General features: G+C 38.9%; 6 protein-coding genes and 2 long non-coding RNA genes across 12 annotated transcripts; 3 read left to right on the top strand and 5 right to left on the bottom strand.

Moving 5' to 3' along the window:
• Positions 1-13148: 13148 nt before the first annotated feature.
• LOC311079854 (serine/threonine-protein kinase Nek1-like) lies at positions 13149-29003 on the bottom strand (the record flags this gene model as incomplete). The annotated part of the gene is made up of 9 exons (XM_084109581.1): positions 28947-29003; positions 23858-23994; positions 23693-23762; positions 23188-23271; positions 22869-22930; positions 22702-22788; positions 22553-22607; positions 13768-13956; positions 13149-13640 (listed from the first exon to the last, which is right to left on the bottom strand). The coding sequence occupies exons 2-9, from the start codon at positions 23902-23904 to the stop codon at positions 13149-13151; spliced, it is 1086 nt and encodes a 361-aa protein (XP_083965707.1). The 5' UTR covers positions 23905-23994; positions 28947-29003.
• A 3671-nt stretch (positions 29004-32674) lies between these two features.
• Positions 32675-37755, top strand: LOC311079853 (uncharacterized protein; the record flags this gene model as incomplete). The annotated part of the gene is made up of 5 exons (XM_084109580.1): positions 32675-32956; positions 33561-33767; positions 33868-34081; positions 34123-34468; positions 36171-37755. 5 exons carry the CDS (start codon positions 32675-32677, stop codon positions 37753-37755), a joined length of 2634 nt encoding a protein of 877 aa, XP_083965706.1.
• A 4703-nt stretch (positions 37756-42458) lies between these two features.
• Positions 42459-44897, top strand: LOC311079852 (uncharacterized protein; the record flags this gene model as incomplete). Its single annotated transcript, XM_084109579.1, has 2 exons — positions 42459-42469; positions 43325-44897. 2 exons carry the CDS (start codon positions 42459-42461, stop codon positions 44895-44897), a joined length of 1584 nt encoding a protein of 527 aa, XP_083965705.1.
• An 8878-nt stretch (positions 44898-53775) lies between these two features.
• LOC311078577 (protein translocase subunit SecA-like) lies at positions 53776-60475 on the bottom strand. The gene is made up of 2 exons (XM_084107466.1): positions 59769-60475; positions 53776-57843 (listed from the first exon to the last, which is right to left on the bottom strand). The coding sequence occupies exon 2, from the start codon at positions 57800-57802 to the stop codon at positions 54368-54370; it is 3435 nt and encodes a 1144-aa protein (XP_083963592.1). The 5' UTR covers positions 57803-57843; positions 59769-60475; the 3' UTR covers positions 53776-54367.
• Positions 60476-61474: 999 nt separating this feature from the next.
• LOC311078578 lies at positions 61475-64603 on the top strand. The gene is made up of 5 exons (XR_014605211.1): positions 61475-61680; positions 62371-62467; positions 63176-63279; positions 63431-63546; positions 64187-64603. It is a non-coding gene; the product is annotated as an uncharacterized lncRNA (long non-coding RNA).
• A 2472-nt stretch (positions 64604-67075) lies between these two features.
• LOC311080470 lies at positions 67076-69987 on the bottom strand. The gene is made up of 3 exons (XR_014605598.1): positions 69263-69987; positions 68548-68644; positions 67076-67913 (listed from the first exon to the last, which is right to left on the bottom strand). It is a non-coding gene; the product is annotated as an uncharacterized lncRNA (long non-coding RNA).
• Positions 69988-83505: 13518 nt separating this feature from the next.
• On the bottom strand, positions 83506-96031 carry LOC311079132 (uncharacterized protein). Of its 3 annotated transcripts, none has more exons than XM_084108336.1 (3): positions 95651-96031; positions 93953-94111; positions 83506-86696 (listed from the first exon to the last, which is right to left on the bottom strand). In XM_084108336.1, exons 2-3 carry the CDS (start codon positions 94012-94014, stop codon positions 85106-85108), a joined length of 1653 nt encoding a protein of 550 aa, XP_083964462.1. In that variant the 5' UTR covers positions 94015-94111; positions 95651-96031; the 3' UTR covers positions 83506-85105. The 3 variants fall into 3 exon arrangements, with proteins under 3 accessions (XP_083964462.1, XP_083964463.1, XP_083964464.1); XM_084108337.1 differs by having other exon boundaries at positions 94271-95673; XM_084108338.1 differs by lacking the exon at positions 93953-94111 and having other exon boundaries at positions 95651-95715.
• A 4436-nt stretch (positions 96032-100467) lies between these two features.
• Positions 100468-105189, bottom strand: LOC311079345 (uncharacterized protein). Of its 3 annotated transcripts, none has more exons than XM_084108653.1 (4): positions 105171-105189; positions 104931-105023; positions 103641-103739; positions 100469-102239 (listed from the first exon to the last, which is right to left on the bottom strand). In XM_084108653.1, the coding sequence occupies exon 4, from the start codon at positions 102032-102034 to the stop codon at positions 100646-100648; it is 1389 nt and encodes a 462-aa protein (XP_083964779.1). In that variant the 5' UTR covers positions 102035-102239; positions 103641-103739; positions 104931-105023; positions 105171-105189; the 3' UTR covers positions 100469-100645. The 3 variants fall into 3 exon arrangements, with proteins under 3 accessions (XP_083964777.1, XP_083964779.1, XP_083964778.1); XM_084108652.1 differs by having other exon boundaries at positions 100474-102388; positions 103270-103739; XM_084108651.1 differs by lacking the exon at positions 103641-103739 and having other exon boundaries at positions 100468-102239; positions 104931-105189.
• Between the last annotated feature and the right edge of the window lie 13811 nt (positions 105190-119000).

Genomic DNA, 119000 nt, shown 5'->3' with positions numbered 1-119000 from the left:
TGGATCATGGATCTGGATCGGTCTGTTCAGAGACTCATGGCAGTGGTCAGATCAGAGTAACTCCTCATTCAGATACTGGAGGTCTGATCAACCTGATAATGTTGGAGGTGGTGAAAACTGTACAGTGATCGAACACAACGATCTGAGACAGTGGATAGACTTCTCTTGCAACAAGCAATTTCCTTTTGTGTGTCATGAAGGTGAGCAGATCCTCACAAACACACACAATCCATCCATCACCTCCAGATCTCTTAAAGCTCACGCTACATGTCTGACATGACAGATTCCTCCACAGTGTTTGTTCTGCATGTTGTTTTTGATCAGTCTCTCTCTAGTTTTTGCTTGTGGTTTGTTTTGTGTCCAGATAAACTGATTCTGATCAAAGAGAATCTGACGTGGCCTGAAGCTCTGAGATACTGCAGACAGAATTATACGGATCTGGTCTCGGTTCAGTCAGTCGAGATGCAGGAGGAGGTGATGAATGTGGTTAAACGTGCGTCTACTGAGGCGGTGTGGTTGGGTTTACGTCACTCCTGCACTGTGGGCCTCTGGTTCTGGGTGAGCGGAGAGACTGTGTGCTTTCATAACTGGGCTCCAGGGAACGGCACAGGAGACGAGGAGTGTGAGTCTGGAGTGAGATCTGGAGCAGTTCAGTCTGGAGGAGATCAGCGCTGGATCAGCCGTCCTGAACACCACAAACTCAACTTCATCTGCAGCAGATCTTAGGAGTGAAGGATATGTTTGTGTTGTTCTTAAGCAAAAGATTTTTTAACTGGCAAACACTTTTTTGTTTTAATCATCAGATAATGTGCTTATATCAGTACAATGAAATTAATTTCTGTAATTTAAAAGTATCATATTTCTCTATCAATGTAATGTTCTTTGGGTATTTAAAATACTAATGTGCACTATATGTTTTAAAGACCCCATGACATCAACATGAGTTTTCATCTGTGGCTTTTAGAAACATTTACATTTTAAATTCGCATTAGTTCTCTTCTGAAAAAAACAGCTCATTATTTTCAACACAGACTGTTCAGTCAAACATAATTGCTGTTAAATAGAAAGTAGAAGATCATGATTCGAGGATGTGGCTCATATTGGCTGTTATAAAGAAAATAAAAGCAAAGCACAAGCCACGTCAGTTGATTTCATGAGATCTTGTTATTCTGGTGGTGTGGCTTCTTTCTTCTCCTCACTCCTGTGTTTTACACTAGTCATATATTTACTAATTACTTGTTTGAAAATGACATATGGTTTATTCTTAAAGAAAAACTAAAAGTTGAGTATAAAGTATCTTGCAACCTGTAATGTGTGTTCAACAACACCAGCTCAAATAAAAGTATTTACAAACAGCATTTTTGTGTTGTGACATTTATAAAACACAAACACACACACACACACACACACACACACACACACACACACACATATATATATATATATATATATATATATATATATATATATATACACAACATTTTAATAATAGAAAATGTTGAATGATGGTAAACATTCTTTCAACTTAATTTTTATTAACAACTCAACATTCTACACAGTAAAATCCTCAGTGTTAAATGGACACTACTCAGTGTCTGTATGGGTCCAATCTACATTCCACAACTTCCGTTAATTAGATATTTATGTGTAATTAAAGTTTGACTTTATTTCAGTCACACGTCTACAGAAGTTCTTATTGAGGGAATCACCCGTTTAAAAATGCAGAAGAAAGGAGAGTCTGCTGGCAAAAAGAGATTGTGACAGAGCTTGTAATAAAACAAGAATCAACATAAGCTTGGCTTTTCGGAAGATGATCTGCAAGAACTGAAGGATTTGAAATGTGGTAAAAGATGCAGAGATTGTGCTTTTATTACTCAACGTGTGAGTAAGGTATTTTATTCAGCAGGTAAATTGTCATATGTACTGTAGCTCTAACATACTTCAAAGCATTGTCTATTGTAATAGGTAAAGCTTTCTAGTCAGCTTGAGATCCTTATTCACATACTATACCTATTGATTTACCATTTGATAAAACTTATAGTTGGTTAAATTAATTCCAGGTGTCACCTAGGTGAAGTGTACAGTAGATCAAGAACACTGGAAATGGCCTCATTACATTAAGCTGGTTTGTTTCCTGCATTGAGGGGAGGACTGAAATAAGTGCAGTCAAAATGGACAGTTCTCACTTTTAGTAATGGATCAGATCAGAGTCGAGATCAAAAGCAGATATTGTGTGATTCACACTTATGTGCTTTGTTGCTAATAAACTGGATGACATTTATGAAAAACTCGCTCACATCAACAGACATTGGGCCTCATTTATAAAACGTTGTGTAGAAACCGTCCTACATTTGATCTTACGATCATTTATCAAACGTGTGATTCAAGAATGAACATACTCACAGAAAACATGTGTATGTCTCTCTTCCAGAAGTGCAAAATAAATAATCTTGAAATTAAAATTGAAATTATGCGCAGCTGAATGGTTTACGATCTCCTCTTTGTAAATGCTGCCTAATTAATGTCATTAACATATAACAGATCACCAGTCAACATCCAAATGCTTCACTTGAGAACGGCGAGCGGCAAGAAGTGCTTAAATTTCCAGATCCCCGCAGTTCTCCGACTCTCTGTTTTTATTCACTGTTCCTTGTGTAACGGGTGTTATATTTATGTATTAATTTCACTCAAAATCTCTCCCTGTGTTATTATCATTTGTTATGTTTCTTTCATTATTTTTTATTCTGGAATTATTCTTTTAATATTTAATTTAATTTATTCTTCTAATATTGATTTCTATTAACTGAGATGTCATATTTCTATGGTTAGATGGTCATTTTCCAGCAGGGTTCTCAAGTTTTATCAAAAGCTTGGAGCGAGATCACATGCGGTTAGGGGAGGAGCCCTAATGGAATGCTACCCCTGCCCGTCCCCGCCCCCCAATTTTACCCATTGTTCATAATTAACCAGCACAAATTGAAATTATAACAATTGGTAAATCTGATAAATGACAGAGCAATTCATCACATCAAATATACTCTTAAATGTTATATTTCAAAATTACAAAAATATAACAAATTGCTCCAAACAGTTTGGAAAAACAAATCTTTTTGCATTTTGAATGTGTCTAGTCGAAATGGTATAATGATTTATTGTGTGGTGGGACATTGTGAGCAAATGACATATTCGAGTATTAAGCTGTGTGTGTGTGTGTGTTTGTGTACACAAGAGTACACACTCCAGCTTATGAAATGTGTTTTGTGTTGTAAGTGTTTGTTGCGCATTTTGATGCCTTGATAACAGGGGTAGGGGGCTCCCACTTGAAGCTCTGTGGCTCCTTAATGTAACTAGAAAGACTATTAATACAGTATAATATATCATTTAAAATAAAATGAAGAAATACATCTTCATTCCTTCCCATACCCACTAACATTTCCCTTAGTTTCAGATAACGTAAGCTAGCCAAACTGAGCCAAAGCTTCTGGCCTGGTTGCAAAGTAGTTCAATCAGGCAATCATACATTTGACAATTTTATATTTATGAATGTCAAGAATTCAGAAGGTAGGCTATATATAAATAATATATAATTAAATTATGTGTATTTTAAATGTATTGTGCAGGCTAGATATAAAAAATATATGCTTTTAATAACCTTTCAGTGCGCAAAACCATGATCATATGAAACGATTCAAAACAGAGCGCACAAAGTGCGTATGCGCATCGCGGGTGCAGAATGATGTGCTCAAAGCAACATGGAGTCACAGCAAGTGTGCAGCGCTGCACAAGTGCGCTTTTAAAAGTTCACGGCACAAAGCGAAGAAATGTCGAGCGCACAAATCCTAGTGTCTATCTGTCCAACAGTTTATTGATCATTTGTTTCTTCACAGTTTTTAATTCCAGTTGTTGTGCGTTTGATGCCGTTTATAGTCCTTGTGATGTGTGTGATCTAACAGGCACACGGTAGCGAGTCGTTTAAAAACAGCAACAAACGTAAAATACAAATACACAAAATAAAGTCATTTTATGCAAATCCAAAGCCTTTTATCTACAGATCAAGCATTATAATGTGAATATCATATTGGAGAGAGTTTTACCGTGCATCCTGCTGTAACCGGACGAGGCGCGCGGGCTGTTTGAATACTGAATGGAGAATGATTGACAGCCGCAGCGCAGAGGAGGGAAAACGAGTTTCCATAAACTTTAATTTAATGATGTAAATAGACTTATGTACCTCACATTAAGCTATGGAATGGCTTCAGATGACTTTGTGAAATTATAAATCAAGGGTCAACCTCTCTGACCCAAGTCACCCAAACTGACGTGTGTCGCTGTCGCACGAGCCTGTGAAAATCTTACCCAGATACAGCTATTTTCTGATTGGCTGTTCGGTAGCTATATTTTTTTTTATTTGATTAGCTGGTGCGTGTCAGGGCCTTCAAAGCTCTATGAGGAACTCACTTGATTCCTCTACCTGTTTCACTGTTTAAAAAATAGCACCGCAACTTGGTGGGAGTTATCCTCGTAATGTCTCTGCGTGAGAAATACAAGGTGTGGCGTGTGAGCGTGTGAATGGGTTGAAATGCGTGTGTCTCACGCCCAATGCGTGAGACTTGAGAGCCATGTGTTCGATTGGTAAAATGTGATAAGGCTACTCAGTTTTGTGGTAACGTTAGCCATGTTCTTCATGTACCAGCCTTTTGACAGCTTCGGCTGAAGTTGTCCTTGTGTTAATTGTCATGTAATAACTTCTGTATGACCTGGCAATAAACATTTTTGTAATTGTGTCTATAATGTGATAGTCTAAACTGATTTTATTTCGGGTGCGGGTCGGGTGTCGGTTCTATTTTAAGCGGGTCGGGTGCGGATTTTAATTAGTGCTGCTGTCGGAAAACGGGTCGGATGCGGTTTTAAGCACTGCGGGTACGGGCGGGTGCGGATTTACAAAATTGGACCCGTGCAGGACTCTGCTCCTCAGTCCTCCGAAGATCCCGAAAAAAATGTCTGTTGGTGCTTCAGTGACTACTTCGCTCAGAGAACCTGTCAATCACAGCTGTCAATCATGACGTTACACCACCGCATCACGTAACTAACTAAAAACCAACTTGTTTTTGAAACAGACACTTGAACTTACATCAGCGTGATAAAAACGACAGCAAATGAAAGAAACCACCTTTGGAAAAAAGATATTTGAAGTGTAATTTAATTGTTTACTTGGTCACACGTCCCGTTGAATAATGCCTAGTTCACACTACACAACTTTAAACGTCGGCAGATCGCTGTGCTGTTCAGACTACATGACTTGCTCTGGAGTCTTGAAGTCGTTGTGGTGTTCAGACTATGTGACACTACGTAAATCTTCTGCAACAGGGGCTTACACACTACAGGAGCTGACAACAAGTCTTGGCGCATTCCAATGGCAAATGGACGGTGGGACAAAATTGTTGGTATATATATATATATATATATATATATATATATATATATATATATATATATATATATATATATATATATATAGTTGAGCACCGTCATTAGAACTCTATAACCGCAAAAAAACGTGTTATTAAAATATTTTTAAATTTCTATCTTTTCTATTATAGAGAATGTTTAAATACTAATTAAAAACAATTGTTGACAGTCTGTGTTATTATTGGTCTATACGTTTCCAACTGTAATTGATTCTTTCAATCATTTGAGATAGAAATAAAAGCTATGACTATGATATAGTGATGTGCCATCATTATGAGATTTATTAAACAAATGAAAAACATTTCCAATAATAAACATTAGCAATAAACATTTGCAATAATAAACAATATCATTACCGATAACTGATCGTGCAGTTTAATTACCCCTTGACTGGCCCCAAACATGTTTGATAAAAGAAACATATACAGTGTGTATATATGATGTGTATTACATTTTAGCTCAAAAACAATTGTAATAAAAGATAGGATCATAAGATGCTATATTGGGTTTTTACCACTTAATGAAGTTTTGTTTTGTAAATCGTGAGACATGCTTTTTACCACTTTGCTTTGTAGAAATAATTTATTTAAAACGAATTTCGTTTTGTACAAATTGTATCTTAATTTTAATAAATGTTTCATCAACTAATTGCATGTAGGCCTATTTATAAAATAAAAAGGAAATAGGCAATATAATAACCGATGAGTTATGTCATTTGACTCACGTCATAACCGTCACACCAATTCTGAAACCGGCACACGCACACCCCATATATATATATATATATATATATATAGGCCTATATTGTTTGTGCAATGATCTGTTTAGAACCCCGAAAGAAAAAAGAGAAAAAAAAAAGAATATGGGTGAACGGATGGATAAGCACACGCGGGCAGCAGGGATTGTCTGTCAGATAGAGATTTGGAAGTGAGTAAAACATTATAATGAAAAAGCAGCTGCCTGTTGTGGTTTGGCAACGATGGTTACAAATACAAAGGGCTTTTGTAATATCATAACAAGATGATCATTGGCTGTTGCTCGTCGCGACACGTGACACCACAGGCTATCGAGTCGGCCAACAATTCCAGATATTTAGCATGCTAGATATTTTTCTGGCGTCAGCGATGTGTCAGCGAGGGGTTTTGATGCGTCGTTAAGTATTTCACACTCAAAGATTGGCGAGCGCGGATCACCCGCAGATTTGCAAGCGACTACAGCCTGACCTGTCGGCGAGCTCGTTAACTTGCAAATCGGGCTTAAATCGGGCTTAAAATCATGTAGTGTGAACTAGGCATAACACGCTGGTTATTAAGACAAGTGTTAATAAGACAAGTGTAAAATGTTGCAGTTCGCGCTAAATGCGACTGAAGACAGGCTGAATTGTGAGAGAAGGCCACAGACTCGAGCTTGTTCCTAAAATTCTTTTTATTCATGCAGAATAAAATCTGGCCTGAGAAATTTCTGTTGCCCGCTCTCGTTCATCGACCGACACAACGCAGAGCTAAACGAAGACCGGGCACACTTGCTTGTGGAACAAACCCATTTATGATCTCTCTATTCTAGCTTATGCTACTCAAATCAATGTCTAAAACTTTGTCTTTTGAGCACTTCTTGTGTTTATTTGCCTCTTCACAATAAATCGCTTACTGTATTCCTCATTTCTAAGTCACTTTGTTTTTTTTCTGCACACATTCTGATATGCTGAAGTGGCACATTTTTTTCTGGTTATAATTATTCCAAGACCACACCTGAATTTAAGTTTTTATTCATCGATCACCAGTGTCTGTCTTACACTAAAATCTCGTCAGACCTGCTCATTTATACATAAAAAAAAAAAAAAAGCATTAAAGAAGCCTGGGTTTGATAGGCCAATCAGGTTTCACTCTGTTAATCCTCACATATTTCCGTACAAGTGCATTATACAAACACAGTAGAAAGAAACATTACATTTATCAGATACTCACAAAGACAGAAAAAGTTTTTTGCTTACATTTTCAAAACATCATGTAAATAAAGGCCACGCCCCGATGTGCATTCTTGACATAATTAATTAGGAGTGAAAATGCTCCTTTTTTTGCTTCCTAAATTCTCTTTGAGCATTATCCTAACCAGCGATATTGATTTAGTGACTTCATTATGAAAACCCGAATATGGACCATTACATAACCTTTGCTACTACTATAATCAATACATATATCTACGATGAAAGAATATACTGAACATTACAAACTGCCAGCTCTGATAATTATTAGGCAAGGCAAGGCAAGTTTATTTATATAGCACATTTCATACACAATGGCAATTCAAAGTGCTTTACATAGAAGAAATTAAAATAATAAAAGAAATAAGAATAATTAAAACAGTTTAGAAAAATAGAATAAAATACAGTACAAACATTCGGACGAACAGTGGCACAGTGCTCATTCAGTAAATGCATAGCTAAACAGAAGTGTTTTGAGTCTGGATTTGAAAGTGACTACAGTAGGAGCACATCTGATCTCCTCTGGAAGCTGGTTCCAGCTGCGGCTGGCATAATAGCTAAAAGCGGACTCGCCATGCTTAGAGTGAACCCTTGGTATCTCTAGCTGATATGATACTAATGATCTGAGTGATCTGTTGGGTTTATATTCAGTGAGCATATCTGCAATGTATTGAGGTCTTAGGCCATTGAATGATTTAAATACCAGTAGTAATACTTTAAAATCAATCCTAAATTTAACTGGGAGCCAGTGTAAAGACCTGAGGACTGGTGTGATATGTTCATATTTTCTGGTTCTGCTCAGAATCCTGGCGGCAGCGTTCTGTATGAGCTGCAACTGTCTTATGGTCTTTTTGGGAAGGCCAGTGAGGAGTCCATTACAATAATCCACCCTGCTGGTGATGAAAGCATGCACAAGTTTCTCTAAGTCTTGTCTGGAAACAAAGCATCTAATTCTTGCAATATTTTTCAGATGATAGTATGCTGATTTAGTTATTGCTTTGACATGACTACTGAAACTAAGGTCTGACTCTAGTGACACACCGAGATTCCTGACTTGATTTTTAGTTGTTTGACCCCTAGAGTGAAGGTATGCGTTCACCTTGAGAACTTCATCTTTGTTTCCAAATGCAATGACTTCAGTTTTGTCTTTGTTTAACTGAAGAAAGTTTTGACACATCCAACTGTTGACTTCGTCAATGCATTGGCACAGGGAGTCAATGGGGCTGTAATCGTTAGGCGATAGGGCTAAGTAGATCTGTGTGTCGTCTGCATAGCTGTGGTAAGCAATTTGGTTCTTTTTCATTATTTGGCTCATTGGGAGCATATACAGGTTGAACAGGTGTGGCGCAAGAATCGAGCCTTAAGGGGCTCCGCATGTCATGGATGTCCACTCAGACTTATGATCTCCTATACTCACATAATAACCTCTCCCATCTAAGTATGACCTGAACCATTTTAGGACTATCCCAGAAAGCCCCATCCAGTTTTCCAGCCTGTCAAGAAGTATGTTATGATCGACAGTGTCAAATGCAGCACTAAGGTCAAGTAGTACCAGCACTGATAATTTGCCTGAATCAGTATTTAAGCGAATATCGTTTATTATCTTTATGAGTGCTGTCTCTGTGCTGTGGTGCGGTCGGAAACCAGACTGAAAATTGTCAAAGGATCCATTCAAGCTCAAGAATTTGTTCAGCTGATTAAAGACAACTTTTTCAATGATCTTGCCTATGAAAGGAAGATTTGAGATCGGTCTATAGTTGCTTAATATGGTCTTATCCAGATTGCTCTTTTTCAGGAGGGGCTTGACAACTGCAGTTTTCAGGGAGTTTGGAAAACTCCCAGAGCGAAGTGAGACATTTACCACTTCTAGAAGATCTGCTTCTAAACTGTTTAACACACTTTTGAAAAATGATGTGGGAAGTGTGTCAAGAGCGCATGTTGATGTTTTAAGGTGCTGTACAGTTTCTTCCAAAATTTTGCCATCAATTTCTTTGAAATCAGACATAGTAACTAATTTCTCAGGTGGTTTGATCTGTCTGACCTCAGTGCAACTCAAGCATGTGCTGATCACCTTTCTGATATTACTGATTTTCTCAGAGAAGAAAGAAGCAAACTCACTGCACTTGTTCTCTGAGAGCATTTCACTGGGAATCTGGCTTGGAGGGTTTGTCAGTCTCTCTACAGTAGCAAAAAGAGTGCGTGTGTTGTTTAAATGACTGTTTATAATATTTGAGAATAAAGTCTGTCTAGCTTTGCCTAGTTCCATATTGAAAGCAAGAAGGCTGTCTTTGTAGATGTTATAATGGACTACAAGTTTAGTCTTCCGCCACATGCGCTCTACTTTTCTGCATTGTCTTTTCATAGTTTGCACTGCTGTTGAGTTTCTCCAAGGTGCTTTTTGTCTGCCACTCTTCTTCCTGACTTTCACAGGAGCAATATCATCAATTATACCTTTAACTTTTGAGTTAAAAGAATCAAGGAGAAAATCAACAGAGTCTGCAGATATGCTTGGTGTTAAGGATATAGCCTTCATAAATAGTACACTAGTGTTCTCATTTAAGCATCTCTTCTTGACAGACACAGATCTAGCTTCAGTGGCAGGAGAGATCAATATATCAAAGAAAATACAGAAATAATCAGACAGTGCTACATCCTTAACAACAATTAATGAAATGTTTACACCCTTACTGATAAGTAAATCTAGAGTGTGTCCACGATTGTGTGTGGGTCCATGTATATGCTGAGTCAGATCAAAAGTTTTTAAAACAGTTTTGATTTCTTTTGCCATATTGGTTTCTGCACTATCTATGTGAATGTTAAAATCTCCTGCAATGGCAAAACAGTCAAACTCTGAGGTAATTGTTGATAACAGTTCTGTAAAGTCCTCAGCGAAGGCTGGAGAGTATTTTGGAGGCCTGTAAATAATGATAAGTAAAATGCGTGGAGCACCTTTCAACACAATACCCAGATATTCGAAAGAAGGGTAATTCCCAAATGATATTTGCTTACATTGATAGATATCTTTAAAAAGAGCAGCTAGACCCCCACCTCTCTTAACAGCTCTGCAGACACTCATAAAAGTAAAGTTTGGAGGGGCTGCTTCATTGAGGATTGTTGCACTGCAGCTGGCTTCTAGCCAGGTTTCATTTAGAAGCATAAAATCCAGGTTGTTTGTGGTTATTAAATCGTTGACTAGAAGTAATTTATTTTTAAGTGAACGAATGTTTAAAAGTGCTAACTTAACAGTCTTACTTTTTGTCCCCACAGCAATCTTACTTTGACGTGTAATAGGCACCAGATTAGTTAGGTTTGCTGCACGGCTATTGAAGGCCTTAGATTTTCTGTCTTGTAATAAAACAGCAATAGAGAAAGATACAGGCACACTGGGTTCCCGCTTGTTCTGTAAACATTTGAGAAAGTTACTGTTATCATAGCAGGGACCCAACACATATCACTGAGAGCTGGTATCAGTTGTTTTTGGTTCACCTCGAGCTGATGGAGGAGGGTGTGGGCCCTGGCGTTGTGGCAGAGGCCGAAGAGCTCTCACAGGAGGGGGAGGGCGAGCTCGGCGTGCAGGCTTTGGTGGTAGCGGTGCCTGTCGTTTTTTGGTTGGTATCTGGGGGCTTGCAGCAAAAGAGTGGGATAGTCTGGTTCCAGCATGCACCAGTTCTTCCATTTTCTGTGAGAAGCACAGTAGTGGCGATGCTGGAGAGAGGGATAGCGTGTCTGGTGAAAGGGGCTGTTGCTCTGGTGTTATAGGAGGTTGTGATATGCTGTCCTGGCTTCCCTGGCTGTTTTCCAGGAAGTCGTCCTTGGGTGCTGAATCTTCAAGCAGTTCTGATAAGTCTCTCTGTGGGCAGGGCTCAGCTGAGATTGTGTCCGTGAGCAGAGGTTGTTGTGGCGGAGTGGTGTTATCATTGTCCTTGTGTGATATGTCAACCGCATGTCCATTTTGCTGCTGAAGTGAAGTCCTGTGGTCATTCATACTGTGTCCAGGTGTGTGTGTGCCGTTCAGATTGAGTGGATTGGCACAAACTGCAGAAGGATGTATGAGGGAGAAGTAGAAATTGTCCTTTAACACTCTTGAACCAAGTTTGTTTGGGTGATGGCCATCCCGATGAAAAAGTTGTCTCTGACTCCAGAAAAGATTGAAATTGTCAATGAAGTTTACTTCGTTTATATTGCAGGTTTTTTGCAGCCATGCATTTAGCCCAAGCAGCCATGAAAACCTGTTTGTTCCTCTTGCTGGGAGAGGTCCACTGATGAATGTTTGAACTTTCAGTCTTTTAAGTGTTTCAAAAAGTTCATTGAAATCCTTCTTAAGGAGTTCTGACTGCTCTTTATGAATATCATTCTTCCCCACATGAATGATGAGTCGATTTGCAGTCTTATGTTTCATCAGAATGTTCTGAAGTTCCCTGTTTACATCAGAAGTTGTTGCTTGTGGAAGGCAGCATGTAGTTGTATCCCTGCTGCTAATGTTTCTGATTATGGAGTCCCCCACTATCAGAGTCCTGGGCTCGGCTGCGCTCTGAGCTGAGTGCTGCTGTCTGCTCGACCTTGAGCGCCAGTTAGCATCAGTGTTAGCTACTGGCCCATTCAGTCTGTGTTCGATCACATTCATCACATTTGGGGATTCCTCATTTACATTCAGTAGTACTTCAAATCTGTTCTCAAGATGTATAGGTGGTGGTAGGAGACCAGTGTTTGCAATCCTTGTCAGAGCTGTATCTGAGGTAGAGGATGCTACTGCGGCAATATGTGATGCTCGTGACAATTTGATGTCTCGAGTGCCTTTGGGTCTCGCTCCCTGTTTGTGCCATCGATTAGTAAGTCGATTGGCTTGTTTCTCTACCTGTCGAGGAGCACTAGTTTCATGGGACTCACCAGCTGTATGCTGAGGGTGTCCATGACGAAGCTCTGTTGTGTGCTCCGTCTGGTTTGGTGGTCCCGTAAGTAACTTTGTTTCGAGAACTGCAATCCTTTGTAAAAGTCTGTGGCAGTTAGTGCAGCAAGTAGATTCTTGAACCTGAAGAGGCATTTTCTCTCTTATCCGTATGAATGTAGGCAGTTGTGTTTTCCTTTCCCGGAATGTAAGCTGGTCGGGTAAAAGAATTCTGCGTTTTTGTAGTAATCCAAACTTTGTTGTCTGAGCACTGTGCTGTTTGCTGAAGTTAAAATTAGGTGATAAAAGGAAATAAAATATAAAAATATAGGAGATAAAATGTAAAAGCGATAGAGCAAAGCGTGGAGCAGTAAGCAAGAGCGTCCGAACAGTAGCTGAGCAGGAAGCTTATTAGTTAGAAGTGTTTCTCAGTTTGGGTGCCTTGCGTCTTGTAGTGTATCCAGGATCGCTTGAAGTTCCTCTGTTGTCTCCTTTATTTTTGTGACAAATGTCATGGTCTCAGACTTCAGCTCTTCTGCTTGTTGAGTGTCTGCGGGCAGCAGATCTGCTGTGTCACTGTTATTTGACGTCTTCTCATTTGACCCAGTGGTTTGGTTGCTGGTGGATCTTGATTCTCGTTCACTCTCTCTTAAAGCGTAATCTTGGCGGAGTTTGTGGATTTCTCTGGAGTCAAGAAAACGAAGCAGACGTCAACAGCTACAAAAAGTGCAGATAAAACTCCTGTAGCTGTTTCAGCCACACGGACGACTCTCGCAGCCTGAGCTGCAACTTTCCCAACATTTACAACTTCAATTAAATCTTCATTTGAATCTCCGGAATTCCTCCCAGTCCTCGTCCAAGTCGAGCTCCAGCACTCGTTTCAGCTTGTGCATTGGAAAATGAGCCATTGCTTGTGGAAAACTCTTTTTCTAAATTTTCCACTGCTATTTGGATGTTTTGGATACAGCAAATTGTGGAGGTAATTTTTTCATGGAACTCTGTTATCATCATTTTGATCTTCTGTCGGTTTGTTTGCTGGTTAACCATGTTTGTTATGTTGCTCACACCAGATGTTACTCCACCAGCTACAGCTACACCGATTCCCACTCCTGTTACTATCAGATAAGCTCCAAGAGTGAACGGAGCCAGAATAAGTCCAACTACAGATGTGATTCCTCCAGCCAATCTTACTACACCTCCTGTCAGACTGCTGACGGTTGTGTTGAAGTGGACCATCTCCAAACCATCTGCCAACTCTCTCAGTACATCTAGAGTATTGTAAAGGTCTCCAATAGTTTGTATGCTCTGAAAAAATATATAAAATCTCAGTTCATTTGGTTAATATCCATGCCAATTTCCAAAACATTGTTACTTTATCATTTCATAAAACCTGTTTTTGTATAGTAAAATGTAAACATAAAAGCTAACTCACCATTTTATGAAGGTGTTTAATGATGAAAGGCCTGGTCAGGATTTCACTGACAGATGGGCGGATCGCTGGATCGGTCTGAAGTGTTTTATTTACCAGCTGACGAAGATCCTCAGAGAAGGTCTCAGGAAGAGCTTCATAGGAGCAGGTGAGTATCTTTGTAATAATCTCAACTGTGCTTTTTGCAGTAAACTAAATGGAATTAAAATATTAACCAGTTAACCAGTTGCAATCGACAAAATTACAACATACAACAATTGAGACAAAACAACCTATACTGTCCAACCAACACAATTTAATATCAATAATCACTGCTAAACCACAATCTAACCCGAACCCCAATGCTCATGTTTGAAATATGCTTTATAGCATTGAAACTGCAATATGAACACAACATGTGCAGAACAAAATTTATAACAAAAACCTTTTCCATATACTGTAGGCCTACATGTAAAGTGACTAAACACAAAAGTTGTCCATTTGATTTGTGTGCTATTGTATTTGTTTCTATAAATCATGTGAAGCCATTCAATAGCTTTCAAATTAATATCTGGCGTATATTAGATGCACACCATTATACATAATATATAATCCAGATATGTTCACTTAGGGTAATTGTTTATTTTTATAAACAATATTTTGGTTAATAAACCAGCTAAAATAATTGCATTTACTGTATTGGTTTGAAAATGTGATGCAAGGTTGATTGATTTGTCTCAACTAAGTAAACATCAAAGTAAACATCATAAAGACCCATTCACACCAAGGACGATAACTATATAGTTTTAAATATTAAAGAATAACAGATAACAACACAGAGAAACAATATCAGCCTGTCATCTTCGAGTATTCAAAAAACGAGCCAATGCACATTGGCGTGTGAGATTTGCATCTTGCGCTCTGCCCCGCAGCTCGGGTATAAATACGGAAGCAGATGCACACACCACTCGTCTTTCGCTTCGGAGCCGATCGGATGTCGATGTCTCTGAAGAGTGTTGAAGTGTTTTCAACGAGCGAGTGTATCGGTGCTTCCTCCGGAAGTCACTCCCAGTGCTGGTGTGTTACAGCGCGAGTGCAGCGGTGATCGCGAGCCCTCTGAGCTCTCAACTGCTGTCTTAACAGCATTCTCTGTGTTTGTTTGTTCTGACGGTTGGTTAGAGGGCGAAGAGGGTGAGTGCTTCACTGGTACAGGCTGCACCATCTCCTGTCAGTGTTGCCGCGGTCATTCCCCTGTGTGCTCCGGCACTGGTTGAGAGCACTATTTCCTGAAAGAGCAACATGGGTGTGTCTGCCTCTTTTTCAAGATGCCATTCCACCCATGCATTTCTGGATGCAGTCGTTCCCTGTCCCCAGCTGACGGTCACAATAGATGCATTACGTGTTTGTGCTTACAACACGCTGAAGCAGCTTTTGTGGATGGTTCATGTCCCCATTGCGGGAACATGACTATCTAAAGACTACTTCTTTCGTGAAGGTGGAGTCCCCATTCCCATACCCCGCTCTAGCGCCCCCCTCTGGCCAATCCCAGAGGAGACCTACTGTGCCATGTGTGAAAAAACATACTTTTTCAGAGGCTCCTAGGGCATATGGCATCTGCAGTAACGCCGCTCGGATTGCTTCACATGAGACTGCTTCAGCACTGGCTTCACAGCCGAGTCCCGAGATTGGCGTGGCAGAGCGGCACGCTCCATGTGACAATCACCCCGGCCTGCCGCCAAACCCTCAGTCCGTGGTCAGACCCTTCGTTTCTCCGGGCCGGAGTGCCCCTAGAACAAGTGTCCAGGTATGCTGTGGTCTCCACAGATGCCTCCAACACCGGCTGGGGGGCCATGTACAACGGGCATGCAGTAGCGGGGGTCTGGGCGGGCCCCCAACTGCATTGGCGTATCAACTGCCTCGAGTTGCTAGCAGTACATCTTGCTCTGAGACGCCTCAAAACGCAGCTGCTCGACAAGCATGTACTGGTCCGTACGGACAACAATGCGACCATTGCGTACATCAACCATCAAGGTGGTCTACGCTCCCGTCACAGACACTGTGCAAAGTCAGGGAGGAAGAGGAGCAGGTCTTGCTAGTTGCCCCTTATTGGCCCAACCGGACCTGGTTCCCCGAACTGATGCTCCTCTCGACAGTCCCTCCCTGGCCCATTCCTCTGAGGGAGGACCTTATCTCTCAGGGACGGGGCACCGTATGGCACCCGCGTCCAGACCTCTGGAAACTCCATGTCTGGTCCCTGGACGGGACGCGGAGGTTCTAGGTGATCTACCACAAGCTGTCGTAGACACCATCACTTCGGCGAGAGCACCCTCTACGAGGCATGCTTACGCCCTGAAGTGGAACCTGTTGTGAACCTGAACCTGAAACGCCCAGTCCATATGTGTAACCTCCACATGATACCTCCCTACGGGCGGGATGTGGCTTCCGCAGCGTCTCCCTTTCCCCCGAAAGGGCACGCTTTCCCGGTGTTATCCAAGTCTGTCTGAGTGGGTCAGTTACGTATGTAACCCTTGTTCCCTGCAGGAGGGAACGGACACGTAGTCCCGTCGCCACTATTGCTGGATCACCGCTGACTCCGGGCTCCTCTCGGCTCCTCAGCAAAAAACAAGTGGTGCGTGCATCCGCTTCTGTATTTATACCCGCGCTGCAGGGCGGAGCGCGAGATGCAAATCTCACGTCAATGTGCATTGGCTCGTTTTTTCAATACTCGAAGATGACAGGCTCCCTAAGCGTGATCCCAATCAGTACGGTACGTCCAACTACGTCTCCGTTCCCTTCTTCAGGGAACGAGGGTTACATACATGGATGGACCTTAAAATAATTTTTTTGAGTCAGAATATTGTTTATATTGTTACGTCCCCTGTTTGTCTAGGGGTAGCAGGAGAGTAACATATTGTTATAAAAGACAATGTCCACACGGAATAAAAAAAAAAAAGTGAAAGAACGAGAGAGAGAGTTGGTTCTGTCCGCAATCCCAGCACTCAACACACACACACAGGGTATCTCTTTTAGATTTTTTTAATTATCAGTAAAAATCTCTTTTACAGCAGTTAGGAGTAAGGTGAGGAATTAAATACAACTCAAATAAGTACCAGAAGACACCACATACCTCAGGAGGGGGTTAAAGCCAAAACAACAAACAAAACTGAAAAACTACCTGGGAGTAAGAAAGTCTAATTAACCTATAAAACCAAAAGAATCAAAGAAACAACATCTCTCTTACCTGACTTCCTGACTATCCCAAAAACAGGAGAAAATAAGGGGTTAGTAAAAACAAAAGAGGCACCCACCTCCCTACTGTGTCAGCAAGCAACAACAATAATGGGGCACACCAAGTTTTCTATCACTACAGAAAACACAACAGACTTTCAAGAAGCTTTAAGACACAAACAAGGTCTTTCAACGTTCAACACAGTCTGGGAAAGCGGACAGGACACACTCTCTCTGGGGAACAGCCAGTTTCCCTCTGTTTAAATGCGCTCCTCTCCACAAACTCTGATCAGGAACAGGTGGCATCAATTAGGCTCCTATGAGAGGACAGGGAAGAACAGAGGAGAACAGACAAACTACTTTTCCCAGCAGGCTGTTGGGCAAAAGGGAAACACAATCACAAATAACATACGTCCTGGGACGTAACACCTCCTCCCATAAGATTTTTCCTTGAAATTTCACAAAATGAAAGAAAAAACAAAAACAAGTTTCTACAATGAAAAACAGTGCACATTAGGTAATATCAACATAATACAATTTTAAACTGGTGGACTTGTCACAGAAGTTATCCAGCATTTGCTCAGTTCAACACCACATCAAAAGCAAGGGAATGGTTCTCTACACCCCACTTAACATCTTTACCAACTTATAGTTTGAGTTTCTCCATTCACATTATTTCCTTCTCTGACTTCAAGCTCAATCCTCTGCTGACCTCTGGGAGGTTCAAAGGAAGCTTGCCACAATGAGTGGATAAGGTCAACAACGTTCTTGAACTCCATCACTGGCAGGTGCGCCACTGCACACTCCAACGTTCTTGAACTCCATCACTGGCAAGTGCGCCACTGCACACTCCAACGTTCTTGAACTCCATCACTGGCAGGTGCGCCACTGCACACTCCAACGTTTCTGACAAGGTGTCACCCAAATTACCGTCCTTAACCACAACAGGTCTGGGGAAAACCTGGTCACCTGCTAGATCATTCCCCAGTATGAGACCTGCTCCTTTAAACGGTAGTTGGGAACAAACCGCAAGGTTGACTTTCCCAGTCACAAGGTCTGACCTCAAGTGTACCTGATGGAGAGGAACACAATAACACCCCATCCCAACACCACGTATTAGTACATCAGACCCGATGTATGAATTCTGTGAGAAGGGAAGTAACTCTTTCAGGATTAAGGACTGTTCTGAACCAGTATCTCGCAGGATCACAACAGGTTGATGCTCAGTGTCAGACAAGGAAACCGCCCCAGCATGAATGAAAGGTTGCATGGACTTCTTTTTAGTCAGAGACATCGCTTGCACAAGAGCAACATTCTTAGGGTTACCATCTACATTTTTTTTCCAAGCCTGGCAGTCTGCAATTAGGTGATCTGGATCTAGACAGTAAAAACAGACACGTCGACCTCTTCCACCAGGGGCAGACCTGTTGTCTGAATAAGCAGTGTCTCCTGACATACCTGAAAATGCACGCGTCGAATCGCGTGTCACAGTGTTTGGATGGGAAAATTGAGTGTTCGACGGCCGAAAAGATGGAAAAACCTTTCGGTGCGTCAGGATAAATTCATCTGCTAATACAGCAGCATCCAATAGCGAAGTTACTTTTTGTTCATTTAGATGAACAACAACACTTTCGGGAAGACAACCTTTAAAATCCTCCAGCAAGAGCAACTCTTGCAACTGGTCTAAGGTAGTGGTCTTGCTGGAGAAACACCACTTTTCAAATAATGCTCTTTTCTCTCTTGCAAATTCTACATGAGTCTGTTTCGCCGTTTTCACATGCGCACGAAACTTTTGGCGATATGCCTCAGGCACCAACTCATATGCTCTGAGAACAGCGGCTTTGACTTCTTCATAATCAAGACTTTGTTCAATCGGTAACGACGCACAAATCTCTTGAGCCTTACCGGTCAAACTGCACTGTAGGAGCAAGGCCCACATATCGTTCGGCCACCTAAGCTTACCTGCAATGCGCTCAAAAGCAACAAAGTATGCATCAACCTCGGACTCGCGAAAAGAAGGCACAAGTTTGATGTATTTACAGACATCAAATTCTTGACTGTTTTGCTCTTCATTCGAGGTAAGAGGTATAGCAGGAATGGATGCGGAGGAAGAACCGGAGGAAGACCTCAAGCGTGGAACAGCTTTAACCCTCTGAGGTCGACAAACGCGCCGACGCGTTTTGCCGGATTTTCTCCACATTGTAGCACTATAAACTTAAATTACTCCATCATTTATGGTCATACAGAAAAAAGAAATATAAAAAAAGAATCTGTGATATTTCTCCTTTTGTACGTGTCCACTTACAATCAAATCAAAACATTGTGCTTTTGTAAAATAAAGAAAATAAACAGGGTGTGCTTTCTGCCTCTCCGTCGCGGTGAACTTTTTTTTCTTGAGCACGTCTATAAACTGAAACAAAACTCAGCGAATACTTGTCACACATTTATGAGCCATATACCTTTATAAACATTTAAGTGTGTACTTTTAAATGATCGGATTCAAAACGAAAACAAATATTCTCTGTTTAAGTAATTTGTATAAAACCAACAAGATGTCCAGCTTCTCAAACGCTTGCTCATTACAGTTAATTTGGCCACGCCTACTCGCGCAAAAGATATTCACATGCAAATCTCCACATGGAACGCGAACGCGCTCGTTACCTCAACAACAAAACACTTCACTTCACTTTTCGTCGAGTTTGAAAGACGTGCCTGAGCTTACATTGGATTTAGGCTACCTCAGAAGAAGAAGAACGCGATTTGAAGACAAGAAAGATAAGGTAAGAAATTCTTACATAGCCTAGTTTGTTATTGTTGCATAAATGTCACGTTGCAGCTGAACTGTTGCTAGATATATGGGGAATATTATAATATTTAGACCCGTGTTTACTGTGTTTGTGGATATCTGCTCAAACATAGATATGTTTATGGTAACCATAATGTTTTATATTTGAGAGTGATCGCGTTTGAATGTATCATATTTTGCAAGCGATCGCGTTTGAATGTATCATATTTTGGATGAAAGCAAAACGCACCAAACGGCTTCATGTTTTTATTATTATCTCATTTCATATCATCATAACGGATGGAAACATTTGAAGTAACATGATAATCAATATATTTTTCTCTAGCTTCTTTTGGAAGATTTATAGGCTGCTATAGGTTATTTATTGTTATTATTATTTTATCCGCACTGCGCATATACCTTATGCCTACAAGGCACAACAAACCTGGTGTTCATTATATTATATATCGTTGGAAACGTGTGTGTGTGTGTGTATTCTGTGAATTTTAAAAAGCAATTTTAAAAAGCAATTTTAACCAGAAAAATCTAATATTTATTTCCAAAATCGTGCAGGCCTTTCTCTTGATATCAGTATGTTCACTTTTTTTTTTTTCAGGTCCCAGATGCCACTGAGGACTTCAACATTCACATGAGTCTCAGTACGTGAACATGGTAAAGTGAAAATCTTGGAAATGAAAGGTATGTACAATGTTTTTAGGAATGGCACAAAGGTCTCTGTCTTTGAAGTGCTTTTTTGGCATTTGTTGTGTATCTTTGGATTATGTTGTGTTGTAAATAAATCCAAACAATTTAAAAGCCATTATTTTTTAAATCTCCTCATTTACAGTATTGTGCAAGGTTGCTCAGAATGATAGGGGCCTGATAGCTCCTAATAGGGCCGTTAGGGGAGGTTCTTTGTCTTTCTCAGGTGAGAAAAGCTTACATATTAATGAGCTCTCGCATAAGGCTTTTTCACACAAAACACGTCGTAAAATTTTTATATATTATATATATATCAATATATTGTCTTATCTGAATGAGCAGTCAGGGTGATTTTCACATAGTTTTGCAGCAAATATTCTAGGCTACGTCATACAATTTTCAAAAGTCTTGTGAAGAAATAATCAGTATGGGTTTCATGGCCTTATTTCAGTGAGAATTTTTTTTTGTATTTTCAAAAACCACGCATAAATGTCATTATCTCAAAACTACAAACTTTTACATACATGCTGCTGATATATTATTGTAGCAGAGTTTGTGCTGAATACAGTGTAATTAGACTTTAGCCATGAAAATGTCACAAGTAACAGAAATAACCAGAAATGTCAGAACACCTCCAGGGCCCAGAAAACAGCTCAGACCTCAGAGGGTTAATTTCCATAGCTTGCAGATCTAGACGCCGCAGATTAATATCACGGTCAGCTTCTACCTCAACAACTCGGAGTTTCAAGCGCAAATTCTCACACTCCTGTTGTTTAATTTTGAGTTCTAACTCTCTTAAACGAATGGCCTGCACCGGATCAAAATTGGCACTTTCAATAACATCACTACCAGGAGAAATTTCCTCAGCCACAACTACAGGACTGCCCTTAACATCAGTATCTGGTAAGATGCCATCGCGCACAAGCTGCTCAAACAGTGAATCCTTAATTAATTGTTTTGTCGCTTCTTTTGGTACATCCAAATTAAAAAAATTTGCAATCAAAAGTAGATCCTTTTTCCTACACTTATTGAAGACCTCTGTAGTGGGAGAAAGCGTAAATGCTAATAAATCAAACTCCATTTCGATCACCCCCAAAAAAGACGGAAACAGTACAAATAGAGTAAGAAATCACCTCTTTGAAAAGTTGAGACGAGCCCCCAAATATGTTACGTCCCCTGTTTGTCTAGGGGTAGCAGGAGAGTAACATATTGTTATAAAAGACAATGTCCACACGGAATTAAAAAAAAAAAAGTGAAAGAACGAGAGAGAGAGTTGGTTCTGTCCGCAATCCCAGCACTCAACACACACACACAGGGTATCTCTTTTAGATTTTTTTAATTATCAGTAAAAATCTCTTTTACAGCAGTTAGGAGTAAGGTGAGGAATTAAATACAACTCAAATAAGTACCAGAAGACACCACATACCTCAGGAGGGGGTTAAAGCCAAAACAACAAACAAAACTGAAAAACTACCTGGGAGTAAGAAAGTCTAATTAACCTATAAAACCAAAAGAATCAAAGAAACAACATCTCTCTTACCTGACTTCCTGACTATCCCAAAAACAGGAGAAAATAAGGGGTTAGTAAAAACAAAAGAGGCACCCACCTCCCTACTGTGTCAGCAAGCAACAACAATAATGGGGCACACCAAGTTTTCTATCACTACAGAAAACACAACAGACTTTCAAGAAGCTTTAAGACACAAACAAGGTCTTTCAACATTCAACACAGTCTGGGAAAGCGGACAGGACACACTCTCTCTGGGGAACAGCCAGTTTCCCTCTGTTTAAATGCGCTCCTCTCCACAAACTCTGATCAGGAACAGGTGGCATCAATTAGGCTCCTATGAGAGGACAGGGAAGAACAGAGGAGAACAGACAAACTACTTTTCCCAGCAGGCTGTTGGGCAAAAGGGAAACACAATCACAAATAACATACGTCCTGGGACGTAACAATATATTTTTCCAACTGGATAACTTGTATGAATTATCACCAATATAACAGTGTTGGAATTTATCAATTCTTTCAATTAAATCTCTGCAATATCTTACAAACTAGTTATACAAAGCGTTAAACTAAACCAAAGATCTTACAGCACACTTCAGCATGCAGAGCTCATAGATGACACATCCCAACCTCCAGATTTCACTGTAAAAAAGCGAATATTATAAAGGCTTTAGCTTTTGGGGTTCGGATATGGAAATATAAATAGTCAACATTGCAAATGTAGGATGCTTGTTACGATTTCTCATCATAAGGTTTGCCACTCAAATTCTCCGGTGCAACATATGAGAGAACTTCAGTTTCTGCTGTTTGTGCATCACTGGACCTAATAAAAACAGAAATATATGGTAAAGAACATTATGTTTGCACATATGGACTATTTTGCATTTCGTTTTGAAGAGTTACCATTCATTAATCTCTCCAAACTCTCCAAGACGAACAGTTCCACATGCAGTGAAAAATATGCTCTGTCATAAGAAAACACACATATTTGACAAGTTGATAAGGAAGGTGGGAATGAGTGGCTTGCAATAATATCAGTCAAATTCAAATCAATAGAGCTTCTAGATATTTTGTGACCATGTCTGAAAGAAAATCAAATAATTGCAGAGAAACTCCCAAATATTTTATCTAAGATTAAATGTCAATAGAGTCAATAGTGGTTGAAACATGGAAACATGAAAACATGCTTTCAGACCATATATTATCTGATTTGCATTCGCACCTTGGGCTGCAGGTTTTTATGTTGAATCTGTTGATCATGCAGGTACTTTAATGCCATGCTAATCTTCACAGTCCAGTCCAGAATCTGTAAATTGATAAAATGTCAAATCAGAAGTGTTTGCAATAGATTTGTATTTTTTGTTATACGAGTATGGTGACACAGTGACATTATTTTTTTTTTCTTAATTCACATAAACAGAACATTACACATCACTATTTAGAGCATTGCAAATTATATTATTATTATTATTATTATTATTATTATTTTTATATTAGATTGCTACTACCAAGTTTACAAACAGGATGAACTACCCACCTGTTGTAGGAATAGTATTGTGGGTTATATATTTACAAGATTATTGACATCCTATTACATTTTATATGCATGAAAAGACTGACTACCATTGTTTGTTGACTCAAATGCTTTGAGTCATGGGGACAGCAGTTAATTATAGTTTGGTATCATTAAAATATTACACGATTTAAATTTGACCTCACAATCAAACCTCATTCTCAGATGATTCTGCGGCCTCTATTGTGCGTTTGATTTTCTGAGTGAGATCTCCGAGCTCTTTTCTGAGACAGACAGACACATATGAATCAGAATCTCTCTTTCCATTTAACAATTTTCTTTAAATATCATGATAACCTTTCCTTTGTGTCCGTCTTACCTGGCCAACACTGAACTTTTTAATGACAAACTGATCTCCACCTTCATTTTTCACCAGGATCATCTGCTCGTCTTCACTCACTAATGTGTAGCCAGGATATTTGGTATCTGACTGATTGTTGCCCATCTCAGAAACTTCTGCAAAGCGAAAAGTTTGAGAAGGATTTTATTTCTGTGGACATCACATGCTTTCTGTCACGTCTGTGTTTGGTTTTGGTTCATGTTTTCTTCTTTAAGATTTCATGTTGTGTCATGTCATTCCCTTGTTCCTCATGTGATCATATCATGTGCTTCTTTTGCTCTATAGCTGTGTTTAAAATCACCCACTAATATACCCTCATTCACTATTCCCTACATTACTCCACTAATATAGTCCACTGAAGGAGTGAATGAAAACGAGTGAGTGAATTCGGACACTGAGTGTGCCGGAAAATTGCCATATATCATCGTTCAGGGAGAAAACTGGACAATATAATGCGTGTTTTCGCCTTTTCTACATGTAAAAACAGACTGAGGGGGAGATGTGAAGATGCCGGATAGCAGATCTATTAATAATGTCACTGATTAAATCCACTGCCTATCACTCAATGACATAATCACATTGGGAAATGTGAATATTTAGAATGACAATTAAACTCCAGTTACATTGGGCCTACCTGCGAACACTCCCAAACACTCCTTCTTATAATGGCTTTATTTACAAAGCACAAAGAAAACAAAAAAAATCAGTGTGAATGCAAAGAATAGTTGAATGTAGAACTTGACTGAATTTTGTCCTGCTTGTTTCATGATTCAGGCCCATTTATACTTTATTTAAATTTTGCTGCTGTGATACATTTAAGAAATCCATCTCGTCTTTTTCGTTCTGTTATTTAGGTCGCCATTTAACCATGGTTTACGATAGCTAGTTAACTCCTCCTATTAAACAAATGAAACAATATTTCCACCCGAGTCTGTGATCAAAGTAAATATAAATTCTCTCATTTATGATGCAGGTGTATTTATATTGTGCTTAGAAAAAGTATTTGTCACCTCCAGACCAAGACAAAGGCATTCAATTAATGATTATGACGAAACAAGATGGAGTAATAATAATACAGCATGGACCTCTTAGGTCTAAAGTAACGTAGTACATTTTTCCACAGAGAAAAGGAGGAGTCTTACCTTATTTTCAATAATATCTGTGTGTGTCTCAAAACTCTCGAAAGTCACTGAACTCACTTCATTTGTGCAAGATGCTGTTGGTTAATAATTTATAACAATCACACAAGATAGCAGAGATCCAGTTAGAAGCGTTTAGCCACACACTGGTCAATTGCAGGAACATTTACTGTACAGGCCCTTAATCATTTCATACATTGCATTATTATGATTTTATTCCTCTTTGTACTGTAAATCATCTATATTGCACAAAGTTGTCAGAAAACAAAAACAAAAACATTTAGGTGGCAACTTTTGATGGCAAATTTTCCACGGGGGAATAATTTGCTAGGAGTCGTGTGAGGTGAAGTTTTCTTTAGTAAATGGTTTGATTTGAATCTCATCTTTCCATCAATATCTGTCGTTCTTGCAGCTCCATGTAAACATGTATTATGTTGCAGTTCCTTGTGCAGAATAAATGTGCCATAATTTTGCTCTTGGTGAGGTTTGACTTTAGACCCTGAATGAAAGTGAAAGCATTCAGAGGCGTCTGGAAGCAATATAATATTTCAATATGAACCTTAGAACTTTTATCATTTTTATTCTGTTTATGATGATATAAGTGAATGTGCTTTAATATTTAACTTATCTGACTTATTTGAATTATTCACAAAATGAGTCATACATGGAGCCCTAATGGGCAAAATGCATAAGTATATATATTTTTTCACAATGACTTTACATAAATTAATTAGTAATAATAATAATAATAATAATAATAATAATAAGTTTATTTTATATAGCGCCTTTCTCAAACCCAAGGTCGCTTTACATAGTAGGAAGGCAAGGAAACACAACAACAACAACCAAAACAATACAACAAGACAAGTTATCTATATGAAGTTATGAGTTAGGTGTGGAGAAGTGATCGTTAAACAAAAAGGTCTTGAGATGTGCTTTAAAGAGGGAAAGAGAAGTACAGTCTCGAAGAGGTTGTGGGAGGCGGTTCCAGAGTTTGGGGGCCAAGGCACTGAAGGACCTGCCACCCAGGGTGGAGAGTCTGGAGCGGGGGATAGCCAAGAGATTTTGGTCAGAGGATCTGAGTGAGCGGGAAGGAGTGTAAGGGATCAGGAGGTCACGGATGTAGGGGGGAGCAAGGTTGTGGAGTGCTTTGAAGGTGAGTAGTAATACTTTGTATTTGATCCGGGACGGAACCGGTAGCCAGTGGAGTTGGTGGAGAATAGGGGTGATATGTGCTGATCGTCTGGTATGGGTGAGGAGCCTGGCTGCTGAGTTTTGAATATATTGTAGCCTTTGAAGTGATTTAGCAGGGAGACCAAGGAAAAGTGAGTTGCAGTAGTCTAGACGGGACATAATAAAGGAGTTAACCAAAATCTGAGCATCACTAACAGAGTGGGTTGGAGGCGAGCAATGTTGCGGAGGTGAAAGAAGGCAGTCTTAGTGAGTGATTTGATATGAGGATCAAAGCTAAGGGAGGAGTCAAGCAGAATGCCAAGGTTTTTAACAACAGGGGTAGAGTGAACAGGTGAACCATCAATGTTGAGAGTGAAGCTGGGAGATTTGGAGAGGATGCTTTTTGGGCCAATCAGGAGAATTTCGGTTTTATCTGTGTTGAGTTTGAGAAAATTGTTTTGCATCCATAATTTTAAGTCAGAAAGGCAGTCAGTGAGGGAGCATGGTGGTGGGTCAGAGGGAGAGGGAGTGGTAAGATAGAGTTGGATGGCATCTGCATAACAGTGGAAGTTAAGACCGTGGCTGCGTATGATCTGCCCAATAGGGAGGATGTATATGAGAAAAAGTAGGGGCCCAAGTACAGAACCCTGGGGAACACCACGAGTGACAGGGGACTTGGAAGACTGATGTGAACCCAATGTTACAAATTGCTTTCTGTTGGAGAGGTAAGACTGAAACCAAGTGAGTGCTGTGCCAGAAACACCAATAGCAGACAGACGGGCAATTAGAACATTGTGGTTGATGGTATCGAAAGCAGCACTAAGGTCAAGGAGGATGAGAATGTTAAGTGAACCAGAGTCAGCAGACAGGAGGAGGTCATTAACTATGCGTAGAAGAGCAGTCTCTGTACTGTGACATGAACGGAAGCCAGATTGAAAAGACTCGTACAGGTCATGGTGATTAAGAAAAGTGTGAAGTTGAGAAGCCACCACTCTTTCCATTACCTTGGCCAGAAAGGGGAGGTTGGAGATAGGGCGGTAGTTTGATAGTGATGTTGGGTCGCAGTCCGGTTTTTTGAGAATGGGTGTGACTGCAGCAGTCTTGAGGGCAGCAGGCACAACACCAGAGTTCAGGCAGGTATTTACAATCAGTGCAATGGGTTCAGATAAGGATGTGTTGCAGGCTTTAAGTAGAGGGGTGGGGGCAGGGTCAAGCTGACACGATGAAGAGTTTGATTTATTAATAATGTCAGTGATAGTGAGGGAGTCAATAGCGGTGAAATGGGAGAGCTTAGGACCCAGAGAGGGGGGAGATGAAGAGAGAGAGATAGCATTGTGGTTGAAGCGGTGGTAAATTTGGCTAATTTTGTCATCAAAGAAGTGTAAGAAAGCCTGACACTGCTCAGGGGTCTTAGGACAGGCAGTGACAGGTGGTTTGAGGAGTTTGTCCACAGTCCTGAAAAGGGTTTTAGGCCTGGTCATGGAGGACGTTATGAGTAATGAGTAATAGTTTGAACGGGCAGCATTGAGGGCATCCCTATATGTCAGAGTATGTTCGGTGTAAAGCATGGAGTGAATTGTAAGGCCAGTTTTCTTATATAGCCGTTCAAGACGGCGGCCAGAGGCAGAGGAGGAATTAATTAGTACACCATTAGTTGTTATTTATTTTTATTTTTTATTTTTTTAAGGCAATCGGTTTGCATGCTTTCGTTTATAAGTAAGGATAACTAATTAGATTTTACAGTGTATATGTGCAGGTGACTAAACACCTTTATGTGCAAGATGCAATATTGCAGAAGAGGTATTTATGGGTAATGTGCTGAGGGTGAATTTACATATTGCGTTGATGAAGTATTGATGCACATATTAATGAAGTGCATAGACTTCATCAAGGTGAGCCTCTGAAGTTGCTGCCAATGGGTAAAGTTTGTCTGGTTAGTCGTCCAATCAGAAGTCGTTACTACACCATCTGGCCACAGTGATGTCTCTCTACAGACCATTCAGAAGTTGTGTTACACGCACCGGCTGGCACCACATAAACAGCTTATATGCTCTCTCTGGAAACATGAGAAATAAGTGAGACAGGGCAAACTCTGCGTCCGTTTTTCATCTCGCTCAGCAGAAAGAGGAGCGAGGATTTATTAAACATTCACAATTTAATTCCTCCTCTGTTACAAACACTCAATGTTCTCTATGAAATAAACACGACTTCAAAATAAAATACAATTTGTCTTTTTTTTTCATCTTTCAGCAAATACTGAGTTATAAGTTTTGTGTGATTAAATAAATCAAAATGACAATAACCACTGTTACCCTGTAAGTTGTCTGTTTTCAACTTAAACTAATACACAGCTTATGTTACCACTTACATATCGTTCCTAAATGCATTTTCCATTTCCAACTAAAATCATTTTTACTCTTCCAAAATGCATGAGCTGACAGACTTTTAAATTGTTTTTAACCACTTTTAAAATATATAACATTTGTTTTTAATATTAGCTTTTAACCATTACATAAACTAAGTTTTTAACATTAGCTTTTCACATTTTACCCAATATCATACATTTCAAAACTATTAGACTTTACAAAAATGTTCAAGGAGCTAAAAATAAAACTCTGACCGACGTGACTTTGGTAGCAACATGTACATATGTCCACATATTCATAAAACAGCCTTATTAGCTGACATTAAAACATTAAGCAACATGTCAACATATTATACTAAAGGTACTTGGCTTAATTTACTATTCCACCAACCTGGAAACAGGAGAAATAAGTGAGACAGGGCAAACTCGTCTGTTTTTCATCTCGCTCAGCAGAAAGAGGAGAGCTGCAAAGCGGACCAAACTGACGTAAAGCACAATAAGCGCCACACCGCCCCCTGCTGGCGACCTCACAACTACTCCTGACATAATATTTTAGTGCAAGGATGGTGGAAACAGGTTCATTACCCCTGAACAAATATTCAAAACATTAATTATAAAGTTACAGAAACTACCACAAATGTGGTAACACTTTAGTGGGCATCACAGTTGTCATGTATCTAATGAAACATTGTGTGTTTAAATTGCACATACTTTGTTATATAATTAACACAAATCTTGTTTATATGTTTTAATTTAATATGTAAAAAAAAAAAAAAAAAGATTTGTTTTGCATCACATGTTCACAGCACTGAAAGTGTTTTACAAGTTTCAGAAATAAACGGGATCAAAGCGGTTATCAGAACCAGGAAGATTGTAAAACTCTCTGTAGTTGTAAGATCATTCTCAAACACCACGCACACCCTGTAACGAGTACAAAGGTTGTTTTCATCAAATGAAATCAAGAATGACTGTGATTTACTGTTGGTTGAGCACCTTCTAATGCTCTTATACCTTTCTGAAAAACTTGTACATCTGTAGGCTCATAATAGTCGTTGTTGGTTCTCTGACTGAAAATATCTCTGCTTCTCTGGATTATTCTCTATCCTGACCCAGGAGTGTTTTCTCTGAGGAGGTAAGGGAGATCTTCACTCTTATTCCTCTGTATGTTATGGCCAGTGAATAATCTGTGTATTTACCCTTGATATGTGTGGCATTTGAAGGCATTCAGTAGCTTGGATTTGATACGTGAAAAATAAGAACATTACAGGAAAACATCCTAAAAATGCGTTAAAAAAGCCCTTTAAAAGTGCAAACATTTGAACAATGACTATATTAAGTTTATTTATTTTTTTAATATATTTTTTTTTATGAAATTGTTAAAAATATATTGTTTTGGTAATGGGAAAGCATACAGGGTTTTTTTTAGCATACAAAGGGCAGCTTGTAATTTGGGTTGTTTTGCATGGTCAAATAAACCCAACCGTGAGTAATTTACACTTAGAATGTTGAGATGTTCATTTAACTTGGCATAATGGGTTTACATCTTAACTTACTGTATCTTGAAAAAAATAGCAATATACAGTACACAACCACTTCCTTTATTTCAGAAAAATACACCAAATATAGCACATTTATAGAGTTTGCATTAATATATACCATTTACATTTAAACTCGTTTAACAAACATTTTTAGAAGTAAATATTAAACATTTAAAAGTAACATTTTAAATCACATGTGAACATCAGACGGCAGCTGAGCATTTCTCATAGGCAAAAGATATTGTGACAGGCTCCTTATAATCTGCACATAAACAAACAGTACATATTTTAATATCCAGAGCAGTTAGATTCAGTATTATAAAGAATAAAATCAGTTTATTTATGCAAGGCAAAGGCGATTCCATCATGGGAAACGACAGATGCTGACTGACATCTTGTGTGTATTGTGTTGCACAGAATATAAAATGAATTAGGCTACAGCACTGTAACGACTTTATAGATTAAATAAAATGTATACAAACCTTTATTTCACAGAATAAATGCACCAATTCTGCGGCATTGAGAAGCTCTCTCCTGACGAGGAGTTGGGTGGGTTGTTGTTATGTCGGATGGTCAGCTGGCAAAAAATGACCCAAAAGCCTCAGTACTACACAGTGCTTTGGTAGAAGAAAATAACCCAGCGTTTTTTAGAATGTATAGATTATTAATCATAAATGTTTTTTTTATATAACATACAAAATACACAATTTTAATAATTAAAACAGTCATATTCTGAAGAAACTAATGATTTTTTGTTGTTGCCGTAAGCAGACTGGAGATTGACAGTGAATGTCTTCTGATCACGATGGACTCCAGGTGAGTTGAAATTGACATGCTTTTACAGGCAGGTGAATTATTTACTTTTTTTTTATTAAATGAAGGCAATCAACTGATACGATAGTCTGTGAACTGACTTTTTATATCAATCCAACAGTCATAGCCTATATTTCTGTCAGGACCACTATCATCAATAATGATTGGCAATTAGCATACAGTTAGGATTGGCGATACAGTTCTGTTCTGGGTAAGAACTCCCGAGCATGGATAAGAGCAGGGAGAGCAGCGATAACCCCGCTTAGGGTAAACAGAACAGAACCAATGTATATCTGATAATACTGAATCGACATTATATATATATATATATATATATATATATATATATATATATATATATATATATATATATATATATATATGCTGTGATAGGTGTTGTATTCCTATAGGTAGACATGGATCAGCTGAGAGTCAGCTGATGCAAGCTTGACTAACGTGACCTGCCAGAACTAATGCTACGTTTTATATTTCCAACACTGACTGTGTCAAAATCAAAGAAGCAGAAAGATCAACAGAATAAGCATAAGTAGCTATATCTGGGCTTTATGTTAATAATAACAGTGGTTTTCAATCCTGGTTCTGGGGACTGCTCTGCACATTTTATATTTCTCTCTTATCTGGCACATTACACGACACCGTTTTCAGTTTCAGAGTTTCAGAACTTCTGAAGACGTGAATTAAAGTCATTATCAGCCTCTGATTGGATGTATCTTGTGTTCGTGTGCGTCCTAAAAGAATGAGTTCTGTTAATCCTAGTATGTTCCCTGATGTATGCTCATTATCAGTTATGGTGCAGTTATCGGCTGTGTGATGTTACATGATGATGCTAATTCATCTGTGCTAGCTTTAATAACTTATCTGTCAATCTACAATGTTCAGAGATATAATGTTTATAATGTTAAGTCATGAACCAGCTAATCAGTGTTTTAGGCCTAGTAAGACATTGATTAGCTAGTTGAGGTGTGTTTAATTAGGGTTGAGTTTGGAGACCCCTAACCTAAACACTCCAGAGTCCACTGCAGTCCTCAAACTTAAACTTTTACTACTTGTTAATTTGCATGTAAAGGCTGACTCCTCTCTCTGATGTTGATATCTGCATACCAGTGAAAATAAATCAGTTAAAATTGATTCTTCACTCTGTAGTGTTCTGACCAACACATGGTTCACTGCGATCTGAAACTAGCCCTAACAGCTTATGGTAGCCCTTCGCTACATTTAGTGGCTCTTCAAGCACACTTCACCCACTTGGCCCAAACATCAGTTAAGACAGCCATCCTATTTGAAGGGTTATGAGGTCAGTGCAGTGCGACCGAAGATACGTGGCCCATTGCATGCAAGCCCGGCACCACACATGTCAAAAGGAGAAGATTGGAGCTCACAGCCTAATGTGAAGTGGAGTAGGCCCCACAACGCACAGAACTAATATTCTGAGGAGAGCTTTAACAACACAAGCTTAGGATGCCCAGGAAGATTGTAAAACTCTCTGTAGTTGTAAGATCATTCTCAAACACCACGCACACCCTGTAACGAGTACAAAGGTTGTTTTCATCAAATTAAATCAAGAATGACTGTGATTTACTGTGACACACGGATGCGGGATCCTCAACTCAATTCCCAGACAGGCCTGATACAAACCAACCATGACCCGCCCGAGGAAGACCGCTCTCATCGGTGTCGGCGACTCCTGGGAGGAGGAGAGTAAAGGGGTCCAGCGCTGAAAATTCCTCTCTTCGTTCATAAGGACACAATGGAGTTCTCTCGGCTGAAACTAGCCCTAGCAAACCTGCTACCCGCTGACACTACAGAGCTTTTCAAGTATCAGATTCTTGTGGATTATGTGAAACTTGAAGAGGCCTGTCTCATCGCCAACTCCTTTATCAACTCACCCAGGCTGTACAGGGACACCATGGCAGCCTTGACCGAGAAGTTCGGCCACACGCACCATGTAGCCTTGGAGAGGACCGCTGCAGTTATGGATTGTGAGATCAGAAGAGGAGATATAGCTGCCTTTGAGAGGTTCTCCCTGCATGTACAGTAACTCGTGGACATGCTACAGACACTGGGCCCAGATGGAGAAGTCGAGCTGAGATGTGGCTTACATGTGGCCTGAATCCTCACCAAGCTTCTGATAGAGATGATCGGAATGCTCATGCTCTGCTGGACCTGGAGGAATGGCTTTGATACAAGTCGAGTTTTTTTTGCCAAGGTTACAATAACTTCAGACATCCGCGCCCAAGGGCCATCAGGCTAAATGAGAGCTAAATGCCAAACCAAGAGGGTCAGAGCGCATCCACGGCATGATGGAAGGGCAAATCAAAACCCTACTGTCCATATTGTGAGGGCACGGAGCACTTCTTAAATAAGTGTCCAACTATTCAGAAACTCACCAGAGAAGAGGTCATGGAATAGATTAGAGTTAACAATAGATGCTGGAGATACCGGAAACCATATCAAGCAGTGCAATGTGACCTCAAGAGGCTCAGCAATTTGTGTCAGGGGAAGCATTTGAGAGTACTGCATGATGCCAAGGCTGAGCAGCTGAAGGCTAAAAGTTGTCTGGTGAGGACCAGTATGGAATTTCTCTACCTGGACAGACCATCAACCCACTCTCATGTTCAATGCTCCTCCCGAAGCCAGTTGACAAACTGGGCCTGCATAAGAAGTCTGGGGACCTTGCTCTCTGCACAATTCATCAGGAAGTCCAAACCCAGAAGGGATCCGCCATCTCATTCAAAATCTCATCCCCTACCAATCCCAAGAGAACCTCCCAGATAGTTGCAGCCTTCACAATGCTTGGGTCTAGCAGACCACCCCTACCCCATTGCCAGCTTGAAGAGAAAGTACAAGCACCTGGCGGACCTCCCACTTAAACCATATGATCACGTAAAGCTGCTTGTGGTAATTGGTGCTGACTGCCCCCATCTACTTGCCTCTATCAAGCTGGTGAAAATGGAGGACCGGTGGACATTTGCGCGAGACTGTGATGGATGCTTCAAGGACCCGCACACCTTACCCAGTGGGCACCGAGCACCCAGCAGTGTCTCTTCATACTTCATACTGCCATACCAGAGCAGCAAACTGGTTATGAGATCAAAGCAGGATAACGAATGGGTGGAGCTCCTGGAGGCCAAGACGAGGCGAGTACAGGTAGCAGGTGTTCTCAGACACTGAAGTGAAACATTCCCCCACTCCAAGCTCCCAAGGAAGCCGTCCTTCCCAGCCTCAGAAGTCTGGAGGGACGTTTGGCCTGGGACCCCCTACGAGCAGATGAGTACTGTGCAGCGAATCGCAAGTTGGTGGAGACAGGAGCTGTCAAGAAGAGTGACCCAAGGGAAGCCTCAACCACAGATAAGTCGTGGTACATACCCCACCACTTAGTGATCCATAATGGGAAGAGTCGTTTAGTCTTCAACTGCTCCTTTCAATTCCAGGGTCGAAGCCTCAATGACACCCTCCTTCTTGGACCAACATTGGGAACCTCTCTTCTGGGAGTTTTACTGCGCTTCAGGGAACATGTAAAAATCTGCAGAAATCATGGAAGGTGTGGGAATCGGAATTACAATAGGTGCTTGGTGTTTCTTTAAAAAGTGACTTTGCCAACTACTGGCCTGGCATGAGAGTTTTAATTGTTCTCGTGGATCCGTGTGAACGGGGATTGTTTGGACGACGTTGTTGTCTATACAAACTTCTGTTTTTAGTACATCCTTGTCGTGTAAATGTACCCTTAGTTCATTTCACGGTGATCTTTCTGAACGAGCTGATGATCTGAATCAGGTGTGTTAAATAAGTGAGACATACAAAATGTGCAAAGGGTGGTTGAATCAGGATTGAAAACCACTGAATAATAATATAAGTTAATAATATATGTTTTATGATTTTACATCAATCTCCTAGAGTCCATGTCATGATGATATGCAATGGATGTGTTTTTGCATTCCACTGTGTGTTTTTCATTGTTTTTCTATGTGAATATGAGCTGACATGACCATTGCACCTGCGTCTTTTTAAGTGTCTCCCGCGTGACGCTATATTTAAATAAAAAAGGGGCGCTCAATTTTAAATTTCCATTTTTAAAAACAAGCATTGAGAATTTGTGCTCTATTCCATTACACCGTCATTTTTCTCATTTTGTGCTTATTCAGCTCACCACAGTTTTAAAGCCCAATTATTATGATGCGGTTTTTATTCTGTTGAACACCACCTGTTCCAGACAGTAGGTGGAGTTGTCAGTCAAAAGGTCCTATTCTCCTCCAACTCTTTTGAGAGGAAAATTATGATAATGATAAGTGGTCTCATATGTTTAAGTCAAAATAATTAAAGGGTTAGTGCACCCAAAAATGAAAATTATGTCATTAATGACTCACCCTCATGTCGATCCAAGCCCGTAAGACCTTCGTTCATCTTCGGAACACAGTTTAAGATATTTTAGATTTAGTCCGAGAGCTTTCTGTCCCTCCATTGAAAATGTATGTACGGTATACTGTCCATGTCCAGAAAGGTAATAAAAACATCATTAAAGTAGTCCATGTGACATCAGTGGGTTAGTTAGAAGTTTTTGAAACATCGAAAATACATTTTGGTCCAAAAATAACAAAAACTACAACTTTATTCAGCATTGTATTTATTCAGCATTGTGCTTTCACGACTCCGCAGTGACGCTGCTGACATAAGACGCTGCTGACGTGTCACCGGATAACACGATAACATCTTACGTCACTGCGGAGTCGTGAAAGCGGATTGACAACAGACCCGGAAGAGAATACAATGCTGAATAAAGTCGTAGTTTTTGTTATTTTTGGACCAAAATGTATTTTCGATGCTCTCGGACTGAATCTAAAATATCTTAAACTGTGTTCCGAAGATGAACGGAGGTCTTACGGGCTTGGAACGACATGAGGGTGAGTCATTACTGACATAATTTTCATTTTTGGGTGAACTAACCCTTTAATGCAAAACTCTGCTTTCCAACCATGTATATCTAAATGTAACATGGAAACATGCCATTAGAAGACTGCTGACCTCAAGATAAATATACTGTAAATGTTTTAAATGTCAACTATAATAGTGTTAAATATTGCAGTTAAATATTGTTTCTTTACATTTTTATTCATGTTGAAAATTTATATAATTCAAAATGTCTGCATTTTGATAGGTGTTTATACTCTTCAATTCTTTCTACAAAAAATAAATAAATAAATCTGATATTTGTTTAGTGTTTATTAATTTACATGTTTATTTTACAGAGAGCTGAGTCTTCCACTAAACAGATCAACTCTGATTGATCAAGGTCCTCCAAAACGATTCCTTCTACACACAGAGAGAAAAGTGCTTGATGATCATGGGAAAGTCAGAAAATGGACTTATGAGAAAAAAGACACCAGTAAAAAAAACAATATTGTTCTACTGGTGGGAGAAACCGGCGCTGGCAAGACGACTCTCATCAACACCATGGTCAACTACTTACTGGGAGTGAAGTTTGAGGAAGAAATGTGGTATGAAATCACAGAAGAAGAAGCCAGAGACCAATCAGAATCACAAACCTCTGAAATCACCATGTATGAGGTCTGTCCTTTAAAGAATCCCATATCTCTCACCATCATTGATACTCCAGGATACGGAGACACTAGAGGACTGGAAAAAGATCTGGAAGTTGCTGAGAATTTATCCATGTTGTTTCAGAATAATGATGGGGTTCGTCATATTGACGCTGTGTGTTTTGTGACTCAAGCGTCTAAGAATCGCCTCTCGGACAGACAGCATTACATCATCAGTTCAGTTCTTTCTTTGTTTGGAAAAGACATTGTGAACAACATTGTGTTTCTAATCACACACTCTGATGGTCTACCACCCAAAAACGTCCTCGGTGCCATTAATAAAGCTAGAATCCCCTGCAGACGAGACCACAGCGGCCAACCTGTTTATTTCTTATTCAACAACCGGCAGGCTGATGCCCACCACAATGAGACACGTTACATTCGTGCTCAAAGAGACGCCTGGGAAGACAGCATGGAAGAGATAAAGCATTTCCTTCAGTCACTGGATGAAAAGAACAGAATAAGTTTAGAGTTGACTTCAGATGTCCTGATAGAGCGCATTATATTAGAAGCGTCCATGTGCAACTTACAGCTGCGAATTCACGAGAAAGAGCTGAAAAAGGCTGAAAAACTTCAGATCCAGCAGGCAATGACCGAAAACAAGGAAAAGATTGAGGAACGTAAAAACTTCACCATTAAATTCAAAAGGTCTATCAAAGAGAAGGTTCCCATTGAAAGCGCATCATGGAAGAGCAGGAAGGCGACGACCTGCACCGTCTGTGAGGAAAACTGCCATGAGTTTGACTGCTGGTGGGTTTCTGATGTCAGCAAATGTAAAGTCATGAAAAACGGCTTCTGTACCGTGTGCACAGGGAAGTGTCACCACAGCAAACACGTCAAAGAAGACAAGAAATACGTCATCAAAAACTCGAGCATGATGATAGATTTTGATGATTTTAGAAAGGAATATGAAAAAGCTCAAGAAGAGTTAAAGAGATTTTTGGTTATAATGAATGATCTTGACAAAGATCTGCAGGAGCTTGAGGACCAAAAATTCATTCTTCTGTTCAATGCTTACAAGACCATCAAGCATCTGTCTCAGATCGCATTAAAGCCAGACTCAGCCTTCACTCTTCAGCATCTGGACTTCTTCATCCCCAAACTGAGAGAGGCTGGGAAAAAAGACTGGGTCCGAGAGCTGGAGGACTTGAGGAAAACTGCTGAAGCTGAAGAAGCAAATAAAGACGCTCTGAGTTATCTTCAAGCAGGCCTGTCAAACTGGAACATTTCTTGAAAAAAACGTAGGAAATAATCCAAGTCCAGGCACTCAGTAGATACAAAAAGTAATACAAAACACTTTATTAGAGGGCTAAAAAAATGTAAAAAAACACCAACGCGTATCGGCCCACTGGCCTTCATCAGGGTGTTAGTGACAAACAAACAGGAGCAGTACTTATACAGTAATTGATTTCAGGTGTGCCACTCTGGCACCTGTACCACAACTCTTTAGCCACTAGAGGCAAAAGTTAGGTTCATACAAGTAACAGACAAAATACAATAAAAAAAAGAAGATAATAAAAAAGATCTCTTAGTGGAAAAAACAACACTTCAAGTATCTAATATTCTCCACACAATATATAGGATCAATAATTGTGAATAGGCTACAGTTACCTCTCATAACTCTAGTGTCATAGACAAGATGATTCAAAACAGCTTTGACCAGAAATGGGTTCTACATTTCTTTGTTGGGCAAGTGAAGAAAAGAGATGAATTAATTAAAATTAAGAAGACTGATTAAAATGAGAAATCAATGCAGTTGACTTTCAGTAGATCTGAAAGTAGTGAGATATTCTGTTTAATCAGAGGATCAAGCTAATTTTCATCAAGCCATTCCAATCCAATTAATTTTGGGGTAATGGATGGTAGTTTTAACAAAAGATGTCACATCTATTAATGTGGATGTGTTTACTCTTGTGTTAATCCTTTGTGGTGAACTTTTATCTTCATCATTTGCTGGAGTCTTTACTTTTTATCTCCTTTGCTTTTATTATGTTATTTCCCTCAGATTGTCTTTCTTTACATAATTATTGTTAAATAAAATAACTAAAATAAATACACACATATTTTATGGCATTATAAGTGTTTATAATACTATATTTAAAATGCATTTAATGATCTAACACAGTTTTGATCAGTGATAAACCTTGGGATGAGATATGTGACCCAGAATATTCAATGCTGATTATGTCATCATCAATAAACACCCAAAAGATTATCCACAGCATTTATTTTAACATTTTTGCCATAATGTCTGTATCTTACAAAAAGTCACAGCAGCCAGAAAATAAAAAAAGCTTAAAAAAGTCAAGGGCCCCAATAAAGCAAACACTGATCGCCATAATGGTGACTTCAAACTTTATTATTTTCAAACATTCATCAACATCTAAACCTCTGTTGATTCTCAATAAGAATTACTGTAGATGTATACAGAAATAAAGTCAATCTGGTTAGTAATAAGTGAAGCTGGTAATGCTGTTTGAGGAGTTGTTTAATCCTCCTCTGCTGAGATCTTGACAGATCTGTTAGTGTTTAATGTTCTGTTGGTATTTAAAGTGTTTCTGTTGTCTGAGTTTTGTGCACAAAGTATTTTAGTTTAATAAATACAAATAAATGCACAGTTTATGATAGTTACTCTTTTGTATGTCTTTGTATTAACAACTTACAACTTTGAGTAAAACATTCTTAATATTTTATTCATTAATACATTTAAATTAAAATTAATACATTTAAGGCAATTGTTTTCCTCATGTTTTCTATTGAATTTATTAAATATTTTTTTTCAATATATGAAAAGTGGCTATTCATTATGTATTATTCAACATATTGTAAAATATTAACACAATATATTAACGCAATATATTATTTAATATGTTTTTCAGTATATTTAAACCATTTCATATATTGATCATAAATATTTGGAAATATATTTTCGTTCCAATAGGGCTAAAAGACAAATCCACAATCAGTTGTTTTGCATAATGACTTCACATAAATGAATTAGTTCACCATTCTGTGTAATGGTATCGCTGATTGGCTGATGTCACCATGCGGAAACATACCATTCCCGCTAAATCCCAATCCTGCGGGTCAGTCACTTTGTGCTTTGCATGCATGAAGACTGTGCTGACGAATCACCATCGGCTTGATCAAAATCAGGAAGGGCTTTTTCCAAGTGTGCTCTCACAAATGAGATACTGGGACACATAATAATAATAAAAAACAATATAGTTAGACTTCATCAAGGTGAGGTGGGCCTCTGAAGTTGCTGCCAATGGGTAAAGTTAGAAGTAGTTACTACACCATCTGGCCTCAGTGATGTCTCTCTACTGGCCATTCAGAAGTTGCCATGTATCTAATTAAACATTTTGTGTTTAAATTGCAAATATTCTGTTATAAAATTAAGGAGGGAAACAGTCTTGTTCAGATATTTTAACTGAAAAATAAATGAATACTTGGGGGAAATAAAATTTGTTTTGCAGTGCACCAAAAATAAAACTCACATTTGCACAGCACTGAAAGCGTTATACGAGATTCTTAAGTAAACTGGATCAAAACGGTTATCAGAACCAGGAAGATTGTAAAACTCTCTGTAATCTTATCTGTAGGATAATTCTCAAAAATCATGTGCACCCTATAACGAGTACAAAGGTTGTTTTCAACCAATAGTCTATTATAACGTGAAATCACTAAGGATGAATATAGTTTCATGTTGGTTGATCACCTTCTAATGCCATTATGCCTAACATTTTTTCGAAGATTCAAAAAGTCTACAGATAAAACTTGTACATTGTAGGCCCATAATAGTCGTTGTTGGTTCTCTGACTGAAAATATCTCTGCTTTTCTGGATTATTCTCTATCCTGACCCAGGAGTGTTTTCTCTGAGGAGGTAAGGGAGATCGTTCAGTCTTATTCCTCTGTATGTTATGGCCAGTGAATAATCTGTGTATTTACCCTTGATATGTGTGGCATTTGAACCCATTTCGTAGTTTGTATTTGATGAGACGTTTTTGAGTGAAAAATAATGTCCCGGACGATCCTGCCCCCTCAGTCAAGATGAATGTGGAAATGGATTTTAATGATGAAATGGACTATTTAAAACATATATGAATTGCCAAGTGCATAGGCTTTCTAGCATTAATATTAGGGCACTATAGCAACATTTTAGTTAAGGACAGTCTGTTTCGCAAAGTCACATTTTTACTGGCACATTTGAGACATTAACCTACGAACTTCCGCGCCATGAAGAACACAGCTCTACTGAGTTATAGTTGTTTTTATTTTGTTTATTGTTTATATTATTGTTTTTTTTTTTCATGTTTAGAATTGGTCGTAGTTAGTTGATAATTTCACTGTATTTTTTGTTACCGGTTGCAGTTTAAGCAGTTCCATAAAGTTATGCATCTGTTAAACACATCGCAATGAGTGTGTGTTACGTGTTAGTTAAGCTCTCAAAATGAGTGTGGCACAATTTATTTCTTTTGGTGGTGAAGGTATCATGGTGACTTGTCTGTATTCATGGTTATACCACTGAAATTATGAATCTAAGACATACTTATATCTGGTGGTTTAAATATGTTTATTTTGTGGATATCGATGAGTCAAATTGTTTAATATGTTGGCCTAGATAATTTCAAAGCAGCTTTACAGTGAAAACAGGAAAATAATGCATTTCGGCTGTTGTTCAGATGAAGTCAGTTCTGTGTTGATTCAGTTCCATTGTAAAGATTGTCTATTATTAAATCAGTTCATTTCTTTTAAGCAGTTCTGCAAAAAAAAAAAAAAGTTTTAAAGATAGACACAGACATTAAAGAAACAGGCTACTTGTGAAGTAAACACTATAGATCTGAAGGCGACCATTGTCCCATGGTGTTAAATTAACTCCTCGAAGTTTGAGTCTACACTCAAGAGTGTTAAAATTAATTAGATAATTAAGTGATTAATTGAGTGATGATTGACCATTAGTGATGAGCACCTGCTGATTACAAGCCAAATCACTGAAGGACAGAGATACCATTTTATGTCACCATTATGTAGTGTTAGTATGGAAGTAAAACAATGACAAATGTTTTTGAAACAATAAAGCTTGTTGAATTGCACTACTTGACAAAAATATGCATTGCATTAACCCTGCTTGCATTTTAATGCATTGTATTTTTAGGGCTTGCATTTTTATGGGCTAAAATTCAACATAGTTGTATATTTAAGCTGTGAATATTTCAATTCAAAACATTTCACACTCGTTTTCATTATTAAAAAATCACTAATCCATATTCACTTTTCAGATTTCACTTCCAAAATATTCATTCTGTTTAAAAATACAACCTATAATATTCGACAGGCAATTTTGGGTCCATTTTATTTCGCTTCCACAAATTCAGTGGTTCAAGTTCCACAGAAAATTTGACATTTGACATCTGGGAAAGCCAGGAATATCATAGATTGCCGATTGATGATCTCCATAGCTGTGAGTCGGCCTCACCAGCAGGGGGTGCAATCAGGAAGTGAAATCTGAAAGTTGAATATGGATTATTGAATCTTTAATAATGAAAACGTGAGTGAAATGTGTTGAATTCAAATATTCACAACCTAAATATACAACCATGTTGAATTTCAGCCCATAAAAATACAATGCTTTAAAATGCAAGCAGGGGTAATGCAATGCATTATGTGCAAATGTGATCAGATGTTGTTGGTTGTGTCAAATCAAAGGACTGTTGTAATCAATAAAATAAATCTCTCTTAGAGATTCAGGTCACAAGATGATGATTATGCCAAAATGATTATGGGAGAATCTCATGCTGTAACGTCACACGTGTGTGTGTGTGTGTGTGTGTGTGTGCGTGTGAGTTAAAGACCATCATATTCTGAGGAAGCTAATGAATTATTTTGTTGTTAACAGACTGGAGACAGTGAAGGGGTTAGCTCAAGCGATCACCATGAATTCCAGGTGAGTTGAAAATCAGGGTTGTAAATTATTTACTTTAAAAATCTATTTGAAGGCAATTAATTCTTTCCCTGCCATTGACTAAATTTTCCGTCATTTATGAAACAATGGTTCCATGGCACTGAAATGTTGACCCAGGGCAAGCTATATGACTGTGAAGCTTTGGGGTGTTGGTGGACTCTATCTACTCCACCTGGGTTTTGATAATTGATCTAAATATGATCTAGACGTAGTCTTTGACAAAAACATGTTTTTCGCTGCTTTTTGTTCAAAATGTTCCTCTTTTTTTAACCTGTTAAGCTGCAACCCCACTTTTGAAAAATCCCCAGAAATGGCATACCCAAACTGAAACAGATACAGTTCATAAACCCTTTGTACTAAAAGCACAAGTATGGTCTCATTTGAAAGCTGACAACTGGCAGTGTATTGTAAATGTAGAATTAATTATTGTCATAATGAAAAAAAAATAGTTATAAATAGCTTCAAAGTTTGGTAGCTAAGTTTGGCAGTAGGTGGGCCTGTCGTTTGGCATGTATTTTTCTCCTCCAACACTTTTTGTGAGAAACATTTTGATAATGTTAATGATAAATGGTCCCATCTGTTTAAGTCAAATTAACTGATGCAAAAACACTGGCATCCAGCCATCTACTGTATATGTAACAGTAGCATGGCAACATGTCATGAGAAGTCTGCTGACCTCTAAATGTCAACTGTAATGTTATTTTTACATTATTATGTTCATGTATTTAACACATAATGTCTGCATTTTGGTGGGTGTTTAAACTCTTGAATTCTTTCTACACAAAAGATTTCTGCTTATATATTCTGATATTTGCGTTCATGTCTTCCACCAAACAGATCAACTCTGATTGATCAAGGTCCTCCAAAACGATATCGTCTACACACAGAGAGAAAAGTACTTGATGATCATGGAAAAGTCCGAAAATGGACTTATGGGAAAAAAGACACCAGTAAACAAAACAAAATTGTTCTACTGGTGGGAGAAACCGGCGCTGGCAAGACAACTCTCATCAACACCATGGTCAACTACTTACTGGGAGTGAAGTTTGAGGATGAAATATGGTATGAAATCACAGAAGAAGAAGCAAGAGACCAATCAGAATCACAAACCTCTGAAATCACCATGTATGAGGTTTTTCCTGAGAGTCCCATGTCTCTCACCATCATTGATACTCCAGGCTATGGAGACACTAGAGGACTGGAAAAAGATCTGGACGTTGCTTCCAACTTATCCACACTGTTTCAGAGTAATGATGGAGTTCGTGAAGTCGACGCCGTGTGTTTTGTGATTCAAGCATCGAAGAATCGCCTCTCGGACAGACAGCATTACATTATCAGTTCAGTTCTGTCTTTGTTTGGAAAAGACATTGTAAACAACATTGTGTTTTTAATCACACACTCTGATGGTCTACCACCCAAAAACGTCCTCAGCGCCATTAATAAAGGTAAAATCCCCTGCAGACGAGACCACAGCGGCCAACCTGTTTATTTCTTATTCAACAACCGGCAGGCTGATGCCCGTCACAGTGAAAGGCGTTACCTTCGTGCTCAAAGAGACGCCTGGGAGGACAGCATCGACAACATGAAGCATTTCCTTCAGTCTCTCGAGGAAAAGAACAGAAGAAGTTTAGAGTTGACTTCAAATGTCCTGATAGAACGCATTCAATTTGAAGCGTTTATTTGCAACTTACAGCTGCGAGTCGAAGAGAAAGAGTCAAAGAAGTCTGAAAAACTTCAGATCCAGGAGGTAATAAGACAAAACAAGGAAAAGATTGAGGAACGTAAAAACTTCAACATTAAATTCAAAAAGACTATCAAAATGAAGGTTCCCATTGAAAGCGCTTCATGGAAGCACAGGAAGGCGACGGTCTGCACCGTCTGTGAGGAAAACTGCCATGAGTTTGACTGCTGGTGGGTTTCTGATCCCAGCAAATGTGAAGTCATGAAAAATGGCTACTGTACCGTGTGCACAGGGAAGTGCCATTACAGTAAACACGTCAAAGAAGACAAGAAATATGTCGTCAAAAACACAAGCTTGACGATAGATTTTGACGATTTTAGAAAGCAATATGAAAAAGCTCAAGTACAATCCAAGAGATTTTCAGTTGTAATGGATGATCTTGACAAAGATCTGCAGGAGCTTGAGGACCAAAAGCAAATTCTTCTGTTCAATGCTTACAAGAACATCAAGCATCTGTCTCAGATCGCATTAAAGCCAGACTCGGCCTTCACTCTTCAGCATCTGGACTTCTTCATCCCCAAACTAAGAGAGGCTGGGAAAAAAGACTGGGTCCGAGAGCTGGAGGAAATGAGGAGAACCGCTGAAGCTGAAGAAGCCAATAAGGATGCTCTGAGTTATCTGAAAGCCGGTATGGCTAAACTTTTCCTTGGTGAGCAATCACAGGCATAGTGATAGGGCAGGGGTCCCCTGGGGGCTAATCATTTAAACAATCAGAAATGTTAGCAGCATCTCTGCATCGCCCCCTCTCTCATTATGCTTTTTCCACCTCGTCGAGGAAATGAAGAGGAATTGTCCGTCTGGTATGGCCGCTCGTCTTACTTTGTAAAATCACAATAACAAGAAAATTCTGTGCTTTTGTAAAATAAAGAAAACCAACAGGGTGCGCTTTCTGTCGCTTCTGTCTCCGTGAACTGGAGCACGTCTCAAAAATGTATGAAACTCCGTGTATAGGCTTACCTGGCTTACAGACAAGAGAAATAAATCTTTGGAAGCTTGAAATGTCTACTTTTAAACAAACTGATTTGAATCGAAAACTAATCTCTCCAATCTGTTAGTTCATGTTCTGTAATAATAAATGAGTATAATTACATTTTGGGTACTGGATGATAGCTTTATTTAACAGAAAAATGACAAACAGTGATTTGTTCACCATTGTGTTAATTCTGGTTGAGCCATTATATATTTTATGTCCATCAAATTCCTGTTATCTCTTTTGCTTTCATGTCGATTATCAGTCTGTCTCTTTGTAAAAAGTCTTGATAAATAAAGCAAAAATAAATATATAAAATATTTTTAATACATTGCAACTGTATTTTGTCATTGGGTTTGTATTTCAGCCGAGCTATGTCCAAGTCAGCAGTCCTCCTTATCTTCAGGTTAGTGACAAATAATTAGTGAAAGGATGCAAAAAGCACACATTAAATTCACAAATTGATTGTCTGTGACGTCACAGATGGAGCGCCCTGAAATATAAGAGGGTGCCCGTAGTACACATCATCAGTTTTTTTTTTTGTCTCCAGGAGCCATTTGTTTGTTAGCGCGTTGAAGGTTGGATTATGGAAATCCCAAGAAAGCATTTCAGGAAGTGTATGCCTCCATGTCCCTGGTTTTTAACACCTGAGGAAACACACGACCTGTGCGTTCTTTGCTTAGGAAAGGAGCAAGCGTGTTCAGTGGTCAAGGGGATGTTGGACAAATGTCTAAGTCCCCCAGCTAAGGCCCCGCTGTAGCCAAGGCAAAGCTGAGGCTTCAGTCCTGGAGATCGCAGGCCGAGCTCACAGAGAGAGGGATGGTTCTTTCTTTCACTCTTTTTTGGGCTTGAGCGATTTGCTAGATCAGGATGTGCTGTCTCTTGAGTCATCCGATCCAGCAGATTACTTCAGATTCATGGCCCTCGTCACAGCCAGATTGGATCTGGTTTGGGGGTGTGAAAGATGGGAAGTCGCTTGTGGTAAGCAGTACAGCGCTTACTTTTAGGCAATATTTTCCCCTCCCCGTGAACCTTCCATTCCTTTCCGATCTCCATGCTGGAGAAGTGGAGAAGTTGTGGAAGAAGCCATATTCAGCCCGGATTCATCCATTTTAACATTTGTACTATGCAAATGGGGAAGGATTAGCTCCCAAGGTGAGTCATCTTCTTTGAAGGCTCCTGTCCTGCCATTTAGGTCGCTTCAGACCACTTTGCGCTTGAATGGCAGGGCGTATGCAGAAGCAGGTTAGGCCGGGGGGCTTTGCACACTATGATAGTGTTGCAGGCCTACCAGGCCAATCTACTTAAAAGCCTGGATCAGTGCGGTTGAAGCCATTGCTGAACTGCGCCGCACCACAAAATTTGCTCTCTGGGCTACCAAACAAACAGCCGCCACTATCGATAGTTCGATGGTGGCCACAGAAAGGCATCTGTGATTGAACTTGGTGGACATCGGGGAGAAAGAAAAGAAATTGCTCCTCGATTCCCCAGTTTCACCCTCAGAACTTTTTGGCACATCTGTTGAGGCAGTGGTTGGGAAGTTTAGAGAGGCGAGGTTGTTCAGGAAATACATTCCTCACTGATCCAGATCCCCACCTAAAGCCTCCGGGGGTTCTAGGCCGCCACAGTCCGAGGAACGGAGGTTTAGGTAAAGATCTGGTGAGAAATAACATCTCTACCCTTCCCTCCTTCCTTTTCCCTTTCACGCTCATATTGTGTTAGGATAGAACAGTGTGACGCTGCTTTATATGTCTATATAATCTGTTCGTCATCCCTCTCCAGCAAAAAGATCTCAGTGCTCCCCTAGGTCCCCACTATTAATGTTAATGTAAGAGAATGTAAGAGATACATAAAAACTACAACTGACTTCCAGCCACAGCCTTAGATGAAATCAACTGAAGATAAAAGAAGACATTAAAGATCTCAGCAGAGTATGATTAAACGACTCCAAAAACAGCATTTCCAGCTTCATTTATTACAAACTTTATTTCTGTCATATTTCTGTGAATTAACAGAGGTTTAGATGTTGATGTTTGGTGGAAAATGTTTTGTTTGGACTCACCATTATGGTGATCAGTGTTTGCTTTAGTTGGCCTCTTGACCCTTTACCTTTATTAACTTATTTCTCTTTCACTAATTGCAGTTGTTTTCAACAAATTATTCTGCGTTGATAAAGATCTGAAGATCTGATCACTACAATGGTGACTTTAAATGTTTCTCTTTCCTTCAGTGATTTTTACTCATTAACATCATCACTAATGGTCACACTGGGCAGTGTTAATTAAACACAGGATTTTGTTGTGTAACATCCAACATTACGCCATTTTTAAGACAAAAATGTAGTGATCCTTAATATTTAAAGGACGTTTGAATGGTGTTTAAATAATATTTTCTGCTAGCATTATGAGAACATTCATCAAATACTAATGACAATATGTGGGGATTTCATGAACATTGTTTTGAAAGTGTTTAATTCTAACACTTGCATTTCCTTTACATAAATTTAAGAGACAAGTTAGGAACAATAACTATGGGACAGGCTTTTTTTTTTACCCACTTCTGGGTTAAGTTTCTCTGACAGTAGAAATTATGCACCTCCTCACAAACTACCCATTATAGTAACCCACTGCTGGTTTGCCAAACTGGATTAAACCGGATGTTTTTTTTTTTCCTGTCCTGAGAGAAAACTTACTGAGGTGATCTTCGTGAATAACTTTAAGGTTTATAATCACTTGTATATCAAATAATTACTGTACAGACAACAAATATTTGTAGTTTCAACTTTTTAAATTACATTGAGCTACCATTGTTTGCTCCGCTAAAATTATTTCACATCTGCTAAGAGACAGAAATTTTGAATTTTGAATTGAGTTTAACTGAGGTCAGGGACCAAAGGAAATTAAAGTGACATGTCTATATTATATAAATAAGTAAAACTGTTCTAGCTTAACTCAGCTTCGTCAGTAGGGGGCACTCTAAGCTTTACACTAGATTGCATCAGTAGTGTGTGCTAGTAGAGCAGAAAAAGCATCCAGTACGTGATGAGTGAGTTCAAGTGTGCGGAGAGCACTCCTAATCTGACCTGTGTTTTTCATACTTCTTACAGGTAAGATGACAGTAATTGATATTTAAGTAATATATAGATATATTGTGTTTCTGTAGAACTTTAGTTTGTATCGCAGATTAAAAATCGCCATACGTGGGCACCTAAAATGGTGGACGATAATGTAACTCTGGAAAAAGCTAGTACATTTCAGCGTGAGCAAAGTGAGAGAAATAATTGCTTAGAAATACGTATTGTTAAGATAAAAATGTGAGATGAATGACAGACAATGAACATTAGCCACGTGTTGAGCAGGCTAAACTAAGAAGCACACGTGTGAACAGGCTTATGATCACCCCGATCATATTCAGATCTAACATGTTCATACCTCAGCCATTAGTCTAACACGTCATGGTGCATTATTAGCCAGAGTTTGTTTCAGACTCAGTGATAAAATGTTTTATTATCTCTTCAGTGATAATACTGTGATTAAAACAGGGAACAAGGCAGTGTTAAAAAGAGTAATAAGGCAAGATCATACAATTATCAATGCTGGAGTAAGGTTATGAGTAACTGGTTATGTGTTTAGAGTTTATGCATTACTCACCTGTAGTTATGTTACTTTAACTCATCAAAATAAGTTGAGCAGTTATTTTTTTTCTGGAAACTTATGACTTTACCTTCACTACATTTAAAAGACTAATGTATTTTCACTTCAGTACATTTCTATCAAGGTCCTCAAAGGCGAAAGTTGTTTCTTTGTAGCAGCTATGAAAGTCAGTGGATGTTTTGTTTTTCTTTAAAATATTATGTTTTTTTTTTTTTAGCAGTAGTAAGCACTCTTGTTGGGTCATGTGACGTTCAATGATTTCCCTGGATGTTTTTGAACACTAATCAGTTGACGGGTGAAATGGAAAAAGACAGTTCCTCTGTGCAGTGCGCACACCCATGGCCATACTTAGAAAGTGTGTTTCAGTTTTCTGAAAAGATTAAAGATTAGTTTCATTTTAAATGTTTGCTTCGGTTTCCTAAATCTAACCATTTCACAGCTTTCAAAAACTTGCCGTGCAACCTGCGGAAGCATATTGAGGTATGTAAACTTTTAATTTCTGGTGAAAGCTTGAAAAGGAGATGATAATGGTATTGATTTCAAAACTCGTTTTCAAAAACTTGCATTTTGAAACTTACATCATAGTTTGGGTTCTTAGGCCACCAAAACGCAGTTGTCGTGTAAATGAATGGCCAGAACGCATTGAAAGTTTTCTGTTTTCAGTTGAAAATGATGTCGTGTAAGTGGCCCCTAAGTTAATAACTGATTATTTTTACAACGGAAATTAATCAATTAAAAACTTACTTAAGCTTGATAACCCTTACGAAAAAGAAGTATACTTCAAGTTCATTTTATAAAGTATACTTAATTTTCAAGTATATTTTTAAGTATACATTATGTAGTAAGTATACTAATGTCAATGTACTAGTAAACGTACTAGTAAACTTGTAAGTGTACTATTTTAAAAATAATATATAAATGGTAAACTATAAGTATGATATTAAGTTCACTTAAAGAAAACTTGTAGTATAAAACGACTAAACTAGTTGCAAAGTTGCAACTAAAAAACTAATCTGCAACTAAAAAAAACAAAGTTGCTACAAGTATTAAAATAGTAAACTACTAGTATACCCATAAGTTCACTTGCAGTACAAATGAGAAACGTAATTATGAACTAGTTGTGCACTTAGCCCCCTGCCCGTCAGGGATCACTGGTGATCCCGGATTTTTGTTGTTCAAAATTCATTACTCGTCAAAACATCACACTCTTCCTTGATCTGGACAAACTCAGCATCATACGGAAGGTTTAAGACTCCAGCTTCGATATTTGACCACTGTTTGTGATTTACGTGGTTTGCAGTGACTTTAATTTCTTAATGTATGCCAGGAGTGCAACATAATTCATCTGTAACGATCGTTATTTAGAATCGAAATTATCACTCACACAACATTCATTCTCATCTTCTCTGGTTTATTTGTGGTCAAATACATATAATAAACAGCATCCGCCAGGGTTATTAGTCCAATAGTGCGCATATTTGGAGAAAAATGATTAATTATCACATGTTAGTAAAATATTTTGGTCATACAGAATAAAAATTATATTCATTTTCCACTGAATTATGCGATCTGAAGAGCTCAAACAGCGCACAGAGCTAGATGTGTTTCTCCTCTTCCTGATTTGCGTCAGATTTGACCTCAGGCATTTATCATTCGCTGTACCAGCTGTCAATCATCTCACGTGGTTCAACGTGACCTCTTCTGCATGACGCGTCCTGTGTACACTTCCTGATTCTGGAGATCCGTGATAACAAAGCGGAAGTGACATCTCTTCACCAGAAACAAGTAGCTAATAAATGCACAATACGAAGTATTTGTGTTTTGTGGGTGATTTTCGTGCGATTTGGGGTTTTCATATGAATAAAGAATGTTTACAGAATGCATATGCTAGGTAATGATAGCCCATAGCTTCATCTAAAATGCTAAATATAACATATTTCAAAATCTTTTTATGACTTGAAACAATTTGAAACCGCGACCGGAATATGATACAAATACTCGATGGTGTTTTAAAATGAGCTATAAATAAAATAAAATTAATAAAATTAAATTTTGTCATGTAGCTTGAGGCTACCTGTTGTGCTAATGCACCTGCTGCAGGAGCTTTCTATTCCATACAATCATTTTTTTTTTTTTATAATTTGCATTTAAAAGTTCCGAGAATAGTTTTTTGTTGTTTGTTTTCTAACAAGGCTTAAGTTAATAGGTGGATTATTCGTCTATAGGGGGTTACATTATTTGTAAATGGCCAAGCATTATGCCTAAAGAAAGGCTATAATGGCTGAATTCAAACAAAAGAATAAGGCTAAAAGAATAATGAAGATCAAGTATCATACCGGCAGAGGTCTGAAAGCTTGGTCGATTTAAATGAAAAGAACATGAATGTGCCAGTTCTCCTCGCCAGACATTAGTCAGAGACTGTAAATGGGTGTTTAGAGGGCAATAAACTATTTGACGAGATTCTTGTTAGCCTTCTAAAACTTCACTGACATGGTCTCACAATAGGCTTCATAAAATGCATAATTTTAGTTTTATAATTATATAATAATAATAATAATTTTTGATATCATCCTCAGACTTGAAATGAAGCATGACCACAATTGTGGCTACACTTTAGTTGTGGTTATAAGTTGCTATCCTAAATTCACATAATATTTTTATACATTTAATAAATATATTCTTAATATTTGTTGTTTTTGTTTTTATGTTTGAGCTTATATATCTCAATATTAATAACAGTCTGGTTAATTTGAGTCTTGAACTATAAACTCTCAAGGGTTGGCTTTCTAAATATATGTTGGTTATGTGTCTATTCAGAATGACTTATGAGCAGCAACCTTTTTATTTTGGGTATGTCATGTATGCATCACTTGCCAAAATTGGGGGTGATGAGGAAGGGGCTTTAGAATTTATTACTCTTACACTTATAGTACACTTAAACATATACTTTTATATACTAAAAGTGGGCCAATTTAGTCCCAAGCGGTATTAAAATAGTACACTTACTCAGACGCCAGAGCACGAGTACTGAATTGAGTTCTCTTTTGCATCTTTTCACACTTGAACAGACAAATACACACAAAATGATGTCCAAATGTCAGTTTTGGAGAGTATTCACATGTAAAAAGTCTATGATATCTTAAGTGAATGTAAACAGTTGGGAGAATATCAGATGTGTATCAGTGTATTGGATCCATGCATTTGGCCCTAAAGTGACAGCAGCCTAATAACTGCTGATGTCTGTCATTAATGCAATCAAACAACAAAAGAAAGAGAGAAAATTACTCAATGTTCTTGACTGAATAACTTTAATAGCTTTCATAAGGGTTAATCTATATAATACAACTATGTCTGCTTGAAAGAATGAAGAGTGTTGTATGCAATTTGTTATTAAGAATGCATTATTAATTAAAAATACCATGTTCTTGTTTCTTTATGAGAAGTGGTTTTATTTCATTTTTAAGATAAATAAAGATAAGTTACGTCACAACAGTTAAATATGTCTATATTCAGAAATGTTTTTTTTTTTAAAGGTGCCATAGAATGTGAAATTGAATTTATCTTGGCATAGTTAAATAACAAGAGTTCAGTACATGGACATGACATACAGTGAGTCTCAAACACCATAGTTTTCTCTTTCTTATTTAAATCTCGTTTTTGAAAAACACCCCTGAAAAACGGGCGAATCTCCACATAACACCAACTGTGACGAAACCGATGGGATCATTAATATGTACGCCTCTAAAAATTTGCATATGCCCATGCTCAGTGCCAGGCGGAACTGCACAGCCGAATCATCGGAAGTTCTGCAGGTGAAGAAACAAGCAGGAGGAGGATCATAGGGAAAATGGCAGATCTATCTATAATCTATCTATCTATAATCGGATACCGCTACAGTTTAATTCGAAGTTGTTTAGTTGCTCTGCCCATTTCACCACGGACTGTTACAACAATATCAAGCAGCCAGGCTTCTCTCGGCGTCTCAAACGGACGAAGGGGGCAATTTCAACTAACGTTATATTCCCGCAAGCGGCAAGTAGGGATTTTATTAACGATAATTTACATTGTGTTATCTAGATCCAGCGCGATATTGTTTTTTCCTCGAGAGACATCATGGCTTGCAAACGAGCGAACGAAGCATGGCAGTTGCTCAGTGTTTGGTTGTACAAATGAACACAAAAATATTTTTTTGCTCCTTCATCCGAGCCTCTGGAGAACCAGTGGGTTATGTGAATTTCTGATGTGTAATTGTTCAAATTCAGACAGATAATCTTTCTTTCAAAGTCGTTCAACACTGTTTATGCATCAGTAAATCGCGTTGCAGTGATAAGATCTTCATTCACGCGATCAACAGGCTGTCATCTGCTCAGTGCTCATCACTGAAACCTTTTATGTGATGGGAATAGATCTAAATACTTAAAAAAAAACTTCTCATGATTCGTTAATCCCGATAGCTGTAATAGTAAAAACATATAAAAGCTGTAATAGTAAAAGTTTTCCAGATAGCTCTACATGTAATGCCAGATATTTCATATGCAAGCATGTCAGCCAATCACAGCAGTGGGCAACAACACTGAAGTCTCACAGCAGACACGCCCCTTCAAACAGAGTGTTCAAATCAATGGATGAAATCAGGCTAGGAAATATGCCTTTTATTTCTAAATTATAACAAATTTTGATCTAAAAAACATACTAACATTATAAGGGCACCCCAGGAAACATTATAAAATAATAAAATAATCCATTCTATGGCACCTTTAACATAATCTTGTCAAATAAACACAACGTAGAAACCTTTCTCTTCTAGTATGTTTTTGACTTGAAAAGAGCTTTATAACTTTTAAACAAGTATTGAAATAAGTTCAAGGTAGTCGTATGCTAGCATCACTTACTGGCTTAAACCACCATGATGGCACAGCGTGCACTTATTCACAATGCAACAACAATAATAATTAAATAATGCGTTGACATAAAAAATGAAATTTACTTACTTTTAAAAGCAAGTACCTCTGTACTTAAGTAAAAAATTGTCTTCACAACTTTCACTTGTAATGGAGTAGTATTTTACCAGTGGTACTTTTACTCCAGTAATGGAGTTGTGTACTTCCTCTACTTTAGAGAGAGAGAGAGAGAGAGAGAGAGAGAGAGTAGGGATGAAAATGGAAGGCAGAGCTCAGGTAGAGAGGAACAGCAAAGTCCCCCAGAAGAAGAGACAAAGAAAAGAGTGCTCAAATAAAAAAGAGACAAAAGAAAGAGCAACAGTTGCAATCTTCTTTTATCCCATTCTTGACAATGTACAGGCCTACATTTTAAGTCTCTCATAATTTGCAATGCTAACCTGAAATATTATTCTGAAAATTATAATTTAAAGTGTGAAATACTTTGAATTTCATTGACACTGTCATCAGGATTAGGTGTCATGTGATTAGACTTGAGTAAAAATTCTTTAGAATTAAAGAATATATGAAATATATATATTTGATGCTTATGTAAAACTGACAGCATACCTTGTTTGTTTAGATATTTTTAAAAACCTTGTCATATTTCATAATTTTAAATACTTTTGACAAAAAGCCACTGGCAGAAAAAATGGTGTCTAAAGAGAAAATGTCTTCAAGACCCAATGATATTATGTGTACAGTCTCCATCGCCAGATCATCTAGAAGACTTGGAAAACTGAGCATAATGTGTGCGGCCAGAAAAAGTGGATTTTTTTCAGTCAGGCTCACATCTCCTCCCATGTTTTCAGCCCTCTTCAACTTCATTACAGCGTCTTGAATGTTCATCTTGAGTACGTCTACAATCATAGACTTCACTCGAAACTGTGTAAGGAGCATAGCATCACCTTCTGTTGTCTGCTCTTGTCTTGATAATTTCACACAAGCAATAATATGTGCCAGATGTGACTTGAATGAATCTATTGCCTTGTCAGCCTTTTCCAGGTCAGTCAATGCTTGAGCAATATAGCCAGTGTTTTTCTTAGTAATAGTGGCCAGTGCACGATTATAAAGAGGAATAATCTTCCCAGATGCACCTTCCTCCAATGCTTTGGTGTACATCTCAATGCTCTCCGCAAGGCGTCCTTTCTCACGAAGATTGTTTCCAGTCCTTATGTAATAGTAGACCATGGAAGATGGGGACTGTTTGCTCAAGAGTTTCTGCTTTGCAATCAGCAAGTCCATCTTCAGCTGTTTCTTCAACACGTCAGTGGGTTTTTCCTCACTGAAGTGCATCAAGAGCCACAAACCCCAGCACTCGTGAAGACAGGACACAATTACATCACGCTGGTCGGAGAAAACTTTGTCTTCATAAACATCGTCTAAAATGTCAAGGTAAACAGAAAAAAGCTCTTCTTCTTTTAAGATTTTTGGAATGTATTTTTCAAGGAACATTGAGAGTCTGATGTTCACCATAATGTTTCTAGCATCTTTTGCCTCTTCCAGATTGCTTTCCATAAATGTTTTTGATTTTGTTGTTAAGAGGCCTTTGAGAGCAGAGACCATTGCCTCATGATTTTGAGAGCTGTGATTTTCCAGGTAGCGATTAACAGTTTCTTCAAAAAGACTTTCTGTGCAACCATGTGACATCAATATAGTTTTAAGGTGGTTCAGATGGCTGAGTAGGCTGGTTAGAGATGTGTTTAAGTCCATCACTAGTTTAACAGAGTCAGAGAAATGACTGGCACACATGATGAGTTGAGCAGATCCTGGACTCCCTTGGCGAGCCGTTCGTCCAAACGCTTGCTGTTCAACGCGGATGTTCAGAGGTAAGAAGGTTTGCACCACAAACAGTCCTCCTGCTTCATTTACACTTTCACAGACCTTTAGGTCCGTCCCTCGACCTGCTAGATTAGTTGCAATGATGACGTTCCCAGCTTGGACTGTTGAATCTGTAATTGCAGAGTTATCCATGTTGTTGTTCACATAGCAATTTAGTTTTTCTGATGAGATGGTGTTTGCAAGGGTCTTCTTAAATTCTATCGCACGATTGATTGTTTCACAGATGACGAGAGCTGCTCGTGGACCTCGATAGACTGTGGAGGTCACTTGATCCTGAACGACATTACAGACGGTCTTGATCCACTTGTCCTCTTCAGATACTATCACACCTTCCAACTCATAAAGTTTCCTTCGTTTAAATGAGGGAATCTTACATGTGTCAATGCCATTGTAGAGCTTCTTCACCATCTCAAGCTCTGATTGGTCCCCCAAAGTTCCCGTTATCCCATAGATCTGTTTTTTGTATTTCTTGAATAAACCCACATTAGACATGAAGTTTGTTATAAGACTCATGTTGGACAGTTTAGTTTGGTGTTTCATCTCCAGGAACTGCTGAAGTCCTTCCCCCCATTTCATGTTGTTCTGCACAATGCCAGTGGACCTGTAATCGACAGGAGCGACTCCATCTCCATGAAGGATGTATTCGTGGCCCAGAGTCATTCTGGTGGCTTGCAGAGCGCTTTCAATCCAGGTTTGTACCTTGCCATTGACGAGGTCTTGAAGGCCTGGGATACGAGATTCAGTTTGTTCCCCTGTCGATTCAGACTGATAAACCATTTTTATACTTTTCCCTAGTGACGTAACTAGTGAGTCTTCATCAGAGTGCACAACATGACATTTTCCATTTCCCAGAAGAAGAATTGATATTCCTTGTCTGTCATTTGTACCGGTAGGATTCATTTCATTGAGTTTCCTTAAAGTCCCATCAGGCGCTTGCTGGTAGAGTTTGATGAAATACTCAGGGAAGTTTCCCACAAACATGGTTAAAAATGCCACCATTTGCACAACACTTGCAGTATCTAGTCTTTTTAGAACGTTTGTCATGTTTTCTTCCACTTGCATTGGTTTTAAAGGCATTATTCCTGCATCCACCGCTGTCTGCACGATACTGAGTTGATCAATGTTTTTATTCCCATGCATGATTTCAGACAGAACCTGAGAGAAGAGCTGACTGTGCCCTAAAATCTCTCCAGTGTCTAAACACTTCATCTGGTTGATGACGAACCAAATTTCAGCCAGTGTCCCATTTAACTGTTCCATGAGAGGCATCCTACTATTCAAGTAGACCACTTCAGGACCTTTGTCCAACATCAGCGAGTCCACCTCATCCACTATAACACACTGAAACTCTCTCTCAGGTCTCACATCTCTTCTGTGGAATCGTTGTCTCAGAAAATCACCCGCAAAGCTGTCAGTCGTACCGTAGACCACCTGACATTCATAGCACTTCTTCAGATCATTGTCTTTTGATTTATTGGTGTTGGCATCAACAGTAATATTCAGTTCGTTATAAAAGGCAGACCATTCTTTAGCATCTCTTTCAGCAAGTACAGGAGAACTGGAGATGATATCAGGGGTTTTTCCCATCATGACCTGATATGCTGCAAACATTGCCACGATGCACGACTTTCCTTCTCCTGTTCCAACCTGAACCAGTCGACTTGATTCAGAAAGAACGAGAATGCACCAGCTCACCATCTGAGTCACTCGAGGTTTATATTTCATTGACTTTTCCACGGCTTTACAGAGCCTAAACAAACAGTGTTTTTTTCCTTCTAGACGTGGAGCTGTAGAAGCTAATAGACAATCAGACACGGAGGACACAATATCTTTCACGTGTGCCATAGTTTGTTCATCAATATCTGCTTGTTCACAGATTTCCTTCACAATCTCATCCAGTGTTTTCTCATCAGTGTTTTTGGCTATTTTATTAATTTTGGCCTCAACGTGATCCACAATTTTATTGTCATTTAATGTCAGATCTGACACACTTATTTTGTGAATCTCCACTTGATGAAGGATTGTCATCATCCATGTGTGAAAATCTTCATTTCTGCCATTAAAATCTTTCACGAGGGCTTTAAACAACTCAACGACATCGTCTTCTTCCCATTTTCCGTTCTTAAGCAGGGAAAGCAGTCGTGTTGACAGCAGTTTTCCAGATGCTTCCATTTTCACATTCACTCTTGATATTTTTCACAGTGCAACACTCTCTGTGGTTTAAAAAGAAGACTTGGAATTAAACTTTGGCTTAACTAACAAAAAAACATAAGCAGACACAATCATTAAGATAATTAAGACTACAACCATAGACTTTATTTTACATGCATAAAGATGGTTTTCTTGTTTTAACCCTCTGGGGACCACAAACGCGCCCGCGCGTTTTGCTCGTTTTTTTTTTTTTAGCAATGAAAATAAACACTAAATGCTCTGTTAATTTTGATCTTTCATTTTCGTGTAATACATCAATCGATCCTGTTCAGTTTCAATTTTTTTTTCTGTATACAAAAATAAAGTGTTTTGCTTTTTGACAAATAAAGAAAAATTAACATGATGCGATTTCTGCCTTCTCTCTGTCAGTAAACTCCCATTTGAAACGCGTTCGAAAATGATCTATAACTCCGCGAAAATTCAGTCAAACAGGCAAACAGACCCACGGGCATAAAGCTTGAGATCGCATCTTTTAAATGAAGTCATTTATATAAAAAACAAATATTCTCAGCTTCTGTAATCTGTATAAAAAGAGAGCGACTCCTGTCGAGCTCATTAGGAGCTCATTCACAGTAATGTGACCACTCCCCGGAGAGCGCGTGCTATTCAAACGCAAATTCTGAGAACTATTTCAGAGCTGTGAAACGCCCACATCAGCTGTAAACAAAGCGCGTCGCGACTCCTCGCGAGTGAGACATTATAGCCTACCTTATGGAAAAAAGATTCCTCAGAACAGTGCTGATGAGGAGCAATATCTCCTGAAATGAGGAGCAGATTCCGCTGAGGAGTGAGGTAGGCTGTTTTCTTTTCTCACGTGTGGAATAACGTTATGGAATAACGTTAGTGTAGGCCTATGTAAACCGCAAAAAGATGAATCGCATTTCTATAATATGACTCGCCTTTCTGTGAAATGAATGAAGGGGACATATTTGTAAAGACTGTTTAGCCTAAATATGAATCGCGCGTCTGTGTGTGAAAGAATAAACTGCTTTGCTATAGCCTACTGAGATGAGTAAAAATCGACTGGAATATGTTGAAATAAAATGTATTTGTATAAGCAACGTATTAAACTGCAAAAAAAATACTATTTTTGTCAAAAATAAATTCATAGACTAAGATGTTAGATGTTCCAATGTTGGCTATATTCAAACTAATGAATACATATGATAAAATGTAGGCCTATAATCTTTTTTTTTTTTTTTTTTTACAAAGAAAGAGTACACTTGAAATATTGTTGAAATTGTAATTATTGTTGTAATTGTAACATTTTTAATAAAATAGCAAAACATATTTACAAGAGAGATGTAAGCGAAATCTTAAATGGTCAATATAAGTCTTCTTCTAAATACATCTTTTGTCCTTGCATTGTGGCTCAGTCAGTTTCACACCCGAGTGAATGGCTCATTATGCAGAGTGGGTGGGACATTCATAATCTAAGGTGTAAACTACTCCTCCCCCTCGCATATTGGCTTTCCAAGCAAAACCTGTTTTACACCATTTAAATCAATGTATTTTTTTTTTTGTGAACGATAAAGCAAGACTATTTTTACATCATTTTGAAGCTGGAACTCAAAGGGACAACATCCATTAGTCAAAAGTCTTGTGGACACATATTTAATATGTGTTTTGTGGTCTTAATTCAGCAACTTTCATTTTAATTTTTTCCAATAACCACGCATAAACATTATTCTCTTAAAAATACAAACATCTACATACACGTTGCTCGCATATTATGGTAGCCCTGTTTGTGCTATATAGAGTGAATTTACACCTTTGCCATTAACATGTTTATAAATAACTGAAAAAAGCACAAATGTCAAGGCATGTCAGAACATCTCAAGGACCCCAAAAACAGCTTGGTCCCCAGAGGGTTAAAAGTTATTATTCAGACTTTTTCTCTGAGAAAACATTTATTTATAATACTTACACCTTCCGAGATCATATTGTTGAGGAGTTGTGACAGCAAACCTCTTGTAGAGTCATCTGTGAAAAAGTCTCATGGGAGTTTCATTATATCAGTGTGAGAAGACGACGACGTGCTCGGGAATTTCCAGTTGGCATAGTATCAATTGTATTCAATTTGTCACGTGATTTGAACAAATACAAAGTGTGCTATTATTTATATTATATTTATATTATTTTAGAGAACTGAAACTGTGAACAATTGATTTTAAAATATGGAGGAAAAAAAAATCAATAATGCCCTAATTCAACAATTTTGCATGCGATGTAATAGCAGGGAAATCTGTCATCAGCAAACTACTTATTTATAGTTTCACCTTCTTAGTTTGCTCTCTGCGTTTGTTGTTATTCTTTCACTTTCACTTGTGTTGGTAAGTACCGAAAATGGTGTGATACAGTTGGTTAGTTGTGGTTTCTTTGCAGTTCAGGTGTGGTGTGATGGTGCGTTTCTTCACTGACGGGTTATTTATGGTGTGCAATTTCTTTTTCCATGTTTTTCAGAATTTCAATCTGCAGTTTTTATAAAACACTAGAGGAGTTATGTTAATCTACTGTTCACATACAGGAATACTAGAGACTGACTGATGGACACTGTTATGTACTGTACACTTGCTGCACATCTTAATCACAAACATTGTTTATTAGCAACTTAAGGCAAACCAAGTTTGATTATAATTACTTTCATCATACAACAGACTTTTTTTTTTTTTTTTTCTTTTTTTTTTTATAGGGGTTTTGCAATTTTGTAAAGTCTATGTCTGCACTGTCATCACTGTATATAAAATATATTCTGACCTGGAATTTAAACCTAAGAAACCCAAACCCTGTATCACATGAAATACGTTCTGAGGAAACTATTTTGCAAATCGCAATTACGTTACATGCCAACATATAAGCAGTGCTATTACGTTGGTCCTTAACCTAATATAAGCAGTGCTATTACGTTGGTCCTTAACCTAATATAGCCAATCTATTGCAGTGCTATTACGTTTGTCCTGAACATAATACATCCAAAGCAGGTTTCCATAGCAGCTAATGCTGTTCATTTTGTTTAAATTATTTACTCCCTTTTTTCTCATTGGGCTACAAAATATTATCTATGCCAGGGCGAGTCAAATGGCGGCACCCAGATAATTTTTATCTGGCCCTCCAACTGGTTTTTGATGTTTAAAACCCCTCGCAATCTGATATTAAAGTCCCCGCAAAGGTTTAGCGCGTTCAGCGGTGAGTTTAACAACGCACGTGATCATTCAGCGGTGAGTTTAACAACGCAGCGGTGAATTTAACAACACTCAACTGCAGGTAAAACGGCATTCAGAGGTGAGTTTGACCAAAGCAACCCTCAACTGCAGGCAAAACGACATTAAAAGGTGAGTTTAACAACGCTCTAAGACGCTTGCAGTTGCAAGTAATTGCAGTTTTAGCGTTTTCTTGTCATAGGTAGGACACTGCTTTAAGAAGCTGGATAACGTATTTTTATCGGAGGTTTGATTAAAAACTGTTGAGTCAGGACAATAAGTTGTGTTTAGAAACTTTAGATTTGTAAGGTGGCCATTTCTTATGACTATAAATAATAGAGAAATTATAAAAAATATAGCTTTCTGCACATTTGGTGCAGAAAGCTATATTTTTATAATTTCTTCTATCATTTATCGAGAAGAAAAGCTGTGTAATCAACATTTATTCACGAGATCATATGTATTTTTATGTATTTTTTTTAATGTTATTATTTCGGTCTTATTGCCAGGGAAGCTGGATTGCTTTGCTGTTTATTGATATTTTTAAAATTATATTTTATCAGTAGGAAATCGCGCTGAAGAAGTCTCGTTCCGAACACATCGCGATATTTGGCATCAGTTCACGTGTGTCAGATGTTGGTAAGTAAATACCTAAATACGCTGTCCTAATAATGTGTGATATAATGTCTTTTCTGTTTGTCGATATTAATCTGCCATTATATCTGCCATCTCCACGGAGACTTTGCGTTTCATTGCTTTCTAATTCAAAACAGGGTGATTAACACTGCCTGTCACGTGACGTGCTATAGGCCTAGAGATAATCATATCAGATTAAAAATAGTACAATTAGTTCCAAAGTTGTATTTGTAGTAGAAGCACAGTAAAAACAACACTTACCATGCTTTTACCACAGTAACATTAGTTTTACTGTGATAAGTGTAGTAAAAAGACAGTAATCACAACACTTACCATGCTTTTACCACACTATTTGTAGTTTTAATGTGGTACTTATTGTAAATGCACAGTAACCACAACACTTACCATGCTTTTACCACAGTAACCACAACACTTACCATGCTTTTACCACAGTAACCATAGTTTTACTGTGATTGATTTAGTAAAGGACAGTAATCACAAAACTTACCATGCTTTTACCTCAGTATTGATATATAAGTGATATTTGTTGTAAATGCATATTAACCACAACACTTGCCATGCTTGTAAGGCTTTATAATGTAACATCCAATATTTGTAAGGTATATCAGTACTTTTTCCTTTAAATAATCCTATATATTATACATAATGATATTTTCTTTTCTCTTTTTTCAGCTGAAAAGACCAAAAGGGCCTTTCGGACTCAGTCAGCCCATTATTGTTGGAGGAGAAGTAAACGGATTGACAGCTGCAAAGGCAAATATTCGCAATGGTATGTATGTGTTGGTTTTAACCCTAAATCAAACATTTTATCAAGCATTTGTTGTTTCTTAAAACTTTTCTCACAAAACCCATAGCCCAATCAGTACAAACATAGACTGAAAGTCTTAATAATTCACAAGATTTAACAAGTTGTCAAATTCGTACGATACTCGTACATATTTGTATACTCGTACACAATCCTGCAGCTTTTACTCCTAGTGCTGTCATTGGCTACTGCCTCAATTCCTGTACATATTTATCGCGATATTTGTAAATCAGTTGCGCCACTTCTTGGAAAGTTGTCGGATGTCACACACACTGTCAGAAAGTTTATATTAATTGCAAATTGGTCCCCGTCTGTTTATGTTCCAGTGATACATGATGTCTCTCCACACCTCATAACCTACCTCTGTTTGCAAGAGTGGAAAAGCTTATCTGACTTGTCACATGACATCAGATACTCGATTATTTTGTCATAATCAGATCAGTTACACTGCTGATAACTGTCCCGTTTGCATGTTAATCATTTTCATGATTATTGCTTGCTATTAAAGACATACTTTTATTCATAGAAATGCCCACATTTCAGTGAACTTAATACATAAAAATGCTTTTAACATTTAATTATGCAACACTCTTTACAGAAAACATATCCTACAGTTATAAACTGACTATTTGCAAGTAATGTATTAAAATTACCTTCCTTTCTGTTTTGCAGGATTACTTAGTCCTTTTTTTTAAAGCTCTACCAATATCAAACTCAACCCTCACAAGAGCTACTAGTGAGTCGCAGCAAATCTTGCCGTGATCAGCTCTTCCCAGGTGAAGTTTCTAAATATATCAGTATTTACTCATCAAATGTTCTCTCCTGAATCATATGGTAAATTAACTTATATATAACTGTCTTAATTTATGTTTTTAAAGAACAATAGTAATTGCACATAGAGTAAGTCGAGACTTTCTTGTTTTACAGCCGAGAAGGAAGACCAGTCCTTATATCAACGCAAGCTAATCGAATAAGTCCTTTGTTTCGGGTGAGGAAGGAACATCTGGTGCCCAAAGACGACAGAAAAGTGCGCGAGTCCATTGGTATGTATTGTATTGAAACAAGGCTGTAATATGTTGTACATAATTTTGATGTTGACAATTTTACATTGTACAGGTTATCACTTGGTTTTTGACCAAGTGAAGCTCTTGAAACAATTGACAGAAGAGTATGTTGTCTGGAAAGAAATCAAGCATCACTGGCAAAGGCTCAAAAGAGACCATGCCTTTCTTAAAAATCTTTTAAAATATGTTGCTGTTGATATGGGTAAAACTGTTTTTGTTCAGTACTTAGCTTATATTATGTGCTGCAATATTATATATATATATATATATATATATATATAATACTTCAATGTGTATATTATATAATGTACTGACTGCTGCTTTGTAAATTTCTGTAAGGAACAGGCAACTCTGGCTCTTTGCATTCTACTTTTTGAGGTTAGTTAAGAGTTAACCTCCAACCCTAATCAAGCACATCTGAAAATTTTAACCAAAGTCTTCAGGTTTACTTCTAGACAATAGGCAGGAGGGTTTGAGGTCGGAGCTAAATGTGCAGGACAGTGGACGCTGAGGGCCAGAGTAAACCATCACTGCTTTAAATAACGCAGAACATAAGCTGACCCGACTGTCCATTAAACAACTTTATTTGAATGGTTTCTGTTTTTTGTTTTACTTTCAGACCAGGACTGGAGAACGCCTGACAGTGGGATGTTGAGACTTCTTCTTCTGGTTGAGAAAAAGCTACACCACATCAGTGATCACATCTTCTGTTCTTTAACTGAACAAACTATTTAGACAAGGAAGAAGAACACGATAGAGACATACAGGGAAGAGCAAGAAACCAGTTTAGCTGTGATAATGAATCATTATTTTCCAACACAATATCAAATCTGTTTTCTGTAGGTGACTGAATATGATTATCTGGCACTCGTTTTGTGGCTTCAGCAGCTGTGAATGGATTCATATGATGTTAATGTATTTTTGAAGACACATTTTTATTTATCTTGAATCTCATTTGTCTTTATGCTACTTTATCAACTTTATGCTTTGTTCTCCAATAAAGTGTTGTTTAATAAAGTATAGTGACTATTGTGTATTGAAAGTGGTGTTTGGTACAGTAAATATACATTTTTATTTGAGAAATTTTAATTTCTTATTTCTTTAAAAATAACTACATATAATTAATAACTTATAAATAATTACATATAATTAATGACCATGATTCTTTTACTTGGGACATAAAAATTTAGATCTGGTTAACCCTTGTATGGTGTTCGGGTCTGTTGGACCCTTTTTCATTTTTTATCAAAAGAAAAATGATACAATTAATTATTTTTTCAAACTGAGACTCATTGGCCTTGGCTCATTTTCTGTGAGGAATATATCAGAACACATTTTCAATGACCACACACTGTACACCCCCCCTACACATTTATATTACACACAGGATGTTCGGGTCCACTGGACCCGGGGCTAATAAAAGTGTAGAAATTGTAGGTCCTGTGTACCTTTACTCTGTCCTCCTCCTGTCAGGGCCTGCTGTTAGTGTGTGTATGTTCTTGTATATGGTTTATGAGGACACAAATGTGTATAATGACATGGGTATTACAACGTAAATATGGTTTATGACGACATCTGTGTCCTCATACTAAAACATACTAAATGGTGTTTTTTGAAATTCAAAAAATGGCAAAAAGTTTTCTGTGATTGGTAGGTTTAGGGGTAGGGTTAGTGTAGGGGGATAGATTATACAGTTTGTACATTAGAAAAACCATTATGCCTATGGAGAGTGACCGTACACCACATATCCAAGTGAGTGTGTGCGTGCGTGTGTGTGTGTGTGTGTGTGTGTGTGTGTGTGTGTGTGTGTGTGTTGTGGGTGTGTGCATGAGTGTGTGTGAGCGTGCGTGTGAGAGATTGTGTGTAAGGGTGAAAGAGTGCAAGAGTGAGTTTTGTGTTTCTTCTCCTGCCATTCCCACACGAGGTTGCAATTCTTAAATGTGATCTAATAAAGGTAAAGAGAAAATATTAACCATATATGCTGTTTATATTGCTTGTAATTGGGATGAAGTAAACATCTGTTGAGTATTTTAACATAACATTTTTGATTGTGTTGAATTAAAAACCCCAAAATGCAGCGGGTCCACCAGACCCACGAACACTGGCTGAGTAACAAAAATATGAACACCACACAAGGGTTAATGATATTTGGGACAACAATGCAACAAAAGTTGCACATACATGCATGTATGCCAGTTTGCAGTGAAATAAAAGGAAGCTATGTGAATAACAAGAGGCTGCAGTGGGCTATCTTGCTATAAATACTTAAAGCTTAATTGAAGATGATCCATGTTGATCATTCTAGTATACTCTATATAGTATACTCTATATATCACTGATGTCAGGAATATAAGCAGCAAGAGGCGGTGAAAAGGAAATGTTGGCACTGTTTTTTTGTTGTTTTACTGAATGGTGCATTATCCTTGTGTAATAGTTATAGTATGTGTAGATCTGTGTAGATTATACTGTCCTTCCACCCCCAGGGCCCCAGCAATGGCCCCCAGAAGAGCAAACAAATGCACATTTCAAATGGCTGTAACTCAAAGTCCGGTTAGTGTATCAAAGAGAAAATTGGCTGGACAACTGCTTATACTATGTTTAATAAATAATGTTGGCCACAGTTTTCAGACATATATGGAAAGCTGGCATAAAGGTTATTTTTATAGTGCTCACAGTAAAATATCAAATTTCAGCCTGTCCCTCATATATGTCATAAAGGTTTGCACAATAAACAAATTTAGATATCCAGTTGTCCATTAAATATATTATTTATTTAACATTTATTGTTTTATTACTAAACGTTTTAAACTACATTACCCACATATCTCTGTCATTCTATCAGTGGAACAGGAAGCATTGTATTGTAGTTCATTGAAATGTGCAGACATGCTTAGGGTTAGGGTTAGGATCTCGGTAAAGGAGTAATTTCTCACAACATAGAGACACTTTATAGTTAGCTTAATGTATAACTAACGTAATAATAACACCAAAACATACTTTGTAACATGAACCGCCGTTTTATATGGGTTAAACGATTGTCCAATCACAGCGAGTTCTGCGATAAAGTCACAGCCAATACAAACCCAGCTGAACAGATGCGTCACACTTACATGCCCATTTATGGTAAACGATGACAGATCTCTTCTGGTTCCGGCTGCAGGGATAGATACCTTAAATATTTTATATTTAGGCTGTTAAACATGCATTCCTTCTAATTAAATTATAAAACTCATATTTAAAAACAAAAGACTCCTTTGTGTGGTTACCATCCAAAAACGAGTTCACATGATCAATGACACAAATTTGCTTAGACTGATGCATAAATACATTTGAAAGGGAAACTTTTTTCTAAGCAATGTCCTACAGCAGGGGTAGTTTTGCAGTATTTTAATTAAAAATAATTACATGTACTAAAGTGCTTCTAACATGTACAGTGTATGTATAGTATATTAAAGGTATATCAGTTATATTCAAATAAATGTAGCAAAAGCACAATGAATGGACACCATTTTGAAAGCTTATTCCAATATTTAATGTCAAACTGTTTAAAGACAAATGTAGTGCCAAAACTACTGCACAACAGTATAAAAATCAGTTAATTAAAAATTTCCAGATACAGGAGCAATCTATTATAGTGACACATACATTAACGTTAAAAAATTGCTATGATGAAGTTATATATTTACAAACCAAGAGATGAGATTCAACTTTGTTATGTGAACATACATTTGTTTCTTCGCTTTAAAGAACAAATAGGCAAAAACATAAGCACAACATTGTACATTCTCAACTTTCATTCTATATCCTTGTGATTATTGGTCACTTTTATTGTAACTATGCAATAAATATGTCCTTTAGCAAAACACCTGATGAGCACTGACACTTTTTTGAAAAAGGCATTAGGCAGACATCAAGTACAGTTTATGAAGCTGAAAAGAGAAAACAAAATGCTTTAACAATATGGAAAAAGATAAATCACTATTTTCAATATTGGTTCTGCATATCAAAGAGATCCTGAGGAGGAGTGGGACTCCACATGAAGACTTTCAGAAACTGTGACAGAGCAAAGGGTGCACCTCGCTGGACACATCCTACACATGCCCAAACAACACCACCCAAACACAGTGATGAAGTGGACACCACCAGGAGGATGCAGGAGACAGGGAAGACCAAGGAAGACATGGAGACAGATGTTTCACGAAGACCTGAAGACTGTCAGTGTCCCATGGGAAGATGTGAAGAACTTGGCCACGGATTGAATATGTTGGAGGACACTTGTTTGCCCAATGTGCCCAGCACAGCACTTGATGACGTTGTGAGTTTATCCATAACTGTGGGATATTTTTCTGTGAAGAGTGTTGCATAATTAAATGTTAAAAGCATTTTTATGTATTAAGTTCACTGAAATGTGGGCATTTCTATGAATAAAAGTATGTCTTTAATAGCAAGCAATAATCATGAAAATGATTTACATGCAAACGGGACAGTTATCAGCAGTGTAACTGATCTGATTATGACAAAATAATCGAGTATCTGATGTCATGTGACAAGTCAGATAAGCTTTTCCACTCTTGCAAACAGAGGTAGGTTATGAGGTGTGGAGAGACATCATGTATCACTGGAACATAAACAGACGGGGACCAATTTGCAATTAATATAAACTTTCTGACAGTGTGTGTGACATCCGACAACTTTCCAAGAAGTGGCGCAACTGATTTACAAATATCGCGATAAATATGTACAGGAATTGAGGCAGTAGCCAATGACAGCACTAGGAGTAAAAGCTGCAGGATTGTGTACGAGTATACAAATATGTACGAGTATCGTACGAATTTGACAACTTGTTAAATCTTGTGAATTATTAAGACTTTCAGTCTATGTTTGTACTGATTGGGCTATGGGTTTTGTGAGAAAAGTTTTAAGAAACAACAAATGCTTGATAAAATGTTTGATTTAGGGTTAAAACCAACACATACATACCATTGCGAATATTTGCCTTTGCAGCTGTCAATCCGTTTACTTCTCCTCCAACAATAATGGGCTGACTGAGTCCGAAAGGCCCTTTTGGTCTTTTCAGCTGAAAAAAGAGAAAAGAAAATATCATTATGTATAATATATAGGATTATTTAAAGGAAAAAGTACTGATATACCTTACAAATATTGGATGTTACATTATAAAGCCTTACAAGCATGGCAAGTGTTGTGGTTAATATGCATTTACAACAAATATCACTTATATATCAATACTGAGGTAAAAGCATGGTAAGTTTTGTGATTACTGTCCTTTACTAAATCAATCACAGTAAAACTATGGTTACTGTGGTAAAAGCATGGTAAGTGTTGTGGTTACTGTGGTTAAAACATGGTAAGTGTTGTGGTTACTGTGCATTTACAATAAGTACCACATTAAAACTACAAATAGTGTGGTAAAAGCATGGCAAGTGTTGTTTTTACTGTGCTTCTACTACAAATACAACTTTGGAACTAATTGTACTATTTTTAATCTGATATGATTATCTCTAGGCCTATAGCACGTCACGTGACAGGCAGTGTTAATCACCCTGTTTTGAATTAGAAAGCAATGAAACGCAAAGTCTCCGTGGAGATGGCAGATATAATGGCAGATTAATATCGACAAACAGAAAAGACATTATATCACACATTATTAGGACAGCGTATTTAGGTATTTACTTACCAACATCTGACACACGTGAACTGATGCCAAATATCGCGATGTGTTCGGAACGAGACTTCTTCAGCGCGATTTCCTACTGATAAAATATAATTTTAAAAATATCAATAAACAGCAAAGCAATCCAGCTTCCCTGGCAATAAGACCGAAATAATAACATTAAAAAAAATACATAAAAATACATATGATCTCGTGAATAAATGTTGATTACACAGCTTTTCTTCTCGATAAATGATAGAAGAAATTATAAAAATATAGCTTTCTGCACCAAATGTGCAGAAAGCTATATTTTTTATAATTTCTTCTATTATTTATAGTCATAAGAAATGGCCACCTTACAAATCTAAAGTTTCTAAACACAACTTATTGTCCTGACTCAACAGTTTTTAATCAAACCTCCGATAAAAATACGTTATCCAGCTTCTTAAAGCAGTGTCCTACCTATGACAAGAAAACGCTAAAACTGCAATTACTTGCAACTGCAAGCGTCTTAGAGCGTTGTTAAACTCACCTTTTAATGTCGTTTTGCCTGCAGTTGAGGGTTGCTTTGGTCAAACTCACCTCTGAATGCCGTTTTACCTGCAGTTGAGTGTTGTTAAATTCACCGCTGCGTTGTTAAACTCACCGCTGAATGATCACGTGCGTTGTTAAACTCACCGCTGAACGCGCTAAACCTTTGCGGGGACTTTAATATCAGATTGCGAGGGGTTTTTAAACATCAAAAACCAGTTGGAGGGCCAGATAAAAATTATCTGGGTGCCGCCATTTGACTCGCCCTGGCATAGACAATATTTTGTAGCCCAATGAGAAAAAAGGGAGTAAATAATTTAAACAAAATGAACAGCATTAGCTGCTATGGAAACCTGCTTTGGATGTATTATGTTCAGGACAAACGTAATAGCACTGCAATAGATTGGCTATATTAGGTTAAGGACCAACGTAATAGCACTGCTTATATTAGGTTAAGGACCAACGTAATAGCACTGCTTATATGTTGGCATGTAACGTAATTGCGATTTGCAAAATAGTTTCCTCAGAACGTATTTCATGTGATACAGGGTTGGAAACCCAAAACAACTTTGAAGTTTTTTGAAGAACAATGTAAAAGACTGCTGTATAATAAAGTGGAAAGCAAATCCAGTTAAAGTAGCCTACATTTAAAATGTCCAGTCTATTTTGTAGAGTTGAGTAAACTGGTTATACCGATTAACTGAGTAAACTTGATTCAGTGTCACATAATCAAACATTCATCTGTGATCATGATCATGGAGGATGTGTTCAGTTTAAACAGGCTTTCTTTCTGCTGTGTTTAGTTTCACTTTCACTATGCCATGTGATCCGGAAAAATCAGATGATAGATTATTTTTATAAAGCTAACTTCAGGAAAAAAAAAAAACTTGCAATGTGTATTTATAATCATATTAAATAAATAGCTTTACCTGTGTGACTTTCTGATTCTAGCCCACTAAAACAACTAGTTTGTAACAACTTTGAATGTATTTGACCATTTAAAGCAGAAATGCTGGGACAGGAAAATGTCTGAATTATCTGATCTCGTTGATACGAGAAATGAGGTTCAATCTCAACACTTCACCTCAATGATTTTGGAAAAAACTCAAAGTTATATAGTTGCTTGGAACAAGATAATGCTAAAGTGTTCTTTCTTATAAAGTTTAAGAATTTAACTTTTTTTTTTAAACTAAACAAAACATTTACTTACCAGAACAAAGCAGAGTTCCTACAGAAGTGGTATTTGGGTATGTGCACATACACCTAAATGACACTTGGTAATGGAAATTATTTGAAAACCACTTGTAAGTTTCCAAACTTCCTCAATAATGTTCTCTTATCAGTTTCAGATTTTGGGTGACAAATTTTATACCCAGGCACTGATGCAAGTTGAGACTTACTCCCCTGCTGATTTTAAACACTTTCTGGTTTTGTCCCATTAGTGATGCACCAATCTAGATTGTTCATGGACAATCCGATTGCTGATGTTTTACTAGAAAATGGGCCAATTCTGATACTGGTTGCCTTTTTTGTCTTTTGTTTAATCAAATTGGTTGTTTCTTTTCTCCATTACAGGTCAATCTGGCCTTCAAAAAAAAAAAAAACAACAGTAACGAAGGGTACGCAACTTAACGAAACTGCCACTTAACTCCAACTCAAAGTCTCAGTTTCTTCCAGGATACAATACAAATCAAATGAAGAAGATTCAGATGAATGAATGAATAAATGAATACAGAGTCTTGGACGAGACCAGACGAAGAAGTGATTGAGGGAGCGGTATAAGTAGTTGCAGATGATGATAATCAAACCTCTGGTGATTGTGAGCGGAGGGGACGTGCAGAGAGATCTGGTGCACTCGTGTCAGTATGATTCTTAATTTAAAGTCAAACTTTTCAAAACTTTGTTTTTCTGTACACATTCTGAAATGCTGAAGTTATGTGTTTCTTTCTGTTTAGAATTATTCAAAGTCTTCTGGAACTATACATAGCTTTGTGTGGATATAAATATACACCTGAATATAAGTTTTTGTTCAGCCATCACCCCTGTCTGCCAAATGCTAGCCTCTTGGGCAAACTTTGGCCAATAAAAGCTGCAAAGTAGTCCAGACCTAATGCCAGCAGTCTGAAGGTCTGACTACGCCAAACTAGCCAAACACTGATATCTCATCAGACCTGTGCATTTATACATTTTAAGGCCCACTGAAACACGTTTCATTATTCAATGTGTTGATTGAACAGCTCCTCTCCTTTTTCAAAATAGCCCATAGTGTTTAGTTGGTATAACAGCTCGGTCAGATGTGTTGAGCTCGATAAAGCTGCAGTTTCCTCCTAATCCCTTACCGTTTTTCCTCCTAATCTCCTCCACATCGCTTTAAAATACAGCATTGTGTGCAGAATTCAAATGGGTCCGATACGTTTTCTGGTCTGTGGCGACTCGATCATATGATCCGCTCTGTGCTATCGTGTCTCTGGATCAGAGCTACGGCGGTTATTAACTTCACTAACATGCAACCAGACTTCATTCACCCCAATGGAAAGCATATTTACAATGTCTGAATTGCTCCCTTTCCCCTGTGTAACGGGGTATTTAGCCCGTCGTGTGGGGAAATGGATTATGGCTGCTCTGGAAGTTTGGACAACGAAAGGATCTTGGTCCTCGCTCCCCAAACGTTTTAGCCTCGTTACACGCTAATGTGTGTATATGGTTTCTTACTTTATTGTGTGAGAAATCTAAAGATTGACAAGGGTAGGCTTCAGGTACGATAATGTCACACGGTGGCTTCCTGAAGAGAAATTGCATATTATGTTAGATCACAGTGTGTTATGCTCCTCCCTCCCCAGATCTAATAAAGTAAGTGAGACTTCCCCACTCCCTAGCAGCTCTCAATGAAAAGATACACTGTAAATAAGTGCAAAAACAATTAAAACGGAATTTATTCTTTTAGATTTATTTTTCTTATGATTGGTTATGTCTTCTGTCTAAATAAAGAATGAAATAAAATAATTTACAGTCTTTGTGTTGTCTTTTGAATTCACACCAACACTTTCAACACTGAAGTTGTAAAACTCTTTTCACTTGTGGTATAACAAATCCCTTATGGAACTTCAAAATGAGATCATTTTCAATGTGTCAATTTGTATACCCACAAATTATCACCTTTTTCAAAAGATCACATTCAAACAATCACATTTGAAAACAACTAGGACTGGTCCGAATACCATTTTTTGAGCTTCGAAGCTTCGGTAGTAATGAACATCGTATATTCGAAGCTTCGGAGAGAGGGTGCTGAAAATATTCTTCTCTCTAATAAAGGCAGTATTCTCTATGTGTCTGTCTGTCCGTCTGTTTGTATTTTTTAATTATTTCGAGAACCGTTCGTCCAATCGACTTCACAAGGGAGTGCATTGTCGCATTTGGTGCAATATAGATGGACACGCCAGACGCCACACGTTCAGAAGTAATGAACTTAAACTACAGAACAGCGCGAGCGGGAAGAGGCTCGCCTCACGCGGGCAGGGCTTAGGCCGGTGACACACTGGCTGCGTGGCGTGAGCGTGGCGTTTCTGTTGCGTGTCAGCTGCGTGGCGTGAGTGTGGCGTTTTCCATGTCTTTGCACACCAGAAGCGTGTCTGACGCGGCGCTGCTGCTGCTAGGTGACATATGATAAGCCTCATTGGTGATATATTTGACATATGGGGAGAGAGTTGTGGAAGGATACTTAATGTTAAACATAAATATATAGCAGCAAAGACAACGTCGGCAGTGTTGACGGCAAAATAGGCTACAGAATATTTCGTTCTGTATTGACAGGTGCAGTATTTGAAAATCAATATTATTTTTTAAATTGCATTTATATTTGCATTTATGTCAAACCCTAGACACTTTCAAACATCAAAATGACATTTATTAATATGTATTCGTGTCAAAATGTCATATAAATATCTTTTCCTATTCAATTTTGCTTGGAAACGCTTCCAAGACGCTTGCGTGTCGCGTGAAAAATAGGCGTCGGTTCTATTTCTAGCATGCACGCGTTTTCCGCACGGCCTTAGGCCGTTGACACACTGGATGCGTGGCGTAAGCGTCTCAGCTGCTGGCGTGTCCGTTTTTATTTCGCCTCCCATGTTAACAGGTTAGAGCTTGCACACTGCCTGCGTGACACGCGCGTCTCAGGCGCGGCATGAGCCGCGCGGAAAACGCGTGCATGCTAGAAATAGAACCGACGCCTATTTTTCACGCGACACGCAAGCGTCTTGGAAGCGTTTCCAAACAAAATTGAATAGGAAAAGATATTTATATGACATTTTGACACGAATACATATTAATAAATGTCATTTTGATGTTTGAAAGTGTCTAGGGTTTGACATAAATGCAAATATAAATGCAATTTAAAAAATAATATTGATTTTCAAATACTGCACCTGTCAATACAGAACGAAATATTCTGTAGCCTATTTTGCCGTCAACACTGCCGACGTTGTCTTTGCTGCTATATATTTATGTTTAACATGAAGTATCCTTCCACAACTCTCTCCCCATATGTCAAATATATCACCAATGAGGCTTATCATATGTCACCTAGCAGCAGCATAAAGAAAAGAAAAATAAAGAAAATAAAGAAAAACGAAATTTAAATAAAGAAAAACGAAATTTAAAATAAAGAAAAAAACGAAATTTAAATAAAGAAAAAACGAAATTTAAATAAAGAAAAAACGAAATTTAAATAAAGAAAAACGAAATTTAAATAAGGAAAAAACGAAATTTAAATAAAGAAAAACGAAATTAAGTTAAATTAAAAACGAGATTAATTTAGATTGATAATAAGGGGTAAAAAGGCTAACATTTTGTTTCTATTATTCTATTTTCCACAATGTCAAAGCAATGCAGCTTAAAGGACAATTCCAGTGAAAAATGAACCTAGGGGTATTTAACACATGGTTACCGAGTCGATCGTTCCCTGCGATGCGTTTTCATGAAAATCGAATGTAAAGAGTTTTATCTCTAAAAACATTTTAGCTCATAACAGTAGTATATGGGGCACAGAGTAAAAGTAAATCGCTAGTTAATACCACTAACAAGGCTCAAAATAGCCTCACACTAACACGGTAACATAATGAGGGTCCTTACATACAAACCGAAGCATTGAGAACTTTGTAAGTGTACAGACAGTTTAATAAGAAGATACTTTATAAAGACAGTACATTACGCGTTGACATGCAGGATCCATCTTGGAAAACAGTCTCGACTAATCGAGCCACGAACGCCGTGCTACGTTAGATTTCACAAACGTAATTCCTATCGACCAGCTATCCTATCGACGGCGTTCGTGGCTCGATTAGTCGAGACTGTTTTCCAAGATGGATCCTGCATGTCAACGCGTAATGTACTGTCTTTATAAAGTATCTTCTTATTAAACTGTCTGTACACTTACAAAGTTCTCAATGCTTCGGTTTGTATGTAAGGACCCTCATTATGTTACCGTGTTAGTGTGAGGCTATTTTGAGCCTTGTTAGTGGTATTAACTAGCGATTTACTTTTACTTACTCTGTGCCCCATATACTAGTGTTATGAGCTAATCTGTTTTTAAAGATAAAACTCTATACATTCGATTTTCATGAAAACGCATCGCAGGGAACGATCGACTCGGTAACCATGTGTTGATTAAGCCCAGGTTCATTTTTCACTGGATTTGTCCTTTAACCCAAAACACAAGCTCAGACATGCACTTCGGTCCAAACAAACTCCGCTGTTCTGCGCTCTAGCCAGGGAACACTCCAGTTGCTGCTGGTCAGTTCTATTTCTAGCATGCACGCGTTTTCCGCGTGGCTCGAGCTGCGTGTCTCACACAGGCTGTGTGCAAACCTGTTAACATGGGAGCCGATAAAAACGGACAGCTGAGACGCTCACGCCACGCAGCCAGTGTGTCGCCGATTCAAGCGCGAGAACCGTTTCGCGGGGGATCCCAGGTGTAAAAAAAAAGAAGAAAAAAAAAAACGAATATTCGAATGTCAAATTTCCAAATCGAATACCAACCCACCGAACGAATATTCGAATATTCAGGTCCAGCCCTAAAAACAACAAACAAACATACCATCAAATCTCACCTCTAAATAAGCACTTTTAAATGTGTACTCACAGTTCACCGTTTATCAGTTCAGTCACTGAAAAATAAAGGAAAATACCAGTTCGTAGAGCGATAAATTAGAGTGCGTTGTCTGGACGTGGGGTGCGTTGCAATAAACTGAAGATCCCATATTGAAGTGTGCAAGTTCAAAAATACACTCAACTTTGTCTCAACCATTTCACAGATAAACTGTCTCAAAAAGAAAATCAACTTGCAGATGAATCAAACTGAGATGTCACTTGAATGGCAGGGTAACGACAATCTTCACTCTTGAATCAGCGGAAAAGTTATGTCTTTTCATCAAGTGCGTACTGCGTACTAGCTGCTACAGCGATCTCAATCTCACGTGCTCTGACTCGTGCGGGAAACTCCATTACACGTGAACAGTCCCACTGAGCTATTAACTCGACGACACTTTTCGATCAAAACACGAGAAGTGCAAAAAACTGCAAAAAGACATGTAACAAGTCTCTGGATGGCAAAAATCAAACGGGGTTTGCACTTTAAACGTACTCACAGCTTCCGTGGTCTTCACAATATGTCACTGCGTCATTCTCACAGCCAACACATACCACTGGAACAAAACTGTCTTCTGCAAAATCAAACGTGGGTCACTGTTCACACTTTCACTTGGTGCTGTCGTTCTTTACTCTACTTAAAGGAGCATTTCACCCATGAGAACATTGATCTTTATTGAAAGTGGGTCATATATGTAGTCGAAATGTAAAATAAATTTTGAATTTGGTGCCTTCTTGACCGAGGAAAGAAAGAAAGTAACTTCAGGACGCATTTGTATTAAAGACAACAACTCCCACAATGCACCACATTGCCCAGCTGCGCAAGCCACTCCCACTAATCCAGAACAGCATATGAATCACTCTTCCGTCTATAAAGCTAGCTACCACCGGAGCTTGAAATTCATTTCACACAAAATGTCTAACGTTAGTTAGTTGCCGAACTCATTAGTGAATTACTCCTCATTTGTATTTCTTTCGAAATGGTGAATTATTGCATGGCAACGTTACCGGGATGTTCAGTCAGATGCGGTGCGAAACTAGGATGGTTCACAACACAAACGTCCGTGTCCTCGTCTGATTCAGAGATTTCGTCCAGGAGAAACTGGCATCGTTTAAATTCTTTGCAGCAGACGGACTCTATCTCTGTGTTCGTAGTTGCATAGTGAGATCACCGGCGCCACCAGTCCGCCCCCAGCTCGAGCCAGTCTGGGCTTCTCGTCTGCGACAGGCAGGTCTTCTGCCTCGGCTGCTCTTCGCTATGCGGCTTGTAAAGGTAGCCACAAACACCTGATTCGAGCATCAGACTTCCGAAATCCTCTTCTTCTACATCATATTAAGTAACGTTACCCTCCGCTATTGTCATATCTTCACACCTGTCTCCACAGCGCCTGTTAGCTTAGCTTCCAAACAAGATGGAGGATATTGCTTTTAGTTTCAGAAAGTGAAGTCCCACCCACTGATCTGTAATAGGCCTGTAGCGTGAGTGGGTCCCACCCCCTGGAATAATGAGGAGCTAGTGTTTGTAGTCTCTACACTTTTCAATGAAATGTGACTTCCTGCTTATTATGACGCAAAATGATGATTTTTACGTCATAAGCAGGAAGTAAAACACTTAAATCCTTATTTCTCCCATCTCAGGGAAAAATGAACGAAAAATCCACGTTTATTATAATATATGACTGGGCTTCTAACAATACAAAGCTTAATGCAAATGGGTGAAGTGACCCTTTAAGCCTCGATAATCTTTAATTGAAACAACTTTATCGAACAAGCTTCACAATCGCGACACTGCACTCTCTTCTGTGTCAAGCCGCTTGTCCACCAGCGCCTCAATTTCTGACGCGACGCCAAAGCCCATTCATTTCCTATGGAACTACGTCAGGCAGCAAAAACGCCCCCGCAAAGCATGATGGGTCGCGTCGCGTCGATTTGGTCAACAGCGGCGCTGCAAAAAAGTATCTCGGTGGATACTTTATGCAAATGAGAGCGTCAAAACGCGGGGCAGCAGCCAATGGAAACTCGGCGGCGAGACTTTGTGTATGGCCGTTGCTATGGTTTCAAATTTAAAGTACACACAAACCCCGGCCCCAAGCAGCGAAAACGTCACAGGCGTCGCGTCGGAACAAAAATTGATCGGACGCTGGTGGACAAGCGGCTTCAGTCACACACTCACGGTACGTTCACACGGGTCGTCAGCGTCAACGCTTGACGGAAGGCGTGGCTGAAGTTTGGCACTGACGCCATGGTCATAGCAGCGTCAGCCAATGAAATTAGACAGGAACTCAACAACAAGCTTCATTGTCATTCAATGGTCATAAAGGACCGGGTGATTGCCCACCGCAATAATTAGTTTCTCCTCCATTTTAAAATTTATCCTCAGTTTGCTGTTCTTGAACAGGATGAACGTGATTGGCTGCCGCCTGGCTACTGTATTTGCATAGAGCGATCTGATTGGCTGACGCTTCCGTCGGCGGCGCTTCACTGGCGTTGCGGAAGTGAGAGACTGTGAGTTTTGAATGCTTATATCTTCTAAATGCGAATTTTGTCATTGTTTATGAACAAATATAGATAACCATAAGGATAACATAATCATACTAAAAGCCAAAAAACTGCAGTGTTGGGAAGGTCCGTGTACCTTCGGATAATGTTTCTCGTTTTTGACTTCTGAATGGAAAAATGAAGAAACCGTTCATTTATCACATATTCAACCCGTCTCACTAATATAAATAAACAAATCTTGCATATTTTTGTTCTCTTCACACTTTGTTCTAATTTGTCAAATGTAAAAATAATAAAACCAAAATGGATAAACAGCTTGAATATTCAGTCTCTACATGGACGGGAATAAAACGCCCCTTTCCATTGATTGGTCAACCAAAGATCAAGCCGCGCTGTCATCAGTTCTTACTCAGCTCTAATATTCTCTAAGCGAGAGGAAGCCTGACAATGCCCAGGGGAAAACCACAGCAACCACAGCCTGCAAAGCTTGGCTATTTGTCTGTGCCAAACACTCCTAGGGAACTGTAACTCAGCATATCCTACTCTAGTATTAAGAGGAGTTAGCTCAACCTAGGCCATTTGAGCAGGCCATAGGGCCTACAACTCGTTTTATTAGCCTAATGCAGAAGGCTAATCAGCCTTATGATTATGATTATGATTATTAGCCTTATCAGCCTCATCTTCCCTAGTGTGCCCCCACGACAGTTTGAGTCTGTCTGGAGCGCTCCATAACACCTAGCAGCTCTTCATACGCAGGGCAGGGCTGCCGAGAGGGTTCAGATTCTGCACGGGCTTTAAACTGAAGCCCGAACCCAGCCCGTACCTGAAATCATTTAACCCGACCCGGCCTGACCCGACCATTACTCCATGACCTGAGTCTCCTCTCCGAGAGGGACACGAGCCACCGGGCTCAGGTGCCTGTCCCTCTTCCCTCGAGAAGATGGACAAACGAGAGCGGAGCATCCTTACAGGGAAACGCTCACAGTGCTTGCAAACAGTTCCCTCGAGAACTGCGAGAGCTTGCTCTTCTCCCAGACAATAAAAAGTCATTTAATCTGTTTAATCTGAAAATCGCCCTGTAGTCAATAATTGTATCCCTTAAAACTCATCTTTGATCACCAACTCACCGAGTGGTTAGTGGTGTTCGTTGATGATTAAAAACAAATACATCGGCGCAATGTATGATTTCAATCCGTGTTATTTGATATAGTGGAACTATTTTTTTCAGATAACTCACAACCACGTATAAACTTCCGCTCGATATTTGAGTCTGAAGCGCAGTAATATCAACGAGCAATGAGTCCTCCAACAGAAATCAATGGGATTTTACAAAATGCCAAATAAAACACGACAGAAACTGTATTTCGCTACTCTACTTGTTTTGGAACATCAACGAACACCACTAACCACTCAGTGAGTTGCACAGTTTTGAAAACGAACGTTAGGGGTTGTTTTAAGGACATGTTAGTGCATGCCCGTAGACAGCCACTCTGAAGCGGTCAAAGGCGATTCTGAACGAGTCAAAAAGTCGAGACGGGACCCATCGTCAACATTTCTGTGTCCACCACTCTAGTTCATCCAAAACAAACCAGAAAAGAGACTCAAAGTGCTAAATACCAGAATTATCCTGTAATCAAGGTGTTTTTTTGCGCCACGTTTTGCCTGCAATATGTTTGTAGGTGTCCAACACATTATTTTATGTTGTTTGGCTTAAAAAGTGGTTAATTTTAGGCACAAACTATGTGGTTACGGTTAGTGGAAAGTCTGGTAAAACATTGCTGGCATCTGATGAATTACGGCAGATGCGTCGCTCTCAAAGCCCAGGTAAATGTGCTCACAGTGTCACATGCCTGGCCTGCGCTGAAAATATCGCCGCGAGTCGGTGTCAGAGCTCCGTTAAATGTGCCGCTAAAACATGCATGTCAGCCGGTAACTTGCTCTTAGAGCCCTAGTAAAGGCAGTCGAAATGTCCGCAAAAACATGTATAAAGTTATAGTCTCAAGGGGTCTCAAACAGTCTGATGCTTGTGCTGATGTGAAAATGCTTACGTTTACCTATGTTATAAAATGTATTCTGTCAACCAACCAATATGAAAAGAAATACATTTGCAAAATTGACTACTGTAACTTGATTCTAGTTTTACTAGGTGAGTATATGTATATTTTCCTTAATTTTGACTCTGGAATGGCTAGATAATTGGTTTGAATTCCATGGAATAATACTCCTTTCCTTCTTAGCTTTTAAAAGTGACCAGAAGTATGGTCAAGGAGTTATGTTATTCTACTCAGCATTTTTGCCTAAAGTAAAGAAAATAATCTGACTTTGATTAATATATGCTGCCTAATTTAAGGGAAAACCAGGTTTGGTGAAAATCACATCAAATTAAAATTTTGTTATGATAAATACATTTTATGTATGTAGTATGCGTTGATTTAAAATTGATGCAAAGTGAGGCATCTCTAATTTATATATTTGCACTCTTTCCTACTTTGTACCGCAACTGTTGCACTATAATGTCCCTCAGATTAGGGGTGTAACAGATCACACACAAATCAGTTGAGTAAATATATAAAGTCACATATGTTTTTGGTACAGTGAGGAGAAATCATTTTAATTAAATAGTGGTTTACTGAACACACTTTAGGGCTCTCTTTTTGAACTAGATGTACCGCATGGCGGTACAAAATATGACCGCCGCTCAGGCCTGCACTGGCTTTCCACAAAAATAAATGACGTGGAGCAATTTGGCTGTATTGCGTGTTTATGTATATACCTAAAAAAAGTAGTAGTATGTGCATGTCTGTCTGTGTGTGTGTGTGTATGTGTGTGTCTGTGTGTGTGTGTGTCTGTGCGTGTATGTATGCGTGCGTACATGTGTGTGCGTGTGTGTGTTTGTGTGTGTGTCTGTGCATGTGGATTTGTATGTGTGTGTGTATGGGTGTGTGTCTGTGCGTGTGGATGTCAGTGTGTGTGCATGCTTGCGTTTGTTTGTATTCCTGCATGTGTGTGTGTGACAGTTAGGGTTGGCAACTTCAGAAAAGGAAAATGCGGGACAATCGTGGTTATTTATAGGAAAATGAGGGACACTCAAAATATTTGTACTGTATCACACAGTGTACGTCATTTCAGTGTCTGCAGTTAAGTTTGTGTTTAAAAGGTTATCAGACATAAACACATTTGTATTGCTTAACCTATTTATGTATTTAATTCTAAAAATAATTTTAATGTCATACATGAAAAAAGTCACATTACAAACAAACCATAGTTCAAAATAACAGCATTTATCTAAAATAGAAAGCTTTTTTAACATTATACACTAGGCTTACAGTTCAAAAGTTTGGGGTTAGTAAGATTATTTTTTGGGGAAAAAAATAAAGAAAGTAATTGCCTACTTTTATTCAGCAAGGATGCATTACATTAATCAAAAGTGACAGTTAAGATAATGTTACAAAAGCTTTCTATGTACTTTCTAAAAGCTTTAAAACATTAATAATAATCAGAAATGTTTTGAAAAAAAAAAAAAAAAACTTTGACAATCCCTATATGACCGCTTTCGCTAGCTATGCTAGCGGCGGTCATAATAAGTACAGCAGTCCACTGCTGTAAAGATGTCTTTGTAGTTTGAAATACTGGGTTTTCTGTTTCCTTCTTAACAGCTCATCTTGTCCTGTATTGTGTTTTTACTTTTGCTTTCATTTATCTCTGTTCTCCATAACTCATGGCGATTTCTCTGTACCACGTGCAGTGCGCCACTGTTCTGCACACCCATGCTCTACATGTGCAGTGGTCATTATCACACTGCAATCAAGAGACCTATACCAAAAGTTTTGAATACATGTACAGATACATAAATATTTTAATGGTTGTAAATTTATCAGATCTCTTTCAGAACGTCACTTGTCTGCCATCCAACCACATGAGTACTGGTGAAGGGGGTCATCGGCCATCAAGTTTGTGATTTCAATGGTTATTTGTAAGTTTTGCCAGACCTGAATATTTTTGGCCTAAAACAGTGAATTTGTCTTACTGACTGATTCCAATGTTGACATGCTTATGAAGCTAGGGTCCAGCTAAACCTGTATTTGCCCAGTTTGTTTAGATTAGCGATATTTCAATGTAAACATTTTAAATGTATGTAAAAAATGTTCTAACTTTGGTAAATATTTTTTATTAACTTTTGTGTGAGTTCACCATCACATAAAACCACAGGTGCAAGATGTACAAAGTGCAAATGTTAAGAGTAGATTAAGTGGGATGCGAGTGAGAGGGCCCATTTCCCTGTATTCTCATAATAGACTTGAGATATATTTCCTTTTATCAACAAGCAACTGCACTGTGTAAAACAATGTGCATTATATTTCTGGAAATACAATTTGATTGCACCTTTTCTCATTTGTTGTGTGTTGTTTACACCATTAGAGATTGTTAAAAAGGTTTTAATTTATTAACACTCAAAAGCTATTCTTTGAATTAATGTAATTAAATCATGGAAAGGATTTCCACGTGATTACAGTTTTTTACAATCGGTATGACAATTTTTTCAATACTTTTAACAAATTTCCTAAACTCTTAACGCACCAACACACCTAAAACACAAAATTGGCAAAACGGTTAATTTAATGCTCAAAATCACACATTGTAAACTAAACTCCAAAACTAATTTTCAAAATACAATAATACACTAACACAATACACAATGTCTAACAAAACACTGCAAACATGTTTCAAAATCAAATAATTATTCAAAACACTAACATATGTTCTCTTCCAACAGGAACATTTAGTCAATCATAACACAATGAAAAAAAAAACACTATCATCAGCTGAAATTACAGAAACTGCATTATTTTATGTGTCAGGTCTGCCCTTATACAACAGACAGTATATTGTATTGATCATAGATTGTGTTTTGCACTGCAGATTTTTTTTTTTTTTTTGGAAGTCTCTATTTTTGTTTTGTTTGTAATGTAAATGCATGCATTTTTTTTTTTTTTTGCAGCAGAAATTCAATACAGCAAAATAAATGACCCTTCTTAGAGTAGCTTTATAGAATGTATGGTTTGTGGAAAAAAAGAAGACAGAGACAGAATTGCTGCAGTAACGGCTTTATTTGCAACAGGACATTTCTGCAAGATAACAAAAATATGCAATATAGCTGCCATTTACAGTATTACAGTACTGTATGTGAAAATACAAAATATACAAACAGAAAAAGCACCAGAAAAAAAAAAAAAAAAAAGTCATCTTCTAATTATTTGCATAATTCAATCAGCTGTTTCTCAGTAAGAATAGAATAAAATACAGGGGATATATTTGTGTTTCAATTCACAATATAAGCAGCTGTTTACCTTGACTTTAGCCTGTAAGGTTAGGTTTAGAACATGGTGTTATCTGTTCTGACATACAGTGTTAAAGCATTGGTAAATTTGGAAGTAAAAATCCATTGTTTAGTTCTTGTTTGAGCTTGTGTGTAAAAGAAGTTCAAGCATTTTCAATTTGTGTTAATTGTATGCATTTTGTGTTAAAGCAACAAGAAATGTGTTAATAGTATAGCTTACACAGACGGATGTAGTGCTAACTGTGTTAAGAGTTTTGGAAAATTGTTAAAAGTATTGAAAAATCTGTCATAGCAATCGTAAAAAACGGTAAATGGCTTTCTTTCATTAAGCACTTTTGTTAGGCTAACTTAAATAAATTAGTTGGTCCAAAACATTGCAAATTAGTTGGGCTGACACTATTAAATTAAGCTGTGCCAAACCATAGTAAATAAGTTTAATCAACCTTAATAAATTAAGTTGACCCAACGTAAGTACATTAAATTGTAATAACAGAATTGCATAATGCTGAAATAAAGCAAGTTAATCATGTGGAAATCCTTTCCATGATTTTTTTATGTTCATTCAAAGAGTTATTTTTTTTAGTGTAGAACTAGGTTTTCTTCACTCTGTGTTGTGGTTTGCTCTATTGTAACACAAAGTTGAGATGTTGTTGCCCAGAGAGAGAAAAACAACGTGGTGTCGGAGGAAAACATGCGTGAGAGACGAGAGATGGCGTATTTTCCGCATACATGGGGATTGATTGAGAAAAAGTATACAAATAAACATTCAACTCTGGTCACAAATATAAAGGGAAATAAAAAAAAAGAGTACAAAAGTCGATAGAGCGGTTATCTCTTCTCCTCACCTGTCATATCTATTACTGACTCTCTACGCACATGCGCAGTTCTCATTTTACCTCAAATGACCATAAAAGCATAAAAGTGACCGTTACACTATGTTCATGCAAACATTCCCGAGCATGTGATGAACACCGACTGCATGGCGAGCTCAATCTCTGGCCAAACTCGTAAACCCCCATTGAATGCACAAACTCAAATGCTGGTTGATGTAATTCTATTTATTGTTAAATGAAATAAAACATCCTCTTAGTGGCTGTGTTTCACTGCAGGCAGGCATAACTCAGCCACAGTGTGCTCTACTCAATGCAACTGCTGTGTTTCTTCTAACTAAACATTTCTGCAGTCCCCACACAAACCACATGAGGGCACCTCTACAACATGGAATTAACAACTGCTGCTGAATTCAGAAGAATTCACAATAAAACTGATTAAAATCATAACTCTGTTACACATATAGGCTACAGTATTTCCAAATTCTTCATTGTCATTGATTCATCTCTTGTGTTCTCTGCATTTGTTCATTGCACACCAAAGAAAAGTTTAGCCAGACCAGCTCTCAGATAACTCAGAGCGTCTTTATTGGCTTCTTCAGCCACAGCGGTTCTCCTCATTTCCTCCAGCTCTCGGACCCAGTCTTCTTTCCCAGCCTCCCTCACTCTGGGGATGAAGAAGTCCAGATGCTGAAGAGTGAAGGCCGAGTCTGGCTTTAATGCGATCTGAGACAGATGCTTGATGTTCTTGTAAGCATCGAACAAAAGAATTGACTTTTGGTCCTCAATCTCCTTCAGATCTTGATCAAGATGATCTATTACAACTGAAAACCTCTTGAACTGTCTTTGAGCTTTTTCATAATCCTTTTTTATGGAGTCAAATTCCAACTGCATGCTTGAGGTACTGACGATGTATTTTTTGTTTTCTTTGACGTGTTTGCTGTGGTGACACTTCCCTGTGCACACGGTACAGTAGCCGTTTTTCATGACTTCACATTTACTGGGATTCGAAACCCACCAGCAGTCAAACTCATGGCAGTTTTCCTCACAGACGGTGCAGGTCGTCGCTTTCCTGCTCTTCCATGAAGCGCTTTCAATGGGCACCTTCTCTTTGACAGTCTTTTTTACTTTAATGGTAAAGTTTTTACACTTCTCAATATTGTCCTTATTTTGTCTCATTGCCTGCTGGATCTGAAGTTTTTCAGATTTCTTTGACTCTTTCTCTTGAATTCGCAGCTGTAAGTTGCACATGGACGCTTCTAATCGAATGCGTTCTATCAGGACATTTGAAGTCAACTCCAAACTTCTTCTGTGCTTTTCATCCAGTGACTGAAGGAAATGCTTCATGCCGTACATGCTGTCTTCCCAGGCGTCTCTTTGAGCACGAACTCGACGCTCTCCAGTGTGACGGGCGTCAGCCTGCCGGTTGTTGAATAAGAAATGAACAGGCTGGTTATTGCGGTCTCGTCTGCAGGGGATTCTAGCTTTATTAATGGCACCAAGGACGTTTTGGGGTGGCAGACCATCAGAGTGTGTGATTAAAAACACAATATTGTTCACAATGTCTTTTCCAAACAAAGACAGAATTGAACTGATGATGTAATGTTGTCTGTCCGAGAGGCGATTCTTAGACGCTTGAGTCACAAAACACACAGCGTCAATTTGACGAACTCCATCATTACTCTGAAACAGCATGGATAAATTCTCAGCAACTTCCAGATCTTTTTCCAGTCCTCTAGTGTCTCCGTATCCTGGAGTATCAATGATGGTGAGAGACATGGGACCCTTTATAGGAAAAACCTCATACATGGTGATTTCAGAGGTTTGTGATTCTGATTGGTCTCTGGCTTCTTCTTCTGTGATTTCATACCATATTTCATCCTCAAACTTCACTCCCATTAAGTAGTTGACCATGGTGTTGATGATGGTGGTTTTCCCAACGCCAGTTTCTCCCACCAACAGAACAATTTTGTTTGGTTTTGTGGAGTCTTTTTTCCCATAAGTCCATTTTCTGACTTTTCCATTATCATCAATTACTTTCCTCTCTGTATGTAGAAGGAATCGTTTTGGAGGACCTCGATGAATCAGAGCTAGTCTGCGTGGTGGAAGACACGGCTTTCTGTAAAATGCAAAAATTACACAAAATTGTCATTTATTTTTCTCAGCATGACTCAAGGAATCAATTAAGCCAGTTTCATTACAATACGCTAATTTTTATAGTTATTTTATAACTATATTAATTAAAGAGTTAATTTATATAGTTATTATCATTTCTGAAAATATCATTATAACTTTAATTATAACTGTCTTGAAATGCTTTGAGTACCTTCAAGGCATGGTGCCGATGGCACATACTGAGTTTTGTAATGATACACCAATGCATTTGTAAAATATAGCAATTCATGTCAGAATACTGTATAGTAGTTTTCATGTTTTGTTTAATTTTAGCGCCACTGAGTGTCAAAGTTCCCCGCTTTTTGTGTGTGTGTCCTCAGAATAGCCCCATACATAAGTGTGTGAAATTTGATTAAAATTTCTCATTTTGGGTTGGAGTTATAGACATTTATATCTATCAGAACATAAAAAAAATTACCCATTGACGACTTTATTTGCATTTTTTTGCCACTTACCATAACAATTTTGACATTTGGGCATAAGAATATGGTCAATGGCCTATGTTTCCGATTTTGAAGATATTTCTGTAAATTATTTAAGCGCTTAATCACAATGTTGCACAAACAATAAGGCAAAACGTCTCGGTTACGTATGTAACCCTTGTTCCCTGATGGAGGGAACGGAGACGTAGTCGACATGTTGACTGATTGGGATCACACTAGGGAGCCTGTCATCTTCGAGTATTGTAAAAACGAGTCAATGGACATTGGCGTGCATGAATCGCATCACACGACCCACCCCGCCCCGAAGTGCGGGTATAAATATGGAAGTGGATGCACGCACCAGTTGTTTTTCGCTGAGGAGCTGAGCGAACCCCAGTCAGCAGTGGTACAGCAATAGTGGCTGGGGGACTACATCTCCATTCCCTCCTTCAGGGAACGAGGGTTACATACCTAACCAAGACGTTCCCTTTCAGTCGGTCACGTTCAACGTAGTCGACTAATTGGGATCCCTATTAAGACACCACTAGTGCTGCCACCTTCCAGTCCCTAGACAAAAGCCTCATGATTATCCCGCATATTTAGGCGGAATAGGATAGGGCTTAGTCCAGGAAAGTCACTGCTGTTCCACAGGACCACTAGGAAGCGTGCCTTTCGTTGGAAGGCATACGCTGCGGAAGCCACACCCTGCCCAAAGGAGATAACATGTGGAGAATACACATATGGACTGAGCGAACTTAGCGGGCAATACAACATATGGCATGCCACTGAGGTGGCTCCAGCCGATAACAGGGGGGAGACGCAACCGGACAGTGACCACAGAGCAGGCTCTGCCAAGGGAAGACATGGGCTCGGCGCAGGGAGTCAAACCATGGAAGAATACAAATATGGGATCACCCTAGGGATCACAACATATAAACCCCACCTAACACAAGTTACACAAGCATACAAGTGATAGGTCTAGCATCGGACGCTCTGCCACGTCCAACACCGATGGGATGAGGAGGAACTCAACAGGGTTTGGAAGAGGGAACCTAAACTGGAGCGAAAAGCGCACTTATCCAGTCCATAGGAGGGGAATGGCGCAGCCGATACTACAAACCGGGCTAAGGTGAAGCTGGCTTCGTGTGAAGGGAGCCCATGGAAAGCAACCGGCTCGACACATAGGCTAATTTCCAAGCGAATGTGCTGGTGTCGCCCAGCCCACAACTCTTAATCTGTCAGTGAGGAACTTGTGTCAATGCCCAGGAAGGAGCTACACTCTCTTTTCGGAGGAGCTCACTACCCAGGTGGGCACAGTGCACCTTGGGAAATTCACCAGGATGATGGCAACACTAATCTTTTAGTGGGCCAACCTCTGCATGGAAACCACCTTCCCTTCTGCTGGTTTCCGAAAATGTGTGTAGAGCAATCAAGCAGGAGAACTGTTTCTTTAAAAACAGAATTTTTAACTCAACTGCCTGTAGTGCTCAGGGGAGGTCTCAGAGTGCAGTAGCACTGGAGATAAGTCCCAAGAAGGTATAGAGGGGGCGCAAGGAAGTTTATGTCATCTCCTTGCACCGCTCAGGAACCTGACAATCAAGTCGTACTTCCTATATAGCTCTCCACCGCGTCGCCGATCAGCCCAGCCCAGCCCAGCCCAACACAGGTGCATCTGTGTCGTGACAGACCGCTCCATTGGAGGGATAGCCAAGTCATCATTTCCAGAGGTCAGCTCACTCTCCGATCCTGCAGCCGACATCCTGTCCCCTGGAGCGGGACCAGCGTGCTCAACGAGGGGCTCCACCGGCTGCGATGTGATAGAGGAGTGAAAGGCCCACAGGGTTTGGTTACTGGGTGGGGAAGCCTCACTATGATCCTCTGTTCACCCATCCCACAAGGTGCCGTAGCGGGTGTGGTAATGAGGACTATATATGTATAAAGCTTGCGATCACCGCTGCACTCGCGTTGTAGAACCACAAGCACTGAGAGAGTCTTCCTAGAAAAACACTGACACACTCGCTCGTTGTAAACAACAGTACTCTTCAGAGACATTGAGACCGATCGGCTCCGAAGCGAAAGACAAATGGTGAATGCATATACCCGCACTGCGGGGCGTGTGATGCGATTCACGCATGCCCATATCCATTGGCTTGTTTTTACAATACTCGAAGATGACAGGCTCCCTAGCGTGATCCCAATCAGTCGAACGTGACCGACTGAAAGGGAACCAAGCATGTTTGGTATCATTGGACATGCAAGGATTCGGGAATTTAAGGAGATGACTCCTATGAAAATAAATCAACCGAATCCAAAGTTATAAGCATGTGAATATTTGATTTTCTACTAGGTGGCGCTGGCTTGAAACTTCTCAGGCTCCTTTAGGGCATCCTGCCGATGACCCATACCGAGTTTCATAACGATAAGATAATGCGTTCATAAAATACAGCATTTTACTACAAAATTCATAATGGCCGATGGCCAATATGGGAAAATTGGATATCATTAGATTCGGCATTCCACCCCAAATCAAATGAGACCACTTTTATGGACCAACCATTCAGAAGTTATAAGCAAAATAGCCATTTTTCGTATCTCCGGACCAGTAGGTGGCGCTGTGGCAAAACATGGAGCATGCAGCATGTAGTCTCAGGTCAAGCTTGTGATGACATGTACTAACTTTGGTGTGAATACAATAAAGCGTTGAGGAGATACAGCCTTATGTCTATTTTTGCAATAGCTACATAAAATTTGTTTGTGTGTTTTCACGAATCGACTTAAATTCCATAACTTTTGTAAGCAAAGCAAAATAATCTGGTAAAATTTTTGTGGAAATTAGAGCAATGGCCTAGGAGGAGTTTGAAAAATTATTTTTTTGGAAAAATCCAAATGGCGGAAAATTACGTCATAGGGTGCAATCAAATTGTCCAATTGTCTTGTCTTGAGCTAAGGAATCAGTGGGAAAAAAAATAATTTTGTCTCTAGCCCTTACAGTTCACAAGTTAGCATAAACATAAGTGCACATTTGGACAGTTAGTGGCGCTAGAGGGATTGAGTTAGGTACTCCAAGTTTGCTATGGTGACAGTTCAGGCTGTCCTCTATCAGTGTGCCAAATTTCATAACTTTTTACCATACAGTTCTGTGTTCTGCCATAGACTTCCAGAGCGGAAGAAGAAAAACGCCAACGGATAATAATCTAATAGTAACAATGTTTTAACCCGGGAAGTTCCCCATAATTTTAGCTGCTGGAACCAGACTATCCCACTCTTTTGCTGCGAGCCCCCAGATAACAACCAAAAAAAGACAGGCACCATTACCACCCGCATCAAAGCCTGCAGCAAAGCCTGCGGGTCCAGCTCGCCCTCCCCCTCCTGTGAGAGCTCTTCGGCCTCTGCCACAACGCCAGGGCCCACACCCTCCTCCATCTGCTCGAGGTGAACCAAAAACAACTGATACCAGCTCTCAGTGATATGTGTCGGGTCCCCGTTTTGATAACAGTAACTTTCTCAAATGTTTACAGAACAAATGGGAACCCAGTGTGCCTGTATCTTTCTCTAATGCTGTTCTATTACAAGATAGAAAGTCTAAGGCCTTCAGTAGCCGTACAGCAAACCTAACTAATCTGGAGCCTATTACACGTCAAACTAATATTGCTGTGGGGAAAAGTAAGACTGTTAAGTTAGCACTCTTTAACATCCGCTCACTTAAAAATAAATCACTTCTTGTCAACGACTTAATAGCCACAAACAATCTGGATTTTATGCTTCTGAATGAAACCTGGCTAGAAGACAGCTGCAGTGCAACAATCCTCAATGAAGCAGCCCCTCCTAACTTTACTTTTATGAGTGTCTGCAGAGCTGTTAAGAGAGGTGGGGGTCTAGCTGCTCTTTTTAAAGATATCTATCAATGTAAGCAAATATCATTTGGGAATTACCCTTCTTTCGAATATCTGGGTATTGTGTTAAAAGGTGCTCCACGCATTTTACTTGTCATTATTTACAGGCCTCCAAAATACTCTCCAGCCTTTGCTGAGGACTTTACAGAACTGTTATCAACAATTACATCAGAGTTTGACTGTTTTGCCATTGCTGGAGATTGTAACATCCACATAGATAGTGCAGAGAATAATATGGCGAAAGAAATCAAAAGTGTTTTAAAAACTTTTGATCTGACTCAGCATATAAATGGACCCACACACAATCGCGGACACACTCTAGATTTACTTATCAGTAAGGGTCTAAACATTTCATCGATTGTTATTAAGGATGTAGCACTGTCTGATCATTTCTGTATTTTCTTTGATATATTGATCTCTCCTGCCACTGAAGCTAGATCTGTGTCTGTTAAGAAGAGATGCTTAAATGAGAACACTAGTGTACTATTTATGAAGGCTATATCCTTAACACCACGTATATCTGCTGACTCTGTTGATTTTCTCCTTGATTCTTTTAACTCAAAAGTTAAAAGTGTAATTGATGATATTGCTCCTGTTAATGTCAGGAAGAAGAGTGGCAGACAAAAAGCACCTTGGAGAAACTCAACAGCAGTGCAAAATATGAAAAGACAATGCAGAAAAGCAGAGCGCATGTGGCGGAAGACTAAACTTGTAGTCCATTATAACATCTACAAAGACAGCATCCATGCTTTTAATATGGAACTAGGCAAAGCTAGACAGACTTTCTTCTCAAATATTATAAACAGTAATTTAAACAACACACGCACTCTTTTTGCTACTGTAGAGAGACTGACAAACCCCCCAAGCCAGATTCCCAGTGAAATGCTCTCAGACAACAAGTGCAGTGAGTTTGCTTCTTTCTTCTCTGAGAAAATCAATAATATCAGAAAGGTGATCAGCACATCCTTGAGTTGCCCTGGGGTCAGACAGATCAGACCACCTGAGAAAGTAGTTACTATGTCTGATTTCAAAGAAATTGATGGCAAAATTTTGGAAGAAACCGTACAGCACCTTAAAACATCAACCTGTGCTCTTGACACACTTCCCACATCATTTTTCAAAAGTGTGTTAAACAGTTTAGAAGCAGATCTTCTAGAAGTGGTAAATGCCTCACTTCTCTCTGGGAGTTTTCCAAACTCCCTGAAAACTGCAGTTGTCAAGCCCCTCCTGAAAAAGAGCAATCTGGATAAGACCATACTAAGCAACTATAGGCCGATCTCAAATCTTCCTTTCATAGGCAAGATCATTGAAAAAGTTGTCTTCAATCAGCTGAACAAATTCTTATGCTCGAATGGATACTTTGACAATTTTCAATCTGGTTTCCGGCCGCACCACAGCACAGAGACAGCGCTCATAAAGATAATAAACGATATTTGCTTAAATACTGATTCAGGCAAATTATCAGTGCTGGTACTACTCGACCTCAGTGCTGCATTTGACACTGTCGATCATAACATACTTCTTGACAGGCTGGAAAACTGGGTGGGGCTTTCTGGGATAGTCCTAAAATGGTTCAGGTCATACTTAGATGGGAGAGGTTATTATGTGAGTATAGGAGACCATAAGTCTAAGTGGACATCCATGACATGCGGAGTCCCTCAAGGCTCAATTCTTGCGCCACTCCTGTTCAACCTGTATATGCTCCCAATGAGCCAAATAATGAGAAAGAACCAAATTGCTTACCACAGCTATGCAGACGACACACAGATTTACTTAGCCCTATCGCCTAACGATTACAGCCCCATTGACTCCCTGTGCCAATGCATTGATGAAGTCAACAGTTGGATGTGTCAAAACTTTCTTCAGTTAAACAAAGACAAAACTGAAGTCATTGCGTTTGGAAACAAAGATGAAGTTCTCAAGGTGAACGCATACCTTCACTCTAGGGGTCAAACAACTAAACATCAAGTCATGAATCTTGGTGTGACACTAGAGTCAGACCTTAGTTTCAGTAGTCATGTCAAAGCAATAACTAAATCAGCATACTATCATCTGAAAAATATTGCAAGAATTAGATGCTTTGTTTCCAGACAAGACTTAGAGAAACTTGTTCATGCTTTCATCACCAGCAGGGTGGATTACTGTAATGGACTCCTCACTGGCCTTCCCAAAAAGACCATAAGACAGTTGCAGCTCATACAGAATGCTGCCGCCATGATTCTGAGCAGAACCAGAAAATATGAACATATCACACCAGTCCTCAGGTCTTTACACTGGCTCCCAGTTAAATTTAGGATTGATTTTAAAGTATTATTACTGGTATATAAATCATTCAATGGCCTAGGACCTAAATACATTGCAGATATGCTCACTGAATATAAACCCAGCAGATCACTCAGATCACTAGGATCATATCAGCTAGAAATACCAAGGGTTCACTCAAAGCATGGCGAGTCCGCTTTTAGCTATTATGCCAGCCGCAGCTGGAACCAGCTTCCAGAGGAGATCAGACGTGCTCCTACAGTAGACACTTTCAAATCCAGACTCAAAACACTTCTGTTTAGCTATGCATTTACTGAATGAGCACTGTGCCAATGTTCGTCCGACTGTTTGTACTGTACTGTATTTTTTTATTTTTTTTATTTTTTATTTTTTTTTATTCTTCTTAACTGTTATTCTTATTTCTTGTTATTATTTTAATTTATTCTATGTAAAGCACTTTGAATTGCCATTGTGTATGAAATGTGCTATATAAATAAACTTGCCTTGCCTTGCCTTGCCTTATAAAAGATCAACAATTACCTCCATCCAGACCAGTCATAATACAACAATCACATTGTAGTTTAAAAAACCTATTATTATAAAAATTGAGAACATTCTCTTACGGCATATTGGGACCTTGATTCAAGCTGAAGCTGCGCTGACAGCGATTTCTGGGAAATGCCATTGTTGCCGGGGTTAAAGGGACAGTCCACCAAAAATGAAAATTCTTTCTTCATTTACTCTCCCTCATGTCGTTCCAAACCTTTATGGCTTAATTTCCTCTGTGGAACACAAAATAATATATTTTGAAGAAAATTGGAAAACAAACAACACTAGAACTCAATGACTTTCATTGTGTGGACAAAAACACAAACACAAACATTTCTCAATTTCTTATTTTGTGCCTAATTCTGAGGTTTTTGATCAAATAATAGAATTACCTTCTTTTCTTTGTCTGTTTTCATGTAATAGTCCATGAATTGCCTGAAAGATTCAGTTACCAGCAAAATTCAACCCGTGTTAAAAAGGTGTTTGGTGTTTTAAGCCCCCAACAGCGCCTTCCAGGCAGCGAGGGGATGGGTAGGTTTAAGGTTGAGGGTAGGGTTAGCTGCCTCTAAGGAGCCATTGGGGGCTTAAAACACCATTGAGCTGTTAAAAACGGATCAAGGAAGTAAATCAGTCACAAAATATAAACATTTACACTGTACTGATTTTGTCTGTTGAGTTGAATCTCTTTTAAATGTAAAGAATATTTAATTTAATAGCCTGTATAGTGGTATTTTCAATTAGTTGCATTTGTTTTCACAAATTTAACCTATGCTCATACCGGTAGACACGATTAACCAGTAAAAATGTGTCAACCGGTTGAGATTTTGAACTATCTTCTCAATCGTGGTTACGCTCGTGTGATGTTGCTGTGCCATCACAAAATATTATCGTTTGCATGCGTTGTTAAGCATTTCTGTTTAAAAAACAGGTTATTTTAAACTGTTGAAGCACAATTAGCAGTGGAAGCGAACTTATCTTAGTTTATGCGCGCGCTCTCTGAGAGACTTTTGCTAACACAAAGCCTCTGCTCATAAAGCGTGTGAGAACTGAACTGAGTGCTTTTTGCCGCCTAATCGGGCTTGAACGGTTAAACACACATAACTATGTGTCAAAGTGATCATGTCTTTGCAAAGTAAACCGTCATTTATGTCTTAAGTGAACGTTAACAGAGAAAGAAAACGCATGAGTATACTGGATCCGTGCAGTCGGTCTTAAAGTGACAACAGAATGCTAATCTGTTAGCATTCTCACTTCTCTCACTGCTCTTGTCTGAATCACTTTTATTACTTTAATGAGAATTAATGCATATTGAATTTACACAGTAAAGACTATGTATTGTTTTTTGTTTTTTTTATACATTTGATTATACATTTTATATAGTATTTCTAGTGCTTTCTAAGTATTTCTACGTTTTTCGGGTAGGTCTATCTCATTTGTGTCTTTGTACTGTTGTAGTTTGTTTTCTTTGGTCTTTTTTTAATTATATTGAAAATAGTGATAAGAATTATGACATTTCAAAGGTATGAAAAAAATTGTATATCATAAAAAACTTATTCAAAGCAAAAATAACTATATTGTGATATATACTGTTATCGTGAAATAAAATGACTTATAAGAGTTTGGTCATATCGCCGACCCCTATACACACACACACACACACATAAATTATACACACAAAATAATTAAGTAAACAACAACAATAGATTGTTTTAAAAATGTATAAATAGTTTTAAAAATGTTTTTTTTAGAGAGAATATATTTATGGTACTTACACAATTCGAGATCATGTTGTTATGGAGTTTTCACAGCAAACCTCTTCATTAGTCATGAATCAGTCTCAAGGGAGTTTTTTTTTTTTTTTTTTTTTTTTTTAAAGAATGGGATGTCTCTCCTGCGCGTCTTTCCAGTAATACCAGTTTGTCACTTGATTAAAAGGAACATGATCTGGGTGGTTTTATTTATCTGACACATTTTGGGAAACCTGTGAAAGCATGCAAAGTTAGTTTAAAATGTAGGAAACTGAATTGTGGTCTAATTCAATAATTATACTTTAATTTTTACATGTGAAACTTATTGTACATGTAGTGAAGGGTTTGAAACTGTGTGTCTAAATTTGAAATAACTAACATACCATTGCTAATTTCTCCATGGCTTTTTATGACAGCTATTATTCTGAAATCAGCCTGTTTTCGTGGTTTCATCTTCCGCAGTGTGGTCTTGACGTCATTTGCGCCGCTAGCGTTATTAACTGTAAATCAGTCTATTTCGTGTTGATGGAATTCTAAGTATGTTTTCCTTGTTGCTTCTTCGTTGTTTCAGACTGCAGTGATTATGTGTTTGGTTTAACCCATTTTGCTATGTGATTTTTATTGGGACTGGAATGAAAATATCGATTTTCCAGATTTTCTCAATTTTCTCAATGTTGATTCTTAAACCTCACAATCAAGCTTTTTAGCAAGCAACATTACTATAGCTGTAGCATGAAAGAAAATCATGAATTAACATCAGAAACTATGTTGAAAGACAGAGCAATTTACTGAAATGAAGCAGCTCTCATGTAATAGTCCAATTAAAGTTTTAACCTTGGAACAGTGTCAATAAGACAACTTAAAAATGTGGACACAATGGTATATTTACCACAGGAAAGTTATGTTGATTATCTAGAAAACTCTAGAATAAACATATATGCCCTTTTTTTTATAAACTCCATTTTTGGATTTGTGTTATTATAGCCTAATTATAGAAATATATTGAAGAATTTTTCTGTTTTAGGTAAAGAGCATTCAGTCCATCAGATGGCACCATAAAACATATTACAGCCAATGAAATTATGCTCCTGCAGTTGATGAAGTTGTGTCTCGAGATAATGCACCTGATCAGGATTATTATGTGAGTGTCGGATGGTTATAAAATCAGTTCAGATTTCATTATTACTTGAGAAGATACACACCATTTTAGCAATGAACTGCAATTTTATTTAAATATATATATATATCGATGTCCACCTCACTGTCACTCTTCTGTCTGATTACAGCAAAATAATTCAATACTTTCTTGAGGAATATGTTTTGTAAAGGAACATAAAAACATTGTATTTAATTAGGTAATCATCAAAGCATCTTTTTGAGAAAAATTTAAAGACACTTAAAAGTATAAACAACATTTCCTAAACACATCTCTGCATCGAGCGACTGAACTGTCAGCTTTGATTGAAATACTGGTTTATTTAGCATGCTAGCTGAACTAGCTGAAGTCCCTCCCAAACTAATGTCTTCAATGCAGTCTAGTGTATGAATAGATGTTATGAATAAAATGTGTATACTGCAGAAATGTGTTTCACGCTGTTTAGTCATGGTTTCAGTCTGTTAATGGACTAGTCATTTACATTTTCGCAACTTGTTTATTGACTTGTTAATTGCGATTTGCTGTGGAATATGCGACAATCAGGTCCAGTCGGGTCGGTGTCTTCCTGACCGGGTTCAGGTCGGTGAAAAAAGTTGATGATGTGTACTAAAGGTCTTGTACTCACGGTCGCACCTGTAGTCACGTCACGGGCTGTCGCCGCCCAATGACATTGTTGCATTTGAATCACATGCTTCAGACACCGGTCACGCTGAGGCGTTCCCCATAGTGTCCTCTACAGGACATGCACACACTTCCTTCGCCGAAGCTCACAGGTGACATCTTGTGCACCTTATATCCTAATTCAGCAGCCATATCACCCTGTATCCCAAGGCTGGTTGTCCACAGAAGCTAAGCAGGATTGAGCCTGATCAGTACCTGTATGGGAGACCTCCTGAGAATACTAGGTTGCTGCTGGAAGAGGTGTTAGTGAGGCCAGCAGGGGGCGCTCACCCTGTGGTCTGTGTGGGTCCTAACGACCCAGTAAAGTGATGGGGACACTATACTGTCAAAAAGCACCATCCTTTAGATGAGATGTTAAACCGAGGTCCTGACTCTCTGTGGTGATTTAAAATCTCAGGATGTCCTTCTTAAAAGAGTAGGGGTTTAACCCCAACATCCTGACCAAATTTGCCCATTGGCTGCTGTTAAACATCCTAATCATACCGACACTGTAAAATCTAATTATCTAGACTTACTTAAAAAAACATGAAAACTGATTGCCTTAAAAAAAATAACTAAGTAACGTGAAATATGAATAGTATGTTGTACTGACAAATGCTTAGCATAGTTCACTTACACAAGAGTTCTAGTAACTAAATCAGAGCTGTAGAGAGTACTTGATATTTTACTTAAGATTTAGTCTTGACTTAATATAGCTACCATTGTTGTTACCATTGTTGTGTTTTGCATGTTATATTTTGAAATCTGTGTGTGACTCAAGCATGGTCAATTGCAAGATATTGTCACAAATATAGAGGCATTATATCAACCCAATTGAAAGTTTCACAAGGTGTTTATGACAAGTGATTATTCGACATGAAAAATAGGCCAGCTAATGATTTAGTTAGAAGTTAGGTCACCTTTTTAGGCAACCTGTTTATTACTTCCCTTTATTTGAAACCAAACAACAGTGATTTCTTGTTGCATGGCTGCATCAATAAAAAGATAATTACAATAATAGAAATGAAGTTCCAAGTGCCCAACCAAAGAGACACTGATCATCATAGTGGTGAGTTTTAGGAAGTCAGCTTATGCAATGTTCTTTTGAATATTTCAGTTGTATTGACAATTCAACATTTAAGATTACTGGGAATTGAGTGAATGCCACTAGAGATAAATGTGACGAAAACAACTCTAAGCAAATTATTTATTTTTGTTTGCTCACATACAAACACTGTGTCATCCTGATTATGTTTCCTGGCAGCATCTTTCACATTGTTGGTAAGTACTAAAAATATCTAATGGTATAGTTGCTTCCTTGTGCATTTAGGTTTCTTTGTGTTTCAGGTGTGGTGGAATTTTTCTTCACCAACTGGTTAGTCATAATGTAGAATGTTTGACTGGCATGACTAATATGCTGACTTTGACCCCTCATATTTTGTTAAAGGGGTCATATAATGTCATTTTTGTACAAGCTAATATGATTCTTTAGGGTCTATATTAAAAGTCTGTAATATACTTTAAAGGGATACTCCACCGTTTTTTTTTCATATTAAACTATGTTATTCCCTTAACTATAATGTATGGCGGAATAGCACTTTTGGGAGTAGTTCGACTCGGTGCAGTAAAAAGTCACGCCTGATCCTCTTCCTCTCACTTCTGTCAATAGTGGAAAGAGGATCAGGCGTGACTTTTACACCTCGCTCATGAGGGTGTGAAGGCGGGTCTGTGTTGAAACGCTCCTGTCAATCAACCATCGTGGGAGGGGCGTCGATTTTGTGACGTCACAAAATCGAACAGCTTGATTTGAGATGGGAGGAAACGTTTAAGAAGATAAAAATAAAAAAAAACAACACTGGATGGATTTTTATCATTTTATGATGGTTGTGTACATGCACTGCCAACACACATTTCAGTACAATCAGCTTGTAAAAGTGCATGTACCATTATATGACCCCTTTAAGTTTTTTTGAGACAATCTTCTCTTATTTTCCAGTATGTTTTTATAAAATAATACAGGAGTACTGTTGGTCTATACACTGAGAGACTTTTCACTGACTGGTGTTTATCTTCCCTGGAAATGGCAATGCACACTTGCTGTGTCGTAAGTTAGCCTATAGTTAAAACATTAGCATGTAGCTTGCAAAAGAAAGACAACAAATAGAACAAATGTGTTTTTATCATCTAACATTTTCAATCAAGACTGACATGCTTAATGTACATATCTATTTTGAATTTATTTTGAACAATAATGCAATTTTTAGCTAATGTGATTTTGGCCCACAAAACTTTGCAGTGTTTACGCTGCCATTAGTCATCTTAGCAGCATGATGAACAAAACTTTTATCTAAGTTGTTATTGCGACATCTCTTCACTCACTTCATCTCATCGCGAGGTCACATCGTTCTGCATTCTTTTTGAAGACTCCTGTTATAATCAATGAAGCTGACTACAGGGCATAATAAACCTCTTATTTACATCATGTCGTCTGTATTCGAATCCCACTGCATTATGGTTCTACGTCACTAGATAAGACATTTGCATAATGCCCGCCTATGTTCTACGTTGTCCGTCTGCGAACAATTTGACAATTGCTTCTCAAATATCGTTCAACACAGAATTTGCAAAACGCTTGCTCTTGAAAGATGGGTCAGTACCCAGTTTATTTGGACCAACTTGCACCTCAGAATCACAACCTGTAAGTGTGAATAATTATTGATTTATATATTTTCTACTGGGTGTTTAAAATATGTAGTTTTGTGTTTTCTATTGTGTATGTCTCCAGCTAACTCAAGTTATTACTGTCTTACTGAAATAGTTCTGCTAATCAACTGTGGGCCACTATTACCTAAAACTTTCCCTATTAATGCAGATTGTCTGTCGTTCTTACTACTTTGAGTAAAGATAAAGAATGGAACATTTAAAATAGCATAATAGGGGCACTTTAAGTTTGAACATTTGAGAAAAGGGTAAAACAAAATATATACGCAAAAAGTAATATATACAAATGAGGAAGGCTAGACAAAAAGTTTCAAAGACATCTTTATTGTGACTTTCATTTTACAAAAACAACATAGTTGTAATAAAAGTCAACTCTTGGTATTTACAAGTTCTGTAGAAACAACTGTGTACAGAAAGCATTGATTTATCCTTATAAGCAGCAGTCTTTTACATGTTCTTTGTTTCATTTGCACTAAATCCAATCATTGATGCTCACCAAAGAAAAGTTTAGCTAGACCAGCTCTCAGATAACTCAGAGCGTCTTTATTGGCTTCTTCAGCCACAGCGGTTCTCCTCATTTCCTCCAGCTCTCGGACCCAGTTTTCTTTCCCAGTCTCCCTCACTCTGGGGATGAAGAAGTCCAGATGCTGAAGAGTGAAGGCCGAGTCTGGCTTTAATGCGATCTGAGACAGATTCTTGATGGTCTGGTAAGCTTCGGACAGAAGAATTGACTTTTGGTCCTCAATCTCCTTCAGATCTTTGTCAAGATGTTCCATTAAAACCAAATATGTCTTTGTTTGTTCTTGAGCTTTTTCATATTGCTTTTTTATAGAGTCAAATTCCATCATGAAGCTCGAGGTGCTGACGATGTATTTCTTGTTTTCTTTGACGTGTTTGCTGTGGTGACACTTCCCTGTGCACACGGTACAGTAGCTGTTTTTCATGACTTCACATTTGCTGGGATCAGAAACCCACCAGCAGTCAAACTCATGGCAGTTTTCCTCACAGACGGTGCAGGTCGTCGCCTTCCTGCTCTTCCATGAAGCGCTTTCAATGGGAACCTTCATTTTGACAGTCTTTTTTACTTTAATGGTAAAGTTTTTACACTCCTCAATCTTTTCCTTGTTTTCTATCACTGCCCGCTGAATCTGAAGTTTTTCAGCCTTTTTCAGCTCTTTCTCTTGAAATCGCAGCTGTAAGTTGCACATGGACGCTTCTAATGTAATGCGCTCTATCAGGACATCTGAAGTCAACTCCAAACTTCTTCTGTTCTTTAGATTCAGAGACTGAAGGAAGTCCTTCATGCCGTCCATGCTGTCTTCCCAGGCGTCTCTTTGTGCACGAACTCGACGCTCTCCAGTGTGACGGGCGTCAGCCTGCCGGTTGTTGAATAAGAAATGAACAGGTTGGTTATTGTGGTCTCGTCTGCAGGGGATTCTAGCTTTATTAATGGCGCCGAGGACGTTTTTGGGTGGCAGACCATCAGAGTGTGTGATTAAAAACACAATGTTGTTTACAATGTCTTTTCCAAACAAAGACAGAACTGAACTGATGATGTAATGCTGTCTGTCCGAGAGACGATTCTTAGATGCTTGTGTCACAAAACACACAGCGTCGACTTCACGAACTCCATGATTGCTCTGAAAGAGCATATATAAATTCTCAGCAACTTCCAGATCTTTTTCCAGTCCTCTAGTGTCTCCGTATCCTGGAGTATCAATGATGGTGAGAGATATGGGATTCTTTAAAGGACAGACCTCATACATGGTGATTTCACAGGTTTGTGATTCTGATTGGTCTCTGGCTTCTTCTTCTGTGATTTCATACCACATTTCATCCTCAAACTTCACTCCCAGTAAGTAGTTGACCATGGTGTTGATGAGAGTCGTCTTGCCAGCGCCGGTTTCTCCCACCAGCAGAACAATTTTATTTCGTTTACTGGTGTCTTTGCACCCATAAGTCCATTTTCTGACTTTCCCATGATCATCAAGCACTTTTCTCTCTGTATGCAGACGGTATCGTTTTGGAGGACCTCCATGAATAAGAGTTGGCCTGCGTGGTGGAAGTCTCGGCTTTCTGTAATACAAGGAGGTAAATGTTTCTCAACATATTTGCACAGCAAGAATCTATGACTAGAAATGTCTAATAAAAAACAGACATCCGAGATTAAGGCAAGTCAATTAATTTGTATAGCGGATATCATAATTCACAGTTTCATGATGTTACTAATTAGTGGTCGACCGATATTGTTTTTTTGATGGCCGATGCCGATGCCGATATCTTGGAGAGCAGGGTGGCCGATGGCCGATATAAAGCCGATATTTTTTATATATATTTATTTTAATCAATATTTAATAAATTATAAATAAATTATAAAACAAATTTTTTAAATAAACATGCTTTTATACTTTAGATGGCAACTTCTTAAATTTGCAATCCTATTACAGTATTTTTCACAAAGTAATTGTTTAGAAATATATGAATATGTGAATAAAAAGTATGTAAACACTGTAACAGGGCACTCAGTAATCTGGTAATTTCGTGCTGGTAATCATATTTTTTCAAATAAAGACAAGGTAACGCTAATTTTACATACAGCAGAGTGAAAACGATATGAATATGACACAGTTGGCAACTGGTTATATATCAGCATATTTTAAAATGAAGGATTTTGCTGAATGTTGACGGCAAATGAGAAAGTATTTTAGCCTGATTGTTTGCCTTTTCTGTTACAAATAATATAAAAGCAAACGCTTTACTTTACTTACTTCGCATAAGTTACCATTTACTTACTTTGTTTACCAGTTCTGTCTAACAAAGTATTAGATATGACTGACAGAGATCGTAAATTAATGAAGACGGAGAATGTGAGTGAGCGCTGTTTGATCTGACATCATCTGAGGCGCTGCCGTTGCCGTTCTCTTCTGGCGCTGGTGTTCTCAGCGCCGCCCGTCAAAATAAAAGTCCGGAGCGCCGTCAAAATAAAAGTCCCGCTTTCAACACATCGGCCAATCAGAAAAACTTATCGGCCGATGCCGATATTTCAAAAATGCCAAATATCGGCCGATATATCGGCCTTGGCGATATATCGGTCGACCACTATTACTAATCTCCTAATTGTCCAAATTTAACATTTTAGAACAATGGCAATAGTATAGTTTACATTTGACTGTAATGTAAACAGTCAAGCAGTTGTTTCTTCTCTGTTGTGTGATTTGAGGCTATATGTATGTGTAATGGACGTAGGCCAGTAAGAGCTTTGCATGTAAACCTTACTCCCCTGGCCTCAAAAGGTGTGCTAGTGACTGATGCTAGCAGCTGCAGTCTTTAGCGTCCTTGTTAGCGCACCCTCCAGAGACCCCGTTTCGAATTGAATTTGGTGCCGTGACCCGGATGGGTTTAGGGGGTGAGTGTAACTGATGTAGGCCAGTAAGAGCTGAGCGTGTAAAACCTCACTCCCCTGGCCTCAAGAGGCACCTTAGAGACTGCGATCTTCAGCGTCCTTGTTAGTGCGCCTGACTTCCACGCCGGAGACCCCAGTTCGAATCCCTCTCAGCGCGGGGCGAGTCCGACCGGCTTCATATACAGATATGAAAATGTACACATTTAATTTATTCTTTTTTAACATAATAATAACCATAATAATAATGTTCCAAGATACATTGTTTTAAACAGGGAAACCCCTCTAAATACTTTTCAAATCATGCTGCCATGATAAGTTTATATTGCAAGTCACTCGCGGGGCATTCAGAGTAATGAATGGTTTGAAACATTGTGGCTAAATTTGAAATAACATACTAAACTACTATATCTGTTTTTCTCCATGGCTTTATAAGGCATATTTGTTAGTAGCATGCTAGTATATTATTCTGAAATCAGCCGAGGTGTGTTTTTGACTCTTGACGTCATTTGCGGTTCTTGTGTTATTTGCTTTTAGTATTTCCGGTTGGTCCTATAGTGGAATTCTGAGTATGTTTTCCTTGTTGTTACCTTATTGTTTTTAGAATGCACTGCGTGTTTTCATTTATCAAATTTTTTTATTATGGCTTTGTCAAAATTATTATTATTATTTATTTTTTTACAATCTTGATTTTGATTCTCAAATCTCAAGATTATAGTTTAACTTCACTTAAATTTATTTGTAGCTCCTCCCATCCAATAATCGCAAAAATCGTGTGATTTTAAATAAGAAACTTAATTAGCTTTCATATTCTGTCAGTTAACATGAATTTCGAACAATAAATGTGTTTTGACACTCTTTAATATGTCGTGACATATCGCAGTAGTCGCGCATCAGTTCAAGCGGCACGTGAACCGATCATCTTCCTTCAACTCAGGAAATCTAAAATAATAAACCTAGGGTTGCCCAATTGCTATTTAATACCCGTGCAATCACGGCCAAACCCAATCACATTTCAGTTTGTATAGCTAGTTTAAAGCATTAGTTGGGAGAGTTTTAAATGCCCTTCAGGACCAAACTAATTTTAACAGCCTTTAGTTTCTAAAATAGCATCTTTGTTTTTAAATAAACCAGATATGACCACCAAAACAGCCCATAACACATCACAGCCAATGAAATCCTTTAGTTGATCAAGTTTTGTCTTTGTAATGACAGGATCATTTTGTGAGTGTTGGGTTGTTATAAAATCAGTTCAAATTTCAGTATCTCTAGCGAAGATACACACCATTTTAGCGATTAAGCAACTTAATTGCATAATTACAACTAAAAGTACATTTATCCTGTAGAAAACATGAATTTCATCTCACCCGGGATTCATGGTGATCGCTGGAATAAACGTGTCGACCTCACAGAAGACTGTCACTCTCCAGTCGGATTACAGCAAAACAGTTCAGTCCTTTCTAGAAGAATATGATGTTTTTAATTTTTGTATTATATTAATAACTATTACTAATCAGTAAAGCAACTATTTGAGGAATGTTATTCCGTCAAAATATTTTGAGACACAATTTTGCAATAAAGCATAAACAATGAATATCCCTACACACCAGTCTCTGCTGAATAGACGGCTTTGAAGGAAATACTGGTTTATTTAAAAGCCGAACAAGCTAAAGTCCCTCCCAGCCAAATGAGTCCTCTAGTGTCTGATTATGAATGAAATGCCAGGCATGATATGTTTATGTGTGCATATGCAGAAATATTTTTTTCACCCTCATTTATTCATACATTTAATGGACTAGTGTAATTTATTGACTGTGCATGTTTTGGTTCACGAAATTTACCTGTGTACATATTTGATAAAGTAGTTTTTATAGAAGTAATTAAGAATGTAAAAAAATAAAAAAAATACTGATACTTAAAAAAATTCAACTATTGTTATTTTCAACATCTCCATGCAGAAAGACTATTATTTTAGGCTTGTTTATAAGCTTTTAACATAAGTTGTGATCATTTTCTACTTTTCTCACAAACATGTTTATTAGCAGCAGCATTTGAACAGCAACAGTTACATTAATGGCATCCTTCTATGATTGTGCTTTTTTTTTTGTAATGCATAGCAACTTAAAGTTTAGAGTAAAAAGAAACAAGAATTATATAATTAGAAAGCTACTTGAATTTGGACTTTACTGCATAAAAAACAGAAATGCTGTTTTAACTGGAAGCATCACTTAAAACATGTCAGTGCCATTGTTTTGTCTCAAGATGCACACAGTAATGTTTTTGTCAATGGCACGTTTATATGTCCTGATTAATCCTGGCTTTATCTAAGCCCTGTCTGTGAAACCAGGCCTTATTTTCTTCATCATTCTATGATCAGAATCCAGATAAGATCAGAAAAACTGTGCATTTGCTGGAGCTTTGAGCAGATGGACTGATGTTAATCTGGTAGATTATCATGGTTTTTAGTGTATTTTAAATCAAGTATTTTAAATATAGGCTAGAAATGATTGCTGAATATGTGGTATATACTGCATGTGCCACATATAACAGGCTTTCCTGTTTTATAATTCTTTAAAAACTGTATTTGTGTTTCACAGAAAATAATTACAGGTTTTGAGCAAAATGAGGGTGAATAATGGTTGTCGTCTTCTATGATCATATATTTATAATCAAAGTATATTCAAAACATTCATCTGTGATCATCATGATTTGATTTGATTTATTTGACAATACAATTTAAAACAAGTACAATCAAGCCCAAAAGACCAATTCATACACATCTTAAAAATAAACTGTTGAGGATAAAATACACAAAAAAGCCATAGGCTTATTTCCATTGTGGTCCTCAGAATTCAAAAATGGACGAGCAGTTCGTAATGGGAATGAGATCAACACAACACACATCATCATACACATAATACCTCAAACATTGTTAAAAAGAATTTTTTTTACTTCTCTTCTAAAAAGACCTTCTTCATGAATTTGTTTTAAGCAATCAGGCAATTCATTCCAAGCAACAGCGCTAGAATACAAAAACGAATTCTTCCCATTTAAACTCTTATACCGACACAAGTATATATTGTTTATCCTTGACCTTGTAGAAAAACTATGAACATCTCTTATGAAAACATAATAGTCACACAAATAATTTGGAACATTTCTCTGTAATATTTTATACACCATCATCAACTTAAGAAAAATTACCCTCTTGTCCACTTTTAAAAACCCTATTTCCCTAAAATGATTAGTATTTAAATGCATTTGTGGATGAAGGCTTAGAATAATTCTACACAACTTGTTCTGAGCAGTCTGTAATTTAATTTTCACTCGTTTCGTAGAGCCACTATACCAGAAAGTTGCTGCATAATCAAAATGTGTTTGCACTAATGCACCAGCTAACATTTTAAGGTTTGTGTATCTAAGTAAGCAGCCTGTCTTCCTAAGAATTTTATTCGATTACATACTTTAGAATGAACTACAACAGCCATGCTATCCCCAGTTAGTTTATTATCCAAAGTACATCCTAAATATTTCACTTCTTGCTTAGCAGTAATCGTCAAATCTCCAACCCTCACTTCTAATTTGGAACATTTTCTCAATTTAGCCGCAGAACCAAATAAAATAGCTTCAGTTTTTTTTACTTGTTGGAACTTGAAAAATGCAACTTGACGAGTGACGTCAGAATAACCTCCGTGAGTTACAGTAAACACTCAGTTTGCTTATAAGGAAACAAACATCTTTGATCATAAAGGTGTACATGCATTTTTTCTCTGTTTTAAAAAAGCTACAGTATGTGCATACCTAAATAAATGAATATAATGTGGTTTAACAACTATGATTATGTGTATTTCATAGCATCAGTGTCCAAAAAAAGCTGTTTTATTCTGCATAAAACATAGTAGAGCAAAGTTTGTTCAAATCAGACTTAAAATGCACTTTGGTTATGTTGATTTAAACCTGATGTCCCCCTTTCTATGACATTAAAGCTGTCTATGCATGTTTTTAGAGAAAGACTCTCAGACTTCAAAATAAGAGTTTTGTAGCTTTGAGGTCATAACCGCACTGGGTAGTACATTAACATTAGCTCAAATGATCTATAGGGAATTTTAATAATTAATCATGAATATGATTAATATATTGCATATTACAGTTACATTAAATTATCGAAGTTGAAAATAGATCGATTGTATATATGAATAATCAATCACAACGAATTATAATTCCTCATACATATATCAATAGTCTTACTTCAGATTGATTCTATGAGATAACCCTTAATGGAAAATTAATGTAATTATCAAACAGTTGTTTGTCCAGCAAACGGCCGTAAGGTTAACTTATCAACTTCTCAATAAAGTTATCACTTCTTATAATTTCAGGAAAATTAGTATCTGGCCATGGAACCATTCTCCTGTCCTTATACAATTTAGGTTACTGAAAAGTAACAGATCGTAAAGCTTTGTAGCTAGGATCAACATTTCATTGACTTCATATGAGCATTTTAGACAGAAACAATCAGGAATATACAGTGCGTGCAGAATTATTAGGCACGTTGATTTTCTGATCATATTTTATTTCCAGGAACATTTTGCCAATTCCAAACCATATTAATCTTAATAACTACTATTAATTTTGTATTTGATCATTTATAAGTGATATATAATTGTTCATGAAGGCTGGAAATGAAAAATGTCTTATTTTCAGGTGTGCAGAATTATTAGGCAAGTTTTCTTTTTCAGATAAAATAAGCCAAAAAAGAGATTTAACTAAGACTGAAAAGTCAAAAATTATTAAATCCCCATGAGAAGAATGCAATACTAATGCAATACTAGAGATTGCAGTTAAGGCATGACCATTGGACAGTGAAATGCTCATTGGGTCAGCAGGGTCAGACAAAAACAGGTGGAGAAGAAAAGACACATGTTAACTGCAAAAAAATTAAGAATTAAGGTGAAGAATTAAGTGTGAAACCATCAGGAACCCTTTAGTCTTCAGCGCCACCATTTTCCAGACCTGCAATCTACCTGGAGTCTCCAGAAGAGCAAGGTGTCAGGGTCTCAGAGACTTGGGTTAGGCAAAGAATCCTAAAAATGACCCCCACTTAATAAGACTCACAAGCTGAAGTGTTGTGAAATACATGAAGTTTTTTTATAGGCTTTATAGACAGACAGGTTGAGAGTGACTCTTGAAGGACCAGCACCACATCCTCTTCTACCACTAATTGAAGAATTCATCTCCCAGAATACGTTTTAATAAGTTTTGTAAGTTTATTTTTAGTTCATCTCCTACCCTGAAGTCGGTTTTGCAGAGATGGACTAAACATTAACTCACAAAACTTCATGTCATGCCTTAACTGCCATTTCTAGTATTGCATTAGTATTGCATCCTTCTCATGGGGATTTAATAATTTTTGACTTTTCAATCTTTGTTAAATCTCTTTTTTGGCTTATTTTATCTGTAAAAGAAAACTTAATAATTCTGCACACCTGAAAATAAGACATTTTTCATTTCCAGCCTTGATGAACAAATATATATCACTTAAAAATGGTTAAATACAAAATTAATAGTAGTTATTAAGATTAATATGGTTTGGAATTGGCAAAATGTTCCTGGGAATAAAATATGATCAGAAAATCAACGTGCCTAATAATTCTGCACGGCCTGTATATTGGATTTTAATACATGCAAAACTAAGGAATACATACTACGATTCACACAGAGTAAATATGCGCATAACAATACAAACAGTAAAAACAATACAAGACAAAACGGATAACATTACTAGAACGAATTTACAGAGGATGAGAGAATTACATAGATCAGAAGATGAGAGAGGTGAGAGAGTAAGGATGAGAGAGGATGGAAGAGGAAGGAAAGGGATCATCTGAAATGATCACAGTAGACTAAATCACAGACAGTAACCTTTGAAAGACAACAAGGAATCAAATCACCTTGGAAAAGGGAATAGACAACCTTAAGCAGCATTTAAAAGCTTGGTTATACTTGCACATGGTCCGCTGTGTTGCTGAGGCAGGCGCGTTTTGGAGCTAGGCATGTTCTCTCGTGTTTTCCGGGGCGAGCAGACTCGCGCAAAGTTTTAAGTTACCAAAGAAATGATTCAGCGTTCATCTCCCTCGTGGAGGGAGAGGCGAATATGAAAATAAAACTTAGTAAAGGAAAGAAAGGAAAGGTCGGGAGTGACACGGAGGGGCGCGTCCGACGACGGTGGCCGAGGCCGGTCCAAAGCTGGTGTTTTCCCGAAGTTTGACCGAAGAAGAAGAGAGTGAGAAACGGGAGAGTTCCGTCTTTTGAGGGAATCCTGTCCACGCCCCGTTTTGCGGCAGGGCAAATCATCTGCCGAGATTTGCGATCGGGAAGATTCCTTTGTTTGCTTGGAACAACCTCCTGGCTTGAGTTACAGTGGTGTTTGTGTGTGTGTGTGTGTGTGTATGTGTGTGAGGTATCTGTTGCATCCCGTGGTGCGCGTACCACATGAGGGGTTGGGGGTTTAATTTGAAAATGGCAATCTCAGAGACAAAAGTAGTTTTGTATGCAAATTCACTTATAAGCCTGAGGAGTCATTCAAATTAATGAGGGAAGCAGTTAGTCCTAGACACTGAATGGAGCCGGTCTTTGTAATTTGCCTTCAGTTCACAAAGAACAAACATTAGACACAGTAGGGAGTTGTTCTTGCACAGCACTGTGATAGTTCGATAACAACAGGGGCCTGTTTGTTGATTAATCAATGTGTCGTAAAAATGTTAGCACGCGGCCTGCTTGCAGACACTTGTAGACATGGCCGCACCAAGCCACATCATTTAAGGCTTTCTGAATTTGAACATGTATGTGTTCATATTTGTTCAGCATGAGAAAAACAATCAGGATTCGGTCAGTCGCTACAGTTCCCCCTTCACCGGGACTTCCTCCGACGACAGTCATCCTAATGGCCGGCTGGCAGGTGAATCCTGGTCGTTAGCAGGTGGTTCATGATGGTAGGATGGCAGGTGGTTCTTGGAGCTGAGGATTCAGCTCGATGCGGTCCGGCGTGGTCTCTTGCTTGGCACCCCCTTTCCGGGGATTCCGTCTAAAACCTCCAGACACGGCTTTCGTGAGCTTGGCTGTTTCGCATCTGGTTGAGTCTTCTGTACAGAATGGAGGCCAAACCTAGTGTCAGGGTGTGGCTGATTACCTGTAGAGATGCACAGCGCAATGTTGGCGGCGGTCCAGGCTCGGACCGCAGATGACGAATTCAGAACGGGCCGTCGAGACAGTGCTAGGAGGGCTGTGTCGACAGGAGCAATGTCAATGAGTTGGGACCCCCTTTCCTCAATCCAGGGTTCCAGTTCTAGATCTAAGGTGAAGTTGTAGTTCTTGGAGGATGGAAGTTCCAGTGCTGTCTGGTACTCTTTGCTCTGATGATGGTACAATGCCAGGTCATCAAGGTGTAGGGTGGCACCTTTCGGTACTTGAATCCCCATATTCAGGTTGAGCACGTTGACACGGCTGGTTGCGTCATGCTGGTCGTAAGTGAGAGTAGCTGTGCGCACAGGAGTGTTACTGAGCCACCTGTCCCCTACAATCTCTGCTTGCGTCTCTCTGACTTGTGTACGAGGCTTGGCTTCGGTAGGGCAGCGTGTGTCACTGACCAGGGGTTGCAACCCGCAGATTCCTTCAGCGTTGTCTCTGAGGAAGGGTTTGCTAAGGCAGAGATAATGAATGTCTTTGGTCACAGTACACATGTGCAGGTTTGGGGACAGGTACAGCTGTGGGTTACTGTCGTGGTAAGCTACCACATCTGGAATGTGTGTCTTGATGTGGGTGTTGCTTTTCCAAAACCTGACCTTGACAATGTCTTTACGTCTGTAGATTGGGCTTGACTCGCTGATGGGTTGGTTCAGGAGCACATCCACTTCCCACTGCTCGGGATTGACGTAGAGTGGGATGGTGCTACCCAGAGAGTAGGCCAGGTTTATTTGTAGAGGGTCAGCTGGCATGGTGATGGGGGAAGCCAGCACAGTTAGCACAAGGCTTAAGGGTATCAGGTACGGTGGGATTACACCTGTGGCTAGCCTCCCACAGCCTGTTTTTCGTTAGTGCTGTAACCAGCTGAATCTGGGCAAGGTAATTCTGGAAGATAGTAAACAGCAGTTTCATGGAGTTCACAGTCTGGTTCGCTGCATTGACACTGGACATACCAATGTTAAATAGAGTTCTGGCGGCAGCTCCGAGCAACGCTCCCAGGAACCGTTTGGAGCGGTGGTTGGTGCTTAGGAGTCCCGATTGTGTAACAGTCACTTTCTCAAGTAGGTTGAACATGTGTTCAACCTTGGCCTCGGCATGAGAGAGGGAGTCCTCTATCCATCGGGCACTTGCCGAGCTGTATTAGGCTACGGTGCTGGGGTAGTGTGCTCTGTAGGCCAGGCGGGGCTAGATGAGTCGAACATGCACTTGCTGGGTGTAGGTCCTGCAGTCGGTGATCAGTAGTCTCAGTTGTTCTCTCGGTGGCAGCTTGTCCTTTGGTTGGCTGACAGCACAGCATGGCGAACCACAGCAGTAACCTGGTACAGACAACAGGGAGAGAGAGAGAGAGAGAAAGGGGTGGAAGAAACCAGCAAGGGTTGTCTTTGGTTGGACAGGGCAGTCTCTTTACTTTGTGGGCGGTGACTGGATTTAGCTCGCCTTGGCCCATGTTTTGCCACATCTTGCTGCTGGCATGACGCTTGCTTCAGTGTCTCGTCAGTGGCTCTGGTGCTGTGTTGTGCAGCACATGATGCGTCATGGAAATACATTGGCATTATCCCCCTTTTGCGCCGTGGCATTACAAGCCCTGGCATTGTGATGTCAGACGGTGCACAATCCAGAATGTTGTTCTGTGCACGCAGCATGTGCTTGGTGTCATGCAGTGGTCTGAGGCACTGGTTGTCAGTGAGTGTAGACGGCGTGCGAGGGTGGATGGAGGGGTGTAAGAGGTGGATAAACAAAGTCTTTATGGAGGTGTCAGAAGCCTGCATGTCCGCTATGTTGGTCTTTGTAAACAGCGGAGCCAGCGTAAGCGGCTCTGAGGTAGGCAGTTTAGCTTGTAAAGTTCTTATGCTGTGTGTAATCACTTCAGACTTCAGGGTGAGTGATTGGGTTGGGAGTGAATACAGCTTGTTGTTTAGTGCGCCAGGCTTGTCGAGGGCATGAGTGAGGTCATGTCGCTGCAGGTCAGTCATGACCTTGAGGCAGCAGGTGTTAAAGTCTTTGGTGAGCTGGAAGGTGCAGGGTAGCAAAGTTGAACCTTGACCTGGTGCTGAGTCTGTGTCTTCATGGCTGGCTGTGGGAGTTCCCATGGACTCTGTGACTTGACAGTCTGGCTCTGCAGAAGTTCCCGTGACCTTTGTGACCTGACAGTCTGGCTGTGACTGGAGGGGGTAGAGTTCTCGTACTTGAGCCCAGACTTTGAACTGTTTCAAGTCCAGTAATGGTTCAAAGCGATCTAGAAGGTCTCTGGGAAAGTGTCCATTTTTGAGATGAACACGGGATGGACTAGACTCAAAGGACCAATTGTCAGGTGAATGTGAGCTACCTGTTTGAGCTGGATGTCATTTTGACTGTATGACTGTACGTTCAGTTCACAAGTTTGAGGTGTAAGAGTTCGATCTTGTCTCTTAGCTTCAAATTGGAGTCTTTTGAAAAGTTGAGATGAGATCACCGTAAGGTCTGATCCTGTGTCGATCAGGGCTTCCATGCTCAGTTCCTTTTCCAACGTGATGTTCAGGTGGAGTTTCCGGCCCACCCCCTTTTCAACGAGGTTGCCCAGGAACGTTGGCATCGGGGCAGGTGTGACGATCGATGGGTGGTTAGGACCGGTCTCGTGTAGCTTTCTGCGGAGGCAGTTAGCCAAAACAGCATTTTCTGGTACCTTGTTATTGTGGTACCTGGTGTGAGGGTCTGTGCTGTCTCGTTCAGGGTGTGCAGCTGTCATGCTGTCACCTTGTGATGTGACAGTTAGCTCTGTGGTCTGTGGATGACGAGCAGTGTTTGTGGTGCTTGGCTCAGTCAGATGGCAGTCAGACAGGGTGTTGGTTTCAGTTCTTAGGCTTAGACATAAGATGTCTGGTTCATCTTTCTTGTCTTCCTTGCGAGCTTTTCTGTAAAGGAGCTCTTTCAGCACCCTCCGGATCTCTGCTGTCTCAGACGTGGCTGCACTGTTTTTCTGATATGGGCTCAGGATTGAGCTTACCAGTGTCGTGTCGAGAGTGGTTCCACTGCCGGCTGTCGGGGCTTGGTGTCCTGGACGGTGGAGATCGGCTCTTTTTGGGTCGCCGGCCGGCTTCCCATGGAGCTCCATCCCTTGTGTTGTTGGATGGGTGTTGCCGGTCCCAGAATCTTCCAGATCGCTCGCTCTGGTGCTTTGCACGAACACCACCACGATTGTGTTGCCCTCTGCTGGCTTGGAACGGTCTTGACTCTTTGTAAAAAGGTCTGTGACTGGTTTTGTTGTGCGCCCTCTAGGGTCAACTCTGAACAGTGCTCAGAGAGAGTAGATTGTGGGGTTTTTCACAGTCTTTTCAGAAATAGTCTTTTGCTTGGTGTAAGCTTTATGGGCTAAGTCCCGTAACTCTTGTGTAGACATGCTACGCGGACACGCTGAGACTCCGAGATGAAAAGTCAAACTGGCATGTAGGTTTCGGAGGAACAGAGTTTTAAAGTTGACATCCTGTTCCATACCTGGTTCGTTGCATGCTCCGAAGTAGGCTTTTCGTAGTCGACTGTAGAAGGCCTGTGGGTTTTCAAGTCGGCCCTGTTTGAGGTCCATAGCGTTGACCAACCCTTGGTCTGATTCTGGATCAGAGAATTCATGAATCAAAGCTTGTCGTAGATTCTGGTAGTCAGTTTTGACAGTCTCTGGTTGACGATCCAGAAAACTACGCATATCACGGCTGGACATGATTCTTAACAGGTACAATCTGTCCCAAGCTGTCACGTTGGCGACAGTTTGCAAGAGAAAGTCAATGTCTTGTAAATAAGCGTGAATGTCATGACCTTCTGCAGGATCTGGATTGAACGTAGGGATGTTTTTGGCTAGCTTGTCAAGTTCTCTGGGAGCCGTGCAGGGTTTAGTGGCATGGGTTCTCTGGAAGGGCTTTCCCCCCTCCGTTACTGACAGATGTTCTTGGAAGCTGGCTGGTGATGTCTTGAGCTGTGGGCTTACACCCGCCTTTTCAGCTCTGGGTTCTAGGCTGAAAGGGTTGGAGTGGTGGGCTGGGAGACACTCTGTGGTGTGTGTTTCTCCGTTCCAGCCACTCTGTAATCTCTAAGAATGTTTCAGTTCTGTGTGAACAGTGTCAAGTTCATCTTGGAGCTCGTCTCTCTGCAGAGTAAGCTCGTCGATTTTAGCTCGGGCCGCTTGCAAGTGTTTTTCGCAGGCCCTGGCTTTAGCGTCAATTTCTTTCAGTTCAGTCTCTGCTCTCTCTAGGAGAGCGTCACCTTGCTGGAGTTTTTTGTTGAGTTCTTTTCGGGCTTCTCTCTCCAACTGTTCTCTTTGGTCTGTGTTGAGGCGAAGATCTTGCAGGGCATTTTGAAGTCTTTCTACTTCTTTCTGTAGCTCTGGATCTGTTGCGTCCTCTTTCTCGCGCTGGTTCTGGGTCTCGAGGAGGAGCTGATCAAGGCGACTCTGGGTTCGGGCCTGGTCCCTCCGGGCCTCCTTCGCTTGAAGCTTAAGCTTTGCTGCTTGCTGCTCCAGGTCGATGTTGCTCCGTTCGCTGAGCCTTGCCTGGGCGACGAGAATGTGAGCTAGGCTTCCGAGGACCCTGGCGAGTTCTTTGTAGTTGTAGCTTTGGGTAGGATCGTGTGCCATCAGTTCGTCTAGCTCGGTGTCCAGTTGCTCTTGATTTAGGTGCTGCAGGTTACTGGCGTCCTTGGGCAGGAAGGGGGTCGTCATTGCTTTCAACCATGTCGAGAAGTTGCCCCCGTGGACTACTGGACTGGATGAACGGGACATCCTGGCTCACTGTAGGTGAGAGAAACACAGCACACACACAAAGAGACCAATGCAAGTTCGTTCTACAGTTAACGAGCTATACTCATACGGGCTGTGCCGTTTATGAGAATTTTGGGGCTAACTGATGCAAACAGTTAGACAGTTCGCAGAGCCAATTAACTTGGGTCAACGAAGGACCTGAAATGGAGATTTGATAGGCAGTAACGTCACTCTACTATTTAGCTTCCTTGGTGGGCCAAACACTTAAAATATCTGGGAGATATCTAGTGTTCTGTGGCTTATAGTAAGTGGAATGGGTTTTACTAATTTTAGTTTACCTGCGGTGAATTGAGGCCACTCTGGTGGGTACCCATGGCTCAGTCAACCCCTCCAACGGTTCCCAACACTTGACCGCAGTGTCCTCGGGCAACTTCGTTTTCTCCCTGTACCTCGCTGCGCTCTCTCAAACAACTTGCGACTTTAAAACACAACCTGGCAACACCAAGGTGTCCCCGGCCAGACAATACGGCAAAAATGGGTTTTTCGCCCGGAACTCTCCGAAGAGTGGCCCTCTTTTAGGCCCCAGTTCGGGTTTATTATCCCCAAATTGCTTTGTGTGTGTCGGCTGGCGTGGTTGACCTTTGGGGTGCCAAATTGCTGATGTCGTAGTTGTGTGCCGCAACGATGGTACGGGATTCGGAAGTGTCCGAAACTCACGCACAGCCAGCGTCAGTAACGCCGGTCGGGCAACCTCGCTTGCGGGATACCAACCAGAGATTGCTGCAACTCACCCCAGTGCTCTGGTGAATGCCACCTATAAATACACAAAGGATAAACAAGTGAAACTTAAAGTGGATTAAGGCTTGCTTGTTTAAACCAAATGGATTAATTATTTATGTAGCAATAAGAGTCAAAGGTTTTACTAAATAATTATTATCAAAATAGCCTAACCCAAAAGAGAGAAGGAGAAAAATAAATAAATAAATATAATAAAAATCAAAATAGAAAGAGACAGGATGAAAACACGGGAGAAGAAGCAGGCCACAGTAGCTGGTTTTCACCACAAGGGGGCGTACTCCCTCTCTGTGCTTCACCTGGTGAACAGAAAACTTAATTCAAATTAAAAATTCAAAACTTGTTTAAATTGAAATTTAAAATAAGCATGTAAGAAGAATTAAAAGGAAAATCAGAATAATATCCTATAATAACCCAGATACACTAAAGTATCAGTACTAATTATAAAATAATCAGGAGAGAAAGACGATATAAATGCACACTTTAAAAGAGTGAAAGGAGGAAAAGAGTGATGCCGACTTAGTATCCACAAGGCCACACGGGGGCACTGTTTCCTCCCAGTGAATATCAGTGGCTGACAGACAAACACAATCTAAATTTAAAGGTCCCATTCCATAGCCTAGAAATCTAGACGCACCCTAGCGGCAGCAAAATGTATTTCGCAGCCAGGTGGGTCTAGCAACTCTCAATAGACCTTCTAGCTGCAAAAACCTAAATTGGGTCAGGCCAATCACGTCGTGTATAGAATAGGCGGGGGCGGGCTTAACATATGACGACAGAGTTGCGACGGCTGCCACTTGAAAACAAAGAATGACGGCTGCTGATGGAGAACAACGGTCTTTCGAATCGGCTTTGGCCGCGACTCTGGAGGACTTGGAGTTAAGTTTTTCTTTGAGAAAAGAGCAAAGAACGGCACTTAAGTCATTCTTAAAAAAAAGGAAGATGTGTTCGTCGTTTTGCCGGCCAGATATGGCAAAAGTTGAATCTATCAACTAAGCTCCGCTGTTGGGAAAACGCTCTGGTTGGTTTAAGCGCTGTCCTATTGCGTGCAGAGGGAATTTGAAAGACAGCCGTTTATCCCGCCCCTCGGATTAAACCGCGTCTATGGTGAGTTTCCAGACCTAACATCTTGATGTAGGTCTGGCTTGCCAGGCTACCCATTCCATGGATTATTTTATTATTTTATAATGTTTCCTGGGGTGCCCTTATAATGTTAGTATGTTTTTTAGATCAAATTTGTTTATAATTTAGAAATAAAAGGCATTTTTCCTAGCCTGATTTCATCCCCTTATTTGAACGCTCTGTTTGAAGGGGCGTGTCTGCTGAGAGACTTCAGCGTAAACGCCCTCTGCTGTGATTGGCTGACATGCTTGCATATGAAATATCTGGCATTACATGTGGAACTATCTGGAAAACTTTTACTATTACAGCTATTATAAGTTTTTACTATTACAGCTATCGGGATTAACAAATCATGAGAAGTTTTTTAAGTATTTAGATCTATTTCAATCACATAAAAGGTTGCAGTGATGAGCATTGAGCAGATGACAGTCTGTTGATCGCGTGAAAAAAGATCTTATCATTGCAACGCAGTTTCTGCACTCTCACTAATGATTTCACCAATGCAAACATGAGGTATATAAATACAGTAAGAGCTTCGTTGTGCAGTGTAACAGCGTCATTGATTTCATAACGAGTTTTGGCAAGTGTCCAGATAAACTCGCGCTGTGTGATTGATTGACAGCTTGGGCGATTGGAAAGGGATTGTTCTTTGATCGCTTTCTGTATATTAATCACAGTTTAAGTAAGATTATTTTCATCCTACTAAGAGAAACGATGTGAAGTTGATCGCTACTTCCATATTAAATCACTACTTACCACTTGCTGGAATATAGTTGAAATTGCCCCCTTCGTCAGTATGAAACGCTGAGAGAAGTCTGCTTGATATTATCCCAGGTTAGAAAAACAGTCCGTGGTGAAATGGACAGAGCAAACTAACAACTTCAAATTAAACTTTTGCGGTATCCGATTATAGATAAACATCAACCGTCTATTGACATTTCGCCATCAATACGCCTGTGTTCCTGTGGGCGGAGGTTAGTCAAAAAACGGTTTTAATGATGTCATTAAAGAAGGAAGTAGAGGGGTGTAGTCCAATCCAGCCGTTCGATGTAGTCAACTTCTGTTAAATAAAATATCTCGCTTGGCATTGAACTTTGAGTGTTGCACAAGCCAAGTTGTAAATGCGAATAATTATTTAGAGTTTTTTTTTACCTTATTTACCTTTGCGGTGCTAAATGGCACAAAAAGTTGCGGCAGGATTTATCCCCTGCACTAACTCACGCATCAATGCAAAACAACAGGAATTTTCTGTCTGTCGTTGGCTCCCATAAACACTCTTCACAATAGCACTATGATCGAATGTGTTAGGTTTACAAATTGGGTAGCTAAGCCAATGTTTAACCAGGAGTTTACTGTTTATTTTTGAATATCACTGTGGTTAACCACGAATTCAATAATGATATAATTACGAGGCCTTCTACTACTGAAAGAGGAATCTCGCTCAATTCAGATTTACGTCTCGCACTAAAAAGAGATTTATTCGTCTTAGTAGGCGGTTTAAATAATATTAACATGTACCAGCTGCAAAGAGTTTTCTTCGTCTTTACAGGGACAG

The sequence above is a fragment of the Abramis brama genome, assembly GCF_963993115.1.
Source record: "Abramis brama genome assembly, chromosome: 3".
NCBI lineage: Eukaryota > Metazoa > Chordata > Actinopteri > Cypriniformes > Leuciscidae > Abramis > Abramis brama.
Note: the sequence above shows the minus strand (reverse complement) of the source record. Positions and strands in the feature narration are given on the sequence as shown.

Excerpts from the sequence above, each read along its gene's own strand:
- LOC311078577 (XM_084107466.1), bottom strand. The coding sequence starts at position 57,802 with ATGGAAGCATCTGGAAAACTGCTGTCAACACGACTGCTTTCCCTGCTT.
- LOC311079132 (XM_084108336.1), bottom strand. The coding sequence starts at position 94,014 with ATGGCATTTCCCAGAAATCGCTGTCAGCGCAGCTTCAGCTTGAATCAA. Across the intron at positions 86,697-93,952 it reads AATCAAGGTCCCAATATGCC|AAAGCCGTGTCTTCCACCAC; the intron begins GTAAGAGAATGT and ends TGCATTTTACAG.